Source organism: Rhineura floridana, chromosome 17 (assembly GCF_030035675.1).
Source record: "Rhineura floridana isolate rRhiFlo1 chromosome 17, rRhiFlo1.hap2, whole genome shotgun sequence".
Lineage (NCBI taxonomy): Eukaryota > Metazoa > Chordata > Lepidosauria > Squamata > Rhineuridae > Rhineura > Rhineura floridana.
Genome location: NC_084496.1, coordinates 21,015,015 through 21,159,193, shown reverse-complemented (window position 1 = coordinate 21,159,193; position 144,179 = coordinate 21,015,015). Strand labels below are relative to the sequence as shown.

At 44.2% G+C, this 144,179-nt stretch overlaps 1 protein-coding gene across 6 annotated transcripts; it reads right to left on the bottom strand.

Annotated features, from left to right (window-relative positions):
• Window positions 1–51,674: 51,674 nt before the first annotated feature.
• Window positions 51,675–117,177, bottom strand: LOC133371906 (ATP-sensitive inward rectifier potassium channel 12). 6 transcript variants are annotated; one of them, XM_061599877.1, is made up of 4 exons: window positions 116,901–117,177; window positions 116,634–116,789; window positions 58,907–59,020; window positions 51,675–56,770 (listed from the first exon to the last, which is right to left on the bottom strand). In XM_061599877.1, the coding sequence occupies exon 4, from the start codon at window positions 56,620–56,622 to the stop codon at window positions 55,327–55,329; it is 1,296 nt and encodes a 431-aa protein (XP_061455861.1). In that variant the 5' UTR covers window positions 56,623–56,770; window positions 58,907–59,020; window positions 116,634–116,789; window positions 116,901–117,177; the 3' UTR covers window positions 51,675–55,326. The 6 variants fall into 6 exon arrangements, with proteins under 6 accessions (XP_061455861.1, XP_061455865.1, XP_061455862.1 ...); XM_061599881.1 differs by lacking the exon at window positions 58,907–59,020 and adding an exon at window positions 111,985–112,110 and having other exon boundaries at window positions 116,634–117,177; XM_061599878.1 differs by lacking the exons at window positions 116,634–116,789; window positions 116,901–117,177 and adding an exon at window positions 105,965–106,060.
• Window positions 117,178–144,179: the final 27,002 nt, after the last annotated feature.

The window sequence follows — 144,179 nt, the reverse complement described above, 5'->3', positions numbered from 1 at the left end:
CATCTTGAGGGCCACAGGTTCTGCATCCCTGATCTCTTTGGGATGTCATGTCCTTCTTCCTTCAAACCCCTCCTCATGAGGGGAAATCTTTGACTTGAACCTTGGTTTTGAAACTAAGGCTTTGTGGAAGGGCTGCACCTCAGGGCAGAGCATGGGTTTTGTATGCAGAAAATCCCTGGCTCAGTCCCTAGCATCTCTAGGTAACCCTGGAGAGTCATTGCTAGTCAGCACAGACAATCCACAGCTAGATGGACCAATAATCTAAAGCCGCTTCCTGTGCTCCACACGTAATTACAAGTACTTAGTGGAGGCTGGTGGCTCTGATGTCAGCGGGGGAGTGAATCTGCTCCAGGTTGTCGTCCTAACTTTCAAGGAGCTGTCCAAGGAGCTGAACCTACTTTGGGAATAGATTTCAACACCTTGGACAGCTCCTTGAAAGTTCAGACTAAAACCCGGAGTGGATTCACTGCCCCACTGACATCGGAGTCGCCAGGCTCCACTGCATTCGTGGATATCCATTCCATCATCCTTGTCTCACCTCCCCACCTCTTCCTTCCCCACTGTTGACTTGATTGTAAGATCCTTTGGGCAGGGATCTTTTCTTTCTTTCTTTCTTTCTTTCTTTCTTTCTTTCTTTCTTTCTTTCTTTCTTTCTTTCTTTCTTTCTTTCTTTCTTGTTATTCTGCATTACTGTAGATAGAGACCCTCTATGTCAGGTTTGGGGAACTTTTGGCCTTCCAGATGTGGAGGAGAAACATGATAAGCAACGAAAATTGAAGCCCTCCAGTGTTGGAGAGCCCATTACCTAGGGCGTGATGGGCTCTCCAGTACTGGAGGCATTCAAGAGACAGGTATGCATAATTTGGATTCCTGCGTTGAGCAGGGGTTTGGACTGCATGGCCTTATAGGCCCCTTCCAACTCTACGATTCTATGATTCTGTGAAAGTGCTCAGTGGCCGCAAAATGCTGACTGACTATTGGAGGGAGGGGATGGGAAATGGGTGAGGTGAGAGGAAATGGAATGGAGTATCTTGAAAGAGGGTGTGGCAGCAATGGAGGCTGGCCTATTAGGGCAAATGAAACACTGCCCTGCCAACCTCAGTCTGCCCCCAGCCAGCCCCCCACTTGCCTTCTTACTTACAACCACTCCGAGGGGTGGCACTGTTTGTAAGCTTGCTTCCCCTTTTTTCAGTATTGCCCATGTAGACCATGGCAGGGAGCAGCATGGGGACAAAGCTAGAAAGAGTTGGCTCTGCCTGTCAGGGGCTCTGGCTTATTTATTTCATTTATTTAACAACATTAATATACCTCTTGATTGTAAAAAACAAGTAACAAAACCACACACACCTCTAAGCAGTTTATAAACCATCAATAAAAACAGTTGCAAACAAGTAATTAAAACTATATATTTTTAAAATGATTAAAACAGCAGTAAACTAAAAAGAGATTAAAACACACCAGCATCTTCTCCTCCTGCTGGCCTCCCTGCCTTCTGCCCTACCAGTCCCGACAGGGACCAGCCACCGCTGAGTGGCGGCTGGAACTCTGAACTGCCACAATTTGTTTTTGCAGGCTCCTTGTGTAATATATACTCTCTACATCTGGGGTTCCCAAACTGTGCTCTGTGAGCTTCATTCAGGCAGACCACAGCATGTCCACATTAAATATTCATATTGATTTTTTTAATTGTATTTTTACTGCTTCTTTTATTTTCTGTTCTATGGAACGCATAGTAGTACAATAAAATGCAACATAAGAAATAAAAGAGCCAATAGAAACAAAAAAAAATAGAAGAAGCAAATAAAAAATACAAATAAAAATCATAAAGCAGCTAGCACGGTGTATTACAACAGACAGAAAAATCATTAAGTGGCCCATTAGCAATTTGCAAGTGGTCTGTGGGGGGAAAGATTTGGGAAGCACTCTTTTGTGCTGGCCAGTTGTCAGTGTTCTGTCCCACTCCAGACATCATGTCCGCTCTGATTGGTGTTCTTTTAATCACCTCATTTCCATCAGCTTGCCAGGCAGGAAAGTTTTCCTGTGATGTCAAAAGCACACTGTCCTCTCCTTTCTTGTCACGGCTCTGTCACATTGTGTCATCTGAGCCCCAGTAGTCACCTGGAATCCATACCAGGAAGGGGGCAAGAGAGTTTTTGACAGCACTCTCCTGATGAAATTTTAATTCTGTCTCCCCTGCTTTCTTTCAATCATAGTGTTTTAGCTTGTCACTAGACTTCTTATTTCTTCCGTCCATCAGCTCCTGTGAGGCATTCACTGTGTGATCTACCCCTTGACGTTGTGTGATGGACGGAGGGGTCATAAGTCAAGAACATGAAAGAGTTGGGACAGGCGAATCTGTCAATTTCAGTCTGTCAAATTCTCACTTTTCCCAACCTTAAATTCAGTTCTCCACATTTCTGTATCAGTTTGCGGTTGTTTTATTTTTAACGTCCTCATGAAAATGCACCAGCATTTTAGTGTATATTTTCTCCTAATGCACACATTTTTGTATGTAATTTTGCCTTATGCTTGTGGCTCCTGAAAGGTTACCCACAAAGGAATGTGCCCTCAGGCTGAAAAGGGTCCCCACCTCTCACCTATGCATTGAGGGGGTCACAAGATAAATGGCATTGCAGCCTCTGAGATGATACCGCAATGAAAGCTGTATAAGCCCTTGTCAATCAATCCCTTTGCAATGGCCAGATGTTCATCAGTTATTGTTTTCATGATGTTTCTGTGCTCTTCCGCTGAGCGGTAGTGCACCAACCTGCCTCCTTCCCATCAGAATGCACTTTTTGCCAGCTTCATGGCTGATGCTTCTCTTTTGGAGTATCAATAAAAAGCCGGCTGAGGCTGTCGGGGTCTCATCTGCATGTATAGAGCTGGGGAAAGGGCGGTGAGTTCCGAGTGACTCATCCTGACTCAACTCCTCTGGAGAAAGAGATCATGCCAAAGTATTTGTCTTCTGATGCTCAGGAAAAAAAACACAATCCCTTTGCAGAAGGGCTCTCAACTCCAGCTGTGCAAAACCCTCAGGTAGAATGAGACAGCCCGCCACCTCAGGCAGCAGATGCTTGAGAGTTAAGGAGCAACAGTAACATGTTGCGAGGTGTGTGTGGGGTGAGAGAGATGTAGGGGTGGGGGAGGAATTCCATTTGCTTGGCATTTAAAGTTGCTTTCCCAAACAATATGACAACCAAAACACAACCATCCTTCAAAATTCTCACTTTTTTGAATTTTGTAATACGGTACTCCAACCAAAGGATGTTTACAAAAATAGATATATTAGGGGGAAATATGCATAAATATGTTAGTGAAAATAACATACAAAAATGCTGTCAAGAGATTATGATTATGATGATTAGAATTTATTACCAGCCTTTCACCCAAAGGGTGGGTTACAACAATTTTAAAGCCCCTAATTAAAACAGTTAAAAATAACCTAAACAACATCACAGAAAATAGGGTGGGTCCTGAAAATATACATTGCGGGTGTCGAAGGCTAGGGTAAAGAGGTGAGTCTTCAGCATTCACCAACAGGTGTACAATGAAGTTGCTAGACGCACCTCCGTGGGGAGGGAGTTCTGCAGCTTAGGGGCCGCAACAGAGAAGGCTCTCTCCCAGGCCACCCTTCCCAAGCTTCTGAGGGTGACGGAACTACCAAAAGGCTCTCCTCTGCTGATCTTAATACCAGAGATGGTCTGTAGGGAAGGAGGCTGTCCCTCAGATATTTGGGACCTAAGTCATTTAGGGCTTGAAACATAAACCTGAGGACCTTGAACTGGGCCTGGAAACAAACTGGCAATCAATGCAGCTGTTTTAAAACAGGGGTTATATGTGTTCTAAAAGGAACACCCACCAGTCATCTGGCTGCTGCATTTTGGACCCGTTGAAGTTTCCGAAACTGAGAGAACTGAAATGGACAGATCTTTCCATCCTTAGTGACACGTGGCATCTGCCACGCCCTGTTGGACCTCCATGGGAAGGCTCTGTGCCCTCCACACAAATAGCTGCAATTATTGGATTGTTCAATTGATAGTTGTTTATTAGGGACATTTTAAAAACCATAGGAAGGAGTGTCTAAAGAATTGTAGTCTTAAAAAAAAAAAGTTGCTGCTATTGCAACCAGACCAGCCTTTTGGCTTCTTTTTACACTTACTTATTTCATATATATATACCCTCCCACCCTAATAATAAGCTATCTTTCTCTGTGTTATCCAGATATAATTAGTATTAAAACATTGTGAACCCGTGTCTTACATGATACCAGTTAGGGTAATTTATGTAGAAATACCCTTGTTCTATTCTCATTCTATTTGATGTTTGCTGAAACTTCTTATTAAATCAAATAGAAACTGCATTATGAATGAAGATATATTGTATTAAACTAAGTTCAGGATGACTTGTTGTCCCCAGGATGGCTCTTGCCAAAGCCAGTAAGGTGTCTGAAGAAGGCTCTGAGTCCTGAATACAACCTGGAGTTGAATTCAACTAAATCCTACTTAGAGTAAAGCCATTGAAATTAATGAACCTAAGTTAGTCATGTCCGTTAACTTCAATGTGGTCTACTTTGAGTTGGACTAGCATTGAATATCACACGCATACACACACACGTATATACATACACACTAGGAGCTTCACCCCTGCACGCTTTACATGCCAACCCCCCCACACACATAAGGGACTCTCTCTCTCTCTCTCTCTCTCCCTCTCTCTCTTTCTCTCTCACACACACACACACACATACGGGATGGGCTCCATTGGTTGGTGCTAGTTCGAAAGCAATTTGTTGACATAACAGGCTGGTAGGAATTCAAGTTCATTCTTTGTCCACTAGCTGTTGCTTTTACCAATCTGTCCCCCTTCACCCCCAAAATATTGTTATTAACATTTTTAAAGGAAATAGCTATATTATGAAAGGAAATGTCAATAAATTGAAGGAAATGTCGATAAATTGAAGAGAATATCAATACAAATATCTTTATCAATAATTTAGTACCAAATCCAAATTGGGCAGAATTCTAGCACATCCTTCACACACACACACACACACGCGCGCACATTGGAACTCCCAAACAGATCACCCCCTCCCAAACAAATTGCCAAGTGTCCTCTTCTCCCCCCCCACAAATGAGTCACCATACTTTCTCCTCTCCTGCCCTTTAGACCTTCTCCTGCGAGGAGGAGGGAGGCGGCTGGCAGAGGCAAGCAACACAGGAACAGTGGTGAATGGCCAGAGCACCACCTCAGGAACTGTCCTCTCTCTGACTGCTTCCCTCCTCCTTGCCTTCCACCGCTGAGGCTGTCAGGGAGGTGAGAGGACAGCAACGGCAGAGCAGAATGGCTGTCGAGGAGCTGCCCTGGGTTGTCTGGACTATTATTCCACGGCTCGCCCAGTCTGCCTTCCTCTCCCACCTTGCTTGCTCAGCTGCCTGCTCGCCATCCTCGCTTGCCTCGTGCCCTTGTCACACTTGCCCAGTGCCTCTCTCCCATGGAATGCTGCCATCACGCTGCATGACGCCATGACAGCTTACAAAAATATTATATGTACAGATATTACACACACACACCATATGCATAATGCATATAAAAATAAAATGGAATTTAACAAATAAAAATATGAAATATAAAGAAAGGGTTCATATGTATGTTTTTGTTTTGCTTTCCTACTTTGAGATTGGTTTTATATTACTTTGTTTATTATTGTTTTTTTTTTTTTAAATGGGAAAGCATAATAAGGAAGAAAAAAAATTAAAGGAAAAAAATAAACGCATGTGGGTGTGCGGATCTTTTCCCTCCCAACAACTTGACCAGCATTTGCTGTTGTTGCTGTCAAGAAACCCAGGAGGCATCACTGGAATGTTGCAGCTGTTTGACACCTAGCATATGTTGTTTATACTTTTTCACTAAACAAACCTTGCCAGCTGGTTTGAGTCAGGGCTGACCTGGCCCTCGTAATGGAAAAAAAACTATATTTTCCCTCCGTCCTCACCCCCTGTGAGATCCTTTCTGATAAAGAGACTCCGTTCGCTACCACCCTGGCTTTTATGTTCAAGCAACGGTGAGGGCATGTACGGTCTGCCAGCTGCCAGGTGCAGGGTGGCATCAAGTTCCTCCACCTGAAATGTAATCACGTTTGCAAATATCATTGTCTCAGCTCAGCTCCATCGCTGCTAAGTGGGACCGATGAGGGAAGAGAATCTGGTGTATGTCAAATTCTGCCTTTTTGGCTTGCAGAGGGAAAATGTTTTCTGGCTTGTCAACGACATGCACTTCGCTCACATCCACACAATGCACTTAAAGTGCATTTATACCACTTTCACTGTCCTGGCTTCCCCCAAAGAATGCATCCTTCTTGGAGCATCTGTTGTGTGTTTATATTGTGAGTAGGAATGGAAGGATCTGTCAATTTTGATTCTCTCCGTTTTTCATTTCTTAAATTCCTTTCTCCACAAGTCTGCAGCAATTTGCATTTTTTTAAAAAATCTCATGAACATTTTTCAGCTTCTTAGTGCAAATTTCTTCTGTTCCACACATCTTTGTATGCAGATTTGAGTAAGGCACACGTTTTTGAAAACAATTTCTCCTAATACAATGCATTTTTGTATGTTATTTTGACTTATAGGAATCTTTATGCACATTTTTACCAAATAAATACATTTTGTAAACATTGATTGGTTGCAGAACTGCATTGCAAAATTCAGATAAGTGCAAATGTTGGAGGATGACTGCGTTTCGATTCTCATATCATTTCAGAATGCACAAAGTTGATGGATTTTGCTTTAAATGCAAACTAAATCAAATTTCCCCTCCATCCCTAGTTGTGAGCCACTTTGAGGACTGTAGGTCACATCATACATTTAAAGTGCATGGCTTCCCCCAAAGAATTCTGGGAGCTGCAGTTTATCCCTCTGTGAGGAATAAATTCCCTGCACTCTTCAAAAACTACAGTACCCAGGATTATTTAGGGAAAGTTAAGGATGGTATCTAACCAAATAGAGCCGCTAGCACAAGGAACTTTCCCTGTGCAAAAGAACTTAGACTCCCTCTCCTCTCCCTGGACACCCCCTAAATCCATTCTGGGGCTTTCCCTGACCCTCCAGAGCAGATCTGAGGAGGGTGCAGAAATCTTTGCACTCATGGATGTGCTTAGTTGGATACTGCCCCATGCTCTTTACATGTGCTTTAAATATATGGTGTGTGTGGGACCATAAGTAACAAGGTCCTGGAACGAGTGGTTGCGGATCAGCTCCAGACACTCTTGGATGAGACCGATTATCTGGATCCATTTCAATCGGGTTTCAGGCCCGGTTTTGGCACCGAGACAGCCTTGGTCGCCCTGTATGATGACCTTTGTCGGGAGAAAGACAGGGGAGTGTAACTCTGTTGACTCTCCTTGATTTATCAGCAGCCTTTGATACCATCGACCATGATATCCTTCTGGGGAGACTCGCTGATCTGGGAGTTGGAGGTACTGCTTGGCAGTGGTTCTGCTCCTACTTAGCAGGTCGCCTCCAGAAGGTAGTGCATGGGGAGTATTGCTCAGCACCTTGGGTCCTCCAGTATGGAGTTCCGCAGGGGTCAGTTCTATCCCCCATGCTTTTTAACATCTACATGAAGCCACTGGGTATGGTCATCAGGAGTTTTGGAGTGCGTTGTCACCAGTATGCTGATGACACACAGCTCTACTTCTCCTTTTCATCTTTTTCAGGTGAGGCTGTCGAGGTGCTGAACCGGTGTCTGGCCGCGACAATGGACTGGATGAGAGCTAATAAACTGAGGCTCAATCCAGACAAGACTGAAATGCTGTTAGTGGGTGGTTCTTCTGACCAGATGATGGATGTTTGTCCTGTCCTGGATGGGGTTGCACTCCCCCTGAAGGAGCAGGTTCATAGCTTGGGCGTTCTTTTCGAACCATCCTTGTCACTTGAGGCTCAGGTAGCCTCAGTGGCACGGAATGCTTTCTACCAACTTCGGTTGGTGGCCCAGCTACACCCCTATCTGGACAGAGACAACCTTGCTTCAGTTGTTCATGCTCTAGTAACCTCTAAATTAGATTACTGTAATGCGCTCTACGTGGGGCTGCCTTTGAAGACGGTTCGGAAACTGCAGCTCGTGCAAAATGCAGCGGCCAGATTGTTAACAGGGATCAGGCGGTCTGAACATATAACACCGATTCTGGCCCGCTTGTACTGGCTGCCTATATGTTTCCGGTCCCAATTCAAGGTGCTGGTCTTAACCTATAAAGCCTTACACGGCCTGGGACCACAATACCTCATGGAACGCCTCTCCCGATATGAACCTACCCGTACACTTCGTTCAACATTGAAGGCCCTCCTCCAGGCGCCTACTCAGAGAGAAGCTCAGAGGGTAGCAACAAGAAAAAGGGCCTTCTCAGTGGTGGCCCCCGAACTATGGAATGATCTCCCCCTTGAAGTACACCTGGCGCCAATGTTGTTATCTTTTAGGCGCCAGGTTAAAACCTTCCTCTTCTCTCAGGCATTTTAATCATGTAACATTATCACATCTTCGTACTTTTACATTTAATAATTTTAGTTTTTTAGTATATTAGTATTTTAATATTTAGTATTCTTGTTTGTTTTTGAATTCTATATGTGGTTTTAATTGTATATTGAGGTTTTATCCTGTTGTGAACCACCCAGAGAGCTTCGGCTATGGGGCGGTATAGAAATTTAATAAATAAATAAATAATAAAATAAACTAGATCCATCCATCCATCCATCCATCCATCCATCGGTCCGTCCGTCCGTCCGTCTGTCTGTCTGTCTGTCTGTCTTTACATTTATATCCCACCTTTCCTCCCAGGAGTTCAAGGTGGCATCTAAACATGGTTCTCCCCTTCCTGATTTTATCCTCACAACAACCCTGTGAGGTAGTTTAAGCTGAGAGACAGTGACTGGCCCTAAGTCACCTAGTGAGCTTCATGGCCAAGCCGGGATTTGAACCTGGTCTATGTTTACTTTTGCATTACATTATGCAGAGTGGTGCAATGGTAAATTCTGCACATCTTCCAACCATTAGATCCAGATGAAGACACAAGAGCTACCCATCCTAAGGCATTAGCCTGCACTTTCCCCAGCAAAGGGTAAGGCTGGCATAGCTTGGCAGGCACTCTGAACAGTATCTTGCCCACATGGAAGACTACACAAGCACTTTATATCAAGAAGAGGTTGGATCTCCAGTGGCAGTCAGATGTACATCTGTTCTTGTAGAATGCAACTGTGGGTGTCTCCAGACTGTCCCTATTTTGCGGGATTCAAGCGCATACCAGAAAATTAGAATTCCACATTTAAAGTGGATTAAAGGGTTCCATTGCTCCAGTACAAGAAATCCACTTAAAAAAACCAAGAGTGGACTTTTTGCAGTTTGGAGAGTGATGGGGAAATACACTGAAAAGTGTGGGATTGGGATGTAAAAAGGCATTTTTCTGTCCGCCTCATATTTGTCATATTCAGAACTGTTCCCGTTCTGCTGCAGTTTGTCTTCTGCGCAAAACGATATTATTCATCCCACAGTCCACTGTGGCAAAACTATGTAACTTATGTATTTCGTTACATAAATTAAGTTGTCCTCATGTTGTTCCACCCCATTTATTTCAATGCAAAGGAAGCACAATGCACATGGGGAAAAATGTAATCGATTATGTTTCACATGTGGACTGAAAGTGACAACAGCAGCAAATACTGATTGTACTTGCTGGTTTGATTTCTGTTCTGAACATGTGACGAGTAAACAAATACTGGCAATTTCTGCTCCCATTTCTATTTTTGTTGGAATTCTCTGATATATCTAACATGGGATGAACAAATGACTAATGGGAAGACGTGCAAAACATTTTGTAAGCCAATCAAGGTGAATGCTCATTGTCTTATAACCCCCCTGCAAACAAATCAGAACAAATGCTCAATGAACACTAAATATAAGCTAACCCCTGTGTAAGCTTTTTGCAAGCAAATCAGGATGCATGCTCAATAAGTAGGTCATCTGGAGCCTTATATTAAAAATTTAAAAAGAGACTTTATAACCTCACCTTCTTTTCCATCTTGCCTTTCTCATGAAAGGGAACTGCAGTGACACAGGATGGCTACTTGAAAAATGGAAAAGGACTGCCTTCAAGTCGATCCCGACTTATGGCGACCCTATGCATAGGGTGTTCATGGTAAGCGGTATTCAGAGGGGGTTTACCATTGCCTCCCTCTGAGACTAGTCCTCCCCAGGCTAGGGCCTGCTCAGCTTGCCACAGCTGCACAAGCCAGCCCCTTCCTTGTCCACAACTGCCAGCTGGGAGGCAACTGGGCTCCTTGGGACTATGCAGCTTGCCCACGGCTGCACAGGTGGCAGGGCATGTAACCCCTGAACCGCTCACTGTGGGGCGATCTTTAGCTGGCCCTTGACACCCAGGAGCCACGAGAGGGGATTTGAACTCACAGACTCGGTGGCTACTTATGCATGACCAAAAACAAAAGGGAGCTAATAATATGCATGTGCTGCTTGACATGTCTAGATGCACACTGAGAAATAATCATTGTTAATTTACATAGAAGTACAGTCTATCCAAGCGTAGTGGGGAAAGTCTGTGACCTGTGTGTCTGCCCAGTCTGCTATCCAGGACCACATCTGCACCAAATATTTAAAGCAATATCATACCACTTTAAGAGCCATGGCTTCCGCCAAACTGTAGTTTGTTAAGAGTGTTGAGAGCTGTTAGGAGACTCCTGTTCTTCTCATAGAGCTACAATTCCCAGAGTTCCCTGGGAAGAGGGATGGATTGTTAAACCATTCGGGGAACTGTAGCTCTGTGAGGGGAACAGGATTTTGTAACAACTCTCAGCACCCTTAAGAAGCTATAGTTCCCAGGATTCTTTGGGGGAAGCCATGACTGTTTAAAGTGGTATGATAGTGTTCTAAATGTCTAGTGTGGACATGGCCCATGTGGTCTCTGTTGATGGTCACTTTCAAGGCTTCTGCTGTGCTCCCTTCTTAGGGTGTTTTATCTTTACACTGTACTTGGACCAGGGACACCTTCAATTAGAGGACTGTCCTCTGAAATGTAGGACAAGTGGCCACCTGCAAGGAGAGGACATATTCATTCCTGATGCTGTCGGCACAAGAGACTCTTTGTTAGAGGGACCATTGACTGTGACAGGCTGAAGCTTTCCAGGGATGTGACATGCCTTCGAAAATGGAAGCAGACTTTTGAATCAACAGACACCCTTTCTTCCGCTGCTGCCTCCAGGCATTGCTGGTCTCAGCAAAGCTTCCGGAAACTTACCATGAGTGCCAGAGGCTTGGGACAGACAGAAAATGAGCTTCTGATGGCAACATGGCCAGAGGGCTTATCTCAAAGTGCCGGGTAATTGTCAGAAGCAGAACAGCATGAACCATCAAGCATTAAGGGAATCATAGAATCATAGAACAGTAGAGTTGGAAGGGGCCTATAAGGCCATCAAGTCCAACCCCTGCTCAATGCAGGAATCCAAATCAAAGCATTCCCGACATATGGCTGTCCAGCTGCCTCTTGAATGCCTCCAGTGTCAGAGAGCCCACTACCTCTCTAGGTAATTGGTTCCATTGTTGTATGGCTCTAACAGTAAGGAAGTTTTTCCTGATGTCCAGTCGAAATCTGGCTTCCTGCAACTTGAGCCCATTATTCTGTGTCCTGCACTCTGGGATGATTGAGAAGAGATCCCGGCCCTCCTCTATGTGAAAACCTTTCATGTACTTGAAGAGTGCTATCATATCTCCCCTCAGTCTTCTCTTCTCCAGGCTAAACAGGCCCAGTTCTTTCAGTCTCTCCTCACAGGGCTTTGTTTCCAAAGGGCCACAGCTCAGTGGTGGAGCATCTCCTTTGCATGCAGAAGGTCCCAGGTTCAATCCCTGGCATCTCCAGGTAGAGCTTGGAGAGACTCCTGCCTGAAACCCTGGAGAGCCACTGCCAGTCAGAGTAGACAGTACTGCGCTAGATGGACCAATGGTCTGACTCAGTGTAAAGCAGCTTCCTGTGTTCCTACCCACAGGAGGTTTCCCATGTAAAAGACAGGATGGAGCACATATTATGACCAGACCGGCTGCGTTGAAAAGGGCAGGGCTGGATTTGCTGTAGTATAGCCTATGGGAAGGGGAGGCAGGGAAAGGAAAATGGCTGCCTTTCTCAATTCTCCTCAGGAATGTGTGTGAAAAGTCTACTTTTATAACCGAGGGAAGGAAGCATGCAGAGCCGGTTCTAAAGGGTGGCCAGGTGGGGCACTGGCCAAGGGCCCCTGGGGCTACAGGGGCCCCTGTGGGGGCCCCTGCAGTCCCCTTCTGCAATCCACAGCAGGATTGCTGCTACGGATAGCAGGGCAGGAGCTTCAGAGCTGCCCACCATTCCCCCGCTTCACCTACCTTTCTCTCTGCTGTCTTTTGCGGCTGCGCGTGCTTGCACGCACAGGTTTGCCATCAATCAAGATGGCGGCCGAGGTCTCCCTAATGGGCTGAAGCCTCTGCCACCATCTTGGTTGATGGCACACATGCGTGCTACATGTGCCAATTGCTGCCATCAACCAAGATGCTGTGCAGTACGCGCAGCTGAAAAAACAGCACAGAGAAAGGTAAGTAGAGTGGGGGAATGGCGGGCGGCTTCGGATCTCCTGCCCCTGCGATCCGCTATACCAATTCTGCCACGAATCGCAGAAGGGGAGTGCCAGGGCCCAGGGCAGGCTGGTGCCCACAGGCCCTGGCATGCCTGTGGCCGGCCCTGGAAGCATGTGTTCTGAGTAAGGATGGGCAGATCTGTCCATTTCGGTTTCTCCGCCTAATACAGCTACACACAGACCAGAAACCTCTATTCTCCTCTATTCAGCACTGGTTAGGCCTCATCTTCAGTACTGAGTCCAGCTGAGGACATCTCACTTTAAGAAGGATACAGACAAACTGGAACAGGTTCAGAGGAAGACAACAAGGATGATCAGAGGACGGGAAACAAAGTCCTATGAGGAGAGACTGAAAGAACTGGGCATGTTTAGCCTGGAGAAGAGAAGACTGAGCGGAGATATGATAGCATTCTTCAAGTATTTGAAAGGTTGCCAAACATTGATCATCCCAGAGTGCAGGACATAGAATAATGGGCTCAAGTTACAGGACATCAGAAAAAACTTCCTAACTGTTAGAGCGGTACGACAGTGGAACCAATGACCTAGGGAGGTTGTGGGCTCTCCAACACTGGAGGCATTCAAGAGGCAGCTGGACAGCCACTTGTCGGGTATCCTTTACTTGGATTTCCTGCATTGAGCAAGAGGATGGACTCAATGGCCTTATAGCAGAGCTTGGAAAAGTTACTTTTTTGAACTACAACTCCCATCAGCACAATCCAGTGGCCATGCTGGCTGGGGCTGATGGGAGTTGTAGTTCAAAAAAGTAACTTTTCCAAGCTCTGCAGGCTTATAGGCACCTTCCGACTCTACTATTCTATGATTCTATAAACTATGCCCTCATCTGCTCCATATATTTTAAGCACTCTTATACCACTTTAAACAGCCATGGCTTCCCCCAAAGAATCCTGGGAAGTGTAGTTTGTTAAGGGTGCTGTGATTTGCTTGGAGACTCCTATCCCCTTCACAGAGCGACAATTTCCAGAGTGGGTTAACAAGCAATCCCTCTTCCCAGAGAAATCTGGGAATTGTAGCTCAGTGAGGGGAATAGGAGTTTCCAAGCAAATCACAGCACCCTGAACAAACTACACTTCCCAGGATTCTTTTGGGGAAGTTATGACTGTTTAAAGTGGTATGATACTCCTTTAAATGTATAGTTCAGATTGGGGCCATAAACTTATTATTTTAGAGTTAGCAACATCTCCAAAGCGCAGCTTCTTGAATTAAAAGCTGAGTGCACAGGAGCTGATTGCCTATGCTCTCACTTTATGAACTGATATGGCAGAAGGACTGACCACTTTCTCCTAATTTACTTGGGATCTGTAACTGAATTTCAGTGCTCCATTCCTGCTTGCCCCCCCCTCCCCCCAGTCTCCTCTCCTCCCAGTGCCTTCATCAATTGCAGGCAGATATTCTTAAAGTCTTTGGAATTTCCATTTGATCTTATTATTACTTAATAGGTCCTACCGAGAGAATTAATAATTAAATGTTAAATTCCCTTCATGTAATTTGGACTTCAAGTGACAAAGGAAGAAATGTCTTTTTGGGGACTCAGAATTAAACTTCTATACTTCCCCTCCTTTCAATGTTAATAGCAGACTCAAATCCTAAGATTACAGAAAAAATAGCCACAAAAAAGGCCACAATTATTAAAGGGAAAATGAGTCAAAATTGTCTGTATTTTTAACTATTTCTGACTGTTCATTGATTTTTGTTATACTCTTATTTTTAAAAGGCATAATTTGTGGGCATGAACATTGTCTTGTTGTTTTTCTCCACTGGGGTTGGCTCAATAACCCAATACTGTATTTGATGTATAAGGTCTGTCAGCCAAGTAAACTAAACTGATGAAACCCTTTGGCTGCAGACACACCATATATTTCAAGCACCCCCGCCCTGCAAGAATCTTGGGATTAGGGTTGCCAGGTTCAGGGCTTGAGACTGATCCTGTATCTTTAAGAGAAGAGAAAGTCGGCCAAGTGCAGGTGTTCTTGCAACACTGTAATGGGAAAAACCACAAGGTGGAATTCTCCCTTCCCACTGCACAACTTTTAAAGATACAGAAGACCTCTTGGAGGCTGGGCCTGGCAAGCAACAGGTCTTCTCTAGCTTTAAAAGTTGTGTAGGGGGAAAGGAGAATTCCCCTTGTGGTTTTTCCCATTACAGTGTTGCAAGAGCACCTGCACTTAGCTGAATTTTCTCTTCTCCTAAAGATACAGGATCAGTCTCAGGCCCTGAACCTGGCAACCCTACTTGGGATCTATAGTTTATGTCCTCACAAAGCTCCAGTTTGCACTCTTAACAAACTACAGTTCCCAGGATTCTTTGAAGGGAGGATGTGCTTTAAAAGTATGGCACGTATTCAGCCTTTGTGTGTCTGTCTCCCACAAAGTGGGAAGGAGAGAGTGGGGTGGAGGGAAATGTTGTGTGTGTTTAGCCCTTGGATCAGTCTGATTGTATCCTAAATTCAAGGGCAACAAGGCTGTTTATGCTTTTTGCACTTGCATCTTAGCTATGGTTATGATGGGTTTTGGCCCATCAGTAGAGCTCCCTTCCAAGAGGGAACTGAATTTCAGCTATTTGGCATCTGTGGCTGTTGCTGCCCTTTCTGCGTTGTGGTCCACACAAACTCCAAAGCAATCGTCTCTTCCTGCCTTCTCTCGCAACTGGCTTGGCAGATAATGGAGCCAACCCAGATTGTTCCCCCCCCCCAGGGGCTGTGCCACAGATGCCACTGTTACAGGTGGAAAATGTTGCTGGACAGTCACATGACTGACTCCCAGCCCCCTATTCTCTCCTATGGAGCAAGCAGCAGACGCTGGGGTGCTTCATTAGCTGGTTTGAAAGAAAGAGGCAATTTTGTGTGGGTGAGTGATAGAAATTTACCAGTCAGAGTGGATATTGTTCTCCAGTTTGCTGTGCAGTTCAGGGCCGCTTTGGAGGCAGGGGCGATGGCAAATCTGTTTTCGTTCCATGCCAACATTTCTGTGCCATCTCTGTCTTGTGAGATTTGGAACAAGTGCTCCTGAGAACGTTCAGAGAAGGCGTCATGGATCTCAAGTTCTAGACCTCGGGAAGGGCCATAGCTCAGTGGCAGAGCATCTGCTTTGTGTGCAGAAGGTCCAGTCCCCAGCATCTCCAGGTAGAGCTGGGAAAAGCTCCTTTCTGAAACCTAGAAGAGCTGCTGCCAGTCAGTGCAGACAGTACTGAGCTAGATGGACCAATGGTCTGACTTGGTATAAGGCAGCTTCCTAAAGTCCCGTGGGTTTGGGAAAGGGTACTCACTGTGTGAAGAAACCCTGCTTTGGGTCTGCCTTAATACCAGGAAGCAGCAGGAGTCAGGAGAACTTCAATGGTTGTATTTATTCATAGCAAACAGAACAGCATCTCTGCATAGCATAGTAGCTAGAAATGGGTCTTGCCACAAAGTATAGGCAAAGTCTAGGACTAAGGAAAAGCTTCCAGCCAGATATAGTCAGTTCCAACAGAGGGAAGAGGAATTTCCCCTACAGGTAAGGCATGTCTCTTAAAGAGACAGGCAACACCCTCTATATTCCTATGACCTGGAAGAAAAGTTTCCTACTCCTTAAAACACTAGGACAAGTGGTCAGCATAGGGTTGCCAGACTCAGGGCCTGAGAATGATTCTGTATCTTTAAGAGAAGAGAAAGCCAAGTGCAGGTGTTCTTGCAACCCTGTAATGGGAAAAACCACAAGGTGGAATTCCCCCTTCCCCCTGCACAACTTTTAAAGATACAGAAGACCTCTTAGAGGCCGGGCCTGGCAACCAAGAGGTCCTCTGTATCTTTAAAAGTTGTGCAGGGGGAAGGGAGGATTTCACCTTGTGGTTTTTCCCATTACAGAGTTGCAAGAAAACCTGCACTTGGCTGAATTTTCTCTTCTCTTAAAGATTCAGAATCGTTCTCAGGCCCTGAGCCTGGCAACCCTAGGTCAGCAACATGTGTCCAACTGTTCTTTTAGAGACTACGCAATGGGGGTGAGGAACCAGGTGGTCCAGTGACCCACAGGCACCAATGACTGGATTCTCCTCCCAATAGACACGCTTCCTAGATGACCTCAACTCTCCACTTTATATCCCTCTGGGAGCAAAACTGTTAAAGGTAGGCAGCTACCTGGATGGGACCAGCTAGGACTTCATGGTTGCCATGGCAACCATGGGGCTGTTCTCAGCTTGTCATTGGCCCAGTGCCATTTGTTAGAGGTTGTGTTTTCAAACAAAAAGGGGGGGTTATCAGGCCATGGCTGTTGGAAGTGGGGCAAGAGCAACTCCTGTTTGGGTTCTTTTGTGTGTATTCCAGAAGGAAGATACAGTTCAGGTCCTCCAGCTGGCTAGGCTTGCCTACCTTTACCTGTGCTGTTCTCTACCTAACTTCCTTCTGTTGTAAACTGATATGCTCAGGGAGGCTGACCTGCCCCGCCTTCCTTCGTCTTATTCTTTGACTGTCCGAGGAGAGAGGAGACATCCCGTTGTCGTTGTCTCTCCTGAGCCATGAGGGCAATTCCCAAGTCTGGGCATTGTGCTTCCAACTTAGTTAGAACTAGGTATGCTTTTCCTATCTACTATGTATTTCTATAAAGTAGCTTTTCTTATTTTACTAAGTCTTAACTCTCAGTGATCTAAATGCAGGGTGAAAGCCTGCTACTTAGGTAAATACACATACTGGCACACACGCAGCTCAGACCGCTGAGGATCTTTGCATATATATATTTCCATAACAAAGGCAAAACTAACCGGGTTCCATTTGCTGAACGTAATGCTCTTACTGGGCAATGGAGTGGCTTTGAGATGTACCCTCTTTGGCAAGACAAGCAGACTGCAGTTAAATTTAGGGCTCCATCCATGCCTGGCAAAGGCAGGTGACCTCCTGCTCTCTCCAGATGGGCTTTGGGAGTCATGCTGTTATCCATGTGATGTGAAGGCCCCAGACACACACACCTCTCCTTCCAAACCTTGGAATCTGTTTAAAGGCAGATTAATGTAGCATAAAAGTAGCTTTGGGAAGAGACCTGGAGAGAGATGTCTCAACTGCTTTTTCCATAGACTCAGCATTTTTCAACAGTCCCTAAAGCAAGGACATGGCTTGAAACAGATGCTCAGAGAACCCGCCAATTTCCTGTGGGTGTGGAGTGAATGGGAGAGAAGCAAAAGGAAATATGGAATATTCCAAGTTCATTGGAAGCTGCCTTATATTGTGCATTTCTCCATCTGCTTCTGTATTGTCTACTGTAGGGATGGAGAACTTTTTCCGTCGGAGGGCCGCATTCTTTTCTGGGGAACTTTCTGGGGGCCACATGCCAGTGGTGGGTGGATTGGTGGAGCCAGACACATAAGCGAGCAGAACAATGAATGTGAATATTATGATTCATTAAATTTATTACCCACCCTTCACCAGCAGGTCTCAGGGCAGGTTACAACAGTTTAAAAGTGAATACTAAAAACAATTAAAACACATCACAATTGTATTTTAGTATTATTTTGTTATTCATTGTATTTTTATGCTATTTTATGTTCACCGCCCAGAGAGCTATTGCTAGTCGGGTGGTATATAAATTTAATAAATAAATAAATAAATAATATAAATAAATCACAATCACAGGACTGGGGGGTGGTCCTGAAAACACTGTTGTGTTGCTGTTGTGGGAGAAGGCATTAGCAAGGATCTCATTCTCAACCCAGCAGCAGAAAAGGGGTTTGTGTGGCTGTGACTATCATGAAGGGACCCTGCATTTCTGAATTTATTTTATTTTATTTATTATTTGATTTATATCCTGCCCTTCCTCCCAGCAGGAGCCCAGGGTGGCAAGCAGAAGCGCTAAAAACACTTTAAAACATAATAAAAACAGACCTTAAAATACATTAAAAGAAAACAACGGTAAAAACATTTTTTTTAAAAAGCTTTAAAAACATATTTTTAAAAAGGGTTTAAAACATTATTAAAAAGCATATTAACAAGCAATTCTAACACAGAATTCTTACACAGACTGGGATAGGTCTCAACCTAAAAGGCTTGTTGAAAGAGGAACGTCTTCAAAAGGCGCCGAAAAGATAGCAGAGATGGCGCCTGCCTAATATTTAAGGGGAGGGAATTCCACAGGGTAGGTGCTGCCACACTAATGGTCCGTTTCCTATATTGTGCAGAACGAACCTCCTGATAAGATGGTATCTGCAGGAGGCCCTCACCTGCAGAGCGCAGTGATCGACGGGTATATAAGGGGTAAGACGGTGTTTCAGATATCCTGGTCCCGAGCTGTACAGGGCTTTGTACACCAAAACTAGAATCTTGAACTTGGTCCGGTAGCAAATGGGCAGCCACTATGCTACTGCTCCTGTCTTAGCAACAGATCCACAAACATGCCATGGACCACCTGAATGAAGCTCACAAACCACAGTTTGGGAATTCCTGTATTAGAACACATCCCGTTAATGCTTATATTTGGCCCATTCTTAAAAAAAACTGGCATAGCATAGCAGTTAACAGCATGTGGTGTTTGCTGGAAGCTGGTTCCAATCTCTTCCAAAACATTAACTCACTGGGCAGGGGGAAAGGTTTGATCCTCCCAAACTGTGCCCCAGAAAGACGCCCAACTTTGTCCCCTAGAACTCAATGGGAGTCTTGAAAAAAATGGGCCTACCCTTTCAGCTACATAACCCCATCCTGGACTCCATTGCTTGGTCACACTAGAGCAGTCTGCCCCAATCTGGTGGCCTCCAGATCATTTGGACTACAAATCCCATCAGCCCCAGGTGTTGATTTGCTTGGACAAAGCTTATTATTATTATTATTATTATTATTAATTACACTTTTATACCCACCCACCCCGGCATAGATGAAGCTCTCTGGGCAGTTTACAACATAAAAGCAATATACCATCACATTTGGTACAATTGTTAGTAAAAGAAAATGAATACATCACATTTTAAATAAACATTTCTAAACAATAAAATGCAAGCAATATACATATCTTCAAAAACAAAATATAACAACTATAAAAATATCTAAACAAAAACAAAGCTTATGCTCTCCATGTGGGGCTGCTCTTGAAGGTGACTCAGAAACTTCAAATGGTCCAAAATGCAGCAGCCAGGCTATGGCTGGGATTCCGTTTAGAACTCACATAACCCCTGTTTTACAGCAGCTGCATTGGCTGGCACTTTCATTTCCAAGCCCAATTCAAGGTGCTCACAATTAGTGTTTAAAACCCTACACAACTTAGATCCCAAGTATCTGAAAGACTGCCTCCTTCCATACAGGCCCCTTCCTGTCTCTGATCAAACAGGCAGCACAGGTTGTTGAAGTGCTACAAAAACTTGCACAACCTGCTTGCATGGGGAACAAAGCAGGACAGAAAAAAATGAACGTTCATGTACATCAGGCAAAGATAGTTATGTAATTCTCTCTGTTTCTAGTCTCTAGGCTGTGAATGCGCTTAATTATGTAGCCAAAATAGCACTACCCACACACAAGAGAGAGTTATCAGCAGGCTTGAGGAAGTTGTTGAAGGAAGAGGCTCATGAATTCTTTCAGATGCGGTTGTGCCATCACATTCAATGATAATTAATGTAATGGCCCAGAGAGCTTCGGCTATGGGGCAGTATATAAATGTAATAAAATAAATTAATAAATAAATAAATGATAGAATTAAGGGCCAGGTCAGCATGAACAAAGCAGGGACTGTGTTGGGTGGGATTTGGTTCAGTTTGCATTTAAAGGTGGATGAACCTAACTTGCATTCCAAGACCTCCATGCCAGGAAATGTTTACCTACTAAATTGCTGTGTACTGAACAAGAGCCAATGGCCCAGTTAGTCCAGCATCCTGTTCTCATGGTAACCAGCCAGAAGCTTATGGGAAGTCTGCAAGCAGGACTGGAACACAATTTCCAGAACTTGTTGTAGAAGGCACCGGAAGAGCAGGGTAAGGAACAGAGGTTGGTATTGCCGGGCACCTGTTGAGGTTCCTTAGGGGTGGGGTAGGAATTCTGTTCATTTTGGCTTTTAAACTGAACCTACCTAATTTGCACTTTCCAAAACATTGCACAAACCAAGCCACACCCTTCAAAATGTGCACTTCTTCCAATTTTGTGATGTCGTTTTCCAACTGAATGATAAATGCACATACTAGCAGAAAGTGTGCATAAAAATAACATATTTATGAAAATACCACTAACGTAGTATAAATACATAATATTAGGGAGAACTGCTTGCAGAAATATGTGTATATTAGGAAAAATGTGCACTAAAATGCTAACAAATTTTTATGAGGACTTAAAAAAATAAAAATAAAATGGCAAACTGATGTGGAAATGTGGGGAACTGAACTCAAGATTGGAAAAATTAGAAAATTAAAATGACAGATTTGTCCTTCCCTGTCTGAAAGCTCTGGAAACCAGTTGCTAGTCAGTGTAGGCAATACTGAACTAGATGGAACAATGGTTTGATTTACATAAGACAGCTTCCTATACTATCCTACACACTAGCCTCTGATGGAGAGTACCAGGTTGGCAAAAGCTGCTTATATAACCTGGAAACACTTCCCATTGAAATCAGCGATCCTTACTGCTGAGTAAATATGTTTCAGATTGCACTGTGAAGGAAGAGGTGGAGGCTGGTGTAATAGGGCAAATGGGGCACTGCCCTACTAACCTCAGTCAGTCAGCCCCACCTCCCTTCCTTCTCACTTTATTTATTTAAATGATTTCTTACCCAACCATCAATCACCATAAGGTCCCAGGGTGGGTTAAAACAACTGAATATCTACTATAATATTTGCATTTGAATGTCATCAGGCAACAGTTCACTTGGCTGCTGACAGGTGGTGCTGTGAAGCACAGCATGATGGAGATGGAGGCAGACAGGCAGCTTTGGCGAGGGGTAAGTGTAAGGGAGGTGGAGGGAGGGGAGTTAGCAAGCAAAGCAAGTAAGGATGCAGTCCCTAGTGCATTTTAAAAAAATAGATGAAAGTGTTACAATGACATAACACATAAAACTGTCCCAGATTGAACAGAACGGAGTGACACTACCTGTCAGCTTCCTTCTCCTTTTCTTTAGTGTTAGTGTTACCCTTGTAGAACTCAGCATGGAGGAGATGGAGGAGGATGTGAACAAAACTAGAGTTAGTTAGCTCAGCCTGTCATTGGCTCTGGCTTCACCTCCTGTTATTCTCCCTGCCTTCCGCCATGCTGGTCCCAATGGGCACCAGCCACCACTGGAAGGAAGTGCAAAATTACCTGTAAAAGAAGTGCAATTTAAATGCTTACAGAACTGTGCACAATTGATAGAAGGACTGGCCTTGTCATCTGGATTCTGGTGCCTGCCAAGGGGATAGGAAGAGCTTAGGATTCCTGGCAGGGACCAGCCTTGTTGCAACTTGTGTAGATTCTCAGGACTTTGTCGGCTCCAAAATTATATCTCATCACAACCCCACTGGGAAATAAAAACCAGATTGCTTCCTGCTGACGGACGAGAGGAATCTCTGATGGGGGGGGACCCAAGAGGTCACAATCCAACACAGACTTGTCTGTTGAAATCAGTGGACTTAATCACATCTAACTCCATGTTGAGATGCAGCCAATGAGAGCTGGTGACCAGGTCCAGTGCCAGCAGGCAGCCAGATTGGGCCCTGACTGAGGACCCCTGATGGGCCTCTCCTTAGGGTGGGAGGGTGGCACTCCCCTTCTATGATCCATAGCAGTGTTGGGTCATGTGACCCAACACTGCCACAGATCACAGAGTGGGAGCTCCCAGGCACACACAGGCAGCTTGGACTTCAATAAGACTGTCTGTTCCACCTTCCTGTCAGGTTAGCGCATCAGTGTACACACCCCACATGCTGTGCACACACACCTGCCATCACCCACGATCGTGGCGAGGTGTCCCTAACATGCACACACAGTGCACGGGGCATACACACTAATATGAGAGGCAGGTGGGTTGGGCAAGCCTATTTAAGCCCTGTGCTGCCTGTATTGGGAGGGGGAGTTGGGCTGCACTGTCTCAGGGAGGCTGGTACCCAAGGGCCCAGTCATACCTGGTGCCGGCCCTGCCAGTGACCAAAGAGAGCCAGTGTGGTGTAGTTCAAATGTTGAGCTAGGAGGGAACAGACTTTGTCTTGAATCTCTACTCGGACACAGAGCTTACCAGTTGACCTTGGGCTAGTCAGCATTCCTTAGTCCTGGGGTTGCCAACACGGTGCTCACAGATGCCACTGTGCTCACAAGTGTCAGGCATATCTTGCTGGAGTAATATTGGGTAGGGGAATCCAGGTGAGAGGAAAGTGAAGCCAACATCAGGCACTTGCATCTCTTCTAGGTGGATTCTCTCCCACCACAGAGCCCTAAAACCCATTGCTCCTGCTCTAAAGGTCTGTTAAGCAAGAGCTTCTTGGAGCATCAGTTGCAGACTTATATGCATTGTGAGCTGCTTTGAGGACCACAGATCATGCATTTAAAGCTTCCCCAAACAATCCTGGGAATTGTAGTTTACCCCTCCCAGAGCTACAATTCCCAGCACCCTTAACAAACAACACTTCCCAGGATCCTTGGGGGAGGGCAAGCCATGCGCTTCGAATGCATTTTAAATGTATGGTATGGATGTGACGATAGCTGAAAAGTGGGATATAAATCTGTTAAATAAATAAACATCACCCCAGGAGATGACATCATTGTCTCAGCCACAAAATAAATGACGATGCCTTTTCTCTGCCTGTCCGTTGCCCCCTCCTGATGGATTGCTCTTTCAGTCAAATCACCTTATACATTACCAACATGTCTATGAAGTTGTTTACATTTTTCTTGAGGAGCCAGTCATTTTAATGATTGTTTTGGACGGCTTTTCAAGCTTCTTTTTTCAAAATGCTGCCTGATGTTTTGTGAGAAGGCGGTATATAAATACTTTTATAAATAAATATATGGCATTTGGTTTCCCCAGTTCATTTGAGTGAAGTTATTTTTTGTCTGATATCATAGAAGCTGATCTGTGCTCATCCAAAAAAATGCAACACCTCCCCACCCACTCTCCAAGCACTCCACACATACATATACCTCAGTATAAAGTGGCTTATTTCAGAATTCAACAGCCTCATTCTGCATAACAGGTAGATTGACTATCAGCCCACTAGAAATGGATATGCAACACTCCTACATCAACATTTCCCAGCCCCAAGGTTTCATCTTGTTAAAAAGCTACTTGCTAGCTTATGGAAACAAAGAAAGTGGCATTATCTGTCTGGACCAAGCAGATGGTTTGCATGATTGGTTTGACTGGATTACTGCAACTATATATATTAGCATCAGAAATAGAAGGAATGATAGTGAATTTGATTCTGGGGATTATAGTATTCCAGACTGACCAGCCCCAATATATACATTGGGGCTGGTCAATCTGGAATACTATAATCCCAAGAGTTAAATTCACTATCATCCCTTCTATTTCTAATGTTCTGAAGCAAGTGCCATCAGGCCCGGCTTGAGACATTTTGCTGCCTGAGGCAAAGGATGAGATGGTGCTGTTGCCACTCCATGGAGAGAAGCTGACTGGACTTGTGATTGAATCTTACTTAGGTCACATATGCACTACATATTTAAAGCACTCAAACCACTTTAATAGTCATGGCTTCCCCCAAAAGAATTCTGGGAACTGTAGTTTAAGGGTGCCAAGAGCGGTTAGGAGACTCCCTTGTTGCTGTTGTTATGTGCCTCCAAGTCGACTGCGACTTATGGCGACCCTCTGAATCAGCGACCTCTAAGAGCATCTGTCGTGAGCCAGCCTGTTCAGATCTTGTAAGTTCAGGTCTGTGGCTTCCTTTATGAAATCAATCCATCTCTTGTTTGGCCTTCCTCTTTTTCTACTCCCTTCTGTTTTTCCCAGTATTATTGTCTTTTCTAGTGAATCATGTCTTCTCATGATGTGTCCAAAGTATGATAACCTCAGTTCCATCATTTTAGCTTCTAGTGACAGTTCTGGTTTAATTTGTTCTAACACCCAATTATTTGTCTTTTTCGCAGTCCATGGTATGCGTAAAGCTCTCCTCCAACACCACATTTCAAATGAGTTGATTTTTCTCTTATCCGCTATTTTCACTGTCCAACTTTCACATCCATACATCGAGGGAGACTCCCTACAGAGCTACAATTCCCGGAGTTCCCTGAGAAGAAGGATTGACTGTAGCTCTGTGAAGTCCCTTCTGCTTCTTTTATTCCTGCCCTGTCCTTTTTGCTCCTCTTCTCTACAGGTTTTTTTTGTGTGTGTGTGTGTGTGTGTGTGTGTGTCTCCTTTTTAAAAATTTGGGCATGTGGTCTAACCTGGAACAAGTCAGCTTCCTATGAAAAGTGACAGGGGAGTGACCGGGCCAAATGATTCTTCCCTTTTCTCTCTCTCCGCCCTCTGGCTTCAAAATGTGTTTCCCCATTTTATAAAAAAAAACCCGAAGCCAGAATTCCATGCCAGCCTGGACTTTTTCTGTTGCTGAATCCACTATTAGGCTGCCTCCAGACTATCACTGTCTTGCATCAGGGACCCAAGCACATACTGGAACTTTAGGCTCGCACAATTAAAGAGGATTAAAGTGCTCTATTGCCCTGGTGCAACTAATCCATTTTTAAAAAAGGAGTCTTTCTGCAGTTAGGAAAGTGATGGGGAAATGCATGGGAAAATGTGAGATGAACAAATGATTAGCGGGAAGACATATGAACACTACGTAGGCAAATCAGGATGAATGCTCTTTGCCATATAACCTCCCCACAAACAAATCAGAACAAGTGCTCAATGAAGACCAGACACTGCATAACTTCTGGGTACGCTTTGTGCAAGCAAATCAGGAAGCATGCTCAACAAAGTGGTCAACTGAAGGAGCCCTTGCTCTTCTCCCTTTGCATATTTGCTCGAGTGATATTTCCATCATCAGATGGCTATGAAGCTAGGACCATGGACAGAGAATGCTGCTTCTTGGAACAAGCGGATGGCCTCCATAGCCAGCTGCTGAAATCACTCTGCTTCCTTTCCGCTTACTGACTTGGTAAATGATGGGCTGAGATTTCTCAGAGGAGAACTTTCAGCCTCATTAGGGGTGGAAGGGCATGCCTGTGAAACAGCTTGCCATTTTTGCTTTCTTTTCCACCTCCACCTGAGTTTGCAGGATGGTGCTGATGGTGGTGGTGATAGTGGTAGCAAATTTTCTCAATGGCGGCTGCTGGTTTCTTCCCAGAAGTCCTCTCTTGCTCTTCACTGCATAGAGAGGGGGATGTATTCAATGCTAGTCCTACTCAGAGTAGACCCATTGAGTGTAAGGGACATGACTAACTTGGGTTCATTGATTTCAATGGGTCTACTCTGAGTAGGACTCAGTTGAACACAACCAAGGCCTTCTGGGGATGGGGGCAGCCTCCCGCTGGCAGCCAGCAAGTGGAGTCACTGCCACTGCTGCAAATCCCCCACCCCAAACAATACAATCCTAACCATGTGTACTCAAAAGGTAGCCCTACTGGACTCCATGGGACTCACTCCCAGGTATGTGGGGTTAGGGTGGCAATCCAAGTCATTAATTTGTTATAGTTGGGGTGGTGGAACTGGCACATGAATGGAAGAATAAAGGACCCTAAGATCTGAGCTTGCGTAATAGTTAGAGATGAGGGAGGAATTTGATTCAATTCACATTTAAAGGCGAACCTTCACCTAATTCACACTTTCTGAAAGAATGCACAAACCAAAACACAGCCATAGTTTGAAATTATCTTCTCTGAATTTTGCAGTGCAGTTCTCCAGCCGTATACAAAAATGCATATAGTAGTGTAAAGTGTAGATATAAATGCATATATTAGTGAAAATAACATAAAAATGCATAATATTAAGCAAAATTGCTCTGCAAAAATGTGTATTTTAGACAAAATTGCATACAGACATGTGTATATTAGGAGAAATCCACTGACGAATTTTCAAGAGGATTTTATTTAAAAAATAATTATTGCACACTGATGTGGAAATGCGGACAACTAAATATAAGATTGGAAAATTGAGAAACAGAGAGAAACCAGAATGGACAGATTCGCCCATCCCTAGTAGTAGCACGTGTAAGGGGCCAATTGGATTGGTTCTTTGCTATTTAAAAAACAACAATGACAAAGTGGATTCCTGGGTATTCAGGACAGCCCAGAAGTCATCCCCACGTGCTCACAACCAACCTAAGAAAAGGCAACAGAGCTCTTTGCATAATTTCTGAAAACGCCCCTGATCTATTTTGGCTCACTTTGTGCAGCCTTTTTATTTATCATTTAGTTAACCGTTGCAAAATGCATTGGCAAGGGACATTGCTCCATACAGGAGTGCTCAACAGGCATTTGCAAATACAAATGCACCCATTAATAAAGATTTGGGCCAGAGAGCCAGGCAGTTCGTGTACTGACATGCATTTGCCAACATATAACTCCTCCATTGACATTCTGGTCTTTTCCTGATAGAGAACAGAATAACTTAAAGGGTCTGCTACCTGACCTAAGGGACGGAGACATGCTCTCTCAAGAATCACTGCCGCAAAGTCCTGGCACATCACGTACAGAAGGTATGAGCTGGATCTTCTTCCAGGGAAATGGTCAAACCAGATGCTAACTTTTATAACAAGCAGAAGTTATACATTTATTGTTCAGGAGCCCAAGCCCCAGATTGTCATGCCCCTGGGATAGGATTCACCCACTTCAGGAGATGAAATTGCGGACTCTGCGTTAGAAGAGGAATTACATGGAGAAGCACTTTCACAAGTTGAGCCCATGGTACAGGGAGTCCCTGTTGCTTAAGAATGCAACATTACCATCCTCTAACTCAGAGGACTCTATCCAGGGGTGTCTGGTTCCCAGTTAGAGGGAACAATGCATACAGCATGAAGCTCTGCTGTGTTGTCTTTGGAACTGTGGACATCATCATCACAGGCTAATTCTGCTCAATGAGCTGTTGCTTAAGGCACATCTACAAAGGCCAGTTGAAAAGCTGGCAAACCTTTGTTGCTATGAAATCCCTGGTTCATATCTTCCTTCAGTCACGAGCCCAGCAGGTAGCTATAGGCAAGCAGTCAGCCCTTCATCTCTGGTACAAGGATAGTGAAGTTTGGCCTACCGAACAGGATTGTAGTTAGGACTGCTGAGAAAACAGGAAGGATTGTATGAATATTTCTGAGCTCTCTGTGGGCTATATAAATGTCAGTAATGGTTAACATGGAGAAAATTGGGCTGTAGGTCAGTGGTAGAGCATCTGCCTTGCATGCAGAAGGGCCCAGATTCAATCCTCGGCATCTCCAGCTAGGAGTGGGAGAGAACCCTCTCCAAAATCCTAGACAGTGGCTACCAGTCAGTGTAGACACTACAGAGCTAGATGGACCAGTGAATCTGATTCAGCATAAGGCACCTTCCTATGCTCCTAAGAAGTATTAATTCAAAGTGCTGGTTATGACCTATGAAGCCCTATACGGCTTAGGTCCAGGCTATCTGTCAGACCGTATCTCCCTATATGAACCTGCCCGGGCCCTGAGATCTTCAGGAGAGACCCTTCTCATGATCCCAACACCTTCACAAGTGCGACTGGTGGGGACACGAGACAGGGCCTTTTTGGTGGCTGCCCCTAGGCTCTGGAACTCCCTCCCTAGGGAGGCAAGAATGGCCTCCTCTCTGCAGTCCTTCTGCCGACAGCTAAATACTTTTTTCTTCCGGCAGGCCTTTGGAACTGAAGGCTTTAAGGGTAGTGACTGAAGAGGGTGCTGTATGTTATTGTTTTACTTGTATGCTCCTAAACTGGGTTGCAGTATTTTAAGTGTATGGCTAATTGGTTTTAACATCTTAATAGTCTAATCCTGTTTTAATGCTGATTTTTATATGTTTTATATGTTTATAGGTTCTTAATGATGTGTACTTGTTTTTATCTGGAAGCCGCCTTGAGTTCCAGTTTGGAAAAAGGGCGGGGTATATATAAAGACAATAATAATAATAATAATATTAAAGGAAAAAAGTCATTTGGGTTTTCACCTGACAGAATCTCTTTAATACCAAACCTAAGGAAAACTCTGAATTTTATCCTTCTATCATAATTAAGGAGGAACAGAAGAATTAAAGCCAGCACTCCCTTTGTTAACAATCCCATCAGCTCAGCTCTTGATATGTACCCCAGCAGACTAGCAAATGAATTTTTACCTCATAATAAAATTAAGAGGGGCAAAGTAAGAATACTTTGCAGGCCATTTGAAAAGTGTCTCCATTCAGTGCAACTGGGGGGAAAGAAAGAGGAAGATGTTCTTCCTTAATGCAAGCAGAAAAACAAAATTGACATTAGAAGCTGCGGAGAAGCTGATGGTGTGTTACTATGGTTACCTCATGTGAGGCAACCCATTCACTTCCCAGTGGTATGGTACCCTAGGGTAAGAGCAGACAACCTCAAACAACAAGGCGGCTGGGTCTTCCCAGAAGGCATTGCAAACACTTCAGCAAAAAGCAGGTCGAGGAAATAAATAAATAAAGTATAGGAAGGATAGGAAAGGGGAGAACAGCAGGAAGGAAGGGGTGGCAAGAGAAGGAGATGAGGATAGGGAATCAGTCAGTTTTGGTTTCTTTTCTTTCCTCAGTTTTCCAAACTTAAGTTCAATTCTTCACATTTTGTAGTAATTTTTAAATATTATTTTGTTCAAAGACCAGCAAATATAAAACAGAAAACATCAGAAATGCAGTATATTAGAAAGCAGAAGTAAAATAAAAAAACCCTGCAGCACTGATAATATATACATAAGTCAGGATTTTAAAAAATCACAATAAAACATTAAAATAATCACATTGTCATCCCTCTCTGACAAGCAATAGCAGCTGCACAGGAACAGCCACCTTGGTTGTGGCCTGTGGGTTCTAGTTGGTCAGCAGATAATGCAAGTACAAAAAATTCATGTCAGTTTGATTCCCACATGTTTATTATTTTTAAAAAGTCCTCATGACAATTCTTCAGCATTTTAGTGCAAATTTCTCCTACTATACACATTTTTGTGTAGCTCCACGAGCTAGAGGGAGCCCCAGCTGACGAAGCGTCAAGGCGAGTTAAGCAGCAGAGCGAGTTCGTCTAGCTCCACGAGCTAGAGGGAGCCCCAGCTGACGAAGCGTCAAGGCGAGTTAAGCAGCAGAGCGAGTTCGGCAGCAGGGTGAGGACGCCAGGGCCCCCCACTCTGCCCGTCTGTTCCCTGACATCAACTAAACAGCAGTCTCCAACCCATTGACGTAATAGACCTTAAACAAAACTATGCAGGTAAGAAGCCAGCAGGGGTGTGGGGGCTTTCCAGTGTTTTGCACCGCCTGCAGCATGTACGACTATCTGCCTGTTGGACAGAAGTCATGGGTGTGCTCTCGGTGCAATGAGCTCCTGGCTCTCCGGGAACGACTTCATTTCCTTGAGGCCAAGGTGGCGGACCTGGAAAAGCTGAGAGAGGCAGAGAGGTGTGTGGAGGAGGCCTTCAGGGACGTTATAGCTGTGTCCCACTCCAACGATGATAGCTCTCCTGCTATCATGGAGAACGATGGTCTCGGGGAAGGAGAGCATCCAGCTGAGGAAGAGGGAAACGATCCCTTAGAAGGGACCCATTCCTTGGGAGATGAGCAGCTATCCTCTCGTGCCGAGGATATATCTCCAAGGGGTGGAGGGATCCTTGTAGTGGGTGATTCGATCATTAGGAACATAGACAGTGGGGTGTGTGATGGGCGTGTAGACCGCAAGGTGTTTTGCCTGCCTGGTGCGAAGGTTGCGGATATCGCCCGTCGTTTAGATAGTTTGGTAGACAGTGCTGGGAAGGAGTCAGTGGTCGTGGTGCACGTTGGCACCAACGACATGGGGAAATGCAGCCGTGAAGTCCTGGAAGCAAAATTTAGGTTGCTAGGTAGGATGCTGAAAGCCAGGACCTCCAAGGTGGCTTTCTCTGAAATGCTACCAGTTCCACGCGCAGGACCAGCCAGACAGGCCCAGCTTCGCAGTCTCAATGCGTGGATGAGACGATGGTGTCGGGTGGAAGGGTTCGGATTTGTTAGGCACTGGGGAACATTTTGGGACAAGCCGGGCCTGTACAAAAGGGACGGGCTCCACTTGAACCAGAATGGAACCAGACTGCTGGCACTTAAAATTAAAAAGGTAGCAGAGCAGCTTTTAAACTGACTGAGGGGGGAAACCCGACAGGAGCTGAGAAAGGTCCGGTTCGGAATAAACCTCCCCCCTGGGATAAAAACCAAAGAAATGATGAAATTTTAAAAGGGGTAGGCCTAGAAGTAGGCATTGTGAGAGCAGGGGCACAGGATATAAATTCAGAAGAGCAAAATTACCACAGGCCTAACCACAAGTGCCAAAGACAGTTGAAGAGAGACACTGCTTACAAGTGCCTGTACACTAATGCTAGGAGCCTCCGAACCAAGATGGGAGAACTGGAGTGCTTGGTCTTAGAGAAGAGCATTGATATAGTGAGCATAACCGAGACCTGGTGGAATGGAGAAAAACAGTGGGATACGGTTATCCCTGGATATAAACTATATCGGAAGGACAGGGAAGGACGTATTGGTGGCGGAGTCGCTCTATACGTGAAAGAAGGCATTGAATCCAGCAAGCTCGAAACCCCAAAAGAGGCAGACTCCTCCACAGAATCGTTGTGGGTGGTGATACCGTGCCCCAGGAGGGACTTAATACTGGGAACGATCTATCATCCCCCTGATCAAAATGCTCAGGGAGACCTTGAGATGAGATATGAAATTGAGGAAGCATCCAAACTAGGAAATGTGGTAGTAATGGGTGACTTCAACTACCCGGACATAGACTGGCTGCATATGTGTTCCAGTCATGACAAAGAAGCAAAGTTTCTAGATATTCTAAATGACTATTCCCTAGACCAGTTGGTCATGGAACCGACCAGAGGGACGGCAACCCTGGACTTAATCCTCAGTGGGGACCGGGACCTGGTGCGAGATGTAAGTGTTGTTGAACCGATTGGGAGCAGTGACCACAGTGCTATTAAATTAAACATACATGTAACTGGCCAATTGCCAAGAAAATCCAACACGGTCACATTTGACTTCAAAAGAGGAAACTTCACAAAAATGAGGGGATTGGTAAAAAGAAAGCTGAAAAACAAAGTCCAGAGGGTCACATCACTCGAAAATGCTTGGAAGTTGTTTAAAAACACTATATTAGAAGCTCAACTGGAGTGCATACCGCAGATCAGAAAAGGTACCGCCAGGGCCAAGAAGATGCCAACATGGTTAACGAGCAAAGTCAAGGAAGCTCTTAGAGGCAAAAAGTCTTCCTTCAGAAAATGGAAGTCTTGTCCGAATGAAGAAAATAAAAAAGAACACAAACTCTGGCAAAAGAAATGCAAGAAGACAATAAGGGATGCTAAAAAAGAATTTGAGGAGCACATTGCTAAGAACATAAACACCAACAACAAAAAATTCTATAAATACATTCAAAGCAGGAGACCATCTAGGGAGACAATTGGACCCTTGGATGATAAGGGAGTCAAAGGTGTACTAAAGAACGATAAGGAGATTGCAGAGAAGCTAAATGAATTCTTTGCATCTGTCTTCACAGTGGAAGATATAGGGCAGATCCCTGAACCTGAACTAACATTTGCAGGAAGGGATCCTGAGGAACTAAGACAAATAGTGGTAACGAGAGAGGAAGTTCTAAGCTTAATGGACAATATAAAAACTGACAAATCACCGGGCCCGGATGGCATCCACCCGAGAGTTCTCAAAGAACTCAAAGGTGAAATTGCTGATCTGCTAACTAAAATATGTAACTTGTCCCTCGGGTCCTCCTCCGTGCCTGAGGACTGGAAAGTGGCAAATGTAACGCCAATCTTCAAAAAGGGATCCAGAGGGGATCCAGGAAATTACAGGCCAGTTAGCTTAACTTCTGTCCCTGGAAAACTGGTAGAAAGTATTATTAAAGCTAGATTAACTAAGCACATAGAAGAACAAGCCTTGCTGAAGCAGAGCCAGCATGGCTTCTGCAAGGGAAAGTCCTGTCTCAGTAACCTATTAGAATTCTTTGAGAGTGTCAACAAGCATATAGATAGAGGTGATCCAGTGGACATAGTGTACTTAGACTTTCAAAAAGCGTTTGACAAGGTACCTCACCAAAGACTTCTGAGGAAGCTTAGCAGTCATGGAATAAGAGGAGAGGTCCTCTTGTGGATAAGGAATTGGTTAAGAAGCAGAAAGCAGAGAGTAGGAATAAACGGACAGTTCTCCCAATGGAGGGCTGTAGAAAGTGGAGTCCCTCAAGGATCGGTATTGGGACCTGTACTTTTCAACTTGTTCATTAATGACCTAGAATTAGGAGTGAGCAGTGAAGTGGCCAAGTTTGCTGACGACACTAAATTGTTCAGGGTTGTTAAAACAAAAAGGGATTGCGAAGAGCTCCAAAAAGACCTCTCCAAACTGAGTGAATGGGCAGAAAAATGGCAAATGCAGTTCAATATAAACAAGTGTAAAATTATGCATATTGGAGCAAAAAATCTGAATTTTACATATACGCTCATGGGGTCTGAACTGGCGGTGACCGACCAGGAGAGAGACCTCGGGGTTGTAGTGGACAGCACGATGAAAATGTCGACCCAGTGTGCGGCAGCTGTGAAAAAGGCAAATTCCATGCTAGCAATAATTAGGAAAGGTATTGAAAATAAAACAGCCGATATCATAATGCCGTTGTATAAATCTATGGTGCGGCCGCATTTGGAATACTGTGTACAGTTCTGGTCACCTCATCTCAAAAAGGATATCATAGAGTTGGAAAAGGTTCAGAAGAGGGCAACCAGAATGATCAAGGGGATGGAGCGACTCCCTTACGAGGAAAGGTTGCAGCATTTGGGGCTTTTTAGTTTAGAGAAAAGGCGGGTCAGAGGAGACATGATAGAAGTGTATAAAATTATGCATGGCATTGAGAAAGTGGATAGAGAAAAGTTCTTCTCCCTCTCTCATAATACTAGAACTCGTGGACATTCAAAGAAGCTGAATGTTGGAAGATTCAGGACAGACAAAAGGAAGTACTTCTTTACTCAGCGCATAGTTAAACTATGGAATTTGCTCCCAGAAGATGCAGTAATGGCCACCAGCTGGGATGGCTTTAAAAGAAGATTAGACAAATTCATGGAGGACAGGGCTATCAATGGCTACTAGCCATGATGGCTGTGCTCTGCCACCCTAGTCAGAGGCAGCATGCTTCTGAAAACCAGTTGCCGGAAGCCTCAGGAGGGGAGAGTGTTCTTGCACTCGGGTCCTGCTTGCGGGCTTCCCCCAGGCACCTGGTTGGCCACTGTGAGAACAGGATGCTGGACTAGATGGGCCACTGGCCTGATCCAGCAGGCTCTTCTTATGTTCTTATGTTCTTGTATGCAATCTGGCCTAATGTACACACAGTTCTGCAAGTAATTTTCCTTAATATGATGCATTTTTGTATGTTATTTTCATGAATAATTGCATTTTTATGCACACTCTGCTCTAGTATAAGCATTTTTGTAATTGCTTGACTGAAGAGCTGCACTGCAAAATTCAGAGATGTGCAAATTTTTAAGGAGGGCCGTGTTTCGATCTTGTTACAGGAAGTGCGAATTAGATAGGTTCTTCTTTAAATGTGAACTGAGACTAATTTTTTCTCCATCGCTAGTGGGAGATGGAACAAAGGAAGGAAAGGAGTATAAGAAAGTTTTTTTTATATTCAGTTAAGATTTTAACTTTTTTCATGGTTTTACTGTAGGCGTATATATATATATACGATCACTGTAAACTTCTTTGATTTTTTATGATTTTTAACAAACAAATAAATGTTTGTACCCAAAAAAGAAAAGCCTTCTGTAGATTTTCTGACATGTCTTGAGATGAATGTAGGGCTGGTAGCTTCCTCCCCTCCTGTTGCTTTAAGAGTTGCTTGCAGGCAGAAATTTAGCAGACATGTGATAGGGAACATCTTGTTGATGTGTGTGCGTTGTTGCGTGAAACAGCATACATTACGTTGGAGTTAAGTTGCTCAAGAAACTTCTCAGATGCATTAGATCAGGTTAAGAGTCTTTTATTAAGACATTATGGCTTAAGGCTTTAAGATCCCCCCCTCTAGGAGAGAAGTTCTCAGTTCAAAGACATTACACAGAAGACAACCTCTCAGTTCAGAGGCAATACACAGAAGACTCAGCTTAACACAGATAGCTGCTAGAACTTTTCCCAGTCTATCGCGACAGTTTTTCAGACTTGATGGAAAACAAACTCAGTGACAGTGCGGTTCAATGGTCAACAATCCCCCCTTTTTCCGGACTTCCGGGAAGGGTGACTTAGCCTGTGCCTGCTTTTGAGACGGGCTCCTGCCTCAAAAGAAGCTTATTCAGATATATCAGTCAGTTTTTTCTTTTTTTTTTGACTGATTAAACTTCTCCCGGGTAGGGAGAAACGAAGAGATTAACCTCAAAGCCTATTTTTGTTGGGACGACCAGATCTCATTAATTTATGGGACGAGGTCCAGCCGACGGAGGTGGGACGGATTTTTAACAGCAAGCTCTATCTGATAAAGCGAACGTTCACCTTATCTTCTAAGAGAGAACGCATTAACAGGCAAGCACCCTTCTTTCTATATTTTTCTTTTACTTGACTTAAATTGTTGCTGTTTAAAAGAGATTTGCCAGATTGATCAGTTTTTGACATCTCACTGGGGAGCCATAACTTCTCTCTGCTACGCACTAATTAATAGCTTATCTCTGTTTTTGTTGCAAAAAGCTGTCCTGGATTTGCATTCTAAAGATATACACAGAAGAGGGATTTCTATTCCAGATTTTTATTTTGAAAAATATTATACTGTTTTGAGACTACTCTCTTTTTGGTCTATTTTATTTTGACGAATCTGTTTCTTGACGATTGCCATTAATTGTTTCGATCCTGGGAACTGCATTTTGTTTACTTAACTATTGGAGAGATAAGGCTGTCTGCTCTGTTTATACTGTGATGTCACCAAGTTTGGAGTATTAACCCAATTGTTGCTGAAATAAGAAGTGGTTTTCCTATATTTTTCTTTTAAAATGGCAATTAAGAAAGTGGCTGAAAATCTGGAAATAACTATGTTTCAGAAAATAATGGATGAGATTGAGATAATGAAAATTGAATTGAGTAAAATGAAGCAGGAGATTAAAGATATAAGGGTCCCTGTGAGAGAGGTGACCCTGGAAGGGGTCCCTGTGAGAGAGGAGACCCCGGAGATTGGAACAGGGGTCCCTGTGAGAGAGGCGACCCTGGAGACTGGAATAGGGGTCCCTGTGAGAGAGGAGATCCCGGAGATTGGAACCAACGTGGAACAGGAACAAGATTTGGAGTCTATGGACTTTAGAAATAAAATCTATTGTTTGGAACTCAATGTTATCTCTGAAGAAATGAATGAAGATTCTAGAGATAAAGTTATCAATGGCATGGATAATCTTCTGGACTGGAATGATGTGATGGAGCCCAATATAGAGAAAATCTATGGAATTATCTGCAGCCATGTGACAATGGAAAAACTTTTAAGAGATGACCCAGTGTATTTTGAAAAAAAGAACAGAGATATGATTTTACAGCAGTATTTCAGCAACCTATTCAGAATGGATGGCAAGAAAATATTTGGGATAGAGGTAATCCCCATCAGACTCTTACTATATGACTATGGCTTTGACAGCAAGATTATTATGGAATACTGATAATGGAAGATTGGATATTGAAATTACTGGACTTAACAAGACTACTGAAGATGGAAGATGGAAAATGGAACTAATAGAGATAATAGAACAATGGCTACTGAAATTATTGAACCTAACAGATTCTGATGTGATGGATTAATTGAAATGTTTATTTTGACTATGGTTATGACAATAAGATTATCATAATTAGTAATGAGATGGATTAATCGATATGCTTATCTGGAAAAAAAAATTGATAGATATATTTCTTAAAGAATTGAAACCTCTCTTTGACTTTTTGTGGAAAGAATAAAGTAATGTTTATGAGATTTGATGATTAAGTAAGATAACTACTGGAGGAAAGTGATTTTATAATATGACTTAAGAGACAGGATTGTTATATATTATAGACTTATAACTGATTTGATCTTTGACAAATGGGAAGTCAATATTTTACTCTTTATTTTTTATTTTTGTTTTTTTTTTCTTTTTTTCTTTTTGTTTAACTATTTTTGATTTTGTTTTTTGTCTTTGAATGTTTTATGATTTTGTCTTGTATGTTTTATGAAAATCTGAATAAAAATTATTGAAAAAAAAAAAAAAACAATCCCCCCTTTTTCCAATCATGTCTGTAACTCATTACAACAGTAACAACAATACATTTCTCCAATACATCTTGCAATACAGCTTACATTTCAGTACAGTTCAGAACATCTCTGTACATTTAGCTAACACTTTATTCAATCAAACTTTGGCTGAACACATGTCATATATAACGTGTCAGGATCCATTTCAACCAGTTTGTACATTCCAGGACTGGTCACTAATCCCACAGTGAATCTTTCAGGCGGTTTCAGGCACTAGGACTTTTGCTCTCTCTGCCCCCCCATTTGAGCTGTTACTTGGCACAGCCTGCGCAGGAGATTCCATTTCTTCAGCCTTGCATTTCTTCGATCTACGTTTCCCACAAATGAGCTCATTTAACACATCCCTGAGAGGAATATGTGTGCCCTCCACCTTTATGTCTGGATTTGGCTTAAATGTTTGAGATTGTGTGTCATCTGACCCTGTAAGAATGACTGTTTCCCTTTGATCCCAAGGTTTTTCTGAGACTTTAATGCTTCTGCTCAGAATTAACTGCTGTGTTTCTGGACACCAAACTCTGAAATATGCATTCTGAAATCCCAAAACAAAACCTTGCTGCGCCCTCGGTGCAAGCTTGCCCCTCCTTTTTCCCTGTGGAATGTGGATCCAGCATCTTGCCCCGAATTTTTGAATGTGTTGTATTTTCGGTTTTCTGCCAGTGATTTTCTCATAAGGAGACATTCCAAGAGCACTGTGTAATACCCTATTGTGAATGTAATTCGCATAAAGAATTGCTTCTGCCCAGAAAGAATTCCCTTACTCTCAAGGAAGTCACTCAATGCTTTACTCGTGAATTCCCCTCCCTGGTCTGAGTGTATCGCTTTCACAGTGATGCCATGTTGAGTTTCAATTCTCTTAATGAACAGCTTCAGCTTCTGTTCAGCTTCACTTTTATGCTTGAGCAAATAAAGATTCGTGTATCTAGAGAAATTATCTACCAGTACCATAAAGAATTTCGCACCTCCGCGTGAAGCATTTATTGGCCCTGATAAATCAACATGAACTAGCTGGTAGGGAGCTGTTGTGGTTCTTTCAGCCTCCCGGTTAATTGGTGCAATAGTCATTTTAGCTTTATGACAAGAATCACAATCCATTAACTGTCCACAATCTCTTAAACGCATGTCTTCACTATGCATTGGGGTTTTCTTAATCATGTCAAGGTTTGCATGCCCCAGCCTTTGATGCCATTCATGGACGCAGCCCTGATGTACCTGTGCCTCAGCATTTAACACAGCACACCCTGCTTGACTGCTCTTTATTACAAACTGTGAATCATTAAGGCTTCCCTGCAAACACACTTGATCTCCCCTCATTACATAACATTTGTCTTTGTGGAACAATACAGAAAAATCACAACTCACCAGTTTTCTGACTGACAAAATGTTATGAGCTAATTCTGGAACAAACAAACATTCTGAAAGTATTCCCAGTTTATCAAATCTTACCAGTCCTCGGGCTTCCACGCTCTTCTGCGATCCATCCGCAAGTAAAACAAAGTCCTGCTCATTTGTAGACGTGTAAAACAAACTCCTGTCTTTAATTAATATATGGCTTGCCCCGCTGTCAACAATCCAGTTAACAGGTGCTAAATCTTGAGACTTCTGTTTACAAACAAAGTTCACACTTCCCTGCTTCAAGCCTCCGTCCCTGGAGTTTCGCTTGACTGCACAGTCTTTCTGGAGATGCCCACGAGCCCCACAGGCATAACAAGACTTCAGCCGCTGCTTGTAATACTGTTTGCTTTTGACAGCCTCCTTCTGCACGGCACTTTTCGCCTCCTTGCTTCTGACAGCTTCCATCAGCTCGGCTCTCTGTGCCTTCTGCCTCCGCTGCCATTCCTGGGACAAATCCTGCAACGCATCCCACATCTGTTTAGCCGACGGCTCATCTCTCACACACATCAGTGGAGAATCCGATAGAGCCAAGATTATAAACGCCTGCGCCCTCTGATCTTTGCGCTTCCAGGCCGCGGTCAATACCGCCGGGGGTGGTCCATCTATAATGTCCCATAAATCCTCTTTTATCAGCAAAGCCCGCATCCTCGGCTTCCAGCTGCCATAATTCTTTTCCGTCAATCTTTCCATTGGCAAGCCTCCCCCAGACAGGTTTACAGCCATGTTGCTCACCTCTATCTGGTACAATCAATCAAGCTGCCCTCTGGAACTCCGTCTGCCGTTCAGACCAGCAACTTACTCCCGTGTAATGCACTGTGGATCTGGGCCCATAACCCCTTGTTGACGTGTGTGCGTTGTTGCGTGAAACAGCATACATTACGTTGGAGTTAAGTTGCTCAAGAAACTTCTCAGATGCATTAGATCAGGTTAAGAGTCTTTTATTAAGACATTATGGCTTAAGGCTTTAAGATCCCCCCCCCCCCAGGAGAGTTCTCAGTTCAAAGACATTACACAGAAGACAACCTCTCAGTTCAGAGGCAATACACAGAAGACTCAGCTTAACACAGATAGCTGCTAGAACTTTTCCCAGTCTATCGCGATGGTTACCATAGCAACGGCCTTGGCTGTCCGTTCCCAGACTGGGCAAAGACATAACTCCCCCTAGCTACAGTTTTTCAGACTTCATGGAAAACAAACTCAGTGACAGTGCGGTTCAATGGTCAACACATCTCACGTCATAACTAATTGATCCTGTCAAAGGCACAGAAGAAGAGCTTGTTAAGAAGCTGGGAAGCCAACTTTTGAAAAACATATTTTTCCTTATAGGCGAAACTGAGAAAAATTGTGATCGTGCTACAATTTAAGATTTGGTCATGATTTGGTGAAATTTGGTACCATTTAACATTTTACAGAGAAAGCTATTATATATTACAGGACCAACTTAGCCTGCAAATGAACAGGGGCCCCTCCATGATCTAGACCAGGGGCAGATAACTTCTACATTGTCAACAGCTACTCTAATCTCCAACAAGGGGTCCAGGGCCTCAAAGGCTATCTTGCCACACAACTAAAAATGGCTGCAATATTTATGCAATTCATCGGCTTAATTGATCAAAACAATCTTTTAATCAAGTAGAAAATGCCCTGATGAATTGGCCAGCAGCTTTTTTTTAATGCAAGGACTGTAAAAACCTGCAGATGGCAAGCACTGTCTTAGAAGATTCTCTCTCACACACCAGAGAACCTCTCTTCTAAGATGACAGGCCTCCTCTATTTGAAAGTGCCCTCTGAAGGGTTGTGTAGTCCAAGTCTGGTCTAAAGACAAAGAACTGTAACAAGGGAGACGGGCCTTAACGTTGCCCATTGACAGCACCTGGGCAGCAGATGAAACAGGCCACCTGGTTAGTCTTCCCCACTACAACAGACTATATGGACTTTCTATTTAAAGTTGGAGTAATGTTTTCTAAATTTGCCTCAATGCATCTAAATTAGCATATGTTAATTTTACGCAAATCATTGCTTCCACTGACAACTTCATTGGCAACACATGTACTCTTTTGCCTGCCCTACCCTTCTGTGACGTGAGGGCAGCTTAGCCAATCACAGTGGCTTCATCATTATCACCACCACCATCAAATCTTTTCCATTTTGTCTACTTTGTTGACTAAATTAGCAGCCTTTCCACCTGGCTGCAGCAGAGGGAAAAGTGAGATAGCAGGGATCATTCTATAGGCTCAGCTGAGACTGATTGAGATTTGGCTTCTCCTGTTGCAGTGACCATTCCACCTGGCTATTTACAGCAATTATATAGCTTCTTGAAGAATTAGAGCCTGAGTTTGCCCTGTGACCACATCCTCATATGGCATTTAAAGCACTTTGTTGCAAACCTGCCGTTCACCAGGGATGATCCCTCCTGACACTCCACTCTTGGTTCAGGAAATCCCCACCCAGCAGGACACTCGCCTCAGCCAGGGCCAGATATGCTCTCTGAGCCACAAGCTTCTGCCCTTCCGCCTTTTGCCCCACCCAAAAGATGACCACTGCTGTGCCCTGTTAGCACAACAGGACGTTGGTGCAGGTAGCACACGTGACTCAACCAACCAAATCACTTTATAAAAATGCAGATTGATGTATAGTCCCTCTCCTCCTGACCTGTCCTCACCCCTCTAACTGATCTGCAATCCACCCTCTTCCACCCAGCTCCCTTCCACAACACAACCTCCCTCCTTCCCCTCCAAATCCCAACAACAAAAAACTCCTGACTGTCTTTTATTCAAACCTCCCTAACAACACCCCCTCCCACCTGGCATCTTACATCACTCCTCCTCCCAGGCGTTCCATTAATTCCTTCAAACCCATAACACATTCAACAACAGTTCCCAAGAAGTGGTTTCATTACACACTTTTATACTACTTCTCCCATGGCTTCCTGGGAAAAAGTAGTTTATTCTGGGTGCTGAGAGTTGTTAAGAGACCCCCTATTCCCCTCCCAAAGCTACAATTCCCAGAATGATTTAATAATAGATTCCTAGGGAACTCTGAAAATTGTAGCCCTGTGAGGAAAACTGGGGTCTATTAAGAACTCTCAACACTGTACAAACTACAGTTCCCAGGATAGTTTGGAAGACACAGCCATGACTGTTTAAAAAAGTGGTATAATAGTTGTTTAAATATAATGTGCAGATGTGACCTGTGCTGCAGTTATTGTACAGTGACTTGAAAACTTTAAGCATCATTTTATTTTCCTTTTGCAAACAACCAGTTCTTCAGTACCTCTGAAACTTTTGCAAGAGTTGCATTCTGTAAGACCTCCAAACCCATTACTCACAAATTGAATATCATTACCTGCTAGAACCCCATAGAGTAGGAGCTGCACATTAGAAATAATTGACTCCAGAAAACATGGATTCTTCAAAGTGGTTTCTTGTTAACACAACAGAATTTTTGCAGCTCCAGAAATAGCTACAGAAAGTACATTAGGATCTGTTCCCTCCCTTACTAGCGGTGCTCCTACACAATAGTTTATTGTGGACTTGGTGCTACATATGTATACTTTTTTTTGCAGTGTTCACTTGTTCACTTGTTCTCACCATCAAAATACAATCCCATATATCCCCCTCCCATCCAGAGTGTGCCCTCAGAAGCTAAAGTACATGTGGGGAACCTTTCCCCTCCAATGTTGCTTAACCACAACTCCCATCAACCCCAGCAAGCACAGCCAATGGCCAAGGATTATAGGAGCTGTAGTTCAGCAACATCTGGAGGGCCAAAGGTCCCCTGCACCTGGGCTATGGTCTTAGTCCAAGGAAGGTAAAGCCTTTAACCAAAACACTTACCCAAGAGGGCAGAGTGTGAAGTGTAGCATAGCCTCAACAAGCCAAGGTAAAGCACAGAGAATCAGTCCAAGTCCAAACATGATCCAGAAGCAAGGTCAGGAAACTGTCCAAGATCAATATCACAGGGAGTTCAGCAAGGCAGGAGACCTAGGACAAAGAAACAGAGAGCTGTGCTACTTCTAGCAAGTAGCAAACTCAAGAAAGAGACCTTATATACTCTGGCCTTCTAATCAAAAGTGGGGAGGGCGCTGTTTATTTTATTGATTGATTTACCTTTTGTCTAATGGCAGTTTCAGCTTGCAAGCTTCCCTTTGTCCTCTAGCTGGTCACTGTGAGAACACTGGCTGCCCATTAGCTATTGGGCCAAGTTCAAGGTGCTGGTTTTGGTGTATAAAGCCCTATACTGCTTGGGACCAGGATATCTGAAAGGCCGTCTTATCCCTTATACACCCAGTTGAATACTGCACTTTGCAGATGAGGGCCTCCTGCAGATACCATCTTATCAGGTCTGTTCTGCACAACATAGGATGCGGACCTTTAGTGTTGTGGCACCTGCCCTTTGGAATCCCCTCCCCTTAAATATTAGGCAGGTGCCATCTCTGTAATCTTCTTGACGCCTACTGAAGACCTTCCTCTTTCAACAAGCCTTTTAAGTAGAGACCTTATCCTATTCTGCATCTGTGCTGGAATTGTTTCAAATATGTTTTTAAAGATTTTTTAAAAGATGTTTTTAAGATGTTTTAAATATATTATTAGTATTTTATTGCTTGTTTGCCACCCTGGGATCCTTCTGGGAGGAAGGGTGGGATATAAATTTAACAAACAAACGAGTGCTGAACCAGAGGGACCTTTGGTTTGATCCAACAAGGCTCTTCTTAGGTTCTTTTGGTTCACATATTGTTTTGAATTAAGTAGGTTTGCTTTTAAATTCGAAGTGAGACCAGTTTCTGCCCTGTCTTTTCCTTGCCCTCACTGACCCTTAATTCTATGATGGGCCAAATCTCAAGAGGGCTATTTTACATTGGCTATTCTTTACTGTCATTTCGCAACTGGATCTGAAAGAAAGCGCAGTCCTCTTCCTTCCAACAACAAGTTCCACCTTGGCTCCAGTCACCTCATTCTGAAGTCCTAGGAAAATAAAAGGAAAAAAGGAATCTTGTTTGGTCTTTTGGCTTGAGCAGAAGCACAAATGAGAGAGAGAGAGGCAGTGGTTTAAAAAAATAAAGACACAAACAAATTTGTTCTGCCTTACTAAAGAGAGAAAACGTGACTTTGAATTCAATGCCTACAAAAAGTTTGAAGGTCAAAGCAGGCATGGACTCTTGAAAGGTTAAGGGGACATGACTGGAGCAGGCAGCTATGAAAGCAAAGATGTCGTAAGACGGGGAGGAGGCAATGAGTCTCAAGAGCCTCTTTTCATCATACACAATCAGCAGCAGCGCAGCAGCAGCAGTGACCGAGCTTCCTTTTCAAATTGAAGCTAAACCAAAAGCTATCATATGAGCCACACCAAACCATTTTAGGCAGGAGCTCCAGTGCTGCTGTTGCTAATATAGCCATCTTGTTAACATCTATCAGGGTTGTTTACATGACCAGTCGGGCCGGCACCAGACTTCAGGAGGCTCTTGGCACAGTGCTGATGATCCCTCCTCTCGCCCTGCACATGCGATATACCCAATGTGGCTATACAGTCAAGTCTGGCACCTTTTCAAATGTAGCATTGCTACCCATCCACTGCTAAAATGCTCATCTAGGCCCAGGCTATGTAGTGGCAGAAGAACTGGCTTGGGTTGGTGAGGGGTCCTTCTGAGCCCCTGGGGCCCTCAGCCAGTACCCATCCTGGCCAACTGCTGGCGCTGGATCTCATGACCAGGAATCCATGTTTGTTTTTGACACCTTGTGGTCAAAACAGCACATAGTTTTTAATCCAAAACAACTCTACCTTGCAAAGAATGTGGTGGTATTGGCAGAGGGCCAAACTACAAATTAAACACATTGTTATTGTTGTGGTTGCTGTTACCTGCCCTTCACCAGAAAGTCCCATGGCAGGTCACAACAATATAAAGTAAAATTTAGGGGCATAGGAGGCTGCCTTATTTTGAGTCAGACCGTTGGTCTGTCCATCAAGCTTAGTATTAATTTGCACTGACTGGCAGTGGTTCCCCAGGGTTTCAGGGAGGGGACATTCCCAGACCTACCTAGAGATGCCATGGATTGTACCTGGGACCTTCCATATGCAAAGCAGATGCTGTACCATTAAGCTACGGATACGTCTAATTTTTTTTAGAAAAGAAATAGCAGCTGAGGGACTCTTAGACCACTCCCGGCACAGGGAGCGTCCTGAGGAAACCTCCCTACTCTACAGCTGTTGTCCTCCTTGAAAGGGGACCTGTACTGGTGCCAGTCAGGGTTTGCAGACACCCTTTGTGAATAATGTCACTGGAGGTGGGGTAGGGTAACAGGACTGTGATGTTGTATCTGTGGGGAGTCAGGAGTTTCTGACGTCTGTTCTGTTCTTGTTCAAGAGAGACAAGAAAGTTCTTCTCTAAAGTCTTGTCGGATCAGTCTGCTGAGCCTTCCATGAGGATACCTTACCGCTAGGGTTGCCAGGCTCAGGGCCTGAGACTGATCCTGTACCTTTCGGAGAAGAGAAAGTCAGCCAAGTGCAGCTGTTCTTGCAACCCTGTAATGGGAAAAACCACAAGGTGGAATTCTCCCTTCCCCCTGCACAACTTTTAAAGATACAGAAGACCTCTTGGTTGCCAGGCCTGGCCTCCAAGGCCCGGCCTCATTGAAAGAACACCTGCACTTGGCTGACTTTCTCTTGTCCTAAAGATACAGGATCAGTCTCAGGCCCTGAACCTGGCAACCCTACTTAGCCCTGTGATCGCTGCCAGCAAGAGGTAACTGCAGGATTCCCCTGTAGGAAGAACAAAGAAAATAGGAAGCTGCCTTGTACCAAGACAGACCATTTGGTCCATTTAGCTCATTACTGCCTACACTGACTGGCAATGCCCCTTCATGGTTTCAGATAGGAGTCTTTTCCCAGCCCTACGTGGAGATGAACCTGGGACCTTTTGCATGCAAAGCCAATGCTCTGCCGTTAAACCACAGCCTTTCTAAGTTGCATTGTGATAAATCATACCATTTGACCTTGTGAGCCTTGTATTGCCTATTGCAGTGGCAACAGCTGTCCAAGAGCTTAGGCAGAGGTCTTTCCAGCCTTTCTGCTGGGAATTATCTCTTATGTACACCACCCTGAGAGCCTTTTTGGCTTAGAGCGGTATATAAATAAAATAAAATAAATAAATAAATAAAAATTACTGGGCTGAATCTAGGGCTAGGCTTAGTTGCCAACTGACCATGAGACATGCATCTTGGCCTGTTTCTGTGCCTTTAACAGTGCCTTGATCTGCAGAAATTAGCCAGTAATATTTTTACTGCATGGAGAGCAACATCGCCACTTGCTAATAATCTGCAGGGCAAGCTGCTGTTCAAGGCACATCTACAGGGCTTGGTGGAAAAGTTGGCAGCCTTTCCTGGGTATTTGTGCACGCTCTGCCACTGACCTATGGCCTCTTCCTATAGCTGGAGACTGTCCTCAAATCCAGGCCCATGATTCAAAGGATGGCTTAGGCCAAGGGGTAGTGAACCTTTTTGAGTCTGAAGGCCACATGCCATGATGGCCAACCTTCTGGGGCCTGCATGCCAGTGGTGGGTGGGGCTAGAGGCAAAAGTGGGTGGAGTAACACATATGACTCTTACCTTTGTATAGTAGTCTCCATTCTAGCTAGAGACAGACCAACACATCCATTCGGTTTCTCTGTTTCTTTTTTCTAATCATTCCTTCAGTTCTCCACATTTCCACATAAGCTTGCGAACATTTAAGTTCTCATGAAAATTCACCAACATTTTAGTGTCAATTTCTCCTAATGTACACATTTTTGTATGCATTTTTGCCTAATATTCACATTTTTTGCAAAGCAATTTTGCCGAATATAATGCAATTTTTGCCTGTTATTTTCACTTTATGTTTTCAGGCACACTTTCCCCTAGCATATGCATTTATGTACTCATGACATCGCTGGAGAACTGCATTGCAAAATACAGAGAATGTGAATCTTGAAAGATGGCTGAGCTTCAGGTCGCATATTGTTTCGGAAAGGGCAGATTTGGCATGTTTGCTGTTAAATGTGAACTGAACTGAAATTCTTCCCCATCCCTGCACACACCCCTCTCCATCCTCCCTCCAGGTGTAAAAGAGGCATTATCATAGTTCAAGGACACATTCAAGGCAGGCCAAAACACCTGAATAGGGCAGGTCCAATGAGGGGGCACAGCTGGGGGCTGAGAGAGAGAGAGAGAGAGAGACCATGGCCTGGGGAGAGTCTGGACGGCCAGATAAAAAGACCTGGAGGACCCAAAGCCTGAGATTCCTCACCCCTGGCTTAAGCCAATGCAAAGGACTAAGGTTCACCCAGTGGTATTATGGACTTGTGTCTGATGATCTCAATCCTTGTCACTGTAGTGTCATGGCAAATTCAGAAGTGCAGGGTTTCTTCATGACAGTCACACACCCTCCCCCCTTTTTTTTGCTGCTGGTTTGAGAATGAGATCCTTGTTAATGCCTTCTCCCACAACAACAGATGTCCCTAGGAGCCAGTTAGCATGAGGCTGTATGTTAGCTACTGAGAAGAGTCTTCTCAGTGGCTTGACTAACCTCCTTTCACTCCTATTGGCTCCTATTGGCTCCAGTCAGCAGGAAAGGACAAGGAAGCATGTTAGAAGACTCTTCTCAGGGGCTAATACATGCTGATTGGCATGTAGGATGCTAGAGACATAGGGACCCTGCTCCCAAAAAAGTAAGGGGTCCAAGACCCTCTGAAACCTCAGACAACTGCTTGTCACACAAAATGCTTTTGAATCTCCTGTTAATTTGAAAAGTGACTTTCTGCACAACAGACAGGTGTGTGTGTGTTTGAGCAGGGGTGTCCATGGAACACGTTGCATGGTTCTTGGTTTATGCAGGCTCGTAAAGAGGGCCACCAGTCTTTTGGGGTCCTCCTCCTCAATATTAACTCCTGGTTCGGAGGAAGCCCAAACTTCCATGTTGCCATTTGCGGCCCATTTGCTTGCCTACTCTCCCTAGGCCCATACTGTATGTGTGAAGAGTGTCATTCTGTGGATGTAGTCATCAAGTGGCAATTGACTTAGTTGTGTATTTAGGTGGAGTCTGAAGTTTCCTTGCTGCTGTTCTGCCCTTGCTTAAGAGAGACAACTCCTTGATGGGTGTGCAGTAGTGTAGTGACAAATTCAGAAGCGCAGGGTCCCTTGATGTTAGTCATAGCCATGCCCCCTCTCCCTTTTTTGCTGCTGGGTTGAAAATGAGATCTGTGTTACTGCCTTGTCCCACAATAGGCATCGCTAGGAACCAATAAGCATGAAAGGGGAGAGTCTTAGCCACTGAGAAGACTCTTCTCAGTGGCTAACTCACCTCTCTTCACTCTCATTGGCTTCAATCAACAGGAAAGGTCAAGGAAGCAGTGGCTAAAACACTCCCCTTTCATGCTGATTGGCTCACAGGATGCTGGAGACACGGACCCTGCTCCCGAAAAAGTAAAGTGTCTAAGACCTCCCGAGACCCTGGATGACTACACCCCTGTGGGTGTGTCCTTTGAGCAAGAGGGTGTGGGGAAACTGTAGCCCTCCAAATGTTGCTGGACTAGAACTCCCCTAATTCCTAAGTCCAGTGGAGGGGCTGGCCCATAGGATAAATGAGGCAGTGCCCTACCACCCTCAGCATTTTTGTGGGAATTCTTTCCTCGCTACACATTTTTGCAAGCAAATTTCCCTCGGGGAATGCACTTTATATATTATTTTCACTGATCTGTGCAGTTTTAATGCGCACTTTCCCCTCATACATGCGTGTTTGGGGCATGTCATTTGGTTGGAGAACTGCATCACAAAACTCAGAGAAGTGCAAATTTCAAAGGACAGCTGAGCTTCAACAACGTGCACAGAAATGGAATAGGTGGCCATGTCCTAGCATGGAGATTTTGGCATGTTGGGACAGAAGCAGAGAGGGCAGGCGAAAGGTAGCAACTGCCAGTTACTTCAAGGCTGTTTTCCTAAAAGGAAGCTGTTGGGTTAATTCTTAGATCGTACCCTGATGGTATCAAGAAAATGATCCACCATAACAGAAGTAGGCAAAAAATATATGTATTATTATTATACATTATGTAACAGCACATTCAATTTCTAGAGCTATAAATTTTATATAACATTATTCTCCATAGCTAGGTCGTAACTGCGGGAGGGGATTATGGAGCAGGACTGAGAAATAAAGAAAATATCTTGCTATTTACTCACTCTGCATGGCTTTACCAGCAAATTATTTCATGTTGATCTATGCAGCAGTGTCTTTTCTTCAAAAATACATATGTATATATTGTTCTAGTCTCCGGGACCGGACTGTACAATTATATAATATAGTTTTAAAAAGCAATAATTTACTTAAAGAATCTTCTCTTTTCTTTTTACAAATATTTACTGTGATATACATTTAGAAATTAATTCCCAGAGGAACGGGTCCTTTCCTCCCAAGCAGCAGTTATGTTTCACCTTTTAAAAAAAAATAAAAACAAACCACAAACACAACCAACCTTACAAGGTGGTTTAAAAAAATAAATAATACACCCAATAAACAGTTGGTTTGATTCTCCCTCCTTTTAACCCTGTGCTTTTTGTTCAACAAGCAGGATTTCTTGAAGGACGCTTAAATAAATCTGAATATAAAGGTAACATGGGAAACAGAAAACTGCTTTATGCTGAAGTCGGTCCACCTAGCTCAGTATAGTTTCCACTGACTGGCAGCAGCTCTCCAAGGTCTCAGGCGGGGACCTTTCCCAGCCCTGTCTGGAGATGTCGGGGATTGAACCTGGGACCTTCAGGCATGCAAAGCACATACTCTGCCACTAAGCTACAACCCTTTTGGTATAGATGAATGCTATATATGAATAGGCTCACCATTTCCCACTGCATGAACACTTAAGTGCTAGAAAATGGCAATTTATAGGGATTTCTAAATAAGGTCCAGTTCTTTTAGACACATAACTTGCTGTTGTAATGTGCTACTAGTGAACATACATAGGCTTGCTTTAATGGCAGTGCCCAGTCCTCAAGGAATTTGGGGAACGAAAGTCCTAGATGTGTACACAAAACAGTAGTCTTCAACCTTTTCAGACTAGGGTTGCCAGGTTCAGGGCCTGAGACTGACCCTGTATCTTTAGGAGAAGAGAAAGTCAGCCAAGTGCAGGTGTTCTTGCAACCCTGTAATGGGAAAAACCACAACTTTAAAAGATACAGAAGACCTATTGGAGGCCGGGACCAGCCTCCAAGAGGTCCTCTGTATCTTAAAGTTCTGCAGGGGGGAGGGAGAATTCCACCTTGTGGTTTTTCCCATTACAGGGTTGCAAGAATACCTGCACTTGGCTGACTTACTTTTTTCAGGATCCGTCTCAGGGATTGAACCTGGCAACCTTCATGGGTGATGGGGCTAGTGAGCACAATGATACTGAAGGTGGGACAGATGGGTTCGGTCCTTCTTGGCCTCTGCGTGTTTGCTAGACTTGTGGAGGGGGAATGAGTGAGCATGCCTTTATTGTACGAATGTGGTTTTTAAGGCTGCAATCCTAAACACGCTTACCTGGAAGTAAGACCCGCTGAACTCCCTGGAATTTACTTCTGAGTTAAAATTGTCACCATTATCACATTAAGACCAAACCTTAAAGCTAGGGATGGGGAACTTGCACCCCTCTCAGATATTCTTGGACTCCAGGCCCCATCAGCCATAGCCAGCAAAGCCAGTGGTCAAGGATGATGGGAGCTGGAGTTCAACAATACCTCGAAAGCAGCTGGTTCCCCATCCCCTGACCTAAGTCACATAAATGAACAGGTCAGTTGTTGAACCAAGTGGAAGGAAACCCTAGATTGGTAAATCTGGAATGCTAACCCTTACTGATAACTTTTTGGGATTGCCAGGGAGCGATTTTCTCATATCAGCACTCTGAACGAACTCAGAATTTGCCAAATACTTGTGTTTCTAGAACAGGCATGAGCCAAGCACAGGAGGCTAAGGTGCTTGGGAGCTATTGCAACAATATATTGTGCATGTGACATTTAGGCTTGCCTGTTTTTATTTTAACCAGCCCTGCCTCCTTCTGTGCCTCCAAACATTCTTTGGTTTGCAGGCCTCAGCAGCAATGAAGCTTCTCTCCTTGCTGAGAAAAACCTTTCAACCTGCTGATCTCTGCAACATCAAGCTGTTGTTGTTCAAGGCCCAGGAAGCAAGCCCAGACTGGCTTTCCTCTCAGATCAGTTGGCAACCTTAGCTCACACTGGTCCTTAGTGACCAAATTCTAATTTTAGACAGGTTTCCCTCCCCCCTCCACCTCCTCCCCTCTGCAAGCTGTTGCAGAACATATTATGTCCTTCAGCTCCTGCAAGCCTTTGCTCCCAGGCAAATTCAGCCAATGTGAGACTTTTTAAAATGTTTTGCAACAACAGAGAGTATCGGGGACAGGGAGATCGATATTCGCTTGTAACGTGTGCCACACGGACCGCATGTATGGCTTATGATCTGCTCTGTGGTTTGGTTTCACGCCTTCATCCAGATGGATGGACACGTGACACCTACCAGGGCTGGGCGAGAAGAACAGAGTGTGACTCGGAAGCAACAAGGAGAAGCAGAGAAGAGGGAGGGTGAGGAAGAAAGGAAAAGAGCCACACAGGGTGGCTTTCAGTGCGAGGCTCAAGCAGCACCATTTAAAAAAGGAACCATTTAACATCTCTGTCTCTTAAGGCCCAACCCCTTGGGAGCCTAGGAAGACAGGGTCATTGGGAGAAATCATTTGGTTCCATTTCATCAGCATCTGCTGTGGTTGTCATTCTTTTTTTAAAAAAAATCAGAACATCCTTCTGTGATGGAGGATAGGAACATAGAAAGCTGCCTCATACCGAGTCAGTCCCTGTAGTAGCTCAGCGTTGTCCACACTGACTGGCAGTGGCTCTGCAGGGTTTCAGTCAGGGAGTCTCTCCTAACCCTACTTGGAGAAGCTGGCGATTGAACTTGGGGACTTCTGCACTCAAAGCAGGTGCTCTAAAGCACTGAGCCATGCCTCTTCTCCAGAATGTTCCGACGGGTTGGGGCCAGTCAGTATAGATAAGGTGTGGGGAACCTTTTGTCCTCCAGAGGTTGCTGAACTACAGCTGCCATTGGCCATGTTTGCTGGGGCTGATGAGAGTTGTAGTTCAGCAACATCTGGAGGGCCAAACATTCCTCACCCATGGGGTAGAACAGCCTTTCCCAACCAGTGTGCCTCCAGATGTTGTTGGACCACAACTCCCATCAGCCTCAGCCAGCATTGCCAATGGTCAGGAAAGATGGGAATTGTGGTCCAACAACATCTGGAGGCACACTGGTTGGGAAAGGCTGGGGTAGAGAATACCTAGCTAGATTGACCAATGGTCTGACTCGCTATGACCATATTCACACCATATAATTTATCTCACTATTATTCCATTTTAGACCATCATGGCTTCCCCCAAAGAATCCTGGGAAGTGTAGTTTGTGAAGGGTGCTGAGAGGAGACTTCTATTCTCCTCACAGAGGTACAATCGTCAGAGTGGTTTAACAGTCAACCCCTCTTCCCAGGAAATGCTGGGAATTGTAGCTCTATGAGGGGAATCAGGCTCTCCTAACAACTCTCAGCACCCCTCACAGATTATATGTTCCAGGATTCTTTGGGGGAAGCCGTGACTGTTTAAAGTGGAATAATAGTGGAATAAATGTATGGTGTGAATGTGATGTATAAGGCAACTTCCTAGGTAATAAATTTAGGAAAGTCTGAACAGGGTCTATAATAAATTACTAATCTCTACCAGTCAAGCTCCTGTTAAAAACAACCGGAGGCGGCTGAAGGGCTGGCAATTCTACTTGTCAATCCCAAAGGCCATAAGCTTAATGTTTCTTTAGTAGTAGGACTTTTCAGACATCCCTTTTTCTATGTGTTCACTGAATGCATGAGAAGGGGACCATGCCAGCTAGTTATGCTTCCAACATCTGGGCACTTTCTGGCCATATCCCTTGATGTTCATGTGTTCAGCTAGATACATGAAAGTGGTCCCTAAGCCACAGAAGCCATGCCGGTAGGCCCACTACCAAGTTCAATTAAGATTGGTGGGCACAACAGATAGGACCTGTTCAGTGGTGACCCTATATTTATAGAATTTCCACCCAAGGGATGCACATTTGGGCCCTTTCCTCTGCTTTTAAATGGGCTTGAAATATTATTTTTATTTTTATCTGCTCTTAGTTAAAGATGCTGGGCTAGGCTTTAAATGGTTGTTGCTCTCTGAATCATTTTAAATGGTTTAATTTCTTTCATCCAGACTGTTAGTGTGGGCTAGGGCATGTTTTGTACTGGTGTTTCAGTTCATAGAATCATAGAATAGTAGAGTTGGAAGGGGCCTATAAGGCCATCAAGTCCAACCCGCTGCTCAATGCAGGAAGTTAAAAAGTTAACATTTTACAAGCTGTTTAATCATTTAAAAAACGTTTTAAAATCATGCTCATTGCAATCTTGAGCTTAAGGGTGTTTTTTATTCTGGAAAGCAGCATAAAAATTCCAAAATAAATAAAAATAAAGTACCTCTGTACATGTGCAGATGCTTCCATGGGATTGGGAACCCTATGCAAATGTAGTTCCTAATCAGGAGGAAGCCCTGAAACGTGCACTGGGGACCCTTTCATATGTTCCATGCAATGCATAATGGGCATGACCAGAGGGCGCACTGACATTGGAGGCATGGCTAGCTAGCACCAAATGGGTATATTTCTAGTAAAAATCAACTGACAGACTTCTTTACAGCACCAATAGAAAATCTGGGCAACTTTTAGTTTATGAGGAGCAATACTGGGAACACGAAAGAAGTCAATATATCACAAAACAAACCTCTCAACAAACTTATTATTGTAGCCTGTGGGATGTATTTGTACTAGGGATGGAAAGATCTGTCAATTTCAGTTCTCTCAGTTTCTCACTTTTCTAATGTTAAATTCAGTTCTCTGCATTTCTGCAGCAATCTGCGATTTAAAAAAAATCCTCATGAAAATTCTCCACCATTTTAGTGCAAATTTCTCCAAATAAACACATTTTGTAAGCAGTTCTGACAAAGGTATACACCTTTGCAAGCAATTTCTCATCATATATGCCTTTTTGCATGTTATTTTCACTCATATTTTCATTTTTATGCACACTTTCCACTAATATATGCATTTTTATTGTTTAGTTGGTGAACTGCATCCCAAAATTCTAATAAATGCGAATTTCAAAGGATGGCCATGTTTCGGTTCTTATATTGTTTCAGAAAGTGCAAATTTGATATATTCTGCTTGAAAGGCGAACTGAATCGAAATTCTCACCCACCCCTAATTTGTACCCATTGATGGGTAGATTGACAAAGAGAAGCTCTCTCTTCCTCTATTGGTCAAATTTAAAGCACTCTTATATCACTCTAACACAGTCATGGTTGCCCCCAAAGCTGTGGTGGCTGGTGCCCATTGGGTGTGGTAGGGTGGAAAGCAGAGAGGCTGACAATAGACGGTGCCTGAGCCAATGACAGACAAAGCCAAATGATTCTGCTTTTGTCCACATCCTGCTTAGATCTACAAGGGCAACATTGATACTTAAGGAGGAGGAAGCTGGCAACCGGTGCCACCACCTGGGCTGGTTGTACATAAGAAGGCAGGCAAGTGGGGGTTAGCTGACGGCAGACTAAGGTTGGCGGGACAATGCCCCATTTGCCTGTATAGACCAGACTTCACTAAAGGTGGACTGGGTGGGGCATTTGATTTTAACAGCCCAAGGAAGAGTTAAGCATGTCTCCAACTGATTCTTCCCTGCAACTATCTCCCCATGCCCCTTGTTAGCTTCATAAGATAAATAAAGCACAGGGTTGGGAGTCGGACTCCCATGCTTGATTTGTAATGTCCATTTCCTTTCTACAATTTGTGTGGATTGTCTCCCTCCCTTTTTGAGGTCCCCACAGATAACAAAACTGAAAGCTTTTTCTAAAAGAAAAATATGAAAGTGTTTTTTAAAAAAGAGAAAAGGGGCTTCTTCATGCCTGTTGATTTTGAACTTCACCCACTTCATTCCCATTTAAAAAGCAATCACATTTTTAAAAAATGAGAGAATGAGAATAAGACAGACAGATGGACAGACAGTTTTTGGTAAACAGTTTCCTAAGTGGGAAGTTTAACAAAAAGATTGAAAAGAACCTCCCTTTCTTTCCTCTCAATAGAAAAGGTGTACCGTAGATTGTAGGACTTCAAGTGTTGACCTAGTGCAACAGAATCACATCTCCAGGGAGTGCATTGTATTCAACTAAAACCTACTTAGATTAGACCCTTTAAAATTAATGAACCCAAGTTAGCAATGTCTATTAACCTCAATGGGTTTACTCTGAGTAGGACTAGCTCTGAATACCACCCTCTCTCTGTGTGTATATATGTATATATGAATTTGTTCAGTTTTTTAAAAAGACACACACACACACACACATACGATTTTGCTTCCTAATATTTTCTCCTTTTGGAATTTTAGAATGTTTAGCTTTAAAAAAGATGCCCTCATTTTCTACAGGGAACATCTCACTCTGCATGCCACATGACTCCTGCACAGACCACTGAACTCATGGCAGTTGGTTTTTTCCCCTTTTTTATATTTGTGGCACAGCCATTTTGAATCTGCCCTCCAATATGTACTATCAACAGCTTTATTAACACTGGATGTTCACAACACTTTGAGGCCGGCTGTGGTTTCTCAGCCCAGGCCATTCAGTGGTTATTGCAATGAAACCTTTTGTTAAAAAAAAAAAGAACCCACAACAACAGAAACAGCACCCTACAAACCATACTAATTCTCAGGCATTCCTATGGCACTTGCATTGTTCTGCATAATTTGAGTTGGGTTTTTTTTTTAGGTGGGGAAAGACTAGAGAGGGGAAGACACCCTCAAATTCAGTTATGGGGGGCCTGGGTCATATTTCCGATTCTCTTCTGTAGGACCTTTGATCCAGAGCGATGGTAGCCTGGAGCCTATCAAATTCAGGCTGGTTGTCTGAGCTTGGATCGTCCAAACCTCTACTGTCATCATCTTCCTCCTCCTCCTCCTCCTCACGGCTCATGAAGGCAAGCTCATTCTCGTAACAGAAAGAGTTGGTGCTTGGGAGGAGGAATTTGTTTTCCATCAAGTCTTTGGCACTGCAGCAGGGGGTTGATGGGACCTCATAGGTCTTGTGGAAGTGGGAGTAGTCAACCTTGTATTGGCATTTCTCCTCAAACAATACAGGCTCAAAGCGATGGCCCCATAGGATCTCGCTGGACAAGTACGAGCTCCGGGCTTGCGTTGTCATGGCCGTGGCTTCCACCATACCCTCAAGGATAACCACAATTTCAAAGTCATCCGTTTCCAGATCCTGCCGGCTAATCCCAAATAGTGGGCTCTCTTCACTGATCTCATGAAGGATAGTGAGCGGGGACACCAGGAAAATCCGGTCCAAGCCTTTATCAAAGCCAACGTCAATGTCTATTTGGTCAAGCGGGATGTATTCTCCCTCTTCGGTGATCCTGGGCTTAATTAGCTGCGCTCTGACGTGAGCTTCGACAATGTGGCTTTTCCGCAGGTTGCCCACTCTCCACATCAGACAAAGCTTACCATCCCTCATGGCAATGACAGCATGATGGCTAAAGAGTAAGGTTTCAGCCCTCTTCTTGGGTCTCGCCATTTTTGCCATGATTGCACCAATCATGAAAGAGTCTATGATGCACCCCACGATGGACTGGAGGACCACCATGAAAACAGCGAGCGGACACTCCTCTGTTACACACCGGAACCCATAGCCTATTGTTGTCTGCGTCTCAATGGAAAAGAGGAAAGCAGCCACAAAGCCATTCACTTGTAGGAGGCAAGGGGTGAAGGTTTCGTCCTTGGTTGGCTTCTCTATATCTCCATGGACGAGCGCTATGAGCCAAAAAACAAGACCAAACAACAACCAGGACACCAGAAAGGCAAGGGAGAAGAGTAACAACATATATCTCCAGCGGATGTCCACACACGTGGTAAACATATCTGCGATATACCTCTGAGGTTTATCATCCATGTTGGTAAACTCAACATTGCATTGTCCATTCTTCTTAACAAACCGGTTCCGGCATTTCCTCCGTGTGTGGATCTTACCATTGCCAAAACCATTCACTCCAGGCATGGTGGTTAGGGTCAACCCGTCTTCCTCAGAAGATACTATGCTGTAAGGGTTGACTCTGCCGGCGCTCATCCCTGAGTCGAGCAACAGTGGAGTGAAAGGGTCTCTGGACTCCTTTGGGGTCTTGCCCTCGCCTTCCTCCAAATATTGCTTCTATGGGAAAAAGGGAGATGCTCTCAGATTCTGCAGGGCTGTAGCCAGTTCTAACCAAGTAGAGGCTCTGCAATGAGAAAACAAAGATAGGTGGGTTATCTCCCAAAAAGAAAAACTTTGGTAGCTGCCCCAGGAATTTCAGTGAAGGGGAAGGTAAGATAAATAAAAATAAAATAAAACAATGTGTTGTATTCAACTAAGATACACTCAAAAGTACACCCAGAAGGTCCCATGTTCAATCCCCAGCATCTCCAGGTACGACTCGGAATGTCCCCTGAATCATTGGAGAAGCCACTACCAGCTAGGGTAGACAATACTGAGTTAGAGGACCAATGGTCTGACTCAGTATAAGGGAGTTCCCTATGCTCCTACTCACAGGCGACTCTCACAGGTGAGGGGCCTGATGGAGAAGGGATGGACTGATTTCTGGGCTAGCAGATGAAAGGAAATGCCTTTCTCCCCCATCCAGCATGGAAATGCAAAGAGCTGGCTGAGGAGGGAAGGGTCACTCCACTTGGTAGAAGGCTAGTCAATTTTTCTGACTAGCCAAAGAGGTGAGAAGCCTCTGTTTATGTGGAGGATGTACCTTCTTCTCCTCCATTGCTGGCATGGGCATGAAGGCTACTAGTGTTGTAGCAGGTTAGAACATTTCTTTTTGCAGACTAGTAACTTTGGTGGGCTTCTTTGCAAAGGCAGAAGTATTAGAAAAACTGCAGATGGCAGTCACCATCTGACACAGGAGGGAACACCTCTTCTGAGATGGTGCTTTTATTTGAAACATGTGCCATCTAAAAAAAGAAGAAAATATCCTTGTTTTTCTTCCAAGCATTTGTTTCCAAGCATCATCATCATCGTTATTATTATTGTTGTTGTCGCTTTCCTCCCAAAGCAACCCAAAGCAATTTACAATAATAAAACATTAAAACCAATTCTAACAACCAAACCCCTTAAGAACAACACAATCGGAAGAACAACACAGCAACCAGATTAATTAATAAAAACCTCATTTGCTTAAATCTGCTTTTTCTAATTGGCCTTGCATCCTAATTTACAGAGGATAGTCCTCTGTTTCAAAGGCTGTCAGAGGACAGTCCTTGGTTTGAAGGAGATCCCTGTTTGAAAGGCTGCCCAGTCCAAATCTAGTTTAAAAATAAAGAAGTCCAAGAAGGGAGTGCATCTGGGGCCTTGAATGTGCCCATCAACTGTGATCACCTGGACAGCAAACTGAGCAGCCACATGGCTCACCTGGTCACAGTCTTCCCCAACGTGGTGAGATGTATTGTGTTTCTGTTTACAATAATTATTTCTATATTACCTTCTCTACATACAAATTAGCACATGCCACGTTTATGCAAATCTGTGTCCTTTTTTGTCCTCTTTTGGGGCAATGCATAAGTGGCCACCCTGCCAATTCAGTGCAAGCCATGCTTATGAGCAGTGTTCAGGTAAGCCAGTGTGGTGCAGTGGTTAGAGTGTTGGACTGTGACCTGGGAGACCAGAGTCCAAATTCCCACTTAGCCATGAAGCTTACTGGGACCACATTCACACAATATATTTGTTCCACTATTATTCCACTTTAAGCAGTCATGGCTCCTCCCAGATAGTCTTGAGAGCTGTCGTTTGTGGAGGGCGCTGAGAGGAGAGCCCTGTTTCTCTCATAGTGCTACAATTCTCAGAGTTCCCTGGGAAGAGGGACTGACTGTTAAACCACTCTGACAACTGTAGCTCTGTCAGGGGAATAGGGGTCTCCTAACAACTCTCAGCACCCTTCACAAACTACACTTCCCAGGATTTGTTGGGGGAAGCCATGACTGTTTAATAGTGGAATAAATGTATAGTCACTGTCTCTCAGCCTAACCTAACTCACAGGGTTGTTGTGAGGATGAAATGGAGAATGAAAAAGCATGTACTCCACTTTGAGCTCCTTGAAGGAAAGGTAGTGTAGAAATGTAATAACGAATGAATAAATAAGATACCTAAATGACAGAGAGAACCCATAATTTGCTGATGCTTTGCTGTATCAGTCACTGGGAGCATCAGCCATATTGGATCAATCCTTCTGCTCTAGCAGTGAGCATCTAGAAAGTGTAACAGTGAGAAAAATATACATGGAATATGCGAGTACTGAACAGGGTGCAGAGGAAAGGAAATGGAAATGTTCACAAGGCGAGGCCCATCAAGCAACCAGCTTTGCAATATGCACCTTGTATAGGCTGATGGGGGGCATCTGAGTTTGCAGATCTGGGTGCCTTGTTGTTTTGTGTATCTCGCAGCTATAACGGTCAATACAGTCAATTGCTGTAATCACTGCCACAGCCTGGGGGAAGAAATATAACAAAAAACATCATTGCAGTCATATGGAGGGGCTATTTGTCAGGTGGCCACACCAGCCACATACTACTTTCTGCACACTGCAGCACCAGAAAGCCAAATCAGTCCACGGAGCAAACACAGGATCACAGGGTCACAAGGTCACAGGAATATAAGTGCACTCAAGTCAGGCCTCTGCTTGTCTAGCTCAGCTTTGTCTAGTACAGAGGTAGCCAATGTGATACTCTCCAGAGGTTGGTTGACTACAGCTCCCATCATCCCCAACCAGGTCCCAAGTTCAATCTCCAGCATGTCCAGATAGGTCTGGGAATATCCCCTCGCTCAATCCCTGGAGAGCTGCTGGCAGTCAGTGTAAGCAATACTGAGGTGGATGGACCAATGGGCTGACCTGGTATAAGGCAGCGTTCTCTGTTCTTTTGCGCCTGGAATAAATTCGCCATCTTGCACACTTGTTAGATTTGCTATGAACGAGGTAGGAATGAGGAGACAGGCAACTATCAAGTTAGAACAGCTCTGCCTGATCTTGATGGAATTTCTGATGGCCCCTTTAAGAACTGGACCATAACACACTTGGGAGATCCTTTAAGATCGCCTTGATCCTATCCTTCCCTCCAGAAGGACACTTCCCTGCCCAGAGGTTTGGCCAGGAAAAAGAGAGAGCACAAGAGAGCTTTAATTGAATTTCTAGCTTGTCCTTAGAAGACCCTTTAATCTCTTTAAATGCAGCCTCTTGTCAATTCCCTTCCGCTGTCCGTGGTACTGGACCTGGAATTTATAACAAAATGGAAATGGACTGCCTTCAAGTTCATCCCAACTTATGGCTACCCTATGAATAGGGTTTTCATGGTAAGCAGTATTCAGATGGGGTTTACTATTGCCTCCCTCTGAGGCTAGTCCTCCTCAGCTGGCTAGGGCCTGCTCAGCTTGCCACAGCTGCACAAGCCAGCCCCTGCCTTGTCTGCAACTGCCAGCTGGGGGCAACTGGGCTCCTTGGGACTATGCAGCTTGCCCACGGCTGCACAGGTGGCAGGGCACATCACCCCTGAGCCACTCCCTGTGGGGGTGATCTTTAGCTGGCCCTTCACACCCAGGTGACATGAGCGGGGATTTGAACTCACAGACTCTGGACTCCCAGCCAGGCTGTGGGTTTTGATTATTCTAAACTAGACCATTGGTTCATCTAGCTCTGAATGGACTACACTGACTGGCAGCAGCTCTCCAGGGTTTCAGATGGGACATTCCCAGCCCTACCTGGAGATGCTGGGGATTGAACCTGGGACCTTCTGCATGCCAAGAAGATGCTCTGCCACTGAGTCACCATCCTTACCCACAAGGCTCTCATTGAGGTGGCCAACTCAAAACTGAACAAAAATCCTTCTCCCCAAATTATGAGACTCTGATGGCTTTTGCTTTTAATGCACACAACCTGAATATGACCAGAACAAGTATAAATAGTCAAACACCTTTCCAAAATGGATTGGAATTACTTCCCAGCGTGGATGGACTGTGGGTGGTTCCAGATGACCTGTTTTTTTGAGCATTTACCCAGATTTGTTTGCAAGGAGATTAGACGACATTGACTATTTAATGAGCCTTCACTCTGACTTCTTTGCAGGGAGGCTAGATGATGTGTCAAAGTGAGTGTTATCCCACAGTTTCCATTGCTTTCGCTGTCGCTACCCCATCACAAAAAGTCCAGTTATAGGGGAGAAGCAGATTGGTTGCACAAGAGATCCCAATCCACTCTAATTGCACAACCTCAATTTGCCAGTATGTGACTGAACCCCTCCCCACAAATAGCGATAGTCTGGAAATACCCTGTGACATAGAACCATAGAATAGTAGAGTTGGAAGGGGCCTATAAGGCCATTGAGTCCAAGCCCCTGCTCAGTGCAGGACTTCTGCCATTGAGCTTGGGCCTTTCTCCAGTGCTCAACGTGCAGCAGATTTATTGTCCTTAGAGACCTGGGGATGCTTGAGGCTGGATTTGATACTTTGGATTCTGATATGAACAGACCTAATTTGCATCCCCCCCTCACTATCATGCAAATTGGAAATTATCCACTGGCCTTTGCACTTCCCAAATCACCTGATGGATTTCTTAGCTAAAAAAAAAAGGTATTGAAATACATTTTAAAAACCATGTATCATGAGAAAAATTACCTTTAGGGCAGCATATTTTGAGCGAAAATACGTTTAACAAGATGGATTGTAGTGAACGTTAGTCCTGCTCAGAGCAGAGCCACTGAAATTAGTGTGCATGGCTATTTTAAGGCCATTAATTTCAGTGGGTCTACTCTGAGTAGGACTTAGTTGGCAACAACCCTATGTATTTAAATATGGATTGTAGCCAACTAAGTTTTACTCAGAGTAGACCCATTGAAATTAATAGACATAAGTTAGTCATGTCCATTAATTGCAATAAGTGTACTCTGTGTATGATTAATGTTGGATGCAAATCTGTGTATTTAAATGTGGTGGTTTTTTTTTTTTTTAAGTGCTGGTGAATGCAGGTGCAGGATGGAACAGTGACCACATGCCCTGGAAAAGGGCTAATCTACCTATCCCTAGAATGGACCTATACCCAGAGCAGTGGCTCACACAGAAATGGTGAGCTCCTCTAAGGGTGGGTAGTTCTTACTCTTACACCCTCTAAAACCAGTGGCAGCTGGTGACTCCATGTCTGTGGGTCAGTGGAATCCACTCCGGGTTTTAGTGCGAAAGCACCTTGGACATCTCCTTGAAAGTTCGGACTAAAACCTGGAGTGGATTCCACTGACTTGGACTGACTAAACCTTTTTTCAGCCCAAGGCTACATTCCCTTCTGGGCCACCTTCCAGGAGCCACATGCCAGTGGTGGGCAGAGTCCAAAGCTTGTTTGTTTTTGTCCTTTTTGAATGCATTGGTTGTTTTGTAAACGGACTTCTTTCCCCTACTTCAATGTTTTGTATTTCGATATTTTGAATGTTTGTTGTAAGCCGCTTTGGGCACAGCTCACTGTGGAAAGGCGGCATATAAATAAACTCAATCAATCAATCAATCAAGGTAGGTGGAGCAACAAATATCAATTTTTCCATAGTACAGGAGCTGAGGTTCTACACACAGTCATGCAGCCTTCTCTATCCTTCATCCAGACATGCAAAAGCAATTGTCTGTTGGGAGTAAAGCATCAACGCAGGTAACAAGTAATCTGAACTGGGGAGGGAGGCGACAGACAGAAAGGCAACCTGTTCTTCCCTCACTGATTCCTTCTTTTGTAAACACTTGTCGATCTGTAGATTGTTTTTCTCAGGCTTTACTTCCTTCCTCTTTCTTCTTGGCTTTAGCGTAATGGCTGCATGTATGTCTGAACTCTGAATGGCTTTACTTCGTAGGAATAATGAACCTTCAAGTTTCTTTATTCTTTCAACCACTCGTTTTACAAGACTATTCATTTCTGTACTCCACTGCTATATTGTCAAAGTTCAAAGACACAATATAGCCAGGTAAAACCACTCAAAACAGGGCACGCAGCAGGGCCGATGAGGGCCGTGGCCTGGGGAGAGGAGGTGCAGCTAGGGAAAGGGCGTGGTGTGAGAATAGTCCTGAGGGCCACACACACAGGATTGGAGGGCCGCATCTGGCCCCTGAGCCAAAGGTTCCCCAACTCTAATGGAGTGGGAGGATCTTCAGCTATTAGAAGTCTGGGGAACACAGTCCATTCAGTCCCAGGGCCATAATCTACCCTGTCCTGAAAAGTGCACTGAGCTGGTTCATTTTGCTTTATTTGCATCAAGCCAAAACACTTCCTTAAGAGCAGTAAGCAACAGTTACAAAGAGAAGGAGGGAGAATTAATGAGCTCCAACCAAGTGGAGCTTCTCTATCTGATGAGTTTATTACTTAAAGGGGGGGGAATTACGTAACTCAGTGGCTGTTTTCCCTCCCTGGAGGGATCATCAAGCTACCCGTTCAATTAATCCTTCCTAATTCACTACCCTTGGGGACCTTCCGCAGAAAACACCAGGCAACAGAAACTGCGATCCACTTTGGGCTGCGGCTTGCTCGGGAGCTGGAAGAGCAACAGGCTCAGCACCAAAGCAGCAAAAGCCCTTCCTGCCCTTTTCGGCAATAGCAGCCAGTGGTTCTGGGGAGCCAGGCCCCAGCCCTGAGACAGCAGGCAGAGAAAAGACAAAACCGTATTTGCATTTACAAAGCACCATTAAGAACCCTGGGGATTCTCACTCTGTTTCAGCTAATGCACATCCACAAAAGGATGCGTAATACACTTGAAACCCCCCATGTCATTCTCCACGGATCATCTCTAAACACCCATCCCAATGTTTCTTGTAAGGAAATGTCTCTGCATTACTACAATCGCTACAGCATACAGAGGAAACCTTGGACAGCTCCTTGTAAGTCCGGACTAAAACCCAGAGCAGATTCCGCTGCCCCACTGATATGGAGCCCCCAGACGCCCCATTTTATGCACCCTCATGCGCTCCTCTCCATCCTCCGTCCAGGCGAGCATCATCAGAGTTCAAAGGCACTTTCCAAGCAGCCAAAAGCAAGGAGGGGGCAAAGGGGGGCTGGAGAGGGGCAGTGCTTGTGGAGAGTAACCCCTACTGAGGAGGGAGTGCAGCATGGGGAGAGTCTGAAGGGTCAGGCAGAAAAGCCGGGAGGGCTGCATTCGGCCCACAGGTCTGAGGTTCCCCACCCTTGGCTTAACAGAACCCACTCTATTTTGGGCCCTGATTGGCTCCTATAGCTCAAAACATTGGATTTCTTCTGAGCGTTGGCCACACTGGCCAGGGCTGATGGGAGTTGGAATCCATCAACGCCTGGAAGGCCACAGTTTCCCAACCAGTGATGCAGCTCATGGTAGCGAATAAGCATATTGTTATGGTGAAATGCACATCCCAAAGAAGCAAAGCCTTGTCTGATACATTTTGTTTGGTGAAAATGGCTCAAGTCATGTTCTTATTTTGATTTAATGCTTGGCCAGTACCTTGCAGGCTGATATTATGAGTTAGCAATAATTACAGCAGCATATTCAGTGTTGAAAACACTTCGTTATTTGCGTAAACTTGAAAAGCGGTTCTACCTCAGGATGTCGACTGATAGAATGCTACCCTGCCTAAGGCTGCCTATTTGATGTTATCATTCCCCTTGGAAGATTCAGGAATGTTCATTTCCTACAACTCCACAGTGTATCACATATGATCCAGAATCTACTTCTGATCCCTAAAGCTCTCTCTCGCTATGCACATAGCCAGGAGCCAAATTCAACCACATTAGGAAGTAACATTGGAAGTTGCCTTATTCCAAGTCAGACAGTAAGTCCATCTAGCTTGGCACAGTCTACACTGATTGGCAGCAGCTCTCTAGGGGTTCAGGGAGGGGACATGACCAGCCCAACCTGGAGATGCTGGGCACTGAACCAAGGGCATTCTGCATGCAAAGCAGATGCTCCACCATCGAGCTAGGGCCCTCCTCCAAACTAGGGTCATAGGAAGCTGCCTTACCCTGAGTCAAACCATTGGTCCGTCTAGCTCAGTGTTCTCTACACTGACTGGCAGCAGCTCTCCAGGGTTCTTAATGGGAGACATTCCCATTCCTAATTGGAGATGCTGGGGATTGAATCTGGGACCTTCTGCATGCAAAGCAGAGGCTCTACCACTGAGCGACATCTTTCTACTTTGGGACATTATCATAAGAGCTGTTTGTAGAGCTGGTTCCACCCAAATTCTCTATGGGATTTGATAGGATGGGCAGAGCATGGCAAAGCAGGTGTGGGCAACCTCTGGCCCTCTAGAAGCTGTTGGGCTCCAGCTGCCATCAGCCCCAGCCAGCATGGTCAGGAATGATGAGAGAATATCTGGACTGTCACAGATTCTCCATCCGTCATAAAGGAACCTCAGCTCTCTCTCATTGGGAAGTCCCATTTGAGCTTATACAACAAAGTTGTCCGTCTGTCTGTCTGTCTGTCTATCTTAAGGATTTATATACAGATCTATCTATCTATCTATCTATCTATCTATCTATCTATCTATCTATCTATCTATCTATCTATCTATCTATCTATCTATCTATCTATCTATCTGTCTGTCTGTCTGTCTGTCTGTCTGTCTGTCTGTCTGTCTGTCTGTCTGTCTGTCTGTCTGTCTGTCTATCTGTCTGTCTGTCTGTCTGTCTAATCACACCAATACCAATTTTGCTTCCTTCAGAGAAAGTCTTCCTGAATTTTATTCTGAGCCCAGAACCGTTTGAGTGTCTTCAGTTTGGCTTAGCAAAGAATGATAGTTTGGGGGCACAGAGTTATGAATAGTTGAGGTGGGAGGATTTAACCAGGGCTAGGCTAGAGCTCAGGAAATTAATATCATCATCTCAGTGGCCCATTCTGGCTTAAAAATCCTGAATTTCAGAACCCGCTCACTTTCAACCAAGCAGCATATGCTTAAAACAAAAAACAAAACACCCCCCACACCAAACCAAGCCTGGAACTGAGCTGAAACTTGTAAAAGTTCTGAGATTTTTCTTTTTCTCACCTGACGTTACTCTAGAAAAATAAAGCCACATTGTAGAATTTCCTCTGGAAATTCCACCCCATTTGTTGCTGTGATGATGGCCACTGCTCCACCCCACATCTACCCCAAAGCAAACTTGTAGCCAGGCTGTCAACACAGGACTCCTCCAGATGATCTCTTTATTTATATGTTTTATTGAGCATTTATCACCCAGATTTGCTTGTGCAATGTTTACATGGAGGTTAGACTATATCCAGTTTTTATTGAGCATTCATTCTGATTTGTTTCCAGAGAGTTTACATTACAATGAGCATTCATCCTAATTTGTTTGCAGGGTGTTTTCCTATTAGCCATTTATTCATTCCCTATTCATCTTATGCACACTTGTCCTGAATATATGGCTTTTTTGTAAACATTGCTTGGTTGGAGAATTGCATCACAACATTTGGATGAGTGTGAATTGTGACGGAAGGCTATGTTTCAATTCTCGTATTGTTTCAGAAATGGGAACGGAATCAAATCTCTCTCCTATCTCTACTTTGGACTAAGGTTCTTTAAAAGGCAGATTTCACAAGCAAACTTGCAACATGTTTGACATTTTGAGTGTCAGGTTGTACCAACCCCACCTTCCCAATTCTGGCTATCTACCCTCCATTAGACTCTGCTGAAGGCAAGAGTAATATAATTGCCCTGTTTGCTCAGACCAGTGAACGGATCTAACCAGCAAGGCAGGGGTGGAAAAGCCTTTTTCAGCCCAAGGGCTGGATTCAGTAGTGTAGTGGCAAATTCAGAAGTGCAGGGTCCCTTTGTGATAGTCACAGCTATACCCCCTCACGGTCATGCCCCTTCTAAGATTATACAGCCTAATATTATAGAATAACCTGGCCAAGTCTGAATACTGCTTTCTGCTTCTCTGTCCTTGTTCATGTCTTCTCTTACAACAATAGACATCCCTAGGAGCCAATCAGCCACCAATCAGTGGCTGACTCACTTCCTTTTACTCTGACTAGCTCCAATCAGCAGGAAAGGACAAGGAAGTATGTTAGAAGATTCTTCTCAGCGGCTAACACACTCCCCTTTCATGCTATGGATTGGAGACATAGGGACTCTGCTGGGACTCTGCTCCCTAAAAAGTAATGGGTCTATGGCGCCCCGTGCCCCCGGGCAACTACACCCCTGGCTGGATTCGCTCCTGGGGAACCTTACAGGGGCTGCATGCCAGTGGTGGGTGGGGCCGAAATGAAAAGTGGGTGGCACAGTGTCACATTGCAGCCATGCAAGAGTCGGAGGTTTCTGCGAACATGCACACATTCCTCTATCCTCCATCCAGGCCAGCAATGGGCATGATCACGGTTCTCAGACACATTCTAGCCAGGCAAAAGCCCTTGAAGAGGTCATGGAGCAGGGTCAGTGAGGGGTGTGGCCTGGGAAGAGGGGTGCGGCCTAAGGAGTGCCAAGGGGCATATAGAGAGCCACATTCGCCTCCCAGGCCTGAGATTCCCCACCTCTGCTGTGAGCTTTCTATAGGTTACAGTAAGTACCAGCTGACCTGCTGTGGCTTTTTGGGGGTCTCCTTGAAATTTCCCACTTTGGAATAAAGCACCCAGACCGAATACCTGATTCATATCCTTCAGGCTGCTGGTTTAAAGACCCCCAACAGCCTTAAAATCAAGCTTGCTGCTGCAATATGGCATCCCCTCCAGCACATTTTGGCACTCTGTACAAATGAAGCCACAAAAACTGCGGCAATAAGGAATCAAATGAAACGTTTTGGACTGACTACGACAGAGCTTTCTGATTAAATAGACATCAGATTTCAAACACTGGAAGAATCATAGAACTACAGGATCTTTAAAATGCTAAATCAGAGCTTGGTGACATTTTTTCCTGTCATGGGTCACAGTCCCTAAGAGAACCACATCCTTGTAGTGGGTGGGGCCAAAGCCAAAAGTGGGTGTGGCCTCCCTTTTCTCACCCCCTTCTCTCTCACACACTCACTTTCTACAACACCCCCCTCTCTGTCACTCCTTTTCTCTCTCACACTCACTCTTTTTCTGCAAACCCCCCATGCTCTCTGGCATCTGCTTTCTCCCTGTTGTCTCCTCTTTGTCACCCACATAAATTTAGATCAAGGTCCACAGATTGTTTACCCGTTACGTAAATCTTCTGGGATTGAGGAGCCTGATGTATTACCTGCTTTCCCATGGACCTGCCCATTTACTTAGATCTTGGGCTAAGGCCCAGATGCCTCCACCTCCAAAGGTGACAGGGTGTCTACAGAGGTCAGGACTTTCCCCGTGTTGGTCCTTGGATTATCAAGAAGACATACAAAAAAAGGATGTCCAAATCCCAACCTCCAAAATTTGAATTAGGCACAGAATTGGATGAAAGCAACAACAAAAAAAAGTATATAAAGTGCTATTAAAATGTGTAGAATAATAAAATGCTACTTTAATCCCACAAAAAATATGAATGCACAATGAATATATAAATAAAGTTACTAAAATACAATGACAGATGATCTCATTTATCCAGAGCAATGCCTTAACATCAAACCTATGTGACAATGAATAGGTTTATACTAGAAACCAAAGGCTTTGCAACCCCCAAGGGGATCTTCCTCAGTGATCAAAGAATTTGCAACACAGAATTTGCCATCAAACTTTAGCCATATAGATGTGGTGTGGGGAACCTTCAGCCATCCAGATGTTACTGAACTACAACTCCCATCATCCCTGGCTGTGCTGACTGGGGCTGATGAGAGCTGAAGTTCAGCAACATCTGGATGGCCAAATGTTTCCCACCCCTGACATAGATGATAAGGTGAGCTGACAAATCAAATCTATAAGGTTACCATGTACATCTGGTGAACACAAAGATATGTAAGCTGATATAAAAAGATGGTACTTTTCTACCTGTGCCCAATCATATATGGTTTTATGGCACCCTCCTGATCTGTAATTATAGATGTCAGCTGTCCACCCTTAGACTATCAATAGAACACCCTCCCCAGGCACATTCTATTGGAGTTTGGTATATATTGCATCAGAGTGCAAAAATGAGTAGCCTGGTAAGATTGGTGGGAGAAAGAATAAAGATTTATTACTACTGAGAAATAAAGCCATTCTGAATACAGGCATACTTGTGGCCATTAGAGAGTCATGACGCTAGCACCCGCTTACACACCTCATCTATCTAACTAAAAAGATAAAGGAGGAAGGAAATAAAGCCTGAAAAAAGCAATCTATGTATCAACAAGTGGTTTGCTAAAGAAGGAGTCAGCAAAGGAAGAACAGGTTGCTTTTCTGTCTCTTGTCCGCTGGTTCAGGTTACTTGCTACAACAGTTGGTGCTTTACTCCCAACACATTCTACATTGCTATCTTTTAGGTGGCTGCTAAAAACCTCTCCTTTGAGTTGCTCAAGCTTTTGGTGGCACCTATTGAGTGATGTTTCCTCTTTAAAATCCAACATTTATTTGCTCTTTTATTGGCGGCTGTTTCTGTTCTGTTGTTGTTTTTATTGCAACACAATGTGTTTTTAAACTATTTACTACCATCTGTGTCTGGGAGGGAGGGGGGAAATATTGACAGAAAGGGGGAATATCAATGCATTTCAACAAAATAAATAAATGTGTGAATCAGCTCCTACAAAGCCTCTGGAAAGGGGGTGAATATATTGCAAATTGCAAGCGTACACGCACGCACACACACACACAGTGTTAAATGCAATATAAATTCCAGAGGAGTCTTATGATATCCATTGACTGACAGAGCCCATCCATATGAATAAGCAAAGGAGGCGCAGAAATTTGGCAGAGCATCAGATGGGCTGCCCTTTGTCAAGATGGCTGCTGTCAGCAGGTAACTCTGAACCTGCCACTTCCAATTTAAAAACACTCGCTGCTCAATTGCAAACGTAATTTGCAGTCTGTACATTGGCAAGAGGCCATCATCACCACAGGAGAGTGGAGAATGCTGAGCCAGGGAAATCACTTTGTAAGGAGCATGGACTGGAATGCATTGCTGGGATCTTGCCCAGCAAGGTGGACCTTGCATGTAGAACCACGGCTCTCAAAATGCACTACTTTCAAGGAATCTGTTCCACGTCAACCTGTCAGCTACGAAACGTCTGAGAACTGCAGAAGACTGGTGGGGGACTTTGTTCTATGGTGCATGCCCAGCTCACGTACAACACTAGCGATTCTTAGGGGCATCATCACTGCCCTTATGTCAGCTGAGGGCTAAATGAGATGTGATGGGACAAGTATGGGTGGAACTCTTTACACCAAGATTAGGGAACTTCAGGCACAGGGGCTAAGCTAAACTAGCCTTGGACTAGGCAGTCTTTCAAACAGAAGACTCTTTTGAATACAGGCCCATCCTCTGTAAAGTAGAACCTCAGAACATAAGAAGAGACCTGTTGGATCAGGCCAGTGGCCCATCTAGTCCAGCATCCTGTTCTTCCAGTGGCCAACCAGATGCCCATGGGAAGCCTGCAAGCAGGACCTGAGCACAAGAGCACTCTCCCCTCCTGTGGTTTCCAGCAACTGGTGTTCAAAAGCAGGCTGGAGGCAGAGCATGACCATCATAGCTTGTAGCCATTGAGAGCCTCATCCTCCATGAATTTTGTCTAATCCTCTTTTTAAAGCCATCCAAGCTGGTGGCCATCACTGCTTCTTGTGGGAGCAAATTCCACAGTTTCACTCTGTGCTGTGTGAAGAAGTCCTTTCTTTTGTCTGCCCTGAAACTTGCAACATTTAGCTTCATTCAAGATGAGTTCTAGTGTTATGCGAGAGGGAGAAAAACCTTTCTCTCTCCACATTTTCCACCCCATGCATAATTTTATACACTTCTATCATGTTGCCTCTTGCTCGCCTTTCCTCTAAACTAAAATGCTCCAAGTGTAACTTTTCCTCATAGGGGAGTTGCTCTGGGACACGTGGTCACCCTATTGAACCAAAGAGCTTTCACCTTCACGTGAGCCTTGCAATCGAGCTTTCTGGGGCAGTGCCACATCTCCAAAGAATGTGCTCAACATACAGAGAGATACAAATGAGCCCAGCTGGGCAGTGGCTGATAGATACAAAGGAAGTGCTTGGAAAGAATCATCCATCTTCCTTCATTAAAAGGCACCCTGCACGGTGAGTTAGATTAGCAGAAGTACTCAGGTACGCCGAGGAAAGAGGGAGAGATTGTCATTGCTCAAGAAGAGGGAACTTAAGGTAATGGCTTCCATTGCAACCACCGAATGACTTTTATTGTGAAGTATGTCTGCAGCTCACATTTAATGAGGATTCCTGAGCAATGGCTCACTGAATAATACACCCTGCCGTCCTCTATGGCTCCTAATACAACGGGCTGCCAACTAGCTACCACACTAGACTTCATGGTGCTGGTATTGCTGTACACAGCTTGGGACCAGAATACCTAAAAGATCACCTCACCCCTTATATACCCAACCAAACTGCACTGTGCAGAAGAGGGCCTCCATTCTATCCAGAGGTCCATTCCACACAATGCCAGAATTGGGCCTTTAGCATGGAGGCACCTACCCCTCGGAACTCCCTCCCACTGCATATCAGACAGGAGCCTTCTTTATTTTCTTTTCGGTGTCTGTTAAAGACATTCATCTTTCAACAAGCCTTCTAAAATCTTTATGTAAGTTGGTATGCGTCTTAGATTTGAATTGATCTTATGTATGTGCTGTTCTTTTAATCAGTTTTAAAATAGTTTTTATATATGCAATTGTTCGAGCTGTTTTTAGATGTCTGTTTTTATATATTGTTATCTTTAAATTGCTTTGAGATGCTTCATGATGATGATGATAATGATAATAATAATAATATACCATGTTATGAAGAACCAGCAAATGGCAGCTGTTTTCACTGGTGTATTGTATTCAGAGTAGGGATGGTCAGAGGTGGGCAAGAAGGTAGATCTACTGAAAGATCTCTGAGAGATTTGCAGCAAATCAAGAAGGATTTCTGACTCCCAGCTGTTTAACAACAGCTCTAGCTCTTCCCCCCCCAAGTTTAGGGTGCTGAAATATAGGCCCATCTACATTAATCATTTAACTCAGTATCATGCCATGTTAAACAGCCATGGCTCCCTCTCCAAAGAATCCTGGGAACTGTACTTTGTTACAGGTGCTTAGAGTTGTTAGGAGACCCCTATTCCCTTCACAGAGCTAGAATTCTCTGGAAAGGGGGGATTGACTCTTAAATGACTCTGAGAATTGTCCCTCTGGGAGGGGAATAAAAATTGCCTAGCAAACGACAGTTCCTGTGATTCTTTGGGGGAAGCTATGACGGCTTAAAGTGGCATGATATTCCTTTAAAAGTATAGTGCATTTCTATGGGGCCATAGAAGGCTTGCGGGGAGATCAGGAATTGTCTTTTTGTTCTGGCACAGAAAACAAATTCCTGGGCTGATAATGAGATGAGGGGCGGGCCTGGTGGTTCAGCAGGGCCAAAGATTTCCCCTCCTGTTTTAACCGGGTCATTGCAAGAAAGCAAAAAATTAACACAAGGAGGGTAAAAGACATCTAAGGCAGATCTGGAACAACAAATTCAAGATGTATACTGCAAATCAGATTGTAGATCAGTCATGTCATCCTGTAACAAGATAGCTCTGCACCGAGATCACACACTTGGCAAGGTTTGACGGTGATCAGTGTAACATGCTCGCCTCTAATTTGATCACCAAACATATACAAAACACATGTTGTGCATATGCGACCTTTGTAGACTTGACCCGTAGCGTACGGACAGGAAGTTAACTTTCGGTACAACCTACAAATGAGGACCTTTGAGTGCTGTGCTGGCTGAGGTCTTTTTATTCTTTGAAATAAATGCCTTTCAAGGAGCAAATATTGATCCTCAGTCAGTGGGGGGCAGGGGGGAAATGTGTGCTCCTTGTCTCATCTTGTGTTAGCCTCCTCTTCTTAGAAATCCTTTCTGATTAGGCTAAATAACACCAGTTCAATCCTTCCAAATCTGCTGACTATTATGTTTTGTTAGGTTCTCTGTTCCCCAGTTTGCACTCCATGAAACTGGGAAATGGCTGTCTCTGAGCCTTTAAAAGAGGACAAGACTGCAGGTGGGCAACCCTCAGTTCAGTGAAGGCATGCAGCCCTGCACCTCCTTTAGTACATTCCCTCCAAAACCTGAAGACAGAGAGAGACAGAAAGAGAATGAATGGAAAAATGAATAGATGACGAATGAATGAAGGAGAGATAGTCTGTGGGCTTGTTTGTATGTGTGAGGACTAGGGATACAAGAAAGCATCCTTTTCTGCATCTGTCACATGCAGCGCTGTTTCTGTTCTGCTCCAGTTTGTCTTACTACCAAAAAATGGCATTATTTGTCCTGCTGTCTGCTGTGGTGAAATTGCATGACTTATGTAACGTAAATTACGGTGTCGCTGCATTATGCCACCCCATTCATTTCAATGCAAAGGAAATGCAGTGCAAATAGCAAGGTGGGAATGTAATTAATTAGGTATCGTTTGTGGACTGAAAGCAACAATAAGAGCAAATACCGATCATATACTCAGGACTGAATTCTGTTCTGGAAGGAATAAGCCAACACTGGCAATTTCTGCTCCCCTTTCTGTTTTCGTTGGAATTCTGCAACATCGCTAGCCAGGACAGACATTGGAAAACAGGGACTGCCTTTAAGAGCATATGTAGGCCAAGAAGCTTACTGGATGGCCTTGAGCCAGTCCCTCTTGCCTCAGCTTGACCTACCTCAGTGGGACATACATCTGAGTCAAATATATGTGTAGGATAGGGCTGATTATCCCTTTGAAATAAATGGCCATGTTACATTCCATTGTCTTAAATGGGACGTGGGCCCTATCTGCACTATACATTTGAAGCAGTATCGTGCCACTTTGAACAGTTATAGTTTTCCCCAAAGAATCCTGGGAAGTGTAGTGTGGGCTGAGAGTTGTTAGGAGACCCCTTTTTCCCTTCACAGATCTACAATTCACAGAATTTCCTGGGAAGAGGGATTGCTTCTTAAACCACTCTGGAAATTGTCCCTCTGTGAGGAGGGGTCTCCTAACAACTCTCAGCATCCTTCACAAACTACCCTTCCCGGGATTCTTTGGGGGAAGAAGCCATGACTGTTTCAAGTGGTATGATACTGCTTTAAATGTGTAGTGCAGATTGGGCCTAACTTAGGTTCATTAATTTCCATGGGTCTGCTCTGAGTAGAACTTAGTTGCAGACAACTATACATCTACATCTATAGGACTGGAAACTTCACCTTCCTCATTATTATTTCCCTTCCCTGGTGCCTGCTTCCTTTTGAAGGCCTTCGCCTTTCGTCAGGGAACAAAGCCGCCTGAGCATCTGCCGCTGACAGGTTGCAGTCGGTTTCCTTGGCGACTGGTGGTCCCTTCAGCTGTGCGCTGTCTCTTCTGCTGGGACCACACTGACCTTTCAACTCCAGAGTCCCCAGGCTCGCCACAAATATCCCAGGCATTTGTTACCTCATTAGCTAAAAAGGTTAAAGCAAAAGGAGAAGAAAAGAGCAACTCCCTACGGTGCTCATGCGAGGGAGATGGCCGGCCATGGGCTCTGGAGTCAAGCGACCTTGGATGGGACTCTAGGGACAGCTCGCATGAACAGCCGTATCAAAGCTGGCAAGGTGGCTTGCCGCATCCCCTCACAGAAGGAAGCAAAAAAGGGTTGGCTTCAGAAGGCACACCTGTGCTTTTCTCCTTGCAGAAGAGATGCTGCCCCGGATCTGTTCCGTCTCTAGTCCAAACCTGTGTTTAAGTTCTAAGGGCTGTAGCTCAGGGGCAGTTCACCTGCTTTGCATGCAGAAGGTTCCTGGGTTCCATCCGCGGCATCTCCAGGTAGGACTGGGAATGATCCCTGTCTGAAAATCTGGAGAGCTGCAGCCAGTCAGTGTCTTTAACAAAATTTATTTAGTAGACATTTATTCATTGGCGATCACTCGTGACTGAGTAAGATTGTCTTCCAAGAAAAGATCTTTAACAGTGGGTCCGTAAGTGACTGTGGAGGCCAATTCTGGATCCACACAGCCTCCCACAGTTTTGGCCTGTGCGTGAATTTGTTTTATGTGTGGAGATCAGCGCATAACGATCAACACACAATCTTGACAGAAAAAGGCTTTGACCCAATGGCATGGGTACCATGACGATTGGAAGCCTTTTATCTGCTCCAGCCTTCGTCCGCCTTCACAGATGTTGTAACATACACATTGTTATCCTCTGCCTGTTCTGCTGTTGAGGACTTTCTTGGATCGTTCTTTGTCTGGTTCCTCTCCCTTGACCTTACTGCCATGGGTGACGCTGCTGGGAGTACATGACTCCCGACGGCATCGCTCACAGGGTTCATTGGAACACGCAAGCCCACTCACCCCTACAAGGTGACGATCCAGCGAGGATCTTAATTTTATTTTGTAATTTGTTTTATTAAATTTATATCCTGCCCTTCCTCCCAAAGGAGCCCGGGGCAACATACTTTAAGTATATGAAAGGAAATAATTGCAAAATTTCTGATGTGTGCTGTATGCTGAGTTTAACAGCGACAGTTTCCATATTGTCAGTAGCAGAGCTTGGAAAAGTTACTTTTTTTGAACTACAACTCCCATCAGCCCCAGCCAGCATGGCCACTGGATTGGGCTGATGGGAGTTGTAGTTCAAAAAAAGTAACTTTTCCAAGCTTTGGTAAGTAAAGGTAAAGGTGTCCCTGCACTTATAGTGCGAGTCGTTTCCGACTCTTAGGGTGACGTCTTGCAACGTTTACTGGGCAGACCGTATCTATGGGGTGGGATTGCCAGTTCCTTCCCCGGCCTCTCTTTACCCCCCAGCATATGCTGGGTACTCATTTTACCGACCATGGATGGATGGAAGGCTGAGTGGACCTCGACCCCTTTTACCAGAGATTCGACTTCCTCCTTCCGTTGGAATCGAACTCCAGCCGTGAGCAGAGCTTCGGCTGCGTTACTGCCACTTACCACTCTGCCATTCCCCAGAAATAGGCAACCATCGTCCAAATGCGTCCACCAAGAATAGGTTGAGAAGCAACAGTTTGAAACAATGGGGAGAGGAACATAAGAATGAAGTTTTCGTTATTCCCCAACCTGGTAGTACATGACTCCTGATGGTATCGCTCATAGTACAGTAGGCAACACAGAGCTAGAGGGCCAATGGTCCATTCGGTACAAGGCCGCTTCCTATGTCTCAACGTATTGTGTTTAATGCTAGAGACAGATCTGGATAAAGAGTTGGCCTTCACACTTTTAAAAGAGGTATCGGTGGTGTCGGTCATTGTGTGTTCCTTAGACCCAGCAGTTGCATCTAGCTAAGTACTACTCAGAGCAGACCCAGTGAAATAAATGAACCTGAGTTAGTCAAGTCCATGAATTATAATGGTTCTGCTCTGCGTAGGACCAGTATTGGATGCTACCTTACTCTTGCATAGCATGCAAGAGTAAGGTGGTCACGTGTTGTACATTACACACACAATTCTCTGTTTGAAGGACCATCAGAAGAAAACCCTGCATTGGAAGGCATCACTACTCAAGTCTGGTTTAAACAGAAAGAATGGAGAGCAGAGGCTTTGAAGTTGCTCATCTACAGGCAGTGGAGACTGGTGGCTCCAATGTCAGTGGGAAAGTGAATCCAGATTTTAGTCCGAAAGTGCAGCTTGGACAGTTCCTTGAAAATTTAGACTAAACCCTGGAGCGGATTCATTGCCTCACTGACATCAGAGCCACCATTCTCCACCATCTACATTTAGCACCTGGACAGCAGATGAAGCAGGCACATAGCTGGTCACCATCTTCCCCCACTAGATTGACATGTATTTCTGTTTCAATAACAGTAATACTTTCTTCTTTTGCATTGATACAAATGTTAGCAAATTTGTGTCCTCTCTTCTTTTGGGGTGATGTGTCAGGACATCTCCAGGCTGTTGCTATTTTGGAGGAGACATTCAAGCACATACAGGGAAATTTTGATTTTCACAATTAAAGTGAAATGAAGCAATATGTGCAACAAATCCCTTAAAAAAGAAGAACTGTTTGTGGTTAGGAAAGAGACAGAGAAAGGCATTGAAAACTGGGGAAAGATTGAACGAATTAATGATTAACTGGAAGATGTATTAACACAGCACAAGCAAATCAGGACAAATGCAGGATGAATGCTTATTGTCATATAATCTTCCCGCAAAAAAATCAGAACAAATGCTCAATAAAAACAGGATATAATTAACCTCCAAGTAGCGGTGGCTGGTGCCAATTGGTAGGGTGGAAGGGAGGAAAACCAGCAGGAATAGCCAATGCTAGGTGGACCCAATTCATTCTGCTTGTACCCCCCTTCCTCCTCCCTGCTGAGTTCTACAAGGGCAACACAGAGACTAGGGCGAAGGAAGCAGATAGGCAGGGCCGCCTCCTGGATTGGTTGCAAGTAAGAAGGCAGGCAGGTGGACTTGGAGAAATCGAGGCTGAGCCTGATAGGGCAGTGCCCCACTTACCCTAATTTGCCAGACTCCACTGCCTCAAAGTAAACTTTGTGCCAGCAAATCAGGATGAATGCTCAATAAACAAGTCACCTGAGAAGCCCTATCTAGGACAGCTTAAACAATTATATTGCAACCTCTTCCACCTAGGGCTGGGCAAATATGTCCATTTCAGTTTTTCCAATCTTAAGTTGTTTTCTATATTTGCACACCAGTATGCGATTTTTTTTAAAGTCCTCTGAAAATTCATCAACCTTTTAGTGCACATTTTTCCTAATATACATGTTTTTGTTTGCAGTTTTGCCTAACATACACTTTTTTGAAAAGCAATTTTCCTTAATATAAGGCATTTTTGTATGTTCTCACTTTAATGCACACTCTACCCTTTTTTGTACACATGACTTGGCTGGAGGACTGCACTGGACAATTCGAATAAGTGGGAATTTTGAAGGATGGCTCTGTTTCGGTTTGCATATTGTTTCAAAAAGTGCAAACTAGGTAGGTTCATCTTTAAATGTAAACTGAATCAGGTCCGTCCCCTGTTCCTAGAGATGGGCGTGAAATTCAATTCAGTTTGCATTTCAAGCCAAATTTCTCAAATTTGCACTTTCTCAAACCATATGAGAAACAAAACAGGAAATTTACAGAAATTCAGTTTTTTGCAGTGCAGTTCACCAAACAATGTTTTAAAAATGCATATGTTAGAGCAGCCTTTCCCAACCAGTGTGCTTCCAGATGTTGTTGGACCACAACTCCCATCAGCCTCAGCTAGCATTGCCAGTGGTCAGGAAAGATGGGAGTTGTGGTCCAACAACATCTGGAGGCACACTGGTTGGGAAAGGCTGTGGTAGAGGAAAGTGTGCATGAACATATGAGTGAAAACAACATACAAAAATGCATTATATGATGAGAAATTGCTTGCCAAACTATGTACATTAGTCAAAACTGCCTACAAAAATTGGTTTCTTAGAAGAAATTCACAGGAAAGACTGAAGACTTTTCATGAGGATTTTTAAAATAAAAATTCACAAATTGCTGCAAAATTCTGGAGAGTTGAATTTAGATTGGAAAAATGAGAAACTGAGAGAACTGGCAGAACTTTCCATCTCTACCTGTTCATATTTCCTCCCCTCCATCTTAAGACTGAGAAATGCAAGGATTTCTGACTACAACAGAAATGGGGAAAACAACTGCTAGGGAAAGAGCCACAGCTCAGTGGCAGAGCGACTGCTTTGCATGCAGAAGGTTCCCAGTTCAGTCCCTGGCCTCTCCAGGTCAGGCTGGGAGAGACTCCTTGTTTGAAATCCTGGAGAGCTGCTGCCAGTCAGTGTAGACCATACCAAACTAGACTCAGTATAAGGCAGTGTCTAAGGTTGCTCACAGCAAACCCTCTTGTTCACTTTCCCCCTACTACTTTGCTCAGCTTCCAGTCTGATGACAAGTTCTGGAGGGCTCCAAAGCTCGCTCACTGTTTTGTGACACGTCGGGTAGTTTATTTATACCGAAATAAAAGTCTTGCTTTATTGTTGGTGGCTTGCAGGTTTCTTCCGTCTAATGGCCGGCTGCTATGATTTCCTTTGCAAAACCGCTTTTTTCTTATGCATTTTCTCTTTCCTAAATAAGACTATTCCCGGGAACTTTGGCTCCCATCTCCCCTCCCCTGCCCAGAAAGAGAAAGGCTTTTGCCCTAGTCTGTTTGTTTTTTAAATGGGGCAAACTAGTCCATTGGCCGCCTGCTTTAAAGACTGGACAAAAGGAGATACTTAGCATCCCACAGAGAAGAGACAGGAAGGGTCCATTCTTATGGACGGCTCTTCCAAGTCACTGGGCTCTGAGTTTCATTAGTCACCGCTGGAAACCACACTCAGCATCTCTTACTTAGTGGGGTGCAAGGCTCCCCTCCCTCCAGTTCCACAATCCAACAGATACTGCCTGCAGCAAGACATTGCTTCCACTAGACCTTTCTTCCCACCCTACCCCAGGCTCTCAGAGCTGATTCACTGTATCGCTCACTAAAGGGAAATGCAAACTACCTTCTCCTGTAAGAATGTCATTTTAGGAGGATTTTTAATGAGGTGCCAGAGGTTTGATTCAGCCAGATTTGTTACTCCATTAAGGAGCTGAGCCATCACATTATCCTTCACTCTGCAGCTCACAAGCTCATACAAATATACAAAAGAGAGAGAGCACAAAAAAGCGAAAGAACAAGCTCAGGTGCCTCTCCAAAATGCATTAAAAGGCCCCCTAATTGGAGGTGGGTGCCTGACAACATGATTTTTTTGCAGGGAGGTGGGGGTGACACAATAATTACAGGGATCTGAGGCAATCTGTGGCACACAGATCCCTTCCTGCAATGCAGGTAGGAAGGAGAAGCCTGTCGTTGGAACAGCGGCGTTGGTTTAGGGGTGGAGTGGGCAAATCTGTCAATTTCAGATTCTCATTTTTACACTCTTAAATTCAGTCCTCCACATTTCTACATCAGTTTGTGAAATCTTTTTTTTTTATAGCAAGCTTTCATGAACATTGTAGTGCGGATTTCCTGTAATATACACATCTTTGTTTGCAATTTCCCCTAATATACACACTTTTGCAAAGCAATTTTCCCTAATGAAGCACTTCTGTATGCCATTTTTTATGCACATTTTACCATAGTATATACATCTTTGTACACATTACTTGGTTGGAGAGCTACACTGGAAAAATATGGAGAACTGAAAATTTCAAAGGATGGCAGTATGCTGGTTTACTGATTGTTTTGGAAAGTGTGAATTAGGTAGGTTCACCTATAAATGCAAACTGAATCAGATTTCTCCCCCATCTGTAATTAGGGACAGAAATAGCTTCTAGAGGGACAAGGGAGTCAACAGGGTTAGCAGCTCAGCATCATGCAGACTTCTTTAGCTGTCTATGTATCAATGATACATACCACAACAGATTTCCCTAATAGGACAAACGGAGCTTGATTTATCTAGTCTGTACTAGTCGGCATCAGTTCTCCAGGGGTCTCAGGGCTCCTCCAGGTGATCTATTTATTGAGCAGTCATCCTCATTTGGGAAGGTTGCAGCTCCTTGCACACAGAAGGTCCCAGGTTCAGTCCCCAGCATTGGAAAGGGCTATATAGCTCAGTGGTAGAGTGTCTGCCTTGCATGCAGAAGGTCCCAGGTTAAATTCCTAGTATCTCCAGATAGGGCTGGGAGAGACACGTCTGAAACCATAGAAAGCCACTGCCAGTCAGTGTAGACAATAGTGAGCTAGATGGACCAATGGCCTGACTTGGTATAAGGCAGCTTCCTGCATTTCCAATTTGCTAGCACAAATCTTACTTGGGGGTTAGACCATGTCCTGTCTTTATTGAGCATTTATTCCCTTTTTTTGTGTGGTTACACAGCAATAAGCATTCATCTGGAATTCATCCAGATCTGCTTGTGCAGTGTTTACACTTCTAATTATTCATTCATACAACACTTTTTCATTGCATTTCCCATCAATTTCCTAACCTCAGTAAGTCTGTTTCTTCCTTAAAGTGGATTCCTTGTGCTGGTGCAAGAGAGCACTTTCGGCCATTTTAACTGTGCAATTCAAGTGCAAGGGAGAGAGCTGAGATTCGCCCTGAGGGCTTCCCAGAGACTGTCACGGGCCACTGTGAGGACAGGATGCTAGACTAAATGGGCCACTATATTTCCCTATATTTCCCAGTATGGGCTGACTGTCTAGGAGCACCCTTAGCTCAGTGTGCTGCAGCAGCAAAATGACTGGGGAGGAGCAAAGCAGCCACAATCTCCTCCCTGGCAACCCACATGCTTGTGAATTCACACTAATCAATGGTTTGGCTTAGCATGAAATGCAAACCATGCCAGGGTCAGCTTCTTTCCATGATGGCCCGGAGCAAGCCTCATCCTGCTTTCTTGCTCTGCAACCATATAAGTGAAATAAAGCCTTTTGCTTTAACCAGCAAGGGTTCAAAATGCCCTTTTAAAGAGGAAGACGGGTTGCAGAAAAGGACTTCCTAAGAAAAGCAAACAAAGAATGATGTTTACAGAAGGATCCCCTTTCCTTGACTACATAGGAGGCGGCCTTATTCTGAGTCAGACCACTGGCCCAGTATTGTCAACACTGACTGGCAGTGGCTCTCCCAGGTTTCAGACAGGGGATACTCCTAGCTCTACCGGGAGATGCCAGGGATCGCACCCAGGACCTTCCACATGAAGAGCAAACACTCTACCATTAGGGATGGATCAGTCAGGTTCAGTTCTCTCGTCTTTCCAATCTTAAATTCAGTTCTCCACATTTTTGCAGAAATTGGTGCATTTTTGTAAAAAAAAAACCTAATGAAAATTCCTGAGCACTTCAGTGTGAATTTCTTCTAACAAACACATTTTGTATGCCATTTTGACTACTGTATACGTTTTTGCAAGCAATTTCTCCCCATGTAATGCATTTTTGTATGTTATTTTCACTCATATATTCATTTTTATACACCCTTTCCCTTAACATATGCATTGTTGCAAATGTTGCTTGGTTGGCAAACTGCATTGCAAAATTCGGGTAAGTGTGCCTTTTGAGGGATGGCTGTGTTTCAGTTCTCATGCTGTTTTGGAAAGTGGGAATTTGATCGATTTGGCTTGAAATGCGAACCGAATCAAAATTCTTCCTCATCCCTATCAACCACTGAGCTAGATTACACTACTAACAGGGGCCTCCAGCAGCTCACAAGAGGACTGTCAGTCTTTGAATGGTAAGTGGTGGGCGCTCTTCCAAAAGCCTACACAAAGTGGGAATAGAGGGACTGGACACAAAGGAGTCATAGGAACACAGGTGGGCTAGATCCTTATCTCCCCCACACCCCACAGGTGGGGCCACCCACCTGTCAATTACCTGACATCATTGTGATATCAGGTGACCCATTTTTGCCCCCACGTTTGAAATCAACCTACACAGGCAATGACACAGGGTTGTATCCAGTGTTAGAACTACTCAAAGCAGGCCTGTTGAAAATAATGGACATGATAAATATTGGTCCATTCTTTTCAATGGGTCTACTCTGAATAGGACTCAACTGGATACAAACTACAAAGTGACAACCATCAGCTGATTGTTGGATCTTGTGAAGTGCTGTGCACCTACTGCATCAGGTGTAGGGGAGGTGGGTATAGCTTAGCCGAAATGGAGAGGTCTGGTGGGCCAAATTACATCCATGGGCCTAGGGATGGGGAGAAATCCAATTCACGTTTAAACCAGAATGGATCAAAGTAGCACATTGTGAAACAATATGAGAACCAAAACACAGCCACCCTTCAAAATTTACACATCTGAATGTTGCAATGCAGTTCTCCAACCAACCAATGTTTACAAAAATGCATGTATTGGGGGGAAATGTGCAAAAAAATGAATGCATTGGTGAACATAACATACAAAAATGCTTTATATTAGGAGAAATTGCTTACAAAAATGTCTACATATTTGCACACGAAAATGTGTTTGGTAGGAGAAAGTCACACTAAAATGCTTAAGAATTTTCATGAGTGTTTTGTGGAGAACTGAATTTAAGATTGGAAAAACAACAAACAGAGAGAACCAAGACCGACAGATCTTCCCATCCCTACATGGGCCAGAAGTTCCACCTAACTGGAGATGCCAGAGATTGAACATGAGACCCTCTGCATACAAGGCAAGTGGTCTACCACTAAGCTAGAGCCAACATAGCCTTCTCTACCATCATGCTGTATGAAAACTGCATATATAACTCTCTCACTGCTGAGCTGAAGTCCGTGTTGCTCACAACATTCAGGCAGGCACAGCCTTTCAGCTGTACAGAACGCCTACAAACAGCAAGTTAGCAAAGGGGAGGAGAAGGCAGGATCCCAGCACAATCTGTTGGTGACAGTTGGGCCCACAGTTCAGGGAGCTGGAAATAGCTCAGAGGCTGAAGTGTGTGTGTGTGTGTGTGTGTGTGTATGCATGCGTGTGCTTATGTGTGCATGCATGTGGTGCAACTCTTCCTTCCTGTCACATCAAAAATGGACATCCTCCAGCACATATTCTGATGGTTTTCTACTCACCACAGTCTCAGAGCCAAACTGGACCAAAACAGCACATATCATTCTCCCAGCATTATACACTCCAGACTGCATGCAGGCTGCAGCTCAGTGATAGAAGCACCTGCCTCACTGAAAGCCTCTTTTGCTCCGGAAGAAAACTTTTTGAGAAACTGATGGACAAGTTTTGGCACAGCACTACATGGAATCTTTGTGCGCATTTGTTAGAGAAAGTTCAGTGAACTGAATTTAACCGTACAATAATAAAAGTATTTGTTGCCCTATATTAAAAGCATAGAAAATTGTGTATGGAGAAATGCTACAGGCAGGGATGGAGAATCTTGTCAGTTTCAGTTCTCTCAAGTTTCTCATTTTTCCAGTCTTAAATACAGTTTTCCACAGTTCTGCAGCAATTTGCATTTTTTTCTAAAATCCTCATGAACATTCTTCAGCATTTCTCCAAATAAAACACATTTTCATATGCTGTTTTGACTAAGGTGCCAACTTTGGCAAGCAGTTTCTCCTAATACAAGGCATTTTTGTATGTTATTTTCACAAACATATTCATTTTTAGGTGCACCTTCCCCTAATATGTGCAATTTTTCTAAGCATTGCTTGGTTAGAGGACTGCATCGGAAAATTCAGGTAAGTGCAAATTTCAAAGGATCTATGAAGCAGGATGGCTCTGATGTCAGTGGGGCAGTGAAACAACTCCAGATTTTAGTCTGAACTTTCAAAGAGCTGTCCAAGGAATGGATTCATTGCCCTGCTGACATTGGAGCCACCAGTCTCCACTGCAAAGGACGGCTGTGTTTCAATTCTCATACTGTTTTGGAAAGAGCAAATTTGATAGATTCAGCTTTCAATGTGAACTGAATCGAATTTCTACCCCACCCCTAGCTGCAGGTAATCTATCACAAAGTAATCACATAGAAAATGGCCTAAAGAGGGATTGGCTGTGGGTGGGGTCCTCCTATTTTTTTTAAAAAAAATACTAAAAGATGGGTTTAAAAATAGTACAAAATTGGACTCCTATGGCAGAGACCTGTTCATTCAGCTGGGAAAGCTTCACAGAATAAAAATTTGTATTGGACCCTTCCCTAGTCGGCTGACTTGCCACCTTTTTATGGATGGAAGCTCTGCATTTGAACAGAAACGATCACAGGAAGAGATCATTAGGGGAGGCTGTTTTCAACACTATATCTCCACACACAATATATCTGATCTGGTGCTTCTTCCTCTCACCTATCTCTTTATTTAACAAAATTTGCTTACTCAATTAAAAAAAAATCTTCTAAGTGGCTTACAAAGGACAACCATAAAAACAAACATTACAAACAAAGTATATATCAGCAATCTGGAAACCATTATTCAGAATAAAATTACATGCTAAAATTACACGCCTGAGTAGGCTTGGCGAAACTTTTTTTTAAGCAGGCACTGAAAGCAATACAGCAAAGGGGGCCTGGTAAAGTCAGTGGGCAGGGAGTTCCAAAGAGTAGGTGCTGCCTCACTAAAGGATTGATTCCTTGCAAGTGTGGAACAGGCATTAAGGGGCACTTGTAAAAGTGCCAGCTCTGCAGATCAAAACAGTCGAGTGGGCACATGTGGGGTAAGTTGATCTTGAAAATAAACTGGTCCCAAGCTGCTGAGGGCTTTATATACTAATCATAATACTTTAAATGTGGTCACATAACAAATTGGCAGCCAGTACCGATCTCTGAGCAGGGGGTGTAATATACAGACAGGGTTTCACTCCCAGCAGCAATCATGCTGCAGCATTCTTCACTGTTTGCAGCCCAAGCAACAAGGGGAGCCCCACAGAGAGTGTGTTGCAGTAATCTAATCTTGAAGTCACCAATGTCTGGACTCCTAGGGTCAAACTATCCTGATCCAGGAACAGGACAGATAAAGACAGAATTACAGTCTACAAAAAGGAGGCAAACGCCATTAATCCCATAAATTTCCCCTTTCTCTTTTCCATCCCTGATGCCCTTTTTCTCTCATCACCTGTCACCCTTGAGCTGCTGCTGTTTGTAAAATCCTTGCCTGGTCACTCAGATCTTTGGGGAGTCTCTGTTAGTGGCTCTCCATGGCTCAGATGCAGGGCTTGTATCCATCAGAAGCCATGCATTCAGTATTATGGACCTGACTCGGAGGAACTCCCTCCCAGAAGAGATCAGACAGGCCCCCTTCCTGTTAAACTTCAGATACTTGATGAAGACCTTGCTATTCCAATGGGCATTTTAAGTATTAGACCTATTTTATGTTTTTAACTGTGGATTTTTATTGTTTTAAACACCATATTACTGTATCTGGCTGATGCATTGTTTCACTGATTGTTTTGTAAACCACTTTGAGACCATTTGTGGTGGAAAGCAGTCTATAAATATTAAAAATAAATATATAAAGGCTGAAGGAGGCTGCTGACAAAAATGTTAAAAAAAAACATTTTAACAACAAACCAGACTAAAAGTTTGTCCATTTCAAACAAACCGAAAGAGAAAAGGTGCAGTATCTAAAGCTTCATATAAATATCAGGGAACATAAAAACTGCAACACAACCGTTTCCCAGACTTGTCACAATAAAAAAGTCTTTCACCAGATTGCAGCCATGATGTTTTACTTGCTTGCTTATGCCACGACAACTACAGAAGCTCAAGGAATTCAGTTTCTGCAAATTGGGATTTAAACTGACTTGATCTGGTGCTCCCAGACTAATGTGCAGATTGGAGCATAACTATCCTTCCAATTTCAAACCCCTCCAGATGTTTTGAACCAGCTCTTCACTCAAAAAACATACCAAAACACATTAAAAACATGTATTTTAGGATAAAATATGTACAGAAATGCAGACATTTATGATGTAAAGTACACAAATTTAAATATAACTTCAAACATTAAAACTGAATGTTGGAAGATGCAGGAGAGATAAGAGAAAGTTCTTTGTACACAGCACATAGTTAAACCATGGAAATTGTTCCCAAAAGAGGTTGGATGGCTTTAAAACAGGATTAGAGGCGAATTCATGGAGGATAAGCCTATCAATAGCTACTAGTGATGAGAGCTATGTTCTACCTCCACTGTCGGAAGCAGTATGTCCCCGAATGCCAGTTGCTGGGAATCACAAGTGGGGGGAGTGCTTTTGAGCTCCAGTCCTGCTTGCAGGCTTCCCACAGAGGGCATCTGGTTGGTCACTGTGAAAACAGGATGCTGGACTAGGTGGGCCACTGGCCTGATCCAGCAAGCTCTTCTTATGTTGTCATGAATGAGCACATGCAAAATTAGCACAGACCAGAAACAGACTGATCTATCCTTCCCAAATATTAATGTCAGCAAATGCTTTCTTTTTGCCAGTGCTGAGCCTTCCGCAGTCAGAGCAAAGGTTCTAGTCTTACAAATTGGATGCCCCTCTCTTGCAGGCACCTCCCATACATCACGTTTGCCTGGCCCAGCCACAAGTCAGCCATGTGGGCAAAAGGTGCCCGGGGGGATGATGACCTGCCTCTGCCAAGTGGCTGGCTCCCAACATCCTTCTTTCAGCAAACCAGCAGCAGCGAGGGCACCTGACCTTTGGCACCTCTTAGCCCCCTCCAAGGCTGGCAGCTTGCCCAAATCTCATAGGAGCATAGGAAGCTGCCTTATCCTGAGTCGGTCCATCTAGCTCAGTGTTGCCGACACTGACTGGCAGCAGCTCCCCAGGGTTTCTGGAAGGGGTCTCTCCCAGTCCTGACTGGCAGTGGCAGGGATTGAACCTGGGACCTTCTGCATGCAAAGCAGATGCTCTTCCACTGAGCCAAGGTCTTCAGGCCAATGAGCCCACCTTTCCCATGAAGCCTTTGGCCCAACCTCTCAGATTCCCTCCCTGCATAAGTATCTACCGCTGAAATAAACACCCATTCTCCCTTTAACTTTGCTGCTGCCTTCATTTCCTGCCCTCACTTAATTAACTGTCCTGCCTTCATCAGGAATCCCTGTTCCTGGCTGGACCTTTGGGGAAGGCCCTTAGCTCAATGGCAAAGCATCCGCTTTGCAGGCCGAAGGTCCCACGTTCAGTTTTCAGCAACTCTCCGTAGGGCTGGGAGGAACTCCCTGTCTGAACCCCTGCTGCCAGTCAGTGTAGCCAATACTAAGGTTGGTAGATGGACCAATGATCTGACCCAGTATAAAGCAGCTCCCATCTGAGGCCTGAAGAGGCAGTATGGTTTAGTGGTTAGAGCAGGAGCAGGGACACTTTTTCAGCCCGAGGGTCGCATTCCTTCATGGGGAACAATCTGGGGGGCACATTGAAGTGGTGGGCCAGGCCAGAAGCAAAAGTGGGCGGAGCAATAGACACAACTCTTCCTTTTGTACTATAGGTAACATTCTAGCCATGCAAAAGCCAGAGGTTCCTATACCCACACCCACATCCACTCCATGCTAGTAGGAGGTGTTATCACAGCTCAAGCGCACATTCCAGCCAGGCCAAGGGAGCTTGGTGTAGGACCATGAGGGGTGTGGCCTGGAGCAGGGGCGTGGTCCAGGGAGGGTCTTAAGGGCCGGAGAGAAAGGCCAGGAGGGCTGCATCTTGCAGCCTCCCACCCTTGGGCTAGAGAGCCTTCCCCAATCTGCTGTAGCCTCCCCATGATTTGACCTCAACTTCCATCAGTCCCGGCCATCATGAGGCTGCTGGGAGTTGTAGTGCAAATCATCAGGAGGGCACCAGGTTGGGGACAGCTGGGCAAGAGACACCAGAGATCAAACCCAAAGTTCCAGGGGTGATCTTTTTCTGGCCAGTCACTCCACTCGCTTAAAATTTACAAATAGCTTCTTTGCTTGGAAGTGATGTTCTATACATTGCAGGCAACTGGGTGTAGGCGAGTGGACAGCTACACATTTGGGTTTATATTAGGGTTGTGGACCCTTTTTAGCCCAACGGGGGTGGAAAAACTTCATTTTTTCCTTTTGATTTTATTGGAAACTGCTTGTTGCTATTGAAGCAAGGTACCCTATTCCCCCTCCTAGAACTATAATTCCCAGAGTTCCCTGGGAAAAGAGGGCTTGACTGTTAAACCAGTCTGAGAATTGTAGTTCTGAGAGGGGAATGGGGTCTCCTAACTCCCAATGAAATTAATGAACCTAAATTAGGCTCCATCTGCATTATACATTTAAAGCAAAATCATACTACTGTTTAAAGTCATGGCTTCCCCCAAAGAATCCTGGGAAGTGTAGTTTGTGAAGGGTGCTGAGAGCTGTTAGGAGACCCCCTCTTCCCCTCGCAGACAGGGCCTGCACCAGGCATAACTGGGCCCTTGGACACCACCCTGCCCTGGCCCCACGGTGCTGTAGCCCAACACTCTGCCCATACAGGTGGTGTGGGACTAATCACGCACCCCACCAACCTAGAATGCCACGTGAATGACGTGTGCACATAGCATGCCTGCCTGTCAACAACCAAGGTAGCCCACCAACATCTTGGGTGATGGCAAGCATGCGTGCACAGTACACACGGCATTCACACTGATGGGAGAGGTAGGTAGGGCATGCAGGCAAGCTTATTGAAGCCCACGCTGTCTGTACTGGGGAGGGTTGTCTGGGAACTCTCTGCGATCTGTGGCAGGGTCAGGTTGCAGGACCCAACCCTGCTGTGGATTCCTGAACAGGAGCACCACTCTCCCACCCTAAGGAAGGGCCCTTCAGGGGCTCCTCTGGGCCACAAAGGCCCGCAGCCAGGGCCCAATCTGGCCACCCTCTGGCGCCGGCTCTGCTCACAAAGCTACAGTCCCCAGAGTTCCCCAGGAAGAGGAATTGACCTCTCTGGGAATTGTAGCCCTGTGAGAGGAAGAAGGTCTCCTAACAACTCTCAGCACCCTACCATTCCCAGGATTCTTTGGGAGAAGCCATGGCTGTTTAAAGTGGTATGAGACTGCTTTACATGTATAGTGCAGATACTTTTCTGAATAGCTGGACTCAAAATACACACACGCGTGCGCACAGCCATCCATGTCCTTGTCTCCCTCCTTGACACATACACTATAACTTATCACCACTGCTGGGGCAGGATCAGGTGGCAGGGGAGGGGAGATCAACCAATGACAGGATGACTGGAGAGGGGAGGGTGCACCTGGGTTACAGACACAGGCTGGAGGACCCCGACACCACATCACAGTTAATGTCACTGTTAAATCTGGCCTCCCTTCCCCTGCTCCCAAGGAAGCAATAATGGGGAAGGGAGGGGCAGGGGGGGGACAGAGAGATGGCAAAGAGGGGAGGGTGGGGAGAAAACACAAATCTCTCCTTAGGAAGGATGAATTCAGCAAATGTAAAGGTCTCCTAGTCCCATCGTGGCAGACTTTCAAAGGGCAGAGTGTCTTGCACAGAGATCTTGAGTTACTCCTTTGCTTCAAGGCTGGTGGCAACTGACGCGGCTGCCTCTAACTAAGAGAACTAAGAGCCAGCCATATGTTTGGCCTTCTTGATGGCTGGCCTTCAGCCAACCCTCTGTCAAGCCCCCCCCAAAAAACTCCGGCTAAGGCTGCACAACCTTTTGCCTCGTTGCTTGGAGTGCAGAGGCCAAGGAGCCGCTGTGAGCCCCAAAACAGCGGTTGATGAGGGCCAGCCTAGACCTGAACGCTGACAGCCCCCGTCTCGTTGCATGTGGATTTGCCCCAATTGCTTCTAGAGCAAGATGGGGCAGGGGCAGGAAGCCACAGAGACACTGAGTTAAAGAGCAAAAGGGACATGGATGAGGAACGGATGTTGAAGAGTCTCCCTGTCAGGAGCTTACCTCCCGGCAATGTCACGTTTTCTCCTTTCCGGAGGACTCTCCTGCCAGAAGTGAGCCCTGCTGGAGAAAGAGAGGCTGTGGCACTGCTCAAAAAGAGGAGCAGCCTCTTTGCACCATCAGGGTTGTGTGGTGTAGTGGCTGGAGTGTTGGACTGGGACCTGGGAGACCTGGGTTCAAGTCCCCACTCAGCTGCGAAGCTCACTAGGTACAACTTAGGCCAGCCATTGTCTCTCAACCTAACCTACCTCACAGGGTTGTTGAGGGGATAATACGGGGGCGACTCTATGCACCACCTTGAGCTCCTTGGAGGAAAGGTAGGATATAAATGCAGTAATAAATAAAGTCTCCATGTTTAAGGAGGCTGTAACGACACCACTTGTTGGGAACTGTTGTTGAATGTGTTATGGCTTTGAAGGAGTTAATGGAATGCCTGGGATGAGGAGTGATGTAAGACTGCAGGTGGGAGGGGGCGTGTGAGTGAGAGTTCTCAGGGAGGTTTGGATAAAAGGCAGTCAGGAGTTTTTTGTTGTTGGGATTTGGAGGGGAAGGAGGGAGGTTGTGTTGTGGGAGGGAGGGAGGGAGGGAGGGAGGGAGGGAGGGGTGGGTGGGGGGGGTGGGTGGGGGGGTGGGGGGGTGGGTGGGTGGGTGGGTGGGTGGGTGGATTGCAGATTAGTTAGAGGGGGGAGGACAGGTCAGGAGGAGAGGAACTATACATCAATCTGCATTTTAATAAAGTGATTTGGTTCGTTGAGTCACGTGTGTTACCGCAGCAGGGTCCTGTCCAGTTCCTGCACCTATGTCCTGTTGTGCTAACAGGGCACAGCAGTGATTGCCTTTCAGGTGGGGCAAAAGGTGGAAGGGTGGAAGCTTGTGGCACAGAGATCAGATCTGGCCCCAGCTGAGGCGAGCGTCCCGCTAAGTGGGGATTTCCTGAACCAAGAGTGGGGTGTCAGGAGGGATCATCCCTGGAGAAGATCCCTTTGTTTCCTTGCCTCTCTGACTGACCATGGAGCTATCCAGCAGCAGTAATGGACTGCTACAAGTCGCCAGTTCAAATTTTCCATAATGCCCCCAATGTAGCATCACTCCAGGGCATTGTGGGGAACTTTAAAAGGTGTCTTGTTTTTTTAAAAAAAAGGCCAGCCGCCCTGGGCTCCTACTGGGAGAAAGGGTGGAATATAAATGTAATAAATAAATAAATAAATATATAAATAAATTTTAAAAATTGAGAGTTGTATCCCATTCTAGTCCTACTCAGTGCGGACCTACTGAAAATAATGGACATGACTAACTAACTGAGTAGAACTCAGTTGGATAAGACCCGTGGCTATGCTGCCTGGGGCTGATGGGAGTAGTAGTCCCAAACATCTGGAAGGCACCAGCTTGGGGAGGGCTGGTCTACACTGATGGGCAGCAGTGTCTTTCCAGGGTTTCAGGCAGCGAGTCTTTCCCAGCCCTAACTGGAGATGCCAGGGATTGAACATGTGACCTTCTGCGCGCCAAGCATGTGCTCTACCGCTGAGCTATGAACCTTCCCCTTCCTCGCTCATTCACTTGTACAGCATCTGGCACTAAGAAAGCAATGAAGGTAGCATTAATAAGGACGAGTGTGGAGTGTGGGGGGGAAATGAGTGCATCAGCATTGAGAACAATGCCTCTAGTAAATTACCTTCAATTCTTTTTTGCATGCTATTATCACTAATACATTCACTCTTATGCACATTTTCCACATAACAGAGGAGATACGCCTGGTGCCAACGTTACTATCTTTCCGGCGCCAGGTTAAAACTTTTCTCTTCACCCAGGCTTTTTAACATGTTTGTATGCGCTGATATTGTTTTTAATTTTTTAACATTTTAAACTTTTAATGTGTTTATATTGCTACACGTTTATTGTATTTTTGATGTTTCTTGTCTTGTGAACCGCCCAGAGAGCTTCGGCTATGGGGCGGTCTATAAGTTTAATTAATTAATTAATTAAATAAATAAATAAATAACATATGAGTTTTTGTAAACACTGTTTCGCTGGTGACTCGCATTGCAAAGTTTGGATTAGTGTGAATTTTGAAAGATGGTTGTGTTTTGGTTCTCCCATTGTTTCAGAAAGTGCAAATTGGATCAATTCAGCTTTAAATGCTAACTGAATTGAATTTCTCCCCCATCCTAATAAACACCCATTGAGTGTCACATCAAATTATGCTTTGAATATGTGAATGGTCCAGAGATAATTTTTTCTTATGATGCCAGACTCAAAACCAACATTGTTACGTTCAATGGAGAGAGCTGACACATTGCCTGGGGATATGCATATACATGTATGAACAAGTCAAGAATTAATGAGTGATAGTATATAAAGGGTTGCCAACTTTTTAGCCAACACTTGCTGCGATGACTTTAAGAATAATTTGATCTGCATGAATTAGCCAGTGATAATGTTTCTCTTTGCCATCTAACTCCTACAGTTCAGGCGATTGTTAAAGGCGCAATAGGAGGGTGAGTTGGCAACCTTAGCAATCCCCTCCCCAAACACCTCCTGTTCACACGTGTACAGTTGTAATTAGGGATGGACAAATCTACCAGTGTTAGTTTCCCTCAGTTTCTTATTTTTCAGGTCTTAAGTTCAGCTCTCTGGCAGTAGTGTAGTGGCTAATTCAGAAATGCAGAGTCCCTTCATGATAATCATACCACACTCCCTCATAGTCATGCCCCCTTTTCCACTTTCCCTCATCTGCCTTGCTCTCTCTGTTGTCTCACGAGTCCACACTTCACTGCAACAGATGTCCCTAGGAGCCAATCAGCATGAAAGGGGAGGCTGTGTGTTAGCTGCTGAGAAGAGTCACCTCCTTTCACTTTGATTGGCTCCAGTCAGCATGAAAGTACAAGGACTCTTCTCAGTGGCTACTCCCCTTTCATGTTGATTGGCTTGTACAAAAAGACCTGGCTGGGATGCTGCTCCCCCAAAAATAATAGGTCTATGACCCCTCCATGACCCTGGATAACTAAACCCCTGCTCTCTGCATTTCTACATCAGTTTGCTATTTATTTATTTAAAATCCTCATGAAAATTTGTCACCATTTTAGTGTACATTTCTTCTAATATACACATTTCTGTATGCAATTTCCCTTGATATAATGCATTTTATACCGTATTTTCACTATACACTTTTATGCACGCTTCCCCTATTTTTGTACACATTATTTGGTTGGAGAACTGCAAAACAAAATTCTAAGACGTGCTGATTTTGAAGGTTCAGTTCAGAAATTGTGCATTAGGTGGTTTCACATTAAAATCCTAACCAAACCAAATTTCTACCCAATTGTAGCAACAGAGGAAGCTGCCTTATACTGAACTGGGCCATTGGACCATCTAGCTCAGTCTTGTCTACACTGACTGGTGGCAGCTCTCCAGGATTTCAGACCAGTTTCTCTCCTAGCCCTATTTGGAGATGCTGGGATTGAACCTGGGACTTGGGACCTTCTGCATGCAAAATGGGTGCTCTGCCACTGAGCTATAGCCCTTGCCCTCAGCTGTAGTTTAACTTTTAGCATGGCATTTTGCTCTCTTTGCCCTGGGATGATTGAAGGAGACAGCGAAGCCAGTTCCAAATCAGAAATAATTAAGTAGGCAGTTCTTTCCAAAAGTATTATCTTGATTGCTAACTTATCTCCCACAGCTCTGAGCAATAGTACACTCATTCGAGAGTCAAGCTACACCTTCAGAAAAGATCCTTGATACAGTCTTTGTGAGATGTGTCCCTTCAGAATGTGGGTGGAACTGCATATTTGACTGCTCTTCCTGTTGTTGTTTTAATCCCTGCACATAGAAGACTATAGCATTGCGGGAAAGATAAACTACAGTACTAGCTCCTTTCACTTTATTTTTATAAAGAAATGGAGAGGGGTATACATTTCTAAAATTAAACAAGTAAAAATGAAACAAGTGGGACTTGTAACAAAATGTTGCCATATGGAGCTTTTGAGTTCAGTGCCCTCTTCCACAATACTCCATTCCATTTACCCTCACACCAAGTTTTCTGTCCTCGCTTCCCCAATAGTCAGGATTCATTCTAAGAACATAAGAACATAAGAAGAGCCTGCTGGATCAGGCCAGTGGCCCATCTAGTCCAGCATCCTGTTCTCACAGTGGCCAACCAGGTGCCTGGGGGAAGCCCGCAAGCAGGACCCGAGTGCAAGAACACTCTCCCCTCCTGAGGCTTCCGGCAACTGGTTTTCAGAAGCATGCTGCCTCTGACTAGGGTGGCAGAGCACAGCCATCATGGCTAGTAGCCATTGATAGCCCTGTCCTCCATGAATTTGTTTAATCTTCTTTTAAAGCCATCCCAGCTGGTGGCCATTACTGCATCTTGTGGGAGCAAATTCCATAGTTTAACTATGCGCTGAGTAAAGAAGTACTTCCTTTTGTCTGTCCTGAATCTTCCAACATTCAGCTTCTTTGAATGTCCACGAGTTCTAGTATTATGAGAGAGGGAGAAGAACTTTTCTCTATCCACTTTCTCAATGCCATGCATAATTTTATACACTTCTATCATGTCTCCTCTGACCCGTCTTTTCTCTAAACTAAAAAGCCCCAAATGCTGCAACCTTTCCTCGTAAGGGAGTCGCTCCATCCCCTTGATCATTCTGGTTGCCCTCTTCTGAACCTTTTCCAACTCTATAATATCTTTTTTGAGATGAGGCGACCAGAACTGTACACAGTATTCCAAATGCGGCCGCACCATAGATTTATACAATGGCATTATGATATCGGCTGTTTTATTTTCAATACCTTTCCTAATTATCCCTAGCATGGAATTTGCCTTTTTCACAGCTGCCGCACACTGGGTCGACATTTTCATCGTGCTGTCCACTACAACCCCGAGGTCTCTCTCCTGGTCGGTCACCGCCAGTTCAGACCCCATGAGCGTATATGTGAAATTAAGATTTTTTGCTCCAATATGCATAATTTTACACTTGTTTATATTGAATTGCATTTGCCATTTTTCCGCCCATTCACTCAGTTTGGAGAGGTCTTTTTGGAGCTCTTCGCAATCACTTTTTGTTTTAACAACCCTGAACAATTTAGTGTCATCAGCAAACTTTGCCACTTCACTGCTCACTCCTAATTCTAGGTCATTAATGAACAAGTTGAAAAGTACAAGTCCCAACACCGATCCTTGAGGGACTCCACTTTCTACAGCCCTCCATTGGGAGAACTGTCCGTTTATTCCTACTCTCTGCTTTCTGCTTCTAAACCAATTTCTTATCCACAAGAGGACCTCTCCTCTTATTCCATGACTGCTAAGCTTCCTCAGAAGCCTTTGGTGAGGTACCTTGTCAAACGCTTTTTGAAAGTCTAAGTACACTATGTCCACTGGATCACCTCTATCTATATGCTTGTTGACACTCTCAAAGAATTCTAATAGGTTACTGAGACAGGACTTTCCCTTGCAGAAGCCATGCTGGCTCTGCTTCAGCAAGGCTTGTTCTTCTATGTGCTTAGTTAATCTAGCTTTAATAATACTTTCTACCAGTTTTCCAGGGACAGAAGTTAAGCTAACTGGCCTGTAATTTCCGGGATCCCCTCTGGATCCCTTTTTGAAGATTGGCGTTACATTTGCCACTTTCCAGTCCTCAGGCACGGAGGAGGACCCAAGGGATAAGTTACATATTTTAGTTAGCAGATCAGCAATTTCACCTTTGAGTTCTTTGAGAACTCTCGGGTGGATGCCATCCGGGCCCGGTGATTTGTCAGTTTTTATATTGTCCATTAAGCTTAGAACTTCCTCTCTCGTTACCACTATTTGTCTCAGTTCCTCAGAATCCCTTCCTGCAAATGTTAGTTCAGGTTCAGGGATCTGCCCTATATCTTCCACTGTGAAGACAGATGCAAAGAATTCATTTAGCTTCTCTGCAATCTCCTTATCGTTCTTTAGTACACCTTTGTCTCCCTTATTATCCAAGGGTCCAATTGTCTCCCTAGATGGTCTCCTGCTTTGAATGTATTTATAGAATTTTTTGTTGTTGGTTTTTATGTTCTTAGCAATGTGCTCCTCAAATTCTTTTTTAGCATCCCTTATTGTCTTCTTGCATTTCTTTTGCCAGAGTTTGTGTTCTTTTTTATTTTCTTCATTTGGACAAGACTTCTGTGACCACTGAGCACACTGAGGGCTCATCCAGACGACTGCAAAATGTGTGACACACCCGCTATGTGTGTTCATTATTTTTCGGTCATCCAAATGATGTCTTGCGCTGTTACGCATTTTTGCAGGTTAAATCTGCTCCTTGCAATACTGGCAAAAATGCGATTTGCTGTTTAAAATCAGGAATCATCCGCTGTGCCTTCAGGAGTTAGGATGCAATACCGCAGACTTTACAGCTGATGGGCGGTTCTTGGGCGTTTCCGCTTGCCCCTTCTCCTCATTCCAGCCAACCACATATCTGCACTTTTGCGCATGTGCGAGAATAAGCCCGGGAAAATTGAACCAATCATTGCAATGGTGGGGTGTTGGGGGGGGTCTGCAACTACTGCGCAGATGCATTTTATTTTTTGCCAGCCTGCAAACTGGGCAGCCGCTCTGGGTGAGATCTGCAATGCACAGCAAGCGAGAAAGGGGGAATGGTCAGTTTCAGCCTGCCTCCCAAAGCCTTGTCAATTTCATTCTACTTGCTGGGGGTTTTGCTTCAAATCAGAAAAGCATACATTTGTTTAAGTGTAATATCGCAAATGCAAACAAGAAAAGGGCTTCTGGTCGGTTTCAAGCCTGCTCCAGAAAGCTTTGTCAATTTCATTCTCCTGGGAAGGAAAGGGAGAAGGAGGGGGGGTGACACCTGTGATGTTCCTGTATTAATGTATATATGGTAAGTGCTGTTTGTATAGGAGATACATGGTAAGTGGAATGAAAGAGGAGGGGGGAGTAAATGGGCAGTAGAATGCTGGATGATTGGCTGAGTGTTTAGAATGGCTGAGAGTATAAATGGAAGGATGACAGTTAAATCTGGGTGGACATGAGTGGGTTGTTTTGGTGGGTTTTTGAGAGGAGATTGTGTGGAGAGTTGGTGGAGGTGAGGAGAGTGTGGAGTTTGGATTAATACTAAGACAAGTACCAGAAATAGATGAAACCATATGCTTATGTGCCTTTATAAAGTAATCTTGTTATCTCTGTTATTTAATAAAAACTATATTTGGTTTACCGAAGGCCTGATCCTTGGCTGGGGTTATACAGACCAGAAGGGAGGGCAAGGTGCTTACCAAGGCTGAAGGGAAACTGTAACAATTGGTGGCAGCAGTGAAGGGAAGAATATAACACCACAAGTATTCAGAGCAAACCAGGATCGTATGCTTTATATATAAAGATCAAAGGGATTGGGGACAGCTTAAGCACTCAGTCACAGAGGTAACCTGATAGAGAGACTCAGGCAGAGTCTCTGGGAATACTGGTTATAGGACGTGACTGGTGGTGCTGCCTAGCAGGGGGAACTGTTGAGATCTGTGCTAGAGCGGGGAGAGAAACCATAAGAGAGAGCGGTCCGGACTGGTGGAGTCCCTGGTGGTGCCTAGTGACAGGCAGTAACCACGAGCAGGTAGGAACCTGACAGGGAGAGCCAGGGAAGGGCGTCACACGTGGTGGCAGTAGCGGTGGGATACGAACAAAGGAGAATACGTCACAGGTGTTGGCTGTAGCGGTGGTACGAATACTAGGGAATCCCTAACAGTGGTGTGGCAAACAGAAATAACAAAAAAAAGATTACTTGTGAGAGTGACTGGCAAAGAATGTGTGGCAAAGAGTGTGTGAACTCCAACAAAATGGCTGAATACATAAAGATGAAAAGAGAGGAGCTGGTGGAGAAGTGCATAACATTCAATTTACCTCACGAGGGTAAAGGGGTAGATGAATTGAGGGTGGCACTAATAGGATTTACAACTGTCCAGCACAAACAACCTGTCAGGCAAGAGACCCCAGAAGGATACTTAAGCAATCCCGCTTATATAGAGTATTTGAGAGAGAAGTTAAGATGGGAGGCTGAGGAAAAAGATAAACAGCGAGAGTTAGAAACTGAGAAGTTGAGGATGGAAGGTGCAGAGAAGGAAAAGCAGCAGGAGTTGGAAATTGAGAGATTGAGGAGTGAGGCGGATGAGAAAGAAAAGCAGAGGGAGTTGGAATTTGAGAGAATGAGAGTGGATGCTGAATTACAGGTGGAAAAGTTAAAATTTGAAAGAGAGAAGTTTCATTCTGATGAAACAAGAAAGGACAGAAATGAAACAAAGATAAAGGTTACACCAAAAGACTTTGCAGTGTTTGAGCCTGGACAAGATCCACAAATTTACCTCAGTACTTTTGAAAAGGCAGCTCAATTGTGGGGGCTACCAGAGGATAAATATATGCAATATTTATCAAACCTGATCAAAGGGGAATTGGCTGAGGTATACCAATATTTCCCCTCAGACAAGCCCGTCACTTATGCTGAGTTTAAAGAGGCAGTATACAAAAGATTCAGACTGGGACCTGAGTACTTTAGAAAATTATTCCGAAACTGTCAGATCCAAGCAGGGAGGTCTTTTGTGGAACTGGGAGCAAAGTTGATGGATATATTTGGAAAGTGGATGAGTAGTGCTAAAGCTCAGTCAGTGGAAGAGGTGAAAAGCCTCATGATACTGGAGCAATTATTCCATCAGTTACCACCAGAAATAAGGCTCCTTGTCAAAGACCGTTCCCCTACATCGGTGCAGGAGGCCGCAGAGATGGCGGATCACTTTGCCTCCAATAGAACTGGCTGGGTGGGGAAAACATCAAGACAGTTTAAACCCAGACCATATAATGATGGCAGAAAGGATGTGGTACCACAGCGAGTGAGTCCTCCAGTAAAATCTGAAGGGCACAGGACACCCCAGAGTGGATCTGTGTACCCTAAAACAGAGGAGAAATTATGCTATAAATGTGGTAGACCGGGGCACCTACGTTTTCAATGTGAGGTTGCCAACCCCATTAGTAATCCTGCTCAGGCAAGGGCAGTAAAAACAGAACCAAAAGGTCTAACAACGAAAAAGGTTCAGTTCTGCCAGATAAACTGGACAGAAGTAAAAGACTTGGATTCGAGTCTAAGAGAAGAAGTGTGTGTTCAAGGGGCAAATTATTGGGCATTGCTTGATACTGGTGCTGCTCAGACGTTACTGAGGCCAGATTTAATAAAATCTGAGGAAATATTACCTCAGGAAACTGTGACTATTCAAGGAGTGAGGGGTAGACCAGAAAGCTTGCCTATGGCCCTTGTGAAAATGGAGTGGAGAGGCCGAGAGGGCAAATATAAAGTAGGTATTAATGCCCAACAACAAGAACCAGTGATACTGGGAAGAGATGTTATGGGGGCACAAGGGAAAATATATGTGGTGACCAGACAGCAACTTGGCAAAGAAACAGAAGCCATGTTAACACAGGCTGAAGAAAACAGGGTGGAATCTGTTTTCGAGCCTAGGGTCACCATAGCAACCCCTAGCAAGCCTGCTGAAAGAGACAAATTGTATCAAGTGGTCTCTAGTGAAGAGACAGAGCAGTTCAGGGAAGAACTGAAGAAAGATACAAGTTTGAGGCAAATAAAGGAGCAAGCCCTGACCCAACAGATTCCTTTCACTGACAAACTGAGGAATCAAATTGTGTGTGAGAATGGGATTTTATATAGACTGTTGATGCCTGCTGAGAGAAAGGATGAATGTGAACCGGTGAAGCAATTGATAGTACCTAGCAAATACAGAACCAGATTGCTAGAGGTAGCCCACGATGTCCCATGTGCAGGACATCTGGGAATAAAAAAGACCAAGAGGAGATTGGCTGCACACTATTATTGGCCAAATAACTCCAAAGATGTAAAGCAACATTGTCTATCTTGTGGTATATGCCAAAAAGTGGGGAAAAGTGGAGTAAAGACTAAGGCACCCTTAAAGCCCCTTCCTATAATTGGACAACCCTTTTATAGAGTGGGAGTAGATTTGGTGGGCCCTTTTTCCAAACCCACAAGGCATGGCAAGAAATATCTAGTGGTGGTGGTGGATTTTGCCACCAGGTACCCAGATGCGGAAGCATTAAGATCCGCAGAAGCCCCTGTAGTGGCAGAGGCTTTGTTAAAAATCTTTATGAGGCTGGGTTTCCCTCATGAAGTGCTGACAGATCAAGGCAGTGTATTCATGGGAGAAGCGATGCAATGTATGTGGAAGTGTTGTGGTCTAAAACATCTAAAGACCACCACTTACCATCCAGCCACTAACGGATTGACTGAGAGATTTAATGGAGTTCTGAAGGGCATGATAAGAAGCTATGTTCAAGATCACCCACAAGACTGGGATGAACGTTTGGGGTGCTTCTTATTCACGTACAGAGAAGTCCCTCAGGAGTCAACAGGCTTCTCACCCTTTGAACTGATGTTCACTAGAAAAGTGAGGGGACCTTTGGAACTGTTAAAAAATTCATGGGAAGGAACCCTGGGAGAGTACAAAACATCTGTAGTAGATTTTGTATTGGAATTCCGCAATAAATTAACATCAATGATGGAAGTAGTGAAAGAGAATTTGAGTCAAGCACAGGAGAAGCAAAGTTACTGGTGTGACAGAACAGCCAGGGAACGTGTGTATGATGTGGGAGATATGGTTATGGCATTCATACCCAGGAAACATGACAAATTACAGGCTAACTGGGAAGGACCATATACCATAAGAGAAAGGCTTGACACAGTGACGTATGTAATCACCACAGACCAATTAAACAAAAGCAAAGTGGTTCATGTAAATATGTTAAAGCCTTACCATACCAGAGATGCAAAGGTGTTGCAAGTTACCTTATTCCCTGAGGGAAGTGGGCCTGAACTTCCAGATTTGGTACAGGAAAGCAAAGACAAAGGAGGGGTAGATCAAGTGGAATGGTCAGAGGAGGTGCAGGAGGAAGTAAGAGAAGAGATTCTGAGAGTTTTGAAAAACTATGGGGATCTCTTTAGCAATAAACCTGGCCGAACCAGTATAGCCAAACATTCCATTGATACTGGAGATCATGCCCCAATCAGATCTGTTCCGTACCGTGTGAATGGGAAAGTTTTGAGTGAGATCAAAAAGGAGGTCGAAGATATGCTGGAACTAGGAGTGATCAGGGAATCTATCAGTCCCTGGGCCTCAAGTATTGTCCTGGTTCCGAAAAAAGATGGAACGACAAGATTTTGCATTGATTATCGGCTAATCAATAAAATTACTGTCCCAGATGCGTATCCTATGCCTAGGATAGACGCAATGTTAGAGTTATTGGGGGCAGCAACCATTATCTCTACAATAGATCTCTGTAAAGGATTTTGGCAAATGGAACTAGACGAGCAATCCAGAGCCAAAACTGCCTTCAGTACACCAGATGGGTTATATGAGTTTGTGACCTTACCCATGGGACTAAGGAACTCACCAAGTTTGTTTCAGAGGCTAATCAATACTGTGTTGCGAGGCATGTCAGATTTTGCAGTGGCCTATATCGATGACGTGGCCATTTTTAGCAAGTCGGTGCCTGAGCATGTCCCGCACCTGACCACAGTATTAGAGGCATTAAAAAGGCAGGCCTCACAATAAAAGCGAAGAAATGCCAGTTTGGGCTAAAGGAAGTAATCTATTTAGGACATAAGGTGGGGAGTGGGAAAATCACCCCCTTATGGAGCAACGTGGAGGCAATACAAGCGTGGCCGATCCCCTTAACCAAAAAACAAGTAAGGGCATTTCTGGGTGTGGCTGGATTTTATAGGAAGTTTGTGAGAAATTTTGGGGAAATAGCAACCCCCTTGCATGAATTAACAAAGAAGAAGTGTTCTGAGCGTGTGGTATGGACGGATGAATGTCAGAAGGCTTTTGATCTACTGAAGCAACCCTTGTGCCAAGGACCCATATTAATAGCACCAGACTATGAGAAACCATTCATCGTGGCTACAGATGCGTCGGACCTCGCGCTGGGAGTCGTCTTGCTGCAGGAGAGAGAAGGCACCAGACATCCAGTGGCGTATCTGAGTCGCAAGCTGACGCCGAGAGAGAAAAACTATTCGTCGGTCCAGAAGGAGTGCCTAGCGGTGGGGACTGAATAAGTTGCGCCCATACGTGTGGGGACGAAGATTCACGGTAACAACGGATCATCGGGCCTTGTTATGGTTACAGACTATGAAAAACCATAATACTATGCTGCAGAGGTGGTCCTGGGCCCTACAGGACTATCAAGTGGACTTCCAGTTCATCAAAGGCAAGGACAATGTATTGGCCGATGGACTGTCAAGGCAGGTGGCTGGGACTGCAGTGACGTGACCAGACGGAGGAACAAAGAAAGACATTTTCCCCAGAGAGACTTGTTTTATTTGTTAACGCGGCGTATGAATCCTGGAACAGGAATAATACTCTGCCGTTATTTTAAGGGGGGGGGAATGTGATGTTCCTGTATTAATGTATATATGGTAAGTGCTGTTTGTATAGGAGATACATGGTAAGTGGAATGAAAGAGGAGGGGGGAGTAAATGGGCAGTAGAATGCTGGATGATTGGCTGAGTGTTTAGAATGGCTGAGAGTATAAATGGAAGGATGACAGTTAAATCTGGGTGGATGTGAGTGGGTTGTTTTGGTGGGTTTTTGAGAGGAGATTGTGTGGAGAGTTGGTGGAGGTAAGGAGAGTGTGGAGTTCGGATTAATACTAAGACAAGTACCAGAAATAGATGAAACCATATGCTTATGTGCCTTTATAAAGTAATCTTGTTATCTCTGTTATTTAATAAAAACTATATTTGGTTTACCGAAGGCCTGATCCTTGGCTGGGGTTATACAGACCAGAAGGGAGGGCAAGGTGCTTACCAAGGCTGAAGGGAAACTGTAACAATTGGTGGCAGCGGTGAAGGGAAGAATATAACACCACAAGTATTCAGAGCAAACCAGGATCGTATGCTTTATATATAAAGATCAAAGGGATTGGGGACAGCTTAAGCACTCAGTCACAGAGGTAACCTGATAGAGAGACTCAGGCAGAGTCTCTGGGAATACTGGTTATAGGATGTGACTGGTGGTGCTGCCTAGCAGGGGGATCTGTTGAGATCTGTGCTAGAGCGGGGAGAGAAACCATAAAAAAGGACAGTCCGGACTGGTGGAGTCCCTGGTGGTGCCTAGTGACAGGCAGTAACCACGAGCAGGTAGGAACCTGACAGGGTGAGCCAGGGAAGGGCGTCACAACACCTTCCTTGCTTTTTTGGAGAAATAAGTGCATTGCCAGCGTGTGTATCTCCTTAAATATCAATAAAGGCAGAAAAGCATACATTCGTTTAAGTGTAATATCGCAAATGCAAACAAGAAAAGGGCTTCTGGGCTTTGTCAATTTCATTCTCCCTGGGAAGGCAGGCATGAAACCAACCAGCAGCCTTTCCTTCCCAGGTGAGAACTCCTTTACAGCCATATTGTGCTTCATTGCAAAGGGGGAGAGGAGCATACGTAATTTTTTTGCTGACCAATTGGTTGATAGGGGGAGGTTTTAGAGGTGGAGCTTGGAAAAAGCGAAAAGGATGTAGGGGTCTTACCGCGGCGTGTGCGGGTGCAAAAAAGTGTTTTTTTTTAATTGGGAAAGAGCAAACTAAAAGGCAAAGTGAGGACTATCAGATGACAAACCGAATATGGAAACCGTGGATTATCCCGCTCCGTTTGGATAAGCCCTCAGTCCTCACTGGGCTGTTTCCCTCTGCCAATTGTTCAAAGTGCAACAGCAGGGATCATACCGTTTGTAACTGAAGGGTTAATTCTATTGGTGCTGAAGTCAACTAGCCAAGAGGGGGATGAGTGGAGGTGCTGCGTAGCAACCAAGCAAAGTGGCATGATCTTCAGTACAGTAACATATGCTCTGATTGGCTGTGTAGTTGTGAGGGAGTTTTTCCTCTGTATGTTTGGTTATATATCTCCCTGCTAGATACCTGGCCTGAATTAAGAAAGACAAATCCTCTCTGTTCCTTTCCCCTCAAATTAAATACACCGGTTTTGTTCAGTTTGATCAAATTATTTACTGCTTGCTCAGTAAAGTGTTATCAGGACTTTTCTGTCTGTGTTATTTAAGTGACTTTGCTAACACGAATTAGACTGTTTTCCCTTTTGATTATAATCTTTGTTTACTGAGTTTTTTTCAAAACAGACAGACAGACACTACTACAACAGACCTGTGTAACCCACCATCACATCAGAAAATAACCATACAACTTGGAGGCTGTTCTTTTCCTAAAGATTTTTGGCACTTCTGCAAACCTCAATGTTTCCCCAAACCATACCTCCTCTACTGCATGGGAGATGCAATTTTTGGCTACATAAGCAATAAGACTCACATCTGAACATCAGTAATAGAAACAGAACATCAGAAAGCATGGGAATAATGAAACTATCCTCCTGTAAAATGCTAGCTTTCCATACTTTCAGACACCAGCTGAAGCAGCAGCAACAGCAACACGTTCAGAGCAAAGCTACTCCAAACTCAAATGTGCTTGCAGAATTGTAAATTTGTTTTCTTCTCATTCAGGTCGGTGGTGATTCCAGAGTCTCTCTTTGACACATCTACAAGCCGAACCAAAACAGCAGGCAACCCCCCCAAAAGATAGCCTGTAAGGGTGCAATACTACACAGCGTTGGCTTTTGGGTGCTTGGAAACGCTGTGCAAGGAATTTGACAGATGAGTGGGACAACCTACCTGTCAGTCATGTGACATCATCATGGTATCATGTGATTGTCATGTAGGAGGCCTCATCCACCTGTCAAATTTGGCACACGAGGCCAATCCTGATGGTTCCTCACCTTGGCAATACATGCTTAACAGGGAGTAAGTCGCACTGACATCAGTGGGGCTTACTTCTGAGCAGAGATGGAGGAGGAATCCATTGAAATCGATTTGTACATGGATTCCATCCCGACTGAGCTTTGCCCGCATCAAACTGCCTTTTGTGTCAGATGCTCACATCCAAGTTGCTTGCAGATTGACAGCTTTTTCTTCAAAAAGCCCACCTAATCATACACCTAATTATATGCAAAAATGTATATTACACATACAATGCATGTGAAAGTGTCAAGACCATGCAGTACTACATTTCTACATCATAATTTTGTAAGTATTAAAATGCATAAGTATTTTTATACAGTTATGTGCACTGCTATAAGTATCTGTTTATCTGCTAGTGACCTAGGAACCCTGAAGTATATATGCATATAATATAAGCATAACAACACATTTAACAAGGAATATAATAAAGTATAATATATGCAAGGACTGTTCATATTTTTAGCGGAACCAGGAAAAAAAACACCTCACTTGTCCTCAAGATCAACGAGTGAGGAAGGGTTGTAACTCAGTGGCAGAGCATCTGCTTTGCATGCAGAAGGTCCCAGGTTCAATTCCCAGCATATCCAGTAGGACTGGGAGAGGCTCCCTGCCCAAAACCCTGGACAGCCACTGCCAGTCAGTGCAGACAGTACTGAGCTAGATAGACCAAGTGTCTGATTTAGTATAAGGCAGCTCCCTTTGTTCTTATGAGATGGAAATTTTTAAAAAATCTCTGCAGATAAGCTCGACATGAGATGCTCAGAAAATTTCATCCCTGCTTCTGAGTAGACATGTCTAGGTAGACACTGCAAAGCTGCTTCCAACAGGATACCCTTAGAAGCTTTCCAATAAAATATCAATCGGATAGTGCTTTCCCTAAGTATTCACCATGCATTATTTCAGCAACCTTCACAACACAACCCTGTAAGCTTTGTTAACCTAGCTTAATTCCAGACCACAAGGAGGACTGATGCCAAGAGACAGTGGCTTGTTTCAGGTGAGATTTGAAATGGGCTGGGGTGCATAGCTTGCACTCTTAACCTTGATACTGCCATCTCTCTCTAATATGGTGAGAAACTCATGCCCATCTGGGCCTTAGCCATGAGGTTATTCCAGGTGAAGATAACTTGACCCCTTCTCAGTCACCCTGGGACCTTGTGCCCCAAATGTTCAAGGAACCATGACAATCATTTCATCCTTTTAGACAGGGGCACCATCAGGATAGGACTTTAGGGCAGGTGCCCAGGTTCCACTCAGCCGAATGAGCAGAAGGACCCCCAAATGCTGGCTTTCTTACCGCACATGCTGAAGTCTCCTGACCCTGGAAACCACAGAGAACTGACGCCACCTGCCATGCCCTCTTCAGGAGCAGCTCATTCTGTAGCTGCTTGTCTTTCTCCCAAAGTTTGGAAATACCCCTGTCACATCCAACCCTCCACCTGACAGCCAATCGAGAAGGGCCCGTTCAAGTTTCCATCCCTGTTTGTCTGGCAGGATTCCTGTGCCTGCAACAGCTGTGCAGCATTCAAAAAAACTCCACTGAGGAAGCTTCCCCAAGCATGACATCTTCGGGCCAGGAAAAGCACCCCTCTGCAGGATTTCCCTGCTTGTTGTTATGCAACTGTTCATAGCACAAGAGGGCAGCCAAAAAAAAAGTTGGCAACCCGAAACTCCCTGCAGAAGTGGGAAAGAGATGTAAACAAATGGAAGTGGAACACAATGCTGTGTTATCACTTCTCCTGTTCAGGGTTCCAGCCAGCCATGACCTTTTTCAAGATATTCCATTCTACCACACCACCCCCTGGTTTTCTCTCCAATAGTCAGCATTCCATGCCCACTGAGCATGCTCAGTCTTCATTGGGCTGTTTAGCCCTCACATTAGGTCCCCCTCCTTCAGTACTTTGGCAAAACCTGAGCCCGCTGATTCTTCTGTCTTTTGACTATACGAGAAAAGATCCACACTCTGAGAATAAGTTTGCTATCTGTGTATAGAATAAATGTGGAAATATTGAGCAAGGGTGTTAAGGTGAGAGAGGGTTAAGAGTCCCAAATCTACTTTCTTTTACCTCTAACCACAGAGCATTCTGTGATTTTCATAGAACTTCGCAATCTTTTAAGTAGATGAGCCAGTGGAACTGAGGTTGAATTGGTGCCTTCCAAAAGCTGTACAGTGACCATTTTGCAGAGGTGAGATTTGAACTCAAATCCCAATTCAGCTTTCAAACCAAGGAGTCAGGCTGGCTCACCAAAAGCTCAGGTGTTGACTACATGTTGTTGTTGTTATGTGCCTTCAAATCGATTACGACTTATGGTGACCCTATGAATCAGCAATCTCCAATATCATCTGTCATGAACCACCCTGTTCAGATCTTGTAAGCTCAGGTCTGTGGCTTCCTATATGGAATCAATCCATCTCTTGTTTGGCCATCCTCTTTTTCTACTCCCTTCTGTTTTTCCCAGCATTATTATCTTTTCTAGTGAATCATGTCTTCTCATTATGTGTCCAAAGTATGATAACCTCAGTGTCATCATTTTAGCTTCTAGTGACAGTTCTGGTTTAATTTGTTCTAACACCCAATTATTTGTCTTTTTTGCAGTCCGTGGTATATGCAAAGCTCTCATCCAACACCACATTTCAAATGAGTTGATTTTTCTCTTATCCGCTTTTTTCACTGTCCAGCTTTCACATCCATACATAGAGATCGGGAGTACCATGGTCTGAATGATCCTGCCTTTGGTGTTCAGCGATACATCTTCGCATTTGAGGACCTTTTCTAGTTCTCTCATAGCTGCCCTCCCCAGTCCTAGCCTTCTTCTCATTTCTTGACTACTGAATCCATTTTGGTGAATGACTGTGCCAAGGTATTGATAATCCTTGACAAGTTCAATGTCCTCGTTGTCAACTTTAAAGTTACATAAAACTTCTGTTGTCATTACTTTAGTCTTCTTGATGTTCAGCTGTAGTCCTGCTTTTGTGCTTTCCTCTTTAACTTTCATCAGTATTCATATCAAATCATTACTGGTTTCTGCTAGTAGTATGGTATTGTCTGCATATCTTAAATTATTGATATTTCTCCCTCCAATTTTCACACCTCCTTCATCTTGGTCCAATCCTACTTTCCGTATGATATGTTCTGCATATAGATTAAATAAATAGGGTGATAAAATACACCCCTGTCTCACACCCTTTCCGATTGGGAACCAATCGGTTTCTTCATATTCTCTTAGCCTCTTGTCCAGAGTATAGGTTGCACATCAGGACAATCAGATGCTGTGGCATCCCCGTTTCTTTTAAAGCATTTCATAGTTTTCCATGATCTACACAATCAAAGGCTTTGCTGTAATCTATAAAGCACAGGGTGATGTTCTTCTGAAATTTCTTGGTCCATTCCATTATCCAACGTATGTGTGCGATATGATCCCTGGTACCTCTTTCTTTTCTAAATCCAGCTTGGACATCTGACATTTCTCGCTCCATATATGGTAGGAGCCTTTGTTGTAGAATCTTGAGCATTACTTTATTTGCATGGGATATTAAGGCAATAGTTTGATAATTACTGCATTCCCTGGGATCCCCTTTGTTTGGAATTGGGATATATATTGAACACTTCCAGTCTGTGGGCCATTGTTTAGTTTTCCATATTTGTTGACAATTTTTTCTCAAAATGTGGACAGATTCAGTCTCAGTAACTTGTAGCAACTCCATTGGAATGCCATCTGTTCCTGATGATTTGTTTCTTCCAAGTATTTTAAGAGCAGCTTTCATCTCACATTCTAAAATTTCTGGTTCTTCATCATACGGTTCCTCTGTGAATGAATCTGTCATCCTTGCATCTCTGTTATAGAGGTCTTCAGTGTATTTCTTCAATCTTCCTTTTATTTCATCTCAATCAGTAAGTGTGTTCCCCTGTTGATTATTCAACATCCCTACTCTTGGTTTGAATTTCCCTTTAATTTCTCTAATATTTTGGAATAACATTTTGCTGCTTGAAGGATAGGGCAAGATGATGTCTCCCCATTAGAATAAGAAGCTGCGTTCTAGTGGCTCAGGCCATTGGTCCATCTAGCTCAATGTTGTTTACAGCAGGAATAATCAACATAGTGTCCTCCAGATGCTGTGGACTACAACTCCAACCAGGCCCAGCCAAAATGGCCAGGGATGATGGGAATTGTAGTCCAAAACATCTTGAAAGCACCACATTGGTTGCCGCTGGTCTACAATGGTCCTCCAGGATTTCAGACAAGATTCTTTCCCAGCCCTATCTGGTAATGCTAGGGACCGTTTGCATGCAAAGCACGTGCTCTATCACTGACAGAAACCAAACAGACTAGTACTTTAATCAATGTCCTTCGCACCACACCTGAGAGCAGCAAGTTTAGAGGGTGAAGGGCAGACTGCTCTACCCACCTATTGTTAATCGTGGTTGTAAATTCACACATGCATACAGCCACTTGCTTTCTCTACCCTTGATAGTAGTACACTGGATGGTTTGTAGCTGAATATACAAACCATGAAAAATACAGTAGTGGAAGTAATACAAAAGTTCTAGTTGATGCGTTAGATCTGTGGGCACTGATTCATTTCACATGGAGACAATTTGTCAATTAGCTACCGGACTAAGTTCAAGGTGCTGGCTTTGGTGTATAAAGCCCTATTCAGCTTGGGACCAGGATACCTGAAAGATTGTCTCACCCCTTATATACCCTCTGCTCTTATATACCCTTATATTACTGCTCTCTGCCGGTGTAGGTCTCTGGCAGTTACCATCTTCAGGAGGTCCGTTCTGCTCAACATAGGAAGCAGACCTTTAGTGTTGTAGCACCGACCCTTTGGAATTCTCTTCCCTTAAATATTAGGCAGGTGCCATCTCTGTTGGTCTTTTTGGTGCTTATTGAAGAACCTCCTCTTACACAAACCTTTTTAGTAGAGATCTAGGTTTGCATCTGTACTGGAATTGTTTTTAGATGTTGTAGTTGTTTTGTCACTTGTGTGTTTGCTGCCCTGGGCTCCTTTGGGAGGAAGGGCGGGATATAAATTTAATAAATAATATAATATATTCACATATACATACAGCCACTTGCTTTCGCTACCCTTGATAGGGCTAATTTAGATGTTATGTAGCTGAATGTATAAACTATGAAAAGTGCAGCGGTGGAGGGCAAATAGAAGTACTTGAACCTCTTGCTTGTCTGGACAGAGGATAGCGATGGGGTGTGTGTGTGTGTGTGTGCTTGTGCAAAAACTAACCTATCATACAAAGGCAACATTTATATTTGTTACTCTGCCCCCTTTTGACTCTGGCTCCACCCACCATAGGCATGTGGTCCCCAGAAGGTTGCGCAGAAGAGAATGTGGCTCTCAGGCTGAAAAAGGTCTCTTCTCCCACCCACCCACCCACCCCCGCTTTCTAAACAGAAAACAAATAGCACCGTTGTGCATATTACCAATGCAATCCTGTGCAGTTAACTCAGGAAATGCCACAGTGTATTCCCAGGTTTGTATACACAGGGTTGCAAGCTAAATAATAATCTTTTATCCACATTCTTCTGCCTTGAACATTCCCATTTCTACTCAGGGATGGGATCTACTGCCAAACACAGCATCCACCAAAGAGAATCAACTCAGTTCTCTTGCCTCTGTGATTCCAATGTGGCCTTTACCCATCCCTTATTGGAGATGCTGGGGATTGAACCTGGGACCTTCTGCAAGCAAGGCATTGAGCTAGGGCCATTCCACCCAACTCCCAATATGGAGGAGCTAGGGGAGGTGTTGGTACAGCTGCCAGAGCGTAGTGACTCCTTTTCCAGCCCTAGCTGGAGATGACTAGACCTCTTACATGCAGAGCAGATGGTCTACCACTGAACTAGAGCACTGCAAGTGAAGATCCCCACAGCCTATGCCCGTCCCTTTTACCCCTCAAGCACCTCAGTTTAATGCACATGGCACCTGCTTCAGACAACTACATCCAATTCCTTACTTTGCCACTGACTTCTTGGTGTGGCCCTGGTCAAGTCACACCATCTTGATCTGTCTCTGTCTTTTTCTTTGCCTCCCAGTTTATAAAATAGGGACAACATCCCCTTTGAAGTAAGGGGCTGTAGCTCAGGAAGGTCATGATATAAATTTATTAAATATAATAGAAAGCGCTTCTTCGCACAGTGCATAGTTAAACTATGGAATTCACTCCCACAAGAGGCAGTGATGGCCACCAACTTCGATGGATTTAAAAGGGTATTAGACAAATCCATGGAGAAAAGGCTATCAATGGCTACTAGCCACGCTCAGCCTCCATAGGCGGAGACAGTACGCTTCCAAATACCAGTTGCTGGGAAATGCAGGAGGGGAGAGTGCTCTTTGCACACAGACTCTTCTTGTGGGTTTCCTATGGGCAACTGGTTGGCCACTGTGAGAACAGGTTGCTGGACTAGATGAGTCATTAGCTTGATCCAGCAAGCTATCTTATGTCCTTATATTTTTGATACATTTTATATATACCTGTTGCATGCAAAAGGTCCCAGGTTCAATCCCTGGCAGGGCTAGGGGAGGCTCCTCGTGTCTGAAACCCTGGAGAACCACCTCTACTCAGTGTAGGCCAGAGATGAAGAAACTGTCCCACCTCCCATCAGCCCCAGCCCAGCTAAGGATGGACTAATCTGTCAATTTCGGGTCTCTCCAGTTCTCATTTTTCCACTTAAATTCTCCACATTTCTGTAGCAATTTGAATGTTAAAAAAAATCCTCACAATAATTCATCAGCATTTTAGTGCAACTTTCCCCTAACAAACTCATTTTTGCATCCAGTTTTGACTACTATTCACATTTTTGCCAGCGTCACAACTGAAGGGCAAGATATACAAACACGATTAATAATGATTAGACAGAGGTGCTCTAAGATCCTTGGAAAGACTAATAATAGTTTAGCTTCCAGGCTGCAGATGGATCACTGAACACCAAAGTCAGGATCATTCAGGCCATGGTATTCCTGATCTCTATGTATGGATGTGAAAGTTGGACAGTGAAAAAAGCAGATATGAGAAAAATCAACTCATTTGAAATGTGGTGTTGGAGGAGAGCTTTGTGCATACTATGGACCGCAAAAAAAGACAAATAATTGGGTGTTAGAACAAATTAAACCAGAACTGTCACTAGAAGCTACAATGAGGGAACTGAGGTTATCATACTTTGGACACATCATGAGAAGACATGATTCCCTAGAAAAGACCATAATGCTGGGGAAAACAGAAGGGAGTAGAAAAAGAGGAAGGCCAAACAAGAGATGGATTGATTCCATATAGGAAGCCACAGACCTGAACTTACAAGATCTGAACAGGGCGGTTCACGACAGATGCTCTTGGAGGTCACCGATTCATAGGGTCACCATAAGTTGTAATCGACTTGAAGGCACATAACAACAACAGCAACAACATCCAGGGTGCAGGTCTGCTGAAGTAGCAATGGGGAGGGGGAAATTTTTAACGTACTATTTGACAACTGCATTTACCATATCAAGGATAATTCTAATACGAGGATTTTGGATCCATTTGGATCTATTAAAGAATGAGTGAGACTGAGGAGGCCACCAGCCTTCCACCCCCACTATACTCAGGCCCCATGTGCACTATACATTTAAAGCAGTATCACACCATGTTAAACAGTCATAGGTACCTCCCCCCAAAAAAGAATCCCGAGAACTGTAGTGTGGGAAGGCTGCTGAGAGTTGTTAGAAGAACAGAGTAGAGCTATAATTCCAGGAATGGTTTAACAATCAATCACTCTTTTCAGGGAACTTTGGGAACTGAAACTCTGTGAGGGGAAAAGGGGTCTCCTAACTCTCAATACCTTTTACAGTTTCCAGGATTCTTTGGGGAAAGGCAGGATTATTTGATGTGATGTGATACGGCTTTAAATGTATAGTCCAGATGGGGGGGCTCAAACTTTGGGGGAACCAAATTATAAGAACTCCAAACCCAACTTCTCAGTATGGCCTATTTCATTAAGAAGTGTCGGATCTCAATACCAGCTGGTAAATAAGTCATCTCATACCTTTCTAAGAACTGGCTGTAAAATAGATTCTTAGCTTGCAGCACTTGCAAAGCAGGTGGCCATAACAGGAATAAAGAAAGGTTTAAAAACACATGCAACCTTACAACTTTTCTGTGATCACACTCAGGCTGTTTTAATAGTCCTGAAATTGACACTTTAGGTGCTACTCTGTCTGGTATGCTTCCTTCTAGGATCCTTACTTCTAAAAGAGTAAAACATACTATTCTAGTCCACCACACCAACCAGCCAGCGAGACGTTAAAGGTGGTAGCTGAAGGCACTTTCCAAATATAATACTTGGAGGGGAAATTAGCATTGTCAGTTCTTGTAGAGAGATGTTACTATTCCTGTAGCACACTGTCTTTTTAGCTGTGCAATTTTGCTTTTTCGATTAGAGGTATACTTTTAAGCTCACGCAATGGCGAGAAAAATCCATTGCCAGCTCATTGCTGTTTCAGATTGACAGAAACTTGAATAAGCAAGGAGGCAACTACAAATAGGGAGAAATTAAATTCAGTTCACATTTAAAGCCGAATTTTTCAAATGCTCACTTTCCAAAACCATATGAGAACCAAAACACAGCCATCCTTCCAAATTTGCTCCTATCTATAGTAGGCGAAAGTGTGCATCAAAATGAACATATTAGTGAAAATAACATCCAAAATGCATTGAATTTGAAGAAATTGCTTGCATAAAAGTATGCGTTAGTCAAAGCTGCATACAAAAATATGTTTATTAGGAGAAATTTGCACTGTGCTGAAGAATTTTCATCGGGTTTTTAAAAAATAAATAAATCACAAATTGCTGCAGAAATATGGAAAACCGAAGCTAAGAATGGAAAATAAGAGAACTGAAATTGACAGATCCTTCCATCCCTGTGCAGCCGTGGGCAAGCTGCCTAGTCCCAAGAAGCCCGGTTGCCCCCCAGCTGGCAGTTGTGGACAAGGACGGGGATGGCCTGTGCAGCTGTGGCAAGCTGAGCAGGAAAAACACCTCTGGATACCACTTACCATGAAATCCCTCTTCATAGTCTCTATAGTCATAGTCCCTATTCATAGCCATAGGTCGGGATCGACTTGAAGGCAGTCTGTTATTATTATTATCCATCCCTAGAAGCAACTGATGCAATGTGTGTAAAGAGACACACATAGAGATTATGGGTTATATCCAGTGCTAATCCTACTCACAGTAGACCCATTGAAATTAATGTACATGACATAACTGAGGCTCTACTATGTGTAGAATTTAGTTGGATACACCCCTATATCTATGGTCTTAGAGGACTGGACACAAGAGTTATTTATTTTATTCTGGATAAATGGTTCATGCATGTTATGTACCAAACTTCCTAGTTGTGCCATTGCAATCTCTAACGCTTTCTAGCATCAGCAGCCGCTGGATCCGTTCTGGCGTTTCAGTTCCTGACTCCAGAAGCAACTGGGAGGGGGACCAAAGCATCTGTCGTGATGGTCTCAAGAGCTAGTCATTTGGGAGGGCAGAATTTGGCCCATTAGCCCAATATGTTCTCATAATCATTTAATGTAGAGGCTTTGCCTCTTAACACAATTTATGCATTTTAAGAGTTAAAACTGATGCAGTAAAAAAAATCTTTCCAGGAATGCTCATAAAAGTTGTTTCCCACAAACTTCCTATTTAGCAGTCCTGCGCATGTTTCACCAGAAGTGTGTTCAAAGGGGCTTACACCCAGGAAAATATGCACAGGATTGCAGCTTATGTGTGTGTTTAGTCCTCATTGATAGGAACAGAATCTCTGCCCGTAAAACACTTTTTGCCATAGTCTCCAATTCTAGAAAGTGGTTCAAGTGAGTTAAGAGGCAAATGGACCTGCAGGACTGCAGATAGAGCTTAACAGCATGATCCAATGCTTACTTATTCAGATGTTCCACTATGTTCAATGGGGCTTACCCCTACTAGGATTGTCACTTTCGTGATCACACCCCTTTTAGGAAGTTTCAAATAGGTTTAAAAACACTGAGGTCAAGATCACACCTGTCACAGAGGAACTTGGAGAACACTGATTTTGTTTTTTTAAAAACAAGACAGATTATACATGATTCACAGTGCAAGGTTGTATATGCTGCTCAGAGGCAAACCTAATTGAGTTTGGTGATACTTACTCCAAAGATAAATGTGTATAGGGTTGCAGTGTGAGAGTTGCATGATCTCATCATACTTCCGATGGTAAGATCTGCAAGGGATGTTTTTTTATTTTTTTTTGTAACAGTTCCCAATGATTTTAGTGAAAATACTAAATTATACTAAGGTAAATTATCTTTCAGGCTAGATGACCAGAAAAAGTCAGTGCAGGTGAAAACTTCTACCTTTTCTTGTTCTTGATTTCCACTTCTTTTCTTGGACTTTTTGATCTAGATCCTTTCTCCTCCACAAACTCTTTTGGAACATTGAACTCTACACTGTCTGAAACAAGCACCTCTCTGTAAATCTGGAGCGAAATGTGCTCTTAAAAGAGGTGCTTAGAGCTGTCTGCATTGTTGTTATTGTTATTGTTATTACCGTTACCCTGACTTTGGGCTGCTAAGGTATTTGTGGGTTTGTCTGGCCCATTTCTTGTTGAATCCATACTGGTCTGTTTAGGGTGGAATGGTTTTGTTCATTTTATCATTGCAAGTGTTTTACTTATTTTTATAATTGTATAATATTTAGGAATAGGAGAGAAATTAGATTCAGTTTGCATTTAAAGGCAAATTTGCACTTTCTGAAACAACATACAAACCGACGCACAGCCATCCTTCAAATTCAAATTTCTCTGAATTTTTCAGTGCAGTTTGCCAGCCATGTAATGAGTGCAAAAATGCATATTATCATTTATAAATGCATTTATATGCATATAAAAGCATGTATCAGTAAAAATATACAAAACTGTGTATATTTATCAAAACTGCATAGAAAAATGTGTATATTAGGAGAAATTCACATTAAAATGTTAAGGAATTATCATGAGGATTATTTTAAAAAAAGAATTTTCTGCACATTGTTGCAGAAATGTGGAGAACTAAATTTAAGACTGTATTAGAAATGGAGGGACCCAAAATGGATAGATTTATCTATTCCTAATGATGTTACTGGAATCCACCCTAGGACTTGATAGTGAAGGACAGGTAGGAAAATTTATAAATAAATAAATAAAATCATCATTATTATTTTTGTTAACATTAGTTTAGTAATGCCATACTTTTCATGTCTACGCAGAAGCCCCACTGTATCCAGTGGGGGTTTACTCCTTAATAAGCATTGCTTCGAATCGTAGTGGATCTGACCTCAGGGCAGCAGGCAAGAAAGTAAACCTCAATTCATCAGTAGACCCACCACTGGCTGATGGTCTCTGCTGGATCACTCATCTAACATATCTACATGTGACTGGGATCTTTGCAAAGTACAGGTAACTAGCTAGGTCTTTACCAGCAACACATTTATTTTTGGTACCTAAATAAGTACAAATTCAGGATCATTTAATAGAGATTAGCTTCATCTTCTCTCGTAAGTGATCCTGGTCTGCCCTCTTATTTCATCAGATTGAAACATGACAGTAGGCTATGGGGTTTCTAGTTAAAAGAAAGGGAGAAAACAACAGAGGATCATGTAAGACTCTTGCCTTGAGCAAAGGCTGGACTAGATGACCTCCAAGGTCCCTTCTGACTCCCTGATTCTATGATTCAAGCCAGCCCACACCCGTGATATTTCATCTTTGAGGATTCCCCTTCCATTCCCCGAGTCTCTGCCTTCATTTCATAGCCAAAGAATGTGGCAGGATGCCTGAGCAATTCAGTATGAGATGACTGTTTTGGTTCCTTCCTTAGTTTCAACTTGCTATACGTCCCACAGCAGCTCTGTGGGTGTATACAGAACAGCACCAGGAGCCTCATTGCCACAGTCATCACTTACCTCTCACTGCATGGATCCCACCAAATCCCAAATCTTTCCTGTAAGTCCCAAGCAAGTAGGGATCCTTAGATCTTCCTTCTCTTTCCACAAGATTTGGGCTGTGCCATCCCTTAGGTAGAGAATCCACCTCTCCATTGTAACAACGAGAACAGAAATCTTTGGAAACAAGCAAAAAGGGAAAACAAGAATATCCAACGTTTTTCCTTCCTCTGGGGAGAAATGTACATATATATGTATATAGTCTCTATTAAAAAAAAAATCTAATACCCAAGAGCATCCAAGACAAGAGAATTCACTGTCAAACTCTTTTCTCTATCCCGTGGCAGCTGTTGCCGGACTTAAGGGGGGTTGGGAAAATGACAGAGGATCCATCCTCCCAGCCCCCCACCTACCCACGCAAAATAATAATAAAAAGTCTTCTTTTAGCATTCACTTTAATCCTGGCTCGACATCTTGGCTGCCTTGTGCTCGGATTGTAGGAAGGTGCCCTCCTTCTGGGGAGTTGTGGTCACTTTCTTGTTCTCTTCTCCTCTGTGCTATTGGTGGTTTGGGCTATTTGATCCAAGATGCTGCAGATTGGTTTCCCAGCTAAGCCTCTCTCTCTCTCTCTCTCTCTCTCTCTCTCTCTCTCTCTCTCTCTCTCTCTCTCTCCCTCCCTCCCTCCCTCCCTCTCCAGAGCATGTAACACAGGCAACCAGAGAGAGAGAGAGAGAGAAACTCTTGTCTCTCACATCCCTCCACTCCCTCCTACCGCTTTGCTCAAGAACAGCAGCTACTGAACGTCTTCCCTGAGCCAAAAGTTCAGCTTCTGTGTTTGCTCTCTGGCAACTTTTGCAGCATCTTTCCCAGAACTCTTTCCCCCTGGTTTGTTGTGTCCTCCCGCCACCTCAGTCACCTTTTGGCCCCCTTCCTCCCCTTGATCTCTGCCTTCTTTCAGCAAAAAGCCACGATTGGCTCCACCCAATTTGCCACACGTGGTCCTTTTTTGGTGATGTTTTGGAGTGTCCAATTATTCCTGCCCTCCACGGAGAGAGCAAACGCATCCCTGAGAGGAAGCGAAGGTTAAGAGTCCCTGCCACAGTGTGTGCCATGTTCTAAACAGGCAGGACTATCCTCTTCAGGTTTGGTTTCTTTTCTTTGCACAAACAAACAACATTTTTTCTTATGTCTGTGTCAGCCAAACGGTTTCTAATTCAGATTTCCAAACCTGGGGGAGAAATTCGGTTCAGTTCATATTGTAATACAAAATGAGTCAATCTGTGCTTCCCGAAAAAATGTGTGAATCAAAATGCAGTGATTCTTTGAAATTCGCACTTATCTGAATTTTTCAGTACAGCCCCCCAACCGAGTCATGTGTACAAAATAGTGTGTGTATATATGTGTGTAAAAAATGCATGTATTTGTGAAAGTAGAACACAAAACTGAATTATATTAGGGGAAAATACTTGCAATGGTGTCTATATTAAGGGGGAAATGTGGACTAAAATGCTGATGAATTTTTGTGAGGACCTTTTAAAAAATAGCAAACTGATGCAGAAATATGGACAACTGAACTTGAGGCTGGAAAAATGAAAAAATGGGCAGCTCTACCTCAGTGGAGGCTGGGATGGTACATTCTCCAGCTCTGACTTTCTAAGCTCGGCTACAGGATCTGGAACAAAAAGCCTGAGCTAAAAAGAGCAGAATTTGCTACTATGTCCACTAGGTATTCCTAGTATCAATACCAGACCTGGTCAATCATTTATTTATTTATTTATTTATTTATTTATTTATTTATTTATTTAAATATTTATAAACCTTATGTTTCATAAAAGTACATAAAGGCAGCATTGCAAAAACATGACAGAATTAAAAACCAATACAAACAATTAAAAACAATAATAAAAGCATCCATAAGTACTGCATTTGTTGGGGGATAAAATTCATATTACAAGGCCTGCTTAAAAAGTTCCGTATTCAAGAGATGCCGGACAGAAAGAAGGGATGATTCCTGCCAAATCTCTATTGTAGGGAGTTCCACTGGGCAGGGCCTACCACACTAAAGGCTCAATCCCTGATGGAAGCCAACCAAACCTCAGGATCGTGACAAACCACTAACAGTGCCGAGATGATCTCAGTGATCAAGATGGAACACGGGGAATCAGGCAGTCCTTAAGATACTTTGGGCCCAAGTCACACGACTACCTTGCCCCTGGCCGGGTAGCAACTGGCAAGAGCAGCTTTGCCCAGCTTGGTGCGTTGCAGATGTTTTGCTCAATGGTAGAGCATCTGCTTTGCAAGCAGGAAGTCCCAGCTTCAACACCCTACATCTCCAAGTAGAGTGGAAGAGGCTTCCTGCTTCCACCCAGTCAGTATAGACAATATTGAGCAAGATGGCCTGAGTCAATATAAGGCAGCTTCCCAACTCCCAATCCCCCTGACCATTGGCCACCGTGGCTGGGGCTGATGGGAGTTTGAGTCCAACAACCCCTGGAGGGCACAGGTTGCCCATCCCTGTCTTAGAGGAAGGCCAGGATAAACATGGAAACAGCATACACAGTCCCAGCTAGCTGACCTGCCTACTCTCTAGCACTGAAGGTCCCATTTGAGTCTCTTGAGTAGAATCAGACAGACCCTTGACCCAGTTCCTGGAGATGAGGCGAACATTTTATTTAAAATCCTACACTGCTCTGGTCTTCCTAACTATATCCCTCTGGTTTAGAAAGTTAAAATATACTGACCAAAACAAAACTAAAATCTATCATCTCATTAAAACCAAATCGAAAAACAACAGCAGCAGAAAAATAGCCCAAAACATGCAACAGAGCAGTCAACACATCTTCTCAAAGGCCTACCGGACTAAACAGATTTGTTTTCTTGTCTCTGTGGAAAGCTAGCAGGGGGTGGGTGTATGTCCCTCCTCGCCCCCAGCCCCAGAAAAAAAGGGCTGGATTAGCAAATTCATGGAGGGTAAGGCTCTCAGCCAGTGTGGAGTAGTGGTTAAGGTGTTGGACTACGACCTGGGAGACCAGGGTTCAAATCCCCACATAGCCATGAAGCTCACTGGGTGACCTTGGGCCAGTTACTGCCTGTCAGCCTCATGAAAACCCTATTCACAGGGTCACCATAAATTGGAATCAACTTGAAGGCAGTACACACACACACACACACACAAGTAAGCTACAGTTTAGGGTCTCACATTATGAGAGGCCTCTATTTTTGTACATTTCAAGCTTTACATAATTGGTTAAAAATAATAGAAAAATATACTTCTTTTTAGTGATGCTAATAATCATTTTGTAATGACGTAGTTTAGGGACTCGCCATATCTTTAATCTGGTCCTGGTTCCCTAGCACTGGGTCTGCAACAGAGAAGGTGCTAGGAACACAGGAACCTGCCTTATACCACATCAGACCATTGGTCTGTTCAGCTCAGTATTGTCCACACTCATTGGCAGGGGCTCTCCAGGGGTTCAGGCAGAGGACATTCCCAGCTCTACCTGGGGATGCTGGGGATTAAACCCAGACCTCCTGCATCTGAGGCAGGTACCTGACCACTGAGCTACAGCCCTTCTCTTAAGTGCTGCTGGTGGAGGCCAGACCTGCTCCCGCTATAACATGACAACTGGAGCATGGCCTTGTTTGGAGACATGATTACTAGAGAGGAGGGCCAGTGCCAGGCATGACTGGGCCTTTGGACACCAGCCTGCCCTAGGCCCATGGCATCATAGCCCAACACCCCCCAGTACAGGTGGCATGGCTCTCATAAGTCTGCTCATGTGCCCCACCTACCTCTCATGTTGTGTGAATGATGTGCACACATACTGCACATGCCTGCTATCAACCAAGATGGCAGCGGGGGCATCAGCCCCTTAGGGAACACCCCCACTGCCATCGTGGGCAATGGCAGGCACGGGCACACAGCGCACACAGCACTCACACTGAGGGGAGAGGTAGGCAGGGCGGGCGGGTGGGCTTACTGGAGCCTGCGCTGTCTGTACTGGGGGGTGCATTTTTGTAAGTTATATTCACTAATAAATGCATTTTTATTTTAAAATTTATACTTTATTGTATGTTTTATAGATTTAATAATCACACTAAACAGCTAAAACATACACATTATAAATATATTATATGTACATTAATATATCACCTCATAGAGGAACTATTGTATTCGTCAACATTTATATTTATTCTTCATAAATTAAATTAGGGGATTCCATTTATCTTTACGTTTTTCTCTGTCCTGTCTATCACTCTGATCACATATGCATTTTAGGCAAAAGGTATTTTGCACATTATGGCTGAAGAAATACATTGCAAAATACGGGAAAATGCACATTTCAAAGGAAAGCCGTGTTTTCAGTTCTCGTATTGTTTCAGAAAGTGTGAATTAGATAGGATTGCCTCTAAATGTGAACTGCATCTAAATTCTCTCCCTGTAAGCCGTGAATCAAAGGCATAGGGCTTGGGCATGATTAGGACAGAGAGCTAGCTGTTTCCCAAAACCTAGGAAAAGGAGAGGAGGAGAGACAGATTTGAGATAGTAAGTAAGGTGGCAGTTTGAGGGAAATGTATCTGTATTACCAAAGCTTTTTAATGACTTGTTTTGTTCCATTCTCTCTTATTGCTTCCCTCCTCTCCATCATGTGCCCTCCGATTGCCTCCCTACCCAAAAGCACTTTAGCATTAATGTAATGTCACAGGCCAGGGCATTTATCTAGCTGAACGACGATCAATAGATTCCACCCCACCCCCCCCGCTCAGTCTTTTTCTCTTACATAACAATGAGAGACGCTCTTCGGGCACATGATCAGGGACCAGACAAATGCATAGAGAAGGAAAGGTCTGTGTTAGGTGTGGGGAACTTTTGGCCCTCCAGATGTTGCTGAGCTACGGCTGCTTTCACACATGGGGCTTATTGCGTCAGTTTTGCAGATTAAAATAGTAGTGCTTCTGTCCTGATTTCTGAAATTCCTTTCACATTGCAGTCCTGTTGGGTTAAGGAACTGTGGCTTTTTCGGCTGGTATACCAGCATTTCACACAAATCTCTTTCACACAGCTGCAACGAATAGTGCCTTGTTTTCATCCCTCACCTGTTACGCACATGAGCACTGTAGTTCCCCCATAATTCACTACACAATCTAGACACAGGGGCATGTGTGGGTGAAGGCAGAGGAGGAAGCTGCTACCCACGCCTACAGTGGAATACCGTAACAATTTTGGGCAGGCAAAAAATACTAATGACGCAGGCCTAAAGGGTGAGGATGCTTTGCATGCCGGGATGGCTATCACGTGGACAGTTGCAGCTAGCGCAAAACTCCTGTGATTTTCCAGGTTCCCAAGCTTGCAGATGGATTACTTCTAGAATTGTTTATCACAGAAATGAAAGCTAAACTTCCACTAGATGTCTGGAAGTAGCTTTTACATCATATGAAAGATCAAATAAATTAAATTGTTTTTTAAAAATGTGTTTTTAAATTTGTATATTTGTTTTTAATGTTTTTAATTGTTGTAAACCGCCCAGAAAGCTTCGGCTATGGGGCGGTATACAGATGTAATAAATAAATATATACATACAATGTGCAAATTACAAGGTAAGAAATCATTGGAATAATGGAATAAAGTGGCTTGTGAAAGCAGCCTACAACTCCCATCAGCTCCAGCAAGCATGGCCAATGGCTAGGGATGATGAGAGTTATAGTCCAGCAAAATCGGGAGGGCGAAAGTTCCCTCCACACCTGGTCTAGGCAATGGAATTGTAGAAGCCAAAGGAAAAGGCCATAGCTCCATGGCAGAGCATCCGCTTTGCATGCAGAGGGTCCCAGGTTCAATTCCCAGCACCTCCAGACCCCTGCCTGAAATCTAGGGGAGCCACTGCCAGCTAGATAGCCCCATGGTCTGACTCCGTGTAAGGCAACTTCCTATGCTCCTAGCTTGTTTGGGTTTTTTGCATGAGCACCGGTGGCAGTGCAGTGGTTAGATGTCAGGCTGGGACTGAGAGACCACGATTCAAATCCCTGCTTGGCCATGAAGCTCACTGGGTGACTTTGGGACACCTTGGGTCACTGTCTCTCAGAGCTTGGAATCAGCCCAATCTAGTGGCCATGCTGGCTGGGGCTGATGGGAGTTGTAGTTCAAAAAAGTAACTTTTCCAGCCTCTGCTGTCTCTCAGTCTAACCTACCTCACAGGGTTGTTCTGATGATAATATTGGGAGGAGGGAGAACCATGCTTGTATGCTCCCTTGAGCTCCTTGGTGGAAAGGGAAGATATAAATGCAATATCTTGGCATGCCAGATGGGGGAATGTCCTGACCATGGGCAGGAATCCACAAGGCGTACCTATGGGGGACTCAGGATGCAATCCTAACTGCACTGAGCTGGGACTAGGCCCCAATGAATTCAATAGGGTTTACTTCTCAGTTGACTTGATCTCAATCACGTCCCGAGTCACCTGTTCTATTATAATAATGGGATTGTTTTATTGCACATTTGAATTATAGATGCTCATATTTTTAATAATTTAATGGACTTGTTTTATTGTGCATTTTAAATGATGGATGTATGCATTTTAATGATCATGTAATTGGCTTTTTATATGTGCAAACTGCTTAAAAGCCTAATTTGGCACTAAGCAGTATATAAATTCACTAATAGGAAAAAAAAAACACTTGCGGTTTAAGAATGTACCTGTAGCCAGCAGATATTTCTATCAAACTTTAAAAAGCAGGGAAATTGGGCAGCTATAGTGAATGCACCAGGGGAGCAGGAGACCTGAACTCCTCTCTGAGATATTGTACTGCCCTACAAATTTGTCAAAATGCAAACTTAATTTGGCTTGGTCTTTCACAGTCCAATCCACTTCCTGTGTAACTTGGAAAAATTTGGTAATATGTGCCTCTAAGGATATGGTGAGTGGTGGCAACACCTGCAATCAGCCCAAATAACAGAAACGACTTGTGCTGTGCTGATCTTGTTTTAACAGGGAGGAAGCAACAATGTTAAGAAAGTTGATATTGTTCAGATAGTCACTTTAAATATGTCTGATTTACTTTGCAATTTTAGTGAAGTTTCCTGTAGTAAATTATTGTCTTTTGCTTCTGTGAACGTGTGAAGTACAGCAACACTTTGCATAATTTACACTAAAAAACCTCCAACAACAATTGTGGGGAAATGGCACTGGCTATTGAATGAGATCTCCCCTCACAAAGCTTTAATCACCAAAATTCTCTGGGAAGAGGGGCTGACTGTTCAACCAAATGGTCTGACTCAATATAAGGCAGCTTCCTCTGCTCCCCACAGGTTACTGTGCACAGTGTGCATCTATCAAACCTTATGGAACTTCCATACACCCCTTCCTATGCTCTGAATTCTCAGGAGGAAGCTCTGCTGCCTAAATACCAGGAGAGCAAGGAGCGGGAGCTTTTTCTGTCGCCGCATCCCCAGTGGTAACCCCCTCCCTGCCCATTCTCACCATCATCTCTGCCCATCATCACGTTGCTAAGATTCCTTGCCTTACCATCAAGGCCGGGGAGCTGTTCAACTAAAAGAGCAAGATGACTAGAAGCACCATGTATGATCAGGAGAAGGGGAGGATGAGATGCTGCACCAGCAGCAGCCATGCAGGAGGAAAGGGGGTGGGGGCGGGTATCTAGGGGTGGATTTTTAGGTGGAAGGACTGTACGGCTCAGCTCAGTTTTGGTACTCAGAGGACACATTCCAGACAGGCAAAAGGACTCGCGGAAGATCCAGAGCAGGGCCAGTGAGGGGTGTGGCCTGGAGAGTCGCAAGGGCCAGACAGGGAGGCTTGGAAGGCCACATCCAGCTCCCCGGCCTGAGCATCCTCCCCACTCCTCCAACAGATAGGTCATTGTGGAGCGAGCAGGACCTTCCTGTTAAGCTATCTAAGCCAAATTAGTTGATTCAGCACCAGTGCAGAGCAAGGACCCCATGAGGCAGTAGCCGAGATAGCTTTGACAAAGGCTAGAGGTGGACTTAGGCCTTATAAGCCTCTGTGCTCCAGTGGTGGCTGATGGCTCCATGTCAGTGGAAAGTTCAGACTAAAACCTGGAGTGGATTCCACTTCCCCACTGACATGGAGAGACCAGCTGCCACTATGGTGCCCAGTTCACCCTTCCCTAGCTCCACCCCCTTGTGCAAAAGAATGGAGGCTCTTAAAGGGCCAAACACCTAACCCTGAAGACAATTGCTCCTACTGTACTTTGCATCCTGTGCCATGGGGCAGGCATGGTGGTGCAAAAGACATTTAGCTCCTCAGGTTCAAGTGAGGGTCCTCAACAGGGGCCCAACTCTGGTTCCACCTCCACTGTCAGAGGCAGTATGCTTTTGAATGCCAATTTCTGGGAAGCACAGGAGGAGAGAGTGCTCTTAAGGCCAGGTCCTACTTGTGGGCTTCCTATAGGCATCTGGTTGGCCACTGTGAGAGCAAGATGCTGGATTAGATGGACCACTGGCCTGATCCAGCAGGGGTCTCCTGATGTTCTTTATGTTCTGGTTTAGTGGGCTCAGGGTCAAGAGTCAAGAGTCCTTCAATCAATGACCAAAGACTTGCCCAGTTCATGTGCCTCCTCCGACTCCAAGCTTGAGGTGTGGACTACGACAGAAGGGAAGACTGCCCCGCAGAACTGAACTCAGGAGGGTAAAAACTTGGCCAGGTCACGTTTCACACATTCACGCACAAACCAGCTCTGCAGGGTAAAGCTCCTGCCAGGATCTTACATAAAATATCTCAGGCCACCGGAGCAGACACAACAGATGTTCTCAAGTGAAATCCATCCCAGGCCGAGCAAACGTCACCTAATCATCCCATTGGCTGCGTGTCAAGATGGTCGCAGAGGCAATATAGTAAATACTTTACGTAACCGGTTCTGGCGCATCATAATGGGGATGACTTTACAACCCCCTGGAGCAGCTGTGTGTGTCCTCACTGAGGAATGGGGATCCTGTGTTTACATCTTCAAACTACAGGATCACTTGCACTGAGCCTCGCCTCAAGCACTGTGTAGGCCTGGTTGAAGGTGATTAAGGGCAGCATATGAGCTGAAGTCAAACAGTAGGTCTCAGTCTGAGTCCAATTTTCAGTTTTCAGATCAGTAAAAAAAAATGTTAAGAGCTGCTTTCAGTTTTGAAAGAAAACTTCCACAGAGAGTTAATCCTCACTGAATCATGACCAATTGGCCATGCCCCACTTAATCACCACCCATTGTTTGCTCCCCTAGCAAAAATCCCCATTCCCAGAGGGCTAAACTGATCTAAATCCATCCTCTTTTCAAATTCCTGCTTACTGGAATTTGGGTTAGCCCAGTAGTTGAGCCACACCTCCTTGTGTTTTTCAAACAAGGGCCTCCTGATCTTATGAGCTAAAGGAAGCTAGCCAGAGATGCAAATTTGGAACAACCTAGGAAAGGAGCCTGCTCCACTAGCAAGGGGGGAACCCCAGCTGATGCTGCCTCTCAGCCTTGTGACAAAGCGTCGAGTCAAACAAGTGAGTTCAGCAGCTGAGCGAGTTGAACAGCAGAGCGAGGAGGCCAGGGCAAAATCTGCCCCTCCCCTTAGTGACCAGAGAAATCCCAGGCTCTCATGTAAAGTAACATAATTGGGGGCAATCTAGTGTGGAATATCACATGTTCAGACAGGAGTGTGTGCAGGGAACAAGTTCATTACCTTGAAGCCAAGGGGGCTGATGTGGAGAAGTTGAGAGAGACAGAGAGAACGGAAGAAGAGCCTGCTGGATCAGGCCAATAGCCCATCAAGTCCAGCTTCTTGTCCTGACAGTGGGCCAACCAGATGCCTATGGGTAGCCCGCAAGCAGGACATGAGAGCAACAGCACTCCCCCTCCTGCGATTTCCAGCAACTGGTATTCAGAAGCATACTGCCTCCGACAGTGGAGGTAAAACATAGCCATCAGGGTTATTATCCTCCATGAATTTATTGACAGATGAGGCTTTTGGGGATGCGAGAGCAGCATCCCACTCCCAGGGTGACCACTCCCTGTGGTCATGGAGAATGAGGGTCTCGGAAGGAGGGTGTCACTCTGAAAAACAGGGAAATGATGCCTCAGAAGGGACCCATTCCTTGAGGTAATGAGCAGATATCCTCAAGAGCCAAGGATTTTTTTCCAGAGGAAAAATGGATGGATGATTCACTCATTAGGGAGACAGACAGCTTACCTGCCTGGTGTGAAGGTTACGGGTGTCACACACACCATCTAGATAGCCTGATAGATAATGCTGGAGAGAGGACAGCGGTCATGTTTAGTGCAGGACCAGAGTACAAGTTTATTCTCCCTACTTGTGAATCCCAGCTAAGAGGCATATAGGGATGGGTGAAAATTTCGATTCCGTTCACATTTCAAGCAGAAGTTATCAAATTTGCAATTTCCAAAACAATATGAGAACCAAAACACAGCCACCCTTCGAAAGTCGCATCCATTCGAATTTTGGGATGCAGTTCGCCAACTAAACAACATTTACAAAAATGCATATATTAGGGAGAAATGTGCATAAAAATGAATACATGAGAGAAAATAACATGCGAAAAGGCATGAAATAATGAGAAATGACTTGCAAATATGTGTACCTGTGTCGAAACTGCCTACAAAAATGTGTTTATTGGGAGAAATTCACACTAAAATGGTGGAACATTTTCATGAGGATTTTTTTTAAAACAAAAATTCACTGATCACTGTAGAGAACTGAATTTAACACTGGAAAAATGAGAAACTGAGGGAACCGAAACGGACAGATTTCCCCATCCCTAGAGGCATACTTGCTCTGGCAGTGGAGGCATCATCATTATTTGTTACATTTATTACCCACCCTTCACTGGTATGTCCCAAAGCAGGTCAGAACAATATAAAAAACACCACAGGTACAGCATAGCCACCATGCCTAGTAGCCATTGATAGCCTTATCCCCTGTGAATTTATCGGGACCCTGTTTAAAGTCATCATGATGGTGGGCATCTCTACATCTGGTAGTAAGTGCATTTAGGATTGCAGCTGAGTGGTGGCTGGTGCCCATTGGGACTGGTAGGGCACAAGGCAGGGAGGCCAACAGTAGATGGCGCCAGGGGCAATGAGAGCCACAACCAGAGCCAATGAGAGCCACCCCCTGATGGCTGTAAGTAAGAAGGCAGGTGGAGGCTGGCTGAGGGCAGACTGAGGTTGGTAGGGCAGTGTCCCATTCACCCTAATGGATCAGCCTCCACTGAGCTGAAGTGACCTGAGACAGCACTCTGCACAGGTTCAGCGGCAGCCCCCTTTACCACCACCCTCTAGATAGCAATGCACATGTCTTTCAGTGCCCAGCTCCATGTGTCCTCTGTTCCTCTAGAGGCAACAATCCCATTGCACAACCAAGCCCTGGTTCAATGCGAGCCCAGTGGGGCTCCTTTCCAGAAAAGTCCCCCTTATTTGTTTAAAATGACAAAAAGAATCCTCCATCCTCAGGTGACATTTTGCTTCCGACCAGCAGGAAGGCTGTTATAATGAGCTGTGTGACATTCACCTCAGACAGCTAAACACAGACACATCGCCTCAGGGTGGGGGCTGGGTAATTGGGAGGTCTTCTCCTCTGACATGGGGACAGGCGTTGTTCACTGATGAGCTCCAAGATGGCAGAGACAGTTCTGGGCTCAGAATTCCAAGTAATTGCTTTGATAACTCTCTGTGCTAATAATGTGCAAGTGACTTTAAAAAAAACATTATTATTTGGGGGGGTAACGTTGAGGAGAACCCAGAGAGTTCCAGGACAGAATCACATACATCATATAGTCCAGGTGTGGGGAACCTTTGGCCTTCCAGGTGCTGCTGAACTATAACTCCCATCAGCCCCAGCAAGCACCAGCAATTATGGGAGTTGTAGTTCGATTCTATCTGGAGAGTCAAAGGTTTCCCACACCTGTTTTAGGGCAATCCTACGCATGTCTCCCCATAAATAAGCCACACTGAGTTCAATGGGACTTACTCCCATGTAAGTGGGTATAGGATTGCAGCCTCAGTATCTTACTTTTTATGCTGACCTTCATGGTGGCTCTGCTAGTTTATTTGTATTGAATTTATTGTTGGCTGCTGTTTTAATTGTTGTAAGTTTGAAAATCCTTCAACTGAGGAACGGGTCACCAAAAAAAATAATTATCTATGGTGGTTATTATTATGACTGAAGCACCTATAGCCATTTTTCATTTTATTTTTAAAATTCCTGTCCTGCTTATTTCTCCAACGAGACTTGAGGCAGTTGGCAATCAATTATAAAACTAAAAATAGGATGTTCCAGCCTGTCACAATTTGGGGGTGGAATAATCACATAACGGCAAATTCAGATTGCATGGTTAAAGTTGATTGGAGCTTTTGTATAACAAATTCACTACCTCATCCCCCCCCCAAAACAAATCAGACTTCCTGTAATAAGGAAAGTGATGGGGAAATGCACTGGCAGGATAAGGTAACAATTGCTTGATACGACATCATCAAACCTCTCCACAAACAAATCAGAATGAATGCTCAGTAAATAACTAGTATTGGCTAACCTCTCTGCAAACAAATCAGGATGCATGCTCACTAAACAGGTGATCTGGAAAAAGAGATGTCAGAGAATTCCATCAGAAATAGAAATGGGAGCAGAAAGGCAGCAATTTGCATGTTCCTCGGAGACCAGAAACAGAAATCACGCAAGCGAAAAGAAGCGGTAGTTGTCACCTATATTTTCAGTCTGCAGATATTATATAAATAATTATGTCATTTTCTGCATTGTTTTTGACATTTTCCTGTTGAAATGAATTGCAATTAATTACATAATTTGTTACATAATGAGTTACGTTACTTTTGGCCTTAATCTGGAAGCAACCATAATCCCTAAAAATTGATACATTCAAATTAAGGACTTAACAAGATCCAGCCTGTTTAGCAAGTAGGTGCTATACATAATATTAAAAAAAGACGACACTGACTGAGCTCCGTATCTTGGGTCTGTTATTATACAATGCATCAAGAGAAGGAACCAGCTGGGTTTATTTAAGCTCCAGCGCCACTCCCCCCCAATCTCTTTTGTCAGCGGCAGTGAGGGAAGATCGATCAAGCTCATTGGCTTTGGCTGTAGAGACAAAGGGATCCCAGGAGGGGTCCACCTGCCAAAAAAGTAACTCCAGGATGGAGTCCCAGAGTGTCCCTCCACAAATACACACTGGGGCACTCATTAACAATTCACTATATAGTTAACTTATAGTATAATGTATACATGCCTACTCAGAAGTAAATATCTTCATAGTCAATGGGGCTTATTCCCAGGTAAATGAAACTGCAAGAATCAGACCAGATGACGATTTTGTTGAACCTTTGAAGCTGTACTACTGTTTGGGAGGGGTGGGGGGACATGGGCCTTTATAGTACAAAGATGCATCATCGTGGTTAAAGGAAGTAAAAATTTATGTCCATCGTACAAGGACTTAGACAGCAGTCCTAACAAGGTCTACTCAGAAGTAAGTCCCATAGAATTCAATGGAGCAACAGCCATATGAGGTAGGTTAGGCTGAGAGTTAGTGGCTAACCCAAGGCAGTAAGTGAGCAAAAAAATGTTGGGTAAAGTAAGCCTTAAAAATGTGAAATTGCATGTGCTCAGCGTATTTTTGTTGCTGTTTATCAAGCCTTTGTGTTTATAAAGTTGTTCATGTTCATTTTAAATATATTTTTAAATATGTGAAGTTGCCCAAATTTTGTTGTTTTTACACTTGAGTTCTTTACATGGTTTAGAGTTGGCACTGGGGGAGAGCAGGGCTCTTGTGCCTTTAACAGCTGCACGGCAGGCAGAAATTAAACAGAAATTAATTTAAGCCTTTTGTAGTATGGAAATAGAATTATGGGGAAAGCTTCACCTGTTGACATTCTGTCTCTTAGACATATTATTATTATGGTCATATGGAACTTCCTGAGCCGACTGCTAAAGAGGCAGCATCGTTGTATACAGGTGGAACACTTAAAACTAGAGTCCAAATGCCCTGGCATCAACCAGGGTCTGTTCACCACTCTGGGTGGTTTACTTTTATTTTCTTCCTTTCATTTTCTTTGTTAAAAGTTGTTTATATTTCTGTAACCTGCCCTGGGACCTTCTGGTGAAGGGCAGGTAATAAATATCATCATCATATTTATTTTTGTGATGAATAAAAAGTGACATTGTTTAACACTTCATTGTGGGTTTTTTCCCCAATTAACAAAGACGAAAATTACAACAATTAGCATGTGGTCATGAAAAGGTTTGAGGATACAGAGGGGTTCTGCCACTCATAAAGTTTGGAAACCACTGTTCTAAGGGAAGGGTAGCTAACCTGTGGCCCTCTAGATGATGTTGGACTACAACATCCCAGTGTTGCATTCTGTTAGTCGCGAGTTTGAGTTTAAGAAGTTTATCCTGAGCAGGGCCTAGAAGTGGGCGGGAGGAACTGGTAGCAAAGGGGAAGGAGGCTAGGCCAGAAATATGACTAGATGCGATTAATAAATTTCTCCTCAAGAATCCATAAGATCCATGTCTCATGGATAAAGGGGAGGAGATACTAAATCCAGTCACCATGACCAAAGGTCAGAGATCATGGGAGCTGGAGTTCTAAGGGGCTTTGCACCTTAGAAATGCAACAGGAATAAAGTATTCTGTATTTTGTTTTTAACTACAGAGCCTATCTTGCATCTCTTTAGATCTACCATCCAACAGCCACAGAGTCTGGACTCCAAGGAACTAGCATACCTGCAAGTCTATGAAATGAAAAGCACAGAGGTTATCCTGTAGAGAAAGATGACCTCTGCTGAAGGGGAAGGCAATACCCTGGGAAAAGAGAGGGTTGCTTTGTTGTGGTTGTTACAGGGGAAGCATGTGCTTCTGTCTTGTTTCCTGGCTGTAAAGGAGATGAGGTTATCAAACTAACGGAGAGATGTTTGTTGAATTGTAAATGAAGTTGGCAGGACCCAACCCAAGCCCTTTGTAACAGGAACAGAAGATGTCAAAAAGAGCTGCCTCTTCATTGCAATGTGCATATGAATAGGGATCTTAACAGAATGCATGCAGAGTAATTTCAGACCTATGGAGAATTTGACAGTCATTAAGACGGCAAGTGGTTAATTACTGGGTCAACAATGCATGGATTCTAAGTGTAGTTTTCAATTTTTGTATTTTGCTGGAAGCCTCTTCCTCCTTCCTCCTTTGAAGAAGGAAACACTGGCAGGAATCCAAAGAAATGCAGTTCAACAAGGGGAGTTTTAAGATCAGTTTTCTTAAAGAGCACAGAGAAGTGTGCTAGTTGATGAAAAACTAAGGGCTGTAGTCAACTAATCCCTACTCAGAAAAGACCCATTGAAATCAATGAACCTGTTAGTCATGGCTATTAACTTCAATGGGTCTACTCTGAGTAGGACTAACTCTGGGTACCATCCTGCGGATGCAACCAGAGCACCTGGTGACTGAGTATTATTCTGATTTGTTTGCAGGCAGATTAGCTGGTGCTGGCTATTTCATGCCATTTGTTTTTCATGTATTAAATGTATATCCTCTCTATTCATAGGGTTTTCATGGTAAGAGGTATTCAAATGTGGTTTACCATTGCCTTCCTCTGAGTCTGGATGTGTCTCAGTCTGGTGTATCAGCTTTGACCATTCCACCTTGGGTGACCCTGCTAGGAGTCTAGCCTCTTGATCTAGACTCCTGATGGCATTGCTCTCAGCTTCTTCGATACTCTCAAACCCCCTCACCATGTTAAGGTGTCCATCCTAGAGATCCTCAAATACAAAGATGTATCATTGAACACCAAAGTCAGGATCATTCAGACCATGGTATTCCCAATCTCTATGTATGGATGTGAAAGTTGGACAGTGAAAAAAGTGAATAAGAGAAAAATCAACTCATTTGAAATGTGGTTACCAAAGACATACCAAAGACAAATAATTGGGTGTTAGAACAAATTAAACCAGAACTATCACTAGAAGCTAAAATGATGAAACTGACGTTATCCTACTTTGAACACATCATAAGAAGACCTGATTCACTAGAAAAGACAATAATGCTGGGAAAAACAGAAGGGAGTAGAAAAAGAGGAAGACCAAACAAGAAATGGATTGATTCCATAAAGGAAGCCACAGACCTGAACTTACAAGATCTGAACAGGGCAGTTCAGGACAGATGCTCTTGGAGGTCACTGATTCGTCGTAATGACTTGAAGGCACATGACAACAACAAAAAGAAAATTCATCAGCATATTAGTATGAATTTCTCCAAACACACATTCTTTAATGCAATTTTGCCACATATGCACATTTTTGCAAAACAATTTCCCCTATTATAATATACTTTGTATGTTATTTTCACTTATCTGTGTACATTTTTACCCTAGCATATGCATTTTTATACACGTCACTTGGCTGGACTTTGCTCTGCAAAATGCACATTTAGAAGGATGGCTGTGTTTTGGTTCTCATATTGCTTCAGAAAGTACACAGCTGGGAGTTTCGCCTTTACAAGTAAACTGAAATTTCTCCCCCTCCATTCCTAGTCAAGGGTTAACTCCACCTCCCTCCTCTTCTCTCCCCAAAGATGCCAAGTAGTGCAAATGCTGAACAAAACTGTTCAATTCACCGGGGTCGACAACCTCCTCGATGAGCCACTTGACCTGCCACTGAGCCATTAGTTGCAAAACAGACAGAAAGAAACCCAAAAGCTCTCTTCCTCAAACATATTATCTAAGCCCTTTAGCGAATGCCTGGGGAGCCAGAGCAAACATCTATTCTCTGCCAGTCACTTATTGTTCTGATTTTGCTTTAGATTTTCTTTCTTGTCTCCTCTCCCCCCATTCTACCCTCCCCAAACCTCCAAGTCAAGTTAATCTTTATTCATGAAGCATGCTCTGTTGCTTTCAGAAACAACTACATAAGCAGCAAGTCCTAAAGAAGCAGGGACTGAGGTGAAGACAATTGCTGAGACAATATTGTTGCGTGCACCCCAATCTCTGAGCAGTGAGAGACTTCCAGGGAATGCAGCGCTTAACTAGGGGTTGGTGTCCTTGGAATGAAGGTCAGTGGAGACTATGGTATATTTAGGATATACGGCTTTATTTGCACATATATACAACCCGAGCTTAGGATGGAAGGGCTCACAGCATTAACATCCCAGCAGAACTTGCTTCCTCACTAGGTTTCTAGAGGACTCTGCAAAGCCATGAGAACAAGGCAAACCTCTCTGTATATTTCCAGTTCCTAACTCCATATCAGACTAACACGAATGCACACAACCCCTCCCTCTCCTGCAAGAGCTCCTATAGTAACAGGACTGCTGTGGACCAAATCTTTAGGCATGTGAATCAGGTCCATCAACCGAACAAAGAAATTGGCTTGACTAGAACTATTACCTTATGAAAGGAACTGGTTTGACAGTTCAGCAGGGCTCTCTAATACAAACTGCATCTCTACAGATAATACAATCACAGACATCATCCAGACCAGTGCCCCTCCAATCCTATAACACTATTTATATCCTGCCTTACCACCACCATCCATAGGAGCTTGGGAGGGTTCCTCCCCCTCCTTCTGATTTCGTTATCATAAAAAAGCTATGAGGGAGGTTAAACTGAGAGACTGTGACTGACCCAAGGTCATCCACTGAGCTTCATGTCTGAGGGAGGATTTGAACTCTGAACTCTCCACTCCTAGTCCAACACTCTAACCACTACACTATATTGGCTTTCCCTGTGATGATGAACTAGCCAGGTGGATAGTCTTGGAGTCCCACAATATCCCTGGAGCTCTCACTGTCCCAGGTGTTGGACTTTGGTGAGGAGGGGCTGCATGAATTCTTCTCTGTACAGTGTGTACAGCTGTATCCCTATTAATCCTTCCAACAATGTGGTTTAGTGTGGTTAGAATGTTGGACTAGGGCAGGGACATCTGGGTTCAAATCCCCATTCAGTCATTAAGCTTACTTGGTGAACTTCAGCCAGTCGTTCTCTCTCTCTCTCTCAGCCTGATCTTCCTTACATGGTTGTTGTAAGAATATCATGGGGTAGAAGGAAAAATAGCATTGCCTTGTGCTTTTTACAGAAGCAATTAAATGCATTATTAAAAATGTAATGTAATATAAGCATACACACAAATATATATTTAGAAAGTCAAAGAAGTCTATCTTCTCCTCCATTAGAGAACAATTACAGTATCATTCGGATAAGGGCTATGAGCTGGAAAACCTGTGCTACAGATCTCTAGAAAGTCTTAGATCCCTTTGCCAGAGGTGGCAGGAAGTGCATGCGGAGGCTTGCTGTCATTACTCAGGATTAGAACATTATAATTTTGCCTGTAAATTCATATTATCCAGGAAGGTCCAGCTAAGACCACACACATTTCCCTAGAATACTATAGTTCTCAGTTGGCTATTGACCACTGCTGGAGCAACATCTCAGGCTCTCCTAGCTTAAATCTCAACTTCCCTTTGAGCTGTCCTTGGTCCTGAAGCTGTGCCTCATGTTATTGCCTCCTGCTCTCTGGATTATTATTATTATTATTATTATTAATTAATTAATTAAATTTATATCCTGCCCTTCCTCCCAGTAGGAACCCAGGTCTGTATGACCTGCTTAGAACCAAACTGTATGTGACATTTACTAAGTACAGGAGTGGGGAACCATTTCCAGCCTGTGGGCCAGATGCTTGGGTCCTCCAACCCCCATGGGCCACCCATGACATCAGGTGAAGTGTTTCCCTTTGCCCACATGGTCCTACATCAGGTGTAGGACAGGTGGGTATGGCTTGAATAAGACAGCCTTGCAGGCCATTGCTGGCTTAGTAATTTACCTTTAAGTGCAAGTTTCTCCCCTGTGCCAGAATGAGGCGGCTTGAGCCAGATTGTGACCCTAGTGGGGGTTTTTTTAAGAGGGATTTAACACTTTGCCCTCCACTGTGGCCTTGATCCAGATCAGCTTCCTCCCCAACACACACCTACAAGTTGCATAGGGAGAGAAGCTCTGATTTGCTTCAATGACAGCTTCATTTCCTGCCAGCAGCCTTGCACCAGATGTTGCTTGGAAATTCTAAGAAACAAAAAAAATACAGTTTTGAAAGGTTCAGTCCTCTATCTTGATTCAAAATGGTGTCCAAAGATATCCAAACATAGACGGAAAAAACAGCTCCTTGATCTCAGGAACCATCATGCAAAATTTGGTTAAGATACCTTAAGAGATATCCAACTGCATAGTCAAGGGACAAACAACTTTGCAAAATATATAGGAGAGGCAAATTTGAGGCGTAGGACTCCAATCCAGATCAGAACCGTAGGGCGATATCCAACTAAATCATACTTGGAGTTGGCCAATTGAAGTCAATTGGCCTAAGAAACTTAAGTCAATTGATTTCAATGGGTCTACTCTGAATATGACTAGCAGTGGATATCGCTCATAATGCATAGGGGTTTGTTTTTTTTAAGGACATTGGCTTGTCCATTTTAAACTGAGTGCATCTCAGCTGCTGCTTGATGTAATATTAATTGTGTTCCTTGTTTTCTCTTTGCTGGAGATGGCAGCCACAGAACAAGCCCTTAGAGCAACTGAGTGGTTTGCTTGTAAGCAGCAGAAGTCATTCAGTTTATCGTAATGGGCTTTTTCTCATTTCCTTTTCCAATAGTGAATCAAAGACAGCAATAGGACCATCATTCCCTTAATGATCTCAGGTGTTGCTCTAGCAGCCCAGAGAATGAGCAAGCACTTGCGGTAGGCAGATGTGTGACGTTTTGCAGCTATTCATAGTTGATTACAGCTCAGAAGGAGGAGATATCGAAATGGGGATGGAGCAACTCCCCTATGAGAAAAGGCTGCAGCATTTGGGGCTGCTTAGAGAGAAAGGGTGAGTAAGAGATAACATGACAGAACTGTATAAAATTACACATGGCCTAGAGAAAATGAATGGAGAAAAGTTTTTCTTCCACCCATAAAACACTAGAGATCTTGGACATCCAGTGATGCTGAAGGTGGGCAGCAAGGTGGCCTGAAGGGGTGGCACAATGCAAATGCAGCAGCAGTAGGACTGGCACTCCTCCCAGTGCACTTGCATGACACCACCTCAACCCCCCTGGTAAGCAGCAGCAACTCACCTGCTAGGAGGACAGGGAGGTGCCTCTACAGCTACAGCAGCCTTTCTCAACCTTTGGTCCCCAGATGTTGCTGGGTTACAACCCCCATTCCTGACCCTTGGCCATGTTGGCCGGGGCTGATGGGAGTTGTAGTCCAACAACATCTTAGGAGTCCTAAGGTTGGGAAAGCTGTATTACAGCTTTTAAATAGCTTGCCTCTGGCTTTGGGATTTATCATGTGCTTTAATGAAGCCACAGAACTCTTTGCTTTGTTTTAAATATATTTATTTGTTTGTCTGTTTATTACAGATACAAGTCACTGAAGAGTTTGAAGTACTTGTGGCATCATAGCTGATTCTATTTATGGCTAATGCAAGACTGATTGATTTGTGATTGTTATCAATAAGTATTTGTATGATAATTTAAAAGTGGGACCTGCAATAAAATATCACAATGTGGACTACCCCTGTTGAGGTTTCCAGCCAGTCAACCATGTCCTCTTCCAGAACACTCCATTCCATCCCCCCCAACAGATACTCAGCATTTCATGAGTCTTCATTGGGTTTCTACAGATCTGTGTACTTCTGCAAATCTTGGAGTTTCCCCAAGCATACCGATATCTCCTTTTTCTCCAGTGGCCCCATTTTGGCACTCAGCACATGAGTTCATTATTAGAGGGATGCTTCATCTTAACACAAATTTACCCTGTAAGCTTGTTTCTCTTCTTCTGTTTTACTATTAGATACAAAATGCTGGTCTGATCCTGCAAGTCAATTCCTATGAATGACAACATGCCCTAGAGGTGTTATTCTGGAAGCCCATCAATGACCCCAATGACTGACTTGTTTTTCTTTTGAATTGCATTTTACGAGTCTGTTGGGTCCCAATATTGTCATCCTGCAAGATCACCTAGCTCCTCTCGAGAGTCACCTTGATCCACAGAAGAGGAACAGATTCTCTCTCTCATTCCTAAGTCTTCCCATGGGAAACAAGATGGATGCCATGTAAGGTGGATTGACCAACATTGGTCCATTTATGCTACTTATGGCTATATAGCGAGCTATGCAAGGAGCAGCAGAGGCTTGAATTGACTGAATCTCCTTCAAGGGAACATAAGAAATTCTATGGAACTTGGGTCTCAGGCGGCTTATGTTAGCAAAGCCACTTAAATAATGCAGATGGAGTCCAGAGGGGGGGAGAAAAGTCCTGATAACACTTTACTGAGCATACTGAACAAGGACAGTGCATAATTTGAAGAGAAAGGAACAGAGAGGTTTTGTCTTTCTTAGTTCAGGCTGTGTACATAGCAGGGAGGCAGTCAACCAAACATACATGCCACTCGGTCTGGTTGCTAAGCAACACCTCCAGTCACTCTCCTCTTCACTAGTAAACTTTAGCATTAACAGAATTAACCCTTCAGTTACAACCTGAATGATTTCTGCTGTTGCACTTCCAACAGCTTATATGTTATTGGAACAGCAATGGAAGGAAAGAAAAATCTATTTCCTGCCTTGCCAGAAACTGGCAAGAGACACAACTGCATATCTTGTCTTCATTTTTGATAGGGAATTACAATTCACATCAGTATCAGCCAGCGTGTCCAATTGTCAAGGATGGTGGCAGCTGTAGTCCAGCAATATCTAGAGCAGCCTTTCCCAACCAGTGTGCCTCCAGATGTTGTTGGACTACAACTCCCATCTTCCTGACCATTGGCAATGCTAGCTGAGGCTGATGGGAGTTATGGTCCAACAACATCTGGAGGCACACTGGTTGGGAAAGGCTGATCTAGAGGGTACCAGGTTGGGGAAGGCTGGTCAAAAGGCCCACGATGCAGCAACCTTGCTGACTCTAAGCAGACCTGGGTGTGATCAAAGCCCGGACCAGAGTCTGTCCGACACCCTACTTATGCCACCTTTCATTCCATGGGAGAAGGCTTGGATTTAAATTTAATAATTAGGAGGCAATAGGAAATTCCTGCCACACAGCCATGAAATGAACCAGTTGGGAATCTAAGACGTGGGATTAATTTTTGGAAGAGATGCATTCTTGCTTTATCTCTGTGTTCAAGGTGGATTGCAAAACATAATAACAGACAATGTGCATTGTAAAAATCCTTGTTGCACCATAACAATGACATGCAGCTATTGAAGGCATGTCATTTCCCCAGACACCTCTATCTAGAATTCTAAAGCAAGGCACAAGAGCAGGATCACCCACTTCTAAGCAGACTTGCTGTATAAGAAGAGTTCGAATGTTATCCAAGGAAACCTTAGCCCAGGGACAGGGAATCTTTGGCCTTTCAGAAGTTGTTGGATTTCCAACTCCCATCACCCCTAGCCACCTAGAAGGTCACAGGTTCCCCACCCCTGCCATAGATAAGTCAAGCACACACATACCGTTTGGTGAGGGCACTCCTTAAAACAGAGAGAAGCAACCTTTTGAAGAACAGAGACAGGCCACTTTCCCTTTGGAGTCATCTGTTCGGGGTCCACCAATCAGCAATGGGTATTGGAGTGCACATATTGCAACAGAGTGCAAAAGTAAATAGTATGGGTAAGACTGCTGGTTGAAAAAATAAAGAAACCTAAGGTTTATTGCTACTGGGAAATAAAGTCATTCAAGACTACAGACATACATGTGACCACAGTAGAGTCATGAGGCTGGCACTCACAAGTACTATCTCTGACTGATTAGAAAGGAAGAGGAAGGAAGTAAAGCTTGAGAAAAAACAAGCAAGCACTGGTTAAGGTTGCTTGTTACAAGCATTGGTACTTCACTCCCAACAGTGGGCAGGGTTGAAGTCAGCTATGAGTTGGGCCAAAGCCAAACAGAGGCAGAGCAACCCCCTTCCCCCTCCTCTCAGCAGCGTGCTGAGCATTTGAAATTGGTCAGAAGGCCACACAGAGAAGCTTAGCCATCCATGCCTTAATAAGCATCTGAGACCAGTTCTCATTTGTCTTAACAAACATACCCAGAGCTTGCAAATAATTCGTTACAGTTAACGAATTACTTGTAATTCATTCCTTTTTTGAGGAACAAGTGGGCAATTCCTTTACATTTTGACTGTAATAGGACTAGGAGTAATTTTATTACTTTTGTGGAATAATTGTAATGTTTTCAGCATTACCTTTGTGCATTACTTGTGGGGGGAAGCAGGGGAAGTCTTCTGCTCCTCTGATTTGTGGATGAAAATCATGTGCCTCAAACTGGGCTTCTGTACAGCGTTGCTCTTCCCTCATTTTCTGTGGGTGGGTAGAAGGCAATGAGGGAGGAGGTGGAGAGTGAGACGGGGTGGAGTGGAGAAAACAATTGTTTTTAAAAATGGATGGCGATGGTGAAGAATGGAGTGGAGGGAAAAGGGAGCCGGAGGGCAAAAACATGGATAGAGGAGGTGGAGAAGGAGGCAGCAGCAGAATGGAGATAAAGAACTGTGGAGGTGAAAGATGACAATGTGTGTGTGTGTGTGTGTGTGTGTGTGTGTGTGTGTGTGTGTGTGTGTGTGTGTGTGTGTGTGTGTGTGTGTGTGTGTGTGTGTGTGTGTGTGTGTGTGTGTGTGTGAGTGAGTGAGTGAGTGAGTGAGTGAGTGAGTGAGTGAGTGAGTGAGTGAGTGAGTGAGTGAGTGAGTGAGTGAGTGAGTGCTATGTTTGCACTTGGCACACAAAGTGGCCTCCACCACCCTACTGTGCTGCATTTGCAGTATTTTAACTTTTTTGCATCTCAGGGGTAAATGTTTGCTTAGGGGAGTGTCCCTTAGTTGGTGGCAGGGCAGGGTCTGGGAGGTGGTTTAATGAGAGAGATTATGCTTGCTGGCTGAGTGGGGGGGCTGCACTTGATTTGACGTGCAAAGATCTGAGTAGTGGCCTCTGCCTCCTTTCCCCCTCTCTTACCAGCAGAGAGACCACCATTGCCATCTTACCGATAAAAAGAATTATTCTACTACCTCTGTATGTGTGTGTTTATTTTTAATGTTGTTTTAGGCTACTTAGATGTGCGGCAGCCAAGGCCAGCACCTTGTAGGCGTTTTTTTAAAAAAGTGACTGAAATGTAATTGTAGTGATTACTTTTGAGAAAAAGCAAAGTAATCAGTTACTTTCAGAGCAATTGTAATTGTAACAGTAATTACTACTTTTTTGGGCCATGTAATAGTAACTGTGATTTATTGCTTTTTAAAAGTAATCTTCCAAACTCTGCACATACCCTAAAACATAGAACAGAAATAACACTACTATAAACATTCAGGTTGGGGAAATGCTCCAACAGTGGATCCTGACTCAGCAGTTGACGATTAGTGAATTATCTGAATGAATTTGGTTAGTTCAAAATGCTGCTTCATGACCGGTACTGTCAAGTGTTTAGCAATGTATTGTCATTTTAATTTGTTATGCTTTCATTTAAAGTTAACTTTAAATAATTCTAGAGTAGCCCCATGGTATGGGAGGTTTAAAACTGACCATCACTGCGCCCCATACCTTACGCAGCCTTTTCCAATTAACTTCAGACATGCATTTACAGCAATACGCTTTCTATCTTTGCCTAATGCTGATAGAGAGGGACGGATTGCTGGCATCCCGAAGGATCTAAGAAAATGCGTCTGTGGAGCCCAAACAGAGGATCTTCCTCATATATTACTACATTGCCCAATATACCAGACCCCGAGAACTAGATTTTTTAAAAAGTGGTTTGATGATCACGGGTTGTTTACGGAAGAGGACAAAATACTCTTCCTAATGTCTTATTTAAATCCAGAGGTGACCCACAAGGTATCTTTGTTTGTGATAGCAGCTAGGAAATTACGAGTTAATTATGTTCTAGAGTGCTAAATGAAATAGGTGTTTTATAACTGATATTATGTTTTAAACTGTATAGTAACTATAGTAAAAATTGCTGTACCCTTTTAACATTGTGTTGGCCTACGGCCCTGCAATTTATAATAAACTTGAAACTTGAAACTTATGCTTTCATTGTGTTTATGTGCTGTGTTTCATCTGAGACTTTTATATTGGCATAGCAACTCATAAAGGAAATAACAATAAAAGTTAACAGTTATACATCTTGATACCATCTTTTTCTACAATGCTATTTTTTATTATTACAGAAATGAAACAAAAAATATAAGCACATACATCTACATAAAATTAACAGTGCAACTCTATGCATCTCTATCTCACTCCCTGACTTAAACTTCCTCCTATACCTGCTTACCTTGGAATACACTCCATGGAAATCTCTGTGACTTACTTCTCAGTAAACATATAGAAAGCTCCCACTGTATAGCTACAGTTTTCAGATGTCCTGCTTCAGAGGATAAGGATGCCGAGAGTCAGTGTCCACTTATGGGATGGCCAAAAGTGTAAGGTCAGGCCAAGGCCAAATTGAGGAGGGGGAAGGGTTTCAACAAGGCAAGCCTAGCCTACTCCCGGGCTAAGGCCATACACACAGGGCCATCTGGTTCACAACCAGGTAGTACAACCCCTCCAGAAGCTGGAATACAGACACCATCCCAGCAACTTCCCCAAGGGACTGGAGACTTTTTATCCAGGAGTCTTCTAAGCCCCATCCTAGGCACAGCTGGTGGTCATCAAAGCTATCTGGTCTACTTGCGAGGAAGCTGCTCCGCACAAGCAGCCCATTATTCTCAAGGAGGACTTGGCTTTCAGACGGGCACTCCGGCCACTGCCTGTTCCTGCATCTTCATGAGCCAGGGCTCTCTTGGGCTTGGAGGTGGCTTGGCTTCTGCCTCGAAGCCTGAGCTCCCTATCAGAGGTTACAGCAGCTGGGATGGTGTAAGGCCTGATGGTCCTGATTCAGCCTCACTGCTGCCCAACTCCACTTCTTCTTCTGGCTGGTCCCCTTTGGGGAGGTTCAGATCCTCCTCTGATGAGGACTTCCTCGAGTGGGGGTGTGACAAAACAGTCCAGGGCTGATTGCTGCTGCAAAATCTTCTGATGTTAAATCTTCACTGAATATTTCCACAGCCAGAAAATATTGGCCCTGAAGATCAAATTGGCTGCAACTCTTAACCGGTGGAGGCTGGCGGCTCCCGTGTCAGTGGGGCAGTGAATCCTTTCCGGGTTTTAGTCTGAACTTTCAAGGAGTTCTCCAAGGTGCATGAGCTCTTTGACACTTCAGACTAAAACCCAGAATGGATTCACTGCCCCACTGACATCAGAGCCACCAGTTTCCACTGCTCTTAACTGTTACCTGCTTATTGCCAGGTAGAGGTTGCAGCTAATAATTCCCCCTCCCCAATTGCCAAGTGAGGTCACGGCTAAGCTAAGATATGAACCAAGGACTTCAAAGCTTACAATTCAACCTTTGATAGCTTACAATTCAAACACAGGAGTTGCATTACACCAGGTCATTCTATTACCTCATCTAGGCCAGTATTGCCTATGCAGGCTGTGGAAAGAAAGAATAAACAGGACCTTGGTAAGGCTAGAGGGAGGGCTGTAGCTCAGTAGTAGAGCATCTGCCTTGCACGCAGAAGGTCCCAGGTTCAATCCCTGGCCTCTCCAGGTAGGGTTGTGTGAGACTCCTGCCTGAATCCCAGGAGTGCCTCTGCCAGTCAGTGTAGACAATACTGAGCTAGATGGACCAAGAGTCAGTATAAGGCAGCTTCCTAAGACATCTTTTTTAGGTGGAACCACAGACCATACTTCGCCAAGACTTAGGCAGAAGCTTTATATCCAGTCATATTATTTGCCCATCTAGCTTAGTATCATCCGCTACAGCCTTTCCCAACCTTTGGGTCCCCAGATATTGCTGTACTACAATTCCCATGATTCCTGACCCTTGGCCATGCTGGCTGGGGCTAATGGAAGTTGTAGTCCAACACCATCTGGGGACCCGAAGCTTGGGAAAGGCTGGTCTCCTACACTGACTGGCAGCTCTCCAAGGTCTCAGATGGAGATGGGTCTTTCCCATCGCCTGCTACCCTCCAGATGGTGTTGGACTCCAAGCCCCATCAGCACCAACCAGCATGGTCAACGGTCGGGATGATGAGAGATATAGTCCAGCAGCATCTGGTTCTACTCTGACTGGCAGAGGCTCTCCAAAGAAGCCTTTCCCAACCTAGCGCCCTCCAGATGTTGGGCTGCAAATCCCATCATCCCTGTAACCGTTGGCCATGACGGTAAGGGCCAAAGGGTGTCATATAATCCAAAATATATAGAGGGCACCAGGTTGGAGAAAGGCGCACCAGGGTCACCAGCATAAGTCTTTCTCATCACCTGTTATCCTTTCAGCTGAAGAGCCAAGAACTGAATCTGGGATCATCTACAGTTACATCCGCACATATATTTAAATCACATTTATACCGCTTTAAAAGTCCTGGTTTCCTCACAAAGAATCGTGGGAACTGTAGGTTACCTGTCACAGAGTACTAGTCCCTTAACAAATGACAGTTCCCAGGATTCTTGGGATGGGGAGCCATGTGCTTTAAATGTATGGGGTGGATGTGA

Excerpts from the sequence above, each read along its gene's own strand:
- LOC133371906 (XM_061599881.1), bottom strand. The coding sequence starts at position 56,622 with ATGAGCGCCGGCAGAGTCAACCCTTACAGCATAGTATCTTCTGAGGAA.